We start from the raw sequence: 121,491 nt of genomic DNA, 5'->3' as shown, positions 1-121,491 counted from the left end.
TAAAGAAAAACATTCTATGATGAAACCAAATTTAAGCAGTATCCATCTACCCATCCAGGTCTACATATGATGCTAGAAGGAAAACATTCAACCTGAAGAGCTTAGCCACACCCAAGAAAACACAACAGTAAAGAATCCCAGACCAGCAGGGGGGCATGACAACAAAGTGTAGTGGCATTCCATTTGTGTGCCTCAACAAAATAACAGAATCAATAAACTGCCAGTGATAATTCTCAACCTCAGTTGTCTCAATTCCCCAATAAAAAGACACAGACTAACAGACTGGATTCAAGAACAGGATCCATCCTGCTACAGACAAGAAACACTAATTTCCATAAAGGATGGAAAAAGATATTCCAAGTAAATGGGCCTAACCAGCAGGTGTAGCTACTGACAAAATAGGCTTCAAACCAAAACTAATCAGAAGAGATAGGGAAAGGCACTACACTGTAACTCTAAACATATATGCACCAAACACAAAGGCACACAAGTCATCAAGCAAACACGCTGACTATCACGCGGTGATAGTGGGAAATTTCAATACCTCATTCTCTACAATAGACAGGTCATCCAGTAAAATCGAAACAGAGAAATGCTCTAGTTAAATGATACAAATCGAGTGGACCTAGCAGATATTTACAGAACATTCACCCAAACATAAAAGAATATATCTTCTCAGTGGTTCATGGAACTTTTCCAAAATTGACAACATACTTGGGCACAGTCTCAAAATATAGAAGAAAATTCAAATAACACCTATCTGAAAATTCAAATGCATCCTATGTGACCATCACAGATTAAAGCTGGATGTCAACAATAGGAAGCTTACAAACTCATGAAAACTGAACAACTCACTACTGAATGAAAAATTAGTCTAGACAGAAATAAAGAAATTAAAAACTTTTAGAATTAAAAGAAAATGAAAACAGCATACCTAAATCTATGGGACACAATGAAATCAGTTCTAAAAGGCAAGTTACTATAGCACTAAGTTCTTACATAAAAGATACTGGAGCTGGGTTGTGGTAGCACTTTCCTTTACTCCCAGGCAGGGGTAGGCAGATTTCTGAGTTCAAAACCAGCCTAGTCTACAGAACAAGTATAAGGATGTACTTCAAAAATCTGTAGTCCACCAAACTGGAAAACCTGAAAGAAGTAGATAAATTTTTTAAGGCATATACTGGTGTGGGAAGTCCTCTATATGTGTTGCTTTTATTGGTTAATGAATAAAGAAGCTCTCTTGGGCCTTTGCATGGCAGAATAAAGATAGCCAGGGAAAACTAAACTGAATGTTGGGAGAAAGATGAAGGAGTCTGGGAGATGCCATGTAGCTAGCCACCACTAGGGACAGATGAGACGGAACCTTGCCGGTAAGCCACAGCCATGTGGTAATACACAGATTAATAGAAATGGGTTAAATTAGATGCAAGAGCTAGCCAATAAGAAGCCAGAGCTAATAGGTCAAGCAGTGATTTAATTAATCCAGTTTCTGTGTGGTTATTTTGGGGCTGAGCAGCTGGGAACAAACAAGCAGCCTCTTACAACAATATACCACCTATCAATGTTAAATCAATATCAGATAAACAATAAATAGACCAATAACCTCTAGAGAAGTAGAAGCAGTAGTTAAGTCTTCCAACCAAAAAAGGTCCAGGTCCAGATAAATTTAGCAAAGAATTATACTAGACATTTAAAGAAGTATTAATGCCAATAATACACAAAATATTCTGCAAAATAGAAACAGAAGCCAGGCATGGTAGCTCAAGCCTTTAATCCTAGCACTTGGGAGGTAGAAGCAGGTGGACCTCTGAGTTCAAGGCCAACCTAGTGTAGTCGGACTTTTTTGTCAGGACCATTGGCTCCCCAATAATGACATGGAGACTTACTAATTGACCAATATCTTAGGCTTATTTCTAACTAGCTCTTATAACATAAATTAACCCATATCTTTTAATCTGTGTTCTTTTGTGTGGCTTGTGTCTTTACTCTGCAGTGCTATGCTGCTTCTTCCACATCTCCAGGTGTCTCCGCCTTCTTTTCAGCGTCCTCTAGGCCTGGAAATTCTGCCTACCTATTGGCAGTTCAGCTTTTTATTAAACCAATCCGAGTGACACATCTTCACAGTTTACAGAAATATTGCTGCCCAACAGCCTTGTCTACAGAGTGAGTTCCAGGACAGCCAGGGCTACATAGAAAAACCATGCCTCAAAAAGTAAAAACTACAAAAAGAAACAAAAGGAACATTGGCTAACTCATTTTACAAGGCCACAGTTACCCTGATACCTACCACACAAAGACCCAACCCCAACCCCCCCAAAATACATACTGGTTTTATTTGTAAACATAGATGCAAATTTTCTCAATAAAATACTTCCAAACTGAATACAAGAACACATCAAAAGCTGGTTGGTGGTGGCACACACCTTTAATCTCAGCACTTGGGAGGCAGAGACAAACACATCTCTGTGAGTTCAAGGCTGGCTTGGTCTACAGAGCTAGTTTCAGGACAGGCAGGGCTACACAAAGAAACCCTGTCATGGGGGGAGGGGGATCATCTACCATGATCAAACAGGCTTCATTCCAGAAATGCAAGGTTGGTTCAGAATACATAAAGTGAAAAATGTAATCCACCATGTAAATGGATTGAATGACAAAATCCACATGACCATCTCAGATGCAGAAGAGACCTTTTTTTTTTTGGTTTTCCAAGACAGGGTTTCTCTGTAGCTTTGGAGCTTGTCCTGGAACTAGCTCTTGTAGACCAGGCTGGTCTCGAACTCACAGAGATCCGCCTGCCTCTGCCTCCCGAGTGCTGGGATTAAAGGCGTGCGCCACCATCGCCTGGCCAGAAGAGACTTTTGACAAAAATCCAACACCACTTATGATAAAAGTTCTGGAGAGTCTGGGGATACAAGGGACATACCTCAACATAATAAAAGCAGTTTGCAGCAAGTCCACAGGTCACATCAATCTAAATGAAGAGAAACTTAAAAATATATCCACTAAGGAATGTATTCTCTCCCCATGCCTATTCAATATAATGCTCGAAGTCTTAGCTAGAGCAATCAGACAACTGCCAGAGATCAAAGGTGTTAGAAATTAGAAAGGAAGAAGTCAAAGTATCCATAGATAATACAATTTTATACATAAATGACGCTAAAAACTCCACCAGTAAACTTCTATAGCAGATAAACACTTTCAGCAAGGATACAAAATTAACATAGAAAATCAGTAGTCTTCCTATATACAGATGACAGGCAGAGAAATCAGAGAAATAGTACCCTTTACAATAGCCTCAGTATGTGTACACACACACACACACACACACACACACACACACACACGGATAACTCTAACCAAGCAAGTGAAAGACTTGTATAATCAAATATTTAAGACACTGAAGAAAGAAATTGAAGAAGATATCAGAAGATAGAAAGATCTCCCATGCTCATGGATTGTAAAAATGACCATCCTACCAAAAGCAATCTATAGATTCAGTGCAATTCCCATCAAAATTCCAACATGATTCACAAAATTCAAAGGGCAATTTTCACCTTCATATGGAAACACACACAGTGGATAGCTAAACTATCTTCAATAATAAAATTACTGCTGGAGGCATTACCATCCTCAATCTCAAGTTGTATTATGGTTCTATAGTAATAAAAACAGCATAGTATTGATATAAAAACATACACATTGATCAATGAGATCTAATCAAAGCCCCAGATATAAATCCACACACCTATAGACACGTAAGTTTTGACAAAGAAGACAGACTATACACTAGGAAAAAAGAGCATCCTCAACAAATTGTGCTAGTCATACTTGATGGCTACATGTAGAACATGAATAGATCCATGTTTATCACCCTGCATAAAACTCAACTTTAGACGGATGAAGGACTTTGACATATAAGGCTTTGATAGAAGAGAAGTCGAGTTGATGCCTACCTAGATTCTTCACCCTTGCCAACTAGTGTTCATGGTACTGGAAGACACTTGGTACGTTATCAGAGAACAAAGGTAAATACCAACCCAGCTACAAACTCTTTGACCTACGATGGTGACCTGCCTGAATGATAAACTGGTGAAATATTGGCACAGACTTCGTGCAGTCGACTCTCCGCCGTCTGATTGGGTTTGAGGCTCACTCCATGAGATGGACCCTATGCCTGGCACTGTTTGGCTGACCAAGAATCTGAGACTAGATAGCCTAGGGACCCAGGGGAAGGCAAATATTACTGTTTTGCAAAAAGGAACACAGCATAAAATGACTTCTAACGACATCCTGCTGTACTCAAAGATCTGTCTTACTCAGCCGTCATCAGAGAAGCTTCTGTAGTAGAAGGGATAAAATACAGAGACCAACAACTGGATAGTGCCCAGAGTAAGAGACCTTGGAACACTCCGTCCTGACTGGGATGTTTCCATCAAATCTCTCTCCTCGGGTCCCAGGGAATTCTATGGAAGAGGAAGCAGAAAGATTGTAAGAGCCAGTGGGGATGAAAGAAACCAAGGAAGCAGGATAGATGCACATATAAACTCACAGAGACTTTGGCATCGTGCACAGGGCCTGTACAGGTGTAACCCAGATGGGGTCCCAGGGCAGAGAGAGGAATTAGGCACAAACCCCCATCACTAACCCAGAGGCGATCGCCAGCTGACATCTGCTCCAATAGGATACCGCTGGGTACACAAACCACACTTAAAGGCAGGCCCCATGCTCAGCAGTAGGTGGCCAACACAAAATGAAGTCTGGTGCTTTTGGAGGGTGTTTATCTGTGCAGGACAAAGGTGAACATGGTGCTTTGTCTGGACTTTCCTTTTTAATCTTTTGCATATATATTATGATTTCCGATTTTGTGTTATTATGGGATTTCTGCGTGTGAGAGTGTGTGTCTCTCTCTATGTGTTTCTTGTGATTTTTTTTTTCCTTTGGCTCTTTTTTTCTGTTTATTTTGTCTTATTCTGGGTTTGTTGTTGTTTCCTGTTTGTTTCAAATGAGAAAAAGAAAGAGTGTGGAGTTGGTGGGTGGGGAAGTGGGGAGGAACTGGGAGGAGTTGGGGGAGGGGACGCTATGAGCAGAACACATTGTATAAAAAACTTTTAAATAAAAATTAAAAGTATAAAAGATAAATATATAAAAATAAATAATCACTGTCTTGAAACTTTGAGAACTTGCTGTTATGGCTTTAAGTTAAAAATTCAGTGCTTGATCTATAATGAGATCTGCTGCCCTCTTCTGGAATACAGGCATATATGCAGACAGAACACTGTATATATAATAAATAAATAAAATCTTTAAAAAAAAAAGCTGGGCGGTGGTGGCACACACCTTTAATCCCAGCACTTGGGAGGCAGAGGCAGGTGGATCTCTGTGAGTTCGAGGCCAGCCTGGTCTACAAGAGCTAGTTCCAGGACAGCCTCCAAAGCCACAGAGAAACCTTGTCTTGAAAACCCAAAATAATAGCCGGGCGATGGTGGCGCACGCCTTTAATCCCAGCACTCGGGAGGCAGAGGCAGGCGGATCTCTGTGAGTTCGAGACCAGCCTGGTCTACAGAGCTAGTTCCAGGACAAGCTCCAAAGCCACAGAGAAACCCTGTCTCGAAAAACCAAAAAAAAAAAAAAACCCAAAATAATAATAATAATTCAGGACTTGGGTAGGTGTGGTAGTACCCCTCTCCAGTCCCAGCTCTTGGGAGTCCGAGGCAAGGACATCTCAAGTTACAGGCCAGCTTGGCTACTTAGGAGACCCCATTTCAAGGGATGAAAATCAAAATTGTAACATTTGTTTTTGTTGTGTATTGTTTTTTACTCTTTGGGCCTTTTACTATTCTGGCTTTGTGGGGGGGGAGGCGCCACCTGGCTCTCAAACAAATCACACTTGGAGGCTTATTCTTAGCTATGAATGCCCAGCCTTAGTTTGGCTTGTTTCTCGCCAGTTTTTCTTATCAAATTATCCTATCTTTGGCCTTGGGGCTTTTATCATTCTCTTTTCTTCTTCGTGTCTGGCTGTGTAGCCTGGTGGCTTGGGTAGTGGCTGCCCCCTCCCCAAGTCCTCCTCCTTTTGTTCCCCTGTAGCTCTTTCTCTTCCTCCTTTCTCGAGTTTATTCTCTGTGCCTGCCAGCCCTGCCTGACCTTGCTCTGCCTTACTATTGGCCAGCCAGCTCTTGTTAGGACCATCAGGTGTTTTAGACAGGCACAGTAACACAGCTTCACGAAGTTAAGCAAATGCAGCTTAAACAAAAACCACACCTTAAAACAATATTCTCCAACAGTTTTTTTTTGGGGGGGGGGAGTGGGAGTTTTGTTTGTTTGTTTGGGTTAGGTTTGGTTTTTCAAGACAGGGTTTCTCTGTGTAGCCCTTGCTGTCCTGGAACTCATTGTGCAGATCAGGCTCGCCTTGAACTCACAGAAATATGGCTGTCTCTGCCTATGCCTCCTGAGTGTCACTACCGCCAGGCTAATTGTCACATTTCAAGCGCTCATTTTACAGGTGGCCTGTGACTCCCATGTTACATGTTGCAGATGTGGAACCTCTCTGTCACTACAAAAGCGCTGCTCACCTCACTGGTCTAGACCAAAACCACTGTTGCTAGGCACTGTGTTCATCCTCCAGGGTCAGAGGGTGCCTCTTCAAATGCTACTTGTTACTACAGTTTACACCCACTTTCTTCTGATTCGTTGTCTCCTCTCTTGGTTCCCCTCCTACCTCGCTCCTGCTTCATTCTATGGAAAAAAGTTCTTTCCTGGCTTCTATATCTGTATCCTCTCCAGTACAGGGGCAAACCTTTAGATGTGAGTATGGCTTCTCATAGTACTGCCCCTCACTAGCTGCCGAGGGACCCACTGGGCATGTCCCACGTACCAGGAACCTCAACAGTACTCTTTGCTTTAGTGGTGCCACTGACCTAGTCTTCCTGACTGGCAGCCCTCCACTCACTTCCAACTCCCTGGTATCACACACACCAGAAACATGTACCACTGAGCTAATCCATCATACTCTGCTCCATTCGCAGCCACTTCCAGGCACTGTATGTCATCACTATTTGTAACATGAGAAGCTTGCTTGTTGGGGTTTATGCCCTGCCCAGTTCCCACAGCCGGTAAGCCCCAAAGAAAATCACACAGAGAGTCTGCATTAATTATAAACTGATAGACCCATTAGCTCAGGCTTCTTATTAACTCTTGTAGCTTATATTAACCTATTTTTCTTATCTATGCTAGTCACGTGGCTCAATACCTTTTCAGCAGGGCAGGTCACATCCTGCTGCTTTGGTGATCTGGGCCGGACTGTGAGGAATGGGCTTCCCAGAATTCTCCTGTTCTCCTCGCCCTGCCTCTACTTCCTGTCTGGTTGACCTGCTTATACTTCCTGCCTGGCCAATCAGCATTTATTTAAAACATGATTGACAGAATACAGACAATTATCCCACACCAACTATTATCACTATTACCCTTTCCCTCTCTCCTCCCTGACTAAGGTCCCCTCTCTTCCTTTTTCATATTATAGTTACAGCCTCTGAACTGTCTCAGAGTCCTGAACCATCAGATAAACTGTAAGGTTGGTCAGGGATTCTACTCTCACAAAAAATGTTGTTTATTTATTTTAATTTTTTGAGACAGAGTTTCTCTGTGTTACAGCTTTGACTGTCCTGGAACTCACTCTAAACCAGGCTGTCCTCGAACTCCCAGGGTTCAACTTTACATTTGAGTTGTTTGTTTCGTTTGCATGTTTGTTTTGATACAGTGTCCACTGTGTAGCCTAGGCTGGCTCAGAGCCTGCTAAGATACCAGGCTGGCCTTGAACTCGTAGAGATCCACCCGTCTCAACCCCTGAGTACTGAGATTAAAGGCATGCAGCTCCATTCCTGGCTGAATTTGATATATTTCAAGGCAGTTCCTACCCTGTTTCTAAGTATAGTAGGCTATCAGTGTAACGGTAGACCCAGGCCCTCTCAGTCACCCATGATCTGTGATCTCTGCTCCTGTAGGCATAGGTGAACCGAGGTCGCTTTCCCAACCTCTAAACTCGAAGTTCCCAGTGGATCCTCTGTACTGGGTTTGTAGATCTGGGAAGGGAGTGAACTATTGAGCAGAACATGTCTGGGCCAGTCCCAGAGATTGTACGCAGCAACCTTGGGGATTCTGCTAACAAATCTGTGTAAACCCTGTGGGGTAAACCCTGTCCTGAGCATTTTGGGGCTGACCAATTGAAGTTTCTCAACTATTTTACAAGTGTGACTTAAGTGGCATGAAACTTGATGAAGATGCCGTGTCAGGCGGTCCTTCCAGCAGATGGTGAAGCCCATGGAAGTCATGCCTGAACAGCCTGACCCTGAAGTCCAGCCTGCTCTTGATCTTGTGATGTCAGCCAGGGCTTGACTAGGTGTTATCTACAGTTTCGTCTGCTTCTACATATGACTGATGTTAGCATATATGACCTGCAAAGCCTGAGGTCATGCGAGGTCAGATCTGTGCTGAAGTCCCTTTCAGGTCCCAGGAAGGAGACTAGGGGTCCCCTTTTCCCATGGATTGTTTTCTGTACCCAGACTCTTTCTCTGGCCTGGGCACAGCATCACCCCTTGGTTCAGGTGATATCCCTTCCTCCCTCTCAGGTGACTCAGCTTGGTAGAGCTTAGTCAGCTGCTGCCCAGGTTGAGAACAGGGTCCCCACTGCTCTGTGACAGCATCTTCCGGAAGGGGAGCCCCATCACCCAGTCGAGACAGGCCCAGCTTCGTCTAGGTAGACCTGTGGACACAAAATACTTGGGGTGAATATACTAACTGCGTAGAACAGTTGGTTTCTAGGTTTGGGGACATGGTCTGGCCCATTTTTATGCCCTTGACAAAATCTAGCAAGTCACTCTCCCGAAGCCATTATGACCTCTGCTGAGAACTGTGTGCTTTGCCCAGGCCCCACTGGGCTTCCCTCCAGCCCTCAGGACCCTCAGCTGCCTAACTTCTTGTTCCACCACTTTCTTCTCGCCTAGTTTCCCAGTACTTGGACCCCCTAGTTTGTCCCCTCCCTGAAAAAATATTCATTGAAAAAAATCATTGAACATCTAGTAAGTGCCAGGCAACTGTTTGGCACTGGAGATAAAAACACCTCTGTGGCCATCCCTCCCCACATGAGTGGAGAATGCAGGGCTGGACCAGCCATGTACCATGATACTGGCGTTTGTCTTTAGGCAAAGCAATGTTTGCCAGGCGGTGGAGCGCACTCCTTTAATCACAGCACTAGGGAGGCAGAGGCAGGTGAATCAGAGTTTGAGGTGGACCTCGTCTATAGAGCAAGTTCCAAGACAGCCAGGGCTATACAGAGAAACACTGTCTTGAGAGAGAGAAGCAACGATACCTTGGGAAGATCTACACTATCCCCCATTCCTGCATTCACATCCTACCCCGAGACCACCACTCTGAACTATGCTGTCCAAGCAGGAAGTCATCATTGCTTTGCCCTGTACTTGCCATAGGCTCCGTTGATCCTGCGTCTAGCACGTGGTAGTTCAGTCCATTTTCAGAATCTGATTCTAGACCAGAGGAGGGTTTCAGATATCCTGAAGCCAGAGTTAGGGGTAGTTGCGAGCTACCTAATATGGGTGCTGGGATTTGAACTCAGATCCTCTGGGTAAGTACTCATAACTGCTGAGCCATTTCTCCGGCCCCCAAGCCCCGGAATTCTCCAACAGCAGAAGCACTGTGGGTAGGACTGACTGTGGTTGGGGAGGCAATTTTATTTTGAGCCCTGAGTTCATACACCTTGGTGCATAGCATCTTGGAGAAGTTTTTTGTTGTTCTGGCTCCCTTTTCTCCAGAGTGAGTTTGGCATTCCAGTGAGGCACCCTAAAGATTCTCACCACTGAGTCAGGGCAGGCTGGCCAGCTTCACGGCATATCCCCAAACTACACAACTGGACACTGAGTGTCGGTGTTGTCGTGCAGATGAATGTGTGTGAGAGGGAAAGAGAGCACTGTCAATAAAGGTCACAAACCAAATACGGTCTGAGTTTGTCCTTTCTTCAATTAGGACTCCTCAGGTCTCCAACCCTTCTCCAGAAATGGCTTCTCTCCTCTGGAGACTTCACAATCAGAGGGGTCAGTACCCTTGTATTTGTTCTTGGAACTCATAAGAAGCACTGGAATAGCTCCTCTTTGCGTGGGTGAGGATCAGTTCAGGGATCTCTGTCTACCTCTCTGCCTTTGGGGCACCTCTGTTGATCTTCTTCGTGCCTGGTGGGGGACATGGATTGGGGGCCTCTACAGTGAGAGACAGACTCCGCTGCCATCATGCTTGAGGCTATAATCTTCCATATCTGCTCTTATCTAAAGTCATGGAAATGGGTCTTGGTTGACCAAGTCTGTAGGCAGAGAGGAAAGAGCGGTCATCCCCAGGACCCTGTATCTTCCGGCACTGGGAGAAAGATTCCGGATGCAGCTACTCACAGGAGGGATTGTCTAATGATGGCAGCCTGGGAGAGTCTGATCTCTGTGGCTGAATTAGAACCTCACAAGCATGGCAGGCTCTGGGCTCCTCTATGTCTCCTCTTTACCGTTAGGAGTTCTATTTACTAGTGCTGGTTCTGGGCCTCCTCTGCCCCAGCTGGAAGCAGCCATGAAGAGAGAACACTGAATTGGAGACAGAAGACCTGGGTTTGAAGTACGAAATTCCCACCTCGTGCAAGTGACTTCACCTTGCTGAGTTTAAGTAGAAGGGCAACATCCTTCCCAGTCCTCCCGGTAGAAGTCGCTTAGAAGTGCGTGTGAATGCCTCAGAGAGGGCATCTTGGTTTATTACAAGACTTTAGAGGAACTGGGCATGGGAAGCAGTCTGAGTTTTGTCCATTCTTGTTGCAGAATTCTAAAAAGAAATAGTCCCATGGCCTGGGTAGCAATGATAGCTAAGAGTTCACCAAGGGCCTGGTACAACTTGCTGGCAGCTACACCTATGTGAGCCACATGCTACATGGAGAGCCCTTTAAAAGAACCTTGTGGCCACTGCTTAGTCAATGAAGATGAGTAATAAAGACTTTTGTTCCTGGGAGCCTCCACGTCCCCGTTGCCTGCCGTCTCTGAAATGTGGTAGCCCAGTGTACTGGGTGTGTCTCAGAGACTGAGTCCTGCGCTCAGCAGCCAGAACACTGTAACCCTTGGGCAAGGGAGGGAGGAAGCCTGCCACAGGTCAACACACTAGGGAGTGTTGGGTTGCCATGTTTCCCATCAGCCAGAACACTATAACCCTTGGGCAAGGGAGGGAGGAAGCCTGCCACAGGTCAACACACTAGGGAGTGTTGGGTTGCCATGTTTCCCATCAGCCAGAACACTATAACCCTTGGGCAAGGGAGGGAGGAAGCCTGCCACAGGTCAACACACTAGGGAGGGTTGGGCGGACATGTTTCTCATTAGGGTGATAGGTTTACTACCTTAAAGAGAAGTCTTTAAATGTTGTATCTGATTTGAGAAGGCGCTGAGGAACATGCCTGTTTCATACAACTGGATAGAGGGTGCCCAGGTAAAGCCTGCAGGCTTATGACAGAGCCATCTTCATATGTCACTTCTGTCCTTGGAGCCCAGTCATCGCCTCAGCTGCTGCATGAACATCTTCATTATCCCAAAGCTTCTGGCGAAACTCTGCCGTCCTTCAGCAGTCCCCCCGTGACACCCCAGACTGCCAGCGAAAGGTTCAGTGGAATGCTGGCACTGTGCACTGGGCCGTGACAGGACTGAGAACAGGCCTTGGGCTCAAAGAGTTCTCATTGCAGTAGGGACAGGAGGAGGCTGTCACATGAAAGGATTGTCGTGTAGAACAGTACAGCGAGGGACAGGGACTCATGGACTACCAGGTCCTTCCACAGTAAAAAAACCAAGCAACTTCTGACAAAGAAATCCAAAGAAAGGGAAACTTGATGCTACCCATCCTTTGAGCTGGCCACATTATAAAAACCAGAGGTGACCAAGCAAAATTGACAGAGCCACGAGATCAGCCCTGAATGAGGCCAGGGGTACTGTGGGAGACATGCAGTGTGGGGAAGTGGTGCTAAACATTGATGAATGTTCTACTTTCTTCCAGACGTCTCTTCCTTGTTTTAAGAAAAGGGGTTTAGTATGTAGCTCATGGTAGTCTCCAGCTCACAATCCTGCCTCAATGAAATTGCCTGTCATGAGTGCAAAGGAAGCATGAAACACTCAACAAACCCGCTTAGGAGTTTATTAGAGGAGATGTGTACAGGCCTGGTGAAGTCAGTGTGCAGAGAGAGAGTGCTGAAGATGGCGCATCCAGCTTTTAAAGGCTGCCTAGCGCATGTGCACAGGGGGATGATGTAGCTACGTCATACACAGATGATGGAGCTCATGCAAGGGCTTACGTAGCTGCGCCATATGTAGGCGATGCAACCATGCAGCCTTTTAAGGTCCCCGGGGTGGCTAGGTGTTTTTGCCTGAGGGTCCGCACATGCGTGGCCCTGGAGCCCAGAAGTGCCAGCTGTGCTGGTTGGCTAAAATCATAACACTCAGCCTCCCAAGTTCAGCCGCTGAAGACCTGTAGTTTGAGAAACATTTCCGGGAGGGAAGCAGGACTTGTTAGTGGGAAGGCAGCACAGTCCCTGAATCACAGTGTTAACTGTTTCCACCCCTCACTGCCTCAGCTCAGTTCCCAGGAGACCAGCAAGTTAAACACTGTTTGACATCCAGTCAAGAACCTGGGGCCAGAACCCGCAGAAGTGGAGATGCCAGGGAAGTCCTGGGCACGGGAAGCTGATTGGGTTTGTCTGTCTAAGTCTACCCATCTGAAGAACTCCAGCTCCCTCCTAGTTTGACCTCCTGACCTTTCGAAAATTGTCGCACAAAGCCTGTCATGGTAGTCCTGCTTGTAATCCAAGCACTTGGGAGGTGGAAGCAGACAGATCAAGGCCTGCTTCAACCATTTAGAGTTTGAGATCACTCTAGATTAAGTACACTGTCTAGGAAAACAATGTAGCAAAAGCTGAACACAGTAGTGCACACACTTTTAATTCCATCACTTGTGTGTGTGTGGGGGGGACAGGGTTATCTTCCACTGTGTAGCAAATGTGAGAGCAGCCTGGGTTACCTGCAATTCCTTCTCAAACAAAACAAAACACATTAATCAGAGAAGCGCCTCCTCCCTATCCCCCCTGCCATAGGCAGCAGCTGAAGCAAAGGCTCCTGACTGGCCAGAGTGCTAAGAGTATGTGACTGGTGAGTACCCAGCCCTGATGTGACATCTGTACCAGGCCTTTACCCAGAAAGGCCTAGGGACCATCATAGAAGAGAGGGTGGAAAGGTTTCAGGAGCCAGAGTGCTGTGAACCGCTGTCTGCTAGCCATGCAAGGCTGTTGCAATCATGAACTCACCGTTGCTGTGGTTTCCTGGGCACAGTCAAGCTGTTCCCTCAGTGGCAGCTCAAGGCTGCTGGGAAGGAGAAATCATATTGTCGGGGGTATGATCAATGACAGGTTGCCTAGGCTCCAGAGTCTGTCCCACGTGCACACACATAAAAGCATCACTAGGTGGACCTGGTAGGTTAATCAAAATATCATCTTTAAAGGGACATGACATTGTTTGGGGATCCCAGGAGGAGTCGGAAGGTGAGAATAGGGGTAGTTATGTTAATTTTTTAAAAAAGTATGTATTTATGACATTCTCAAGGAAAACATAACAGTAACAATAGAAATATAGCAAAACACTAGGCTTACCCTAACATTTAGCATGCTTAAATGTGTGATTCAGAGGCACTGAGTGCATTCGTGTCATTGTGCGGCCACCACCATTCATCCCCAAAACTCTTCCATCTTCTCGGACCGAAGCCTGGAGTGAGAGGAACTCCCGCTGTGCTAACCTTTGATCTGTGGATGCCCTGTCCTGTCAATGCGCCATTGCCAACAGTCTCTGGACTAACAGATCCTCCGTTTTCACAATTGAAGTGTGGCACTGTTCTGTGGCTGGGCTCTGGTGTGACAGCTCTGATTGGGAGTTAGCTAATGTGAGTGGACATCTCCACCCCACATGAAAAGCTGAGGCAAGGGGACCCAGGAAGTCTACTCCCAGCACAGTCAACAAATAAACAAAGGCTCAGGAACTTTTGACATGAGATCCTGGACAGTGAAGGACCCGTGCTGAGCAGAGGGCAGAGCAGGTGGAGACAGGCAGGGGAGAGAGATTCAGAGCCTCTGTGCACCCAAAAGCCCAGCTTTAATTACATTCTGATGGAGCAGTTTGTCCCCAGAGGAGATGCTGCCATTCATAGTTACTGCTTCCGTCCTTCCGGCTAACATAGTCTGTTAACAGATCGTTTGGCCAGAGGCTGAGTGGAGCCTCCCCAAGATGGAGCTCTATGGGACAGCAGCAGGGCTGGTTGCAACTTGTCCCCTACTGGAGCCCTGCTGCCCTGCCAAGCGACATGGCTCCTGTGTGGGTAGTGTGACTGAGTGGATTTGACTCTGTTGCTTTGCCTCCCATTACCAAGCGGCCTGAGAGCATAAAAGCCAGAGAAGACGGTAGTAAGGTGGCCTGATTCGTGACTGGGGAGCAAAGGGAAGAGGAGGAGGCCTAGGACTGCAGACATGTTCTCCCTGTTCAGTGGCTTAGCTTTCCTGGCTGGTTCCTTCCTGGTCCTGAAGCTTGTCACCTTCTGCTGGGAAAGGAGCCACCTTCCTCCTGGCCCCTTCCCTCTCCCTCTCCTGGGGAATTTATGGCAGCTAAACTTTCAGTTGCACCCAGAGACGCTCTTCCAGGTATGAAGCAGGACCTCAAGCGTGAGGCCCGAAAGGGATAGACAGGAGACCTTTGTCTTCTCAGCCTAGGGACACTGGAGGTAGAAGCAAGAATTGGGGCCAAATGTGAGAAGGAGGAGATCCTGGTCTTGTCACTGTCAGTGATGAAGCCTTGAGCCTCTGTGTCCTCACCTGCCAAAAGCAGGGGCATACTCGTAAAAATAAAGACATGCAGGATGTGGGCTGGGAGAATGGGGAGCTCAGGCACAGGAGAAGCCCATCCAAGAAACTCTGGATGTTTACGGCATGTACAATACTAGAGCACACCTGTTCCCAGGACTGGTGGGGTGTGAGCGTTGACCCCCCAACTCCAGGGAGTCTGTCACCCTGGGCTGGTTTCTGAGGAGCGGGTAAGTGCTCTGAGGAGATATCCTGGAAGTTGAGTGTTGGGTGCAGGAAGGCAGGGATTGCTGCCAAGAGGGCGATCCCAGCAAGTGAGGCCTGTGCTGCCCCGTCTCTCCACAGCTGGCTCAGACTCATGGCAATGTGTTCACCGTGTGGTTGGGCTCCACACCCGTTGTGGTGCTGAGCGGCTTCCAGGCGGTGAAGGAAGCACTGGTCTCCAACTCAGAACAGTTCTCGGGGAGGCCTCTCACCCCATTCTTTCGAGACTTGTTTGGAGAAAAAGGTGAGTCTGCCCTTCCAGAGAGGGAGGGAGGGGCAGGCTGTATGGAAGGGCACAGGACTGAAGCTGTACATCACTGTACAGCATTCAAGAGGGCTGTTACCAGGGAGATGTACTCAAACCCTCTGTGTGAGGGGCGATGTTAAACAGGCCTGCATCCGAGCCCAGCTTAGCTCCTCCCTGGTTTTGTGGCCTTGAGTGCACTGCTTCCTGCTCAGACCCTCGGTGTGTTTGCTCATCATAGTTAGGAAACTGTTCTCCTTCCCCAGGTGTTGGAGAATATGCCATCCAGAATACCCAAAAGAGCCCACGACTGTGCCATCTCAGAAAGGGCCTTGTCCCTCCTGTCCTCCCCTTACGCCTCTTTGTCTCTTTCCTCCTTTATTTCCTCCTTCACTTCTGTGGGGACTTGGGCAGAACAGACTGGAGAGCTGGGGACAGACATTTCGGAGCCCACCCTCAGAGCCCTAGGCTCACTGGCTACCACCCCACAATCCCCCTCTTCTCTTGGTCAGAGCAGCAGCCCCGCGCAGCTTGAGAAGGTTATTTGAGGGTCTGCTCTCAAGGCCTGGTGGAGTTGCCTAAGGGATGGGAGTGGGGCTGGTGACTGTTCTCTCTCCCTCCCTGGGCCCAGGAGTTATCTGCAGCAATGGGCAGACATGGCGGCAACAGAGGCGCTTTTGTCTGAAGACTCTTCGAGAGCTGGGCCTTGGCAAGCAGGTGCTGGAGTTGCAGCTGCAGCGTGAGGCAGCAGAACTGGCTAAGGTGTTCAACCAGGAGCAGGGTATGAGCAAGTGGGCCTATCCTTGTGTGCCCCCACACTCATGCACACCTTTGCAGAGACGTGTGTGTGTGTGTGTGTGTGCATACGTGTGGTGTGTGTGTATGTGTGTGTGTGTGTGTTGTATTCCTGAAGCCTAAGAACATTACTAGTGGATTTGACTATAAGTTTTCCCAAGGTGAGTGGACACAGACCTAAGAATACTTAAGTAAGCCTAACAGTGGTGGCACACGCCTTTAATCCCAGCACTCAGGAGGCAGAGTCAGGTGGATCTCTATGAATTCAAGGTCGGACTGGTCTACAAGAGCTAGTTCCAGGACAGCCTCCAAAGCCACAGAGAAACCTTGTCTTGAAAACCCAAAATAATAGCAGGACAGCCAGGGCTGTTACAGAGAAACCCTGTCTCGAAGAATGCCTACGTAAGTAGAAAAGCAGATGTATTCTCCGTCAACACCGAGGGCCGTTCATCCTGGCAGCCTTGTGCACATGTTGAATTTCCTTCCAGACTTTCATAAGCCACAACCCTTCCTTCCCTGTGCAGAACCAATACTCATCCTGCCAGGCCTCAAAAGACTTAAGTTCTCCCCGAAATCTGGGTGGTGGCATGCACCTTTTATCCCAGCACCTGGGAGGCAGAGGCAGGCGGATCTCTTGAGTTTGAGGCCAACCTGGTCTACATAGTGAGTTCCAGGACAGCCAGGGCTGCACAGAAAAACTGTCCCTGAGTCCTAGGCACAGATAGTTCCCATCCCACCTTCTTCCCAGCAGTGACAGGCCTGCCCCTTATTAAGAGTCTAATCAGCCTCTCACAGCGTCTTTCATAGAGCATGGCCCACAGAAGGTATTGGGGAGCACCTGACAGGCGCTTGAAGGAGGAACGAAAATGAATTAAGAAACGGAAGTGTTTGAGGCTGGATGAATGCTGAGGCGGAGCCCTCAGTGCCTCTTCACACTGATCCCTGTCCCTCTCCTCACAGGTAGACCCTTTGACCCTCAGGTCCCTATTGTCCGATCTACAACGAGAGTCATTGGGGCCCTGGTGTTTGGCCATCACTTCCTCTCCGAGGAGCCCATCTTCCTGGAATTAATTCAAGCCATCAACCTTGGCCTAGCCTTTGCCAGCACTATTTGGCGCCGGGTAATTGGCTTTGAGGGAGGCTGGTATGCAGGCCATAGGAATGTCTGGATCCAGGTCAGGCAGGAGCCTCAGCCAGGGTCTGGCTGGGAGGGTAAACATAGGCAGGAGGCGTGACAGGGTCTGACTCTGGGTTCCTCAGGCTCTCGTTTTTGTCTAGACAATTTGGGGCTCTTCACATAAAAGGCAGCCCTGAGCTTTTAAGTCAGAAGTCTAGCCCATTTTGGAGCTGTCAGTACAGTGCTCAGCTGTCGTGACACGGGACTGGTGCCTGAGTAGGCTCTGAGTGGACCATTCTCTCTGTAGCTATACGACATGTTTCCCTGGGCCCTCTGCTACCTCTCGGGGCCCCACCAGAAGATATTTCGGCACTGTGAGGCTGTGAGGGGCTTCATCCGCCATGAAATCATCAGACACAAGCTCTGGGCCCCGGAGGCCCCCAAGGACTTCCTCAGCTGCTACCTGTCACAGATCACCAAGGTTAGCCTGGAGCACAGGGACTGAGGGGCTGGGCTCCTGGTTTGTTTCTCCTTTCTCAGCCATGAGCTCTGTTTCTCATGTTTGACTTGTGCAAACTTTTGGGGACTTTGAAACTTGGGTTAAGAAAGGGTCTTTCCAGACCAGAGCTGGCTTCTCTGCAGATGAGACGCCATGAAGCAGAGGGTGTAGCTGGGGGGGCAGAACTCCACCTCAGTCCTCTGCTGAAGCCAATCTAGTCCCACGACTCAGACTGTCCAAGGGGTCCCACCCTCAAGAAGCTCTGGTCCTATAAGTATTGGAACACGTCAGACCTTAGAAAGACGCTAGGGCTGCTCCTTCTCCAACCCCACCAGACCATGGACGACCCCGTCTCCACTTTCAACGAGGAGAACCTGATCCAAGTGGTGATTGACCTGTTTCTGGGAGGCACCGACACCACGGCCACCACACTGCACTGGGCACTCATATACCTGGTCCATCACAGAGCCATCCAGGGTAGGGTGCCCTCAGTTATGTTCCACCTAACTTCCCTAGCCTGTTAGTCCCAATGGGGGCTTTTGGCTTCAGGCACCATGCCCCCATCACTCCGTTCTGTGGCCATGGGGGAGGGTCCTGTTCTCATCTCTGTGGCACAGGGATCAGGCACCATGCCCCCCCATCACTCCATTCTGTGGCCATGCGGGAGGGTCCTGTTCTCATCTCTGTGGCACAGGGATCAGGCACCATACCCCCCCCATCACTCCGTTCTGTGGTCATGGGGGAGGGTTCTGTTCTCATCCCTTGTCGCACTGAGATCTTTGACAGATCTGACACAGAGTCAGATGTGAGGGATTTCAGTCGCCAGCCTGTGACTTGCTGCGTGACCGTGGGAGCTCATTCTTCCTCTCAGAACTGTTGTAACCGGGGAAGCATTGCTCCACTCACTCAGTGTTGATTCAGCGCCCACTAAGTTCCAGGCTCTGAGCTAACGTTAAGATTACAGTTGTGAGGAACGAACGTAGCTGGAGTTCTCCAAGGAACAAACCAAGCTACAATCAGCTATGAGGGCAAAAGTACCTGCCCTGTGGAGCCTTGGTTTCGTCACATGTCAAATGAAGACAACGGTTCCTAGGCTGTGGGACTTACATCCGGGGCCTCTCCCACGGAACTGCTGGTGGTGGGGTGGGGTGTGACCTAGGGCTGTGGACTTGAGCAGCTCTCTCTGGGTGGAACACCAGATGGAGGTGTGCAGTGGGAAGGGGAGGGAGGCTGGGCCTCAGGCGCCTTCTCAAGACCCTCACTGAGCCATCCACAGAGAGAGTGCAGCAGGAGCTGGACGAGGTGCTGGGCGCTTCACAGGCCATCAGCTATGAGGACCGAGAGCGACTTCCCTACACCCGCGCTGTCCTCCACGAGGTGCAGCGACTGAGCAGCGTTGTGGCTGTGGGCGCTGTGCGCCAGTGTGTGACTTCCACCTGGATACATGGCTACTATGTGCCCAAGGTAAGTAGTCTGCAATGGGCCCAGCACCTGCAGAAAGCCCGCCTGCCCAGCACAGCCACTTGCTACAGCTTCTGTCACCCTGACAACTGGCAGTCACTCGGTCATGGGTAGCATTTGGGATATAACTATGATAGGATGCTGTCATTGATAATCTTGAAGTTTCCTGTGGTTCAGGGGTAATTTTTCTTTCCAGTGCTTGTGGTCCACACATATTTTATGTAGTTCTACCCTGTGCAGGGCCCTAGGTTTAATAACCAACCACATCAAATAAACCAACCAATAAAAGTTAGTAGTACATACCTGGAACTCAGGAAACAGAGGCAGGAACATCAGGAGTTCAAGGTCATTTTCAGCTACATAGTCAGGGCCAGGTTAGACTACGTGAGATCCTGTCTCAAAAACACAACTAGGGACTGGAGTGATGGTTCTGTGCATCTTGATGTTGCAGAGGACCCTGGTCAGTGAGGGAAAGTCAAGGCATCGGGAACCTGAGAGAACTGGTAATTCTACCCAGTCAGGAGCAGAGAGTAATGAACCAATGCCAAGTTAGTGCCCAGCTTGCTTTTTCTACCCTTCCACGGGCCTGGGTCCCTTGCCTAGGAAATGGTGCTACCTTACCCACTGGGAGTCGGTCTAGCCACCTCAATTAGCATAACCAGAATAATCCCCCACAGCCAAGCTTGAGGCCCAGCTACCAGGCGATGCTAGATTTTGGTGAGTTGACAGTTACCACTATCAACACGCTGATTCAATAACTGAGGGACAGTAACAGCAACGGGTCCACCAAAGTGGACACACGAGGTGTCTCTGCTCAGACAGTCTGCGTGACGGTAAACTTCAAACTGCCATTTACCCAGGACAGGCTAGAACAGTCCTCAGGAGGCAGATGGGTCTGTAACCTGGGGGAAAGGCATGCTGGTCTTTTATGTGTGGATATGGGGTGTTCTGACCCAGCTCCACCAACCAAGATCAGTCCATGCTTTGCATGGCACCACATACAATTTGGGATGGGATGTATGAGGGACCATAGCCTCTTTGCAGATGTCTCCTTCACCCGAAGGAGGTTCTTAGGAACCGTTGAGCTGGCCTAGAGAGATGACTCAGCTGTTAGAGGCTTAGGCCCACAACCCAAAGGACAAGCACTGATGACTTGGCTGAAGTGTGGCTTGGAGGTAGAGTACAAGTGAATGAAACCTTAGGTGTATTTCCCAGCACCACAGGGGAGGGAGCGGGGGTCATAATGCAGCTGGCTATTTAATTTCAGGCAGAGACCCGGGACATTCCCAGAACTGTAATGGGGGATGTGCAGCTCACCCCGGTACTGGTGGAAGCATGCACCTCCCCATCACCGCTATGTAAAGCCACAGGGTGACCAGATCTGGGTGTCCTATTGGCCCAGATGGCTAGAGCCTGGCCTGTGCCCTCAGCCCAGGAAGTGCAGCAATCTCAGCAAGAGCGCACATCTACTGGAAATCTTTGCGTGGCTCCCCTTCTGTGTTCTGCATCAGTTTTTGCTTGGGATGCAGACTTCAAATTCTTTAGAAGTGTTTGTTTTGCTTTGGTTTTAAACTTAAAGCTCTCTTTGTCAAAACCAAGAATCCTGATGTCAGTCTCTTGGTGCCCATGGGATACTGGCCTAGTTCTATGGCATTGATAAAGCACTCACAGGGTAGGAAGCCTTCACCAGAATCCTGAAGCTGAGTATCCGAAGACTTAGGGCCATAACTAACCCTCATTCCTCTTTGCTTGGACCTTTTCATTGCCTCCCTTCTCGCTCCTCCCACCCTCCTTCCTTGCTGTGCCAGGACTCCAGGGTTAAACTCAGGCCCTTGTGCTAGGCAAGCGCTGGGCCACTGAGCTATGTACCTAGCTGCTAATGGTGTTTCTCCTTAGCCCAGGGCTGGCCGGAGAAGGACTGGAGGTTCCTGGGGCTGAGGCCTTTGGCCCTTTCTGCTCCCATTGGCTCAGTGTGATTCTCTTTTCAGTCACACATTCATTTCACTCATGAGACAGAGTGGGCACTGGGGTTAGGGCTGCAGGGTAGGTAAGGCTTAGAAGTAGGGCTATCTATGGCGAGTGTCAAGGTGAGGACATATTCATGGTCTCCCCAGTCACGTTTCCATCTCTGGCTTGACATTTTCTCTTTCCAACACTTGATCTTTCTCCCCCTCCCTGTCCCCCTACCTTTTCATTCTCTCCACTCTTCCCTTCCCCCATTGTGGGCTGCCATGAATCCAGAGGAATGAGACTCAGCTCCGTATTGGCTGTGCGTCTGGAGGGAGGGCCACTGAGGGCCTGCCTGCTAGATCTCCCTGGGTCCTTGGCACCCTGGCCACCCCCACCCATACACTGGAATTACTTTAGCGCCCAGGCCAAAGCTGGGAAGTGGTCAGTCTGAGCCCCCATGAGCCACACCAGTTCTTCTCTGCAGGGTACCATCATCTTGCCTAATTTGGCCTCTGTGCTGTATGACCCCGAGTGCTGGGAGACCCCTCAGCAATTCAACCCTGGCCACTTCCTCGACAAGGATGGAAATTTTGTGACCAATGAGGCCTTCCTGCCCTTCTCTGCAGGTATTAAGCACAGAGCTGGGGCTTGGAGTGGTAGGTGGGAACATAATTGGGACAGAAACAGTCCCCAGCTGCCCTCTGACCTTTCCCTCTGCTTCCAGGGCATCGGGTGTGTCCTGGAGAGCAGCTTGCTCGAATGGAGCTCTTCCTGATGTTTGCCACCCTCCTGAGGACCTTCCAGTTTCAGCTACCAGAAGGGAGCCAGGGCCTCAGACTGGAATATGTCTTTGGGGGGACACTGCAGCCTCAACCCCAGAAGATTTGCGCAGTGCTTCGCCTAAGCAGCCTCCCTAGGGAGGAGGGCCCGTAGTCACTAGGAGTAAGCAGACCTGCCACTTCAGCGGCCAACAACGCTCTCAGCCCTGCAAAATCAGACAACAGGAAGAAGTGGGTTTTCACCTAGCTTAGCTGCCCACAGTCTCACACTGATTTGATGGTAATCCCAGCAAAAGGACTTGGCAGGGGTCCAGCACCAGTCACTAACTGGGCGTGAGGGTTTAGTACTTAGAGTAAGGTAATTCTGTTTTGGCAGAGGAGGATTTTGTAGCATTTGGTAAGGCTTGACACTGAATCAGTTCACATAGATCATTTGGAGGAAGTCAAGTGGCTCGATGTGGCCAAGTAGATTCAAAGGGAAAGGCTTTCCCACAATACTATAAATAGTAGTGCAGGAAAATGTTGGGGAGTGGTAACTGGTGGGGGTGGGATGGGGCAGGGTGTGGGGGGCACACGGTGGTCTTTGTCCTCTTCCTGCTCTCTTTGGACTAGAGGGAAGAAGTACCTACATATGTTGTCTAGATAACTGTTCCCGTCAAATTGTCCATCAAGGACCCTGGATCTACTTTCCTTGAAACAACCCCAGTGCTTTGAAATATTGTCTCCAAACAAATCTCATTAAAAAGAATTACTCGCATTAAATGGATATTAAAATAAAAATGAGATCCCCCACAACACACCTGCTAGAATTGCTAAAAACAAAACTCTGACGATCCTAGGATCTAGAATGCAAAGAACTAAAAGCATTGCTGGTGTGACTGCTGCAGCGCCCACACTGCTGGTGTTGACTGCAGTACTCACACCGCTGGTGTTGACTGCTGCAGCGCCCACACTGCTGGTGAGTGCTGCAGCGCCCACACTGCTGGGACCGCTGCGGCGCCCACACTGCTGGTGAGTGCTGCAGCGCCCACACTGCTGGTGATGGTTGCAGCGTCCACACTGCTGGGACCGCTGCGGCGCCCACACTGCTGGGACCGCTGCGGCGCCCACACTGCTGGGACCGCTGCGGCGCCCACACTGCTGGGACCGCTGCGGCGCCCACACTGCTGGGACCGCTGAGGCGCCCACACTGCTGGGACCGCTGCGGCGCCCACACTGCTGGGACCGCTGAGGCGCCCACACTGCTGGGACCGCTGCGGCGCCCACACTGCTGGTGAGTGCTGCGGCGCCCACACTGCTGGTGAGTGCTGCGGCGCCCACACTGCTGGCACTGCTGCGGCGCCCACACTGCTGGGACCGCTGAGGCGCCCACACTGCTGGGACCGCTGCGGCGCCCACACTGCTGGTGAGTGCTGCGGCGCCCACACTGCTGGTGAGTGCTGCGGCGCCCACACTGCTGGCACTGCTGCGGCGCCCACACTGCTGGTGAGTGCTGCAGCGCCCACACTGCTGGGACCGCTGCGGCGCCCACACTGCTGGTGTGACTGCTGTGGCGCTCACACTGCTGGCGACTGCTGCGGCGCCCACACTGCTGGGACTGCTGCAGCGTCCACACTGATGGTGAACTGTCAAATGGCAAAATTGTGGTGGAAAAGAATTTGGCTGTTTTTTGAGGGAAAAAAAAAGCATTGCACCACAATGCTGACCATCCCAGGCCTTAGCATTTTTATCGAATGACACTAAAAATGTTTGGATAAATGTGAATTGTTTGATTCCATTTCTATCTACTTTTTTAAAAAGTAAAACAAATAATTTTAAAAAGGATAAGTGGTTGCCAAGGTGGTTTGGGAGTAGGGTTGACTATTAAACAATAAATGAGTGGAGGCTGGAGAGATAAATTAGTGGTTAAGAGTACTGTATGACAGAGAAAGACAGTGCTGAGGTTCCTTCATCTTGTAATCTTGCTGAGACCATTTCAGGTTTGGCTTGAATTTGATCTCCTTGATGGAGAATGCCCTGGAAAATTATCGAGCTCTATTCTGAGAACCCGAGTTAACTCGTTTTTGTTTTGATAAACTGCCTGCTTCAGCAGAACCCCTTCCAGCTAACTGCTTATCTTAGCTGCTGTCACTACTTGCTTCTGCAAACTCCCCCTGAGGAGGTTTTTGCTCTCAACAACCGGTGCTCTGGACACTCAGGGCTACACCTGCGTCCCTGAATACCTGAGTGTAGTCCCAGCCAGCTGGAATAAAGACTTTCAGTTATCTGTAAACTGTGTCTGAGTGGTCTTCTCTGATGGACTCCTCATATCAACTGATCTTCCCAGGGGACCCCGGCTCGATTCCCAGCACTCACGTGGTGGCTCACAAGCACCTGGAACTCCAGTTCCAGGGACTCTGGTATCCTTTTCTGACCTCCAGCACCAAGCATGCACATGGTGCAGACATGCAAGCAGGCAAACTTACACGTTCTTTCTGAGCTACACCCCGACCCTCACATCTTTTAAAGAACGTGAAAAGAGAGGTAAGATATTGCCGCCTCAAAGTTTGTTTGTTGTTGTTTTTAAAAGATATATATACCCTCTGGATGGAATGTTGTGGCACACAGCTTTAATTCCAGCACTTGGCAGGCAGAGGTAGGCAGATCTCTTGAGTTTGAGGCCAGCCAGGTCTCCAGAGAGTTCCAGGACAGCCAGGGCTACACAGGGAAACCCTGTCTTAAAAAATCAAAAAGGGAGCTGCCCTTAATCCCTCCCTGGCAGAGGCAGCCACTCTCCTGGATTCCTCCTTCCCAAATAAATCTCTTTCTCAGAAGAACATGTCTTTTGGGAGGTACCTGTGTAATGGATTAAGTAAAATGCTGTGGATCCCCGAGTGGCTGCAGCTAGCTATGAGACCAAGCTGCAGGTTCCCGAGTGGTGGCAGGTAGCAGTCGGTCCTGAGAACAGCCAGTCCCAGGCAAGGATGGTGCAGTTCCCCAAGTGGCTGCAGTGGGCCACGAGACCACACTGCAGGCCTCCAAAGGTGGCTGATCCCGGGCAGGGAGCCACGTGGCAGGCGAGAGACAGAGACATGGATAGGCACACCATGCAAAGTGAAGTTGGATATTTATTTAGTGGGTTATAGAAAGGAAGGGGAGAAGAGCAGAGCGAGGCAGAGAGAGAGAGAGAGAGAGAGAGAGAGAGAGAGAGAAACAGGAGGAGGAAGGGAAGAAGTGGAGAGAAGGGAGAGACAGAAGCTGCCTCTTCAAGAGGGAGACTGAAGATCAGCTTGCCTCCTTGGATGGGGGAGGGAGTGGGCATGGCTTGTCTCTTAAAGGGACAGAGCAGATCATTAAAACCTGTGTTCAAGTTCTTTTTAAAATCAGCTACCCAAATAGTGAGTTTCCATAAGGTTTTGTGGTTTGCTGTAATTTCATGGTGGCTTTGTGACAGAATCTTATTATGTAGACCAGGCTAGCCTCAAAGTCACAGAGATCTGCCTGCCTCTACCTTCCAAGTTTAAAGGCATTTACTGTTATGCTTAACTTTCTCTCTCTCTCTCTCTCTCTCTCTCTTTCTCTCTCTCTCTCCTCTCTCTGCTTTAAATTAGCTATATTCTTTCTGTTGAAGTATTTGTAATGTCATTATAGGACTTGCATGTGGTAGAGTTGAGACCCAATAGTTCAGAGACTAGTAACTTGGTCCAGAAGCTCAGGGACCTCATCGTTTCTTGCTCCTACCACAGAATCTTTAGAAAAGCCCCTGGGCTAACAGTTTGGGGGCATGTCATTTTCTGGGGCTTAACGCTGCTTGTTAGGAGCTCTTCTTTCTTCCTTTAAGTTCCTGTATTGATCCTATAGAAAACACCTTCCTAAATTCACCTCTTATTGTCCATAAGTTTCATTCTTTAAGACTGTAAAACAAAAGCCATTATCCAGGGGTTGCTTTTTGTGGCCATTGGTTTTGTCAGAGACCCTAGGACTCCTAGTTATGCTCACCTGAGGTATGAGGGAAAGTCTCTGTTACTTTAAAAGACCCCACTTTCCCCATATCTTGGGGAGGGAGGAGCTGGGAGTATATATGACCAAGATACATTTTATACATTTGTGAAATTGTCGAAATAAAATTTAAAAATGCTTTTAATTTTAAATCTCTCTCGCGTGCATCTTCAGGGCCCAGAAAAGGGTATGGATTATTTGGAGCTGGAGTTTCAGGCGGTTGTAAGTCATCTGGCTTGAGTGCTGGGAACTGAACTGAGGTCCTCTGGAAAAGCAGCAAGTACCCGTAACTCCTGAGCCATCTCCCCAGCCTCCATTAAAAAAATAAAATAATCTAAAGAAACAAACAAAAAAGGAAACACTGATAGCAGTGTGTGAATGGGAAGAAAAAAAGCAATCTAGTGACTGGTATAAGGTTGGTACAGAAAATTAGAGGCGGGAAAAGTCAATAGAGGGTAACAGGAGTGATGAGTTGGGTGGAGATGAGACCATTGTGCCTAAGGCAGAAAGGAGAGGTAAAGCAATACAACTAATAAGTTAAAACAAGCAAGGCTCTCGGGAGGCTGAGACACAGACCCTGTAAGTCAGGTCAGCCTTGATGTCTGGGAAACCCACGAGAAGGAAAATGAAAAAGGAAAGAATGGGGTGGGGAGAGAGGAAGAGAAAGAGAGAGAGAGAGAGAGTTTCTGAGGGAGACCCCCATCATCCTTTTCCCTCTAGATAAATGAGATGATAGAATGGTCCTGGGGTTCTTCGGATAGATTACAATCTAACAGTGTAAACCATGGTCATAAGGTTGCGCAGGGAGCTAAGAAAGGTCTTTTCCTATTAATGGGGTTTATTGTGGGAGTCCTAGAAAACTGCATATTTATAGCTAGAAGAGGAAAAAGACCATGCTTGGGCATTAAACATGATTCATTGCTATTGTTGAAACATCCTGATTACAAAGGAATATTATCTTCACAGCAAATGTTAATAGTGAGGGATGCTTGACTCTCGGCTGGCTAGAGACCAAGCCAACTCTTGTATGGGAAAGAGTATGGGAAACTCTTCTCTCTTCCCACGCCTCCTTAATTTTCTCATAGTTTTTCTATCCTGGCTCGATGTTGTTATGCGATGTTGTTAGGCCCAGATCACAGAGTCCCCCCAAAACCAACTAGGAGACCAAGTCCTGTATGTAAAAGCAAAGAGCCTTTATTTTACACAAGTTAGCAAACTCGGAAACTCTGTGTGTCCAGTGTATTGGTGTGATGGGAGAGCCCTGTGCTTAGTTGGGGTTGGGTTTGTATAGTTGCAAAGGTAGGGCTGAGGGATTTCTATGGTTCAGGACCCCAGATTGGCTGACATTTGTCTAGGGGTGTCCTGGTGAAAAGCAATGGGTGTGTGCTGGCAGGTGATCCTATCAATGGGTGGTGCCGGCTTATGGTTTTTTCTGGACTCCCTCCCTTCCCCGTGCTGTCTGCTATGGCAACTGTGCAGCCTGGGCCCCATATTTGTGACCAGGCTGCCCAGGGCCCCACAGATGCAACCAGCAGAAGTGAAGATAGAGACACTTATGGCTCTCTCTTTGGCTATCAGACCATTGAAATAATGGACCCTGAGAAAATGGAACCACCCCAGAAATCTCATATTGGGAGGAAAAAAGAAAGGTTGCCCCTCTGGGGGCAGTCAGAAAAGGAACTTGTTTCCTCAGGAAGATTTACAACTTGTCAAGGGGGTCGTCCTGCGGAATGGAGTTGAGACAGCAGTGAGGGTGAGGGAACACAATTTCCTTACTGCATACCTCTTGCCTTCTATTGAAGATCTATCCTCATGTTAGACCTGGAAGATGAACTTGGGGAGTCACTGGACCTCTTTGTTCTCCCCAGTGTGGCCCCACTGAATAAATCTTTTCCTGCTTTTTCCTATCAGTTCAACTGTCTGATCAGCGTATTGAAGACAAGTGGCCAAGCCTCGCTTGTTAGGGTTGCCAGTGTATAAGATCAGACCCCAGCAATTCTGGTATCAGTGCCTCTGAAAAACCACCAATGGCCGGGCAGTGGTGGCTCAAGCCTTTAATCCCAGCACTGGGAAGGCAGAGGCAGAGGCAGGCGAATCTCTGTGAGTTCAAGGCCAGCCTGGTCTACAAGAGCTAGTTGCAGGATAGGCTCCAAAGTTACAGAGAAACTCTGTAACAAAAAGAAAAAAAAGAAAAAGAAAAAGGACCAATGGCTGGGTATGGCTGCAACTAAGGCATGGGGATGCAGCAGCAGGAAATGGAGCTAACTGACAGACTAGAATCTCAGATTGGGTTAAAGATATCAGAATAACAAGAAGTAATGCGGGACAAGTGACAAGCTCTATACCCGCAAGTCATTTCACCGGTGCCTCGGAGCCTCGGGAGCAAACGGTGCCTTGTGATTAAATGTGATAACCTGAGGGTGTCCAACACACATTGTCACTCGGAAGCTCCAATTTCTCCCAGCCACGCTCACCAGGGGCTTCCACGCTGGGGCTTGTCAGAGCGGCGGCCGGCCGGAACCAGTTCCGCCTCCAGGTGGCGCTCTAGGCAGCTCCTCTTCCTTCGCCCCGGAAGTGGTTCCGGGGCTGGGGTTGGTAAGGTCGGGCCATGGTGGGGCAGAGGTTGGGAAGATGGCGTTGCGAGGTTGGGCACAGCGAGGCTGGGGCTGCGGTCAGGCTTGGGCGCCTCCCGTGGGCGGCGGCTGCCCGGAGCTCTCTGCGGCCCAGGCCCCGCGGCTGCTCGGACGCAGGTAATGGCTGCCGCTGCCGCTTCCGGCTTCCCGGTTTTCCCTTGGGCTGGGGTCGCGCGCATCCTCGGGAGACCGGCGGCGGCGATGGCCGCGGTGGCAGCCTGGGTCCCCGGCTCTCCGTTGCCCACGAGTTCGTCCCTAAAGCTGCCTCCTCTCCGCCACGCTTTTGCTTGGTCCTTCGTTCCCTGCTCGTTTCTGTGGGCGTCGCCCCAGTCGTGCGCGGTGGCCTGCTGAGCCCGGCCGAGTTCTCCAAGTCTTTCCCAGTCGTTGCGAGGGACGTGGTGGGAAGGGGAACTAACTTCTGGGGCTTAATTGCGTGTCCGGTTCATATTCTTGAGAGGAAAAAATACTGAACCCGCTTTTTAGTGAAGCAGTCACAGAGCTGGTAGAGTAGCTGAAGTCTGATTTCATTTCCTGTGGCTGGTAATCGGAAAGCCCGTGCCCCACCCGTGTGCCTTCTTAGTGCTCAGAAGAATTAAAGATAGCACGGAGTCGGGGGGAATACCTTGCCCGAGAGAAGCCTTTTTCCTTCCTCCCTCCCTTCCCTCCCTCCCTCCCTCCCTCCCTCCCTCCCTCGCTCCCTCCCTCTCTCCGCCTTTTTCTTTCTTTTTTCTTTTCTTTCTTAAAGAGTTGAGACTCAGGAATTGATTGATGGCTTTGGAAAGAAAGTCATCCTAATACTGCCGAGGAAAGTCCATGGACTTTCAGGTCGGCCAATTTTGCATTAGGTGTAATAAAAGAAAAAATTTCAACACTTGAAGAACTAATTTTGACTTTGAAATTTCAACCAAAGATTTCAACTTTGTGATTTCTACCTGATTTGATGGGACGAGAATACCAAGGAGCCTGAGGTCTTTGTCAACATGTGGGCTAATCAGTGGGAAATTAAGTTTCGGCTTGATGAAGCTACCATGTGATCTTAAAATTTACCTGAGGTGGGCACAGGCTTGTAATCTCAGCTCTTAGTAGTCGGGAGCAGGAGGACGGTGAGTTGGAGCCCGGGGAAAGATCTTTATTGAAAATGAATAAAAGTAAAAGTCACCTGGACCGTTTGTAGAGAGTGTCGTTTCTCAGGTGTAACCCAAAATCAGAATCAGGAAGATGATAAAAGGGGAAGAACGGGTTTTTTGTTTGTTGGTTTTTGACAAGTACCCCCACGTGAAGTTTATCAGCATTTATGGAAAAGGTTGCATACAATATAGCCTACCGTGAAGTTTCTGTGACCGAGGTAACAGTTCTTCAGGCATTAGTTAAAAGCCTGGTGTGAGCCGGTTTATTAGTAGAGTGCTTGTCTAGTATGCACAGTCTCTTTGAGGCCATACGCACAAAGCTTCTCAAAGTAGTATAGTCCACTTTGGTTTAGGCCTGTAATCTCAGCACCTGGGAGGTGGAGATTGTAGGATCCTGCTGTCTCAGCTCCCTCCCCCTAATATATATGATAATGGAAAAATTGAAAGTGACATTCGTGTTGCATGGGAAAATGTGTCAGATGAGAATGGGTGAGCCTGAAGTACTGGCTTTGCTCCAGTCTCCTGAAGGACACGCTTACTAGTGAATGGAGTTCTTTCTTGGCAAGCATTAGTCTGTTCTGAGTGGCGGTGGTTCTAAAATTGCATGCAGAATGATCTGGGCCTTGTGGCTCTAAAGAGGTCTCAGGAATTTGTATTTTATGTTGTGATTTAGAGGCCTATAAAAATTCAAAGTCCCAAGGCATCTGCCGAAAATCGTTTCCATATTTATAGGAGTTGCAAGATTTTATGATAGAAGATTTCAATAGTCCACAAGTACTAAAATACTTATTTGGTCTTTCACAGGCACCTAAGTTTGAAAGTAGAAACATGCATGATTTTCCAATTGAATGAAATCCAAGGGAAGCCAGTGGTTGATTGGCACCTCTGTGGGTGTAGTTTTGTTAGGTTTAAATGACAGTCTTTAAGAAAAGTTAGGTAAGATACTCCACAAAGTAGTAAATCAGGCCTATTGTTTTCACTGTCTGTTAACTCAATATGTTTTTGAGGAAAATAATCTCGGCCTTCAAGGGTTGATATGGAGCCAGGCATGGTAGCTCATGACAGTGATTCCAGCACCCAGGAAGAGGATCCCTGCAAATTTAAGGCTAGCTATGTATGTCTACACAGCTTCCTGGCCAGCCAAAGAAAGCTACATAGCAGAACTGTCTCAAACACAAAACACAAAGTGGGGAGGATTTGTAGAATTTCCTCCCAAGTCTCCAAAACCTGTTTTTAAGTAGAATGATTCTTATCAACCATGTCTAGACATATTTCTCTGCTTGAGTATTAGGCTATTTCTTCTCAGCTTTGTTAATAAATGTAACAGTACCAACCTGTATGTATGTATAAGTTGTATCTATACTCACATGCTTATAAGCAATTTATATTAATTACTTTTAACCTCATCATTTAGCCAACAAACAATACATGGATATGAGTTTTCTATTTAAAGTTATGCCTTGGGGCTTGAGAGGTAACTTAGCAGTTAAGGGTGCTGGCTGCTCTTCTAGAGGACCCAGGTTCAGTTCCCAACACTCACATGGCAGCTCACAACTGTCTAACTCCAGTTTCATGGGATCTGACATCTCTAGGTTCCTCAGGCACCAGACATGTACATATACAGACACACATGTAGGTAAAACACTCAAATACACATAGACAGAAACATTAAAAAAACTTCCTCGTTTCCAGTTTTCCTCATAATTTTTCACCTTATGTATTCATCTGAATGAATAAAACTAAATGTCTATGCTTTAGAGTTTCAGTGTAATTTTCAAACTTCAGAATTTGAAATGATTGATGAGATGCAGAAGTAATTTTTTATTTGAATTGACTTTTTTTGGGTATAGTGGTACAAGTCTGTAATCTAGTACTCAGGAGTCCGAGACTCAGGGGTCAGGAATTAAAGAACCACCATCCTAAGCCACATGAGACCCTATCTTAAAAGGAGAAAGAATAGTCGATAAGTTTAAACTGTTGAATTCATATTCTTAATTCCTGTTCTGGTAAGAACTCAACAGTATTGGACCACAACTTTAGGTCTGTATAATTAATACATTCTGGTAATGATCCTTTGGTTTGGTCCAAAGTGACATTACATGTTTTGATTACTTATTGCTTTATTTATTAGATCTACTTTCGCTCTTTAAAATCATTGGGTTTTAGAGAGATAGCTCAGCAGTTAAGAGCACTCACTGCTCTTGCAAAGGACCTGGGTTTGATTTCCAGCACCCATGTGACTTCTCACAACTGTCTGGAACTCCAGTTCCAGGGGATACAAAACCCTCTCCAGGCCTCTGCTGGCATCAGGCATGCAGTAGTATGCAAACATACATACAGGCAGAACATCCATACACATAAAGCTTTTGGGATGAGAGAGATGGCTTAGTGGTTAAGAGCCTTGGATATTCTTCTAGAGGACTCAGATTCAATTCCCAACACCCACATGGTGGGTGGTTCACATATTACCTTTATGCCAGCCCTAGAAATCTGTTAGTCCTCTTCTGGCTTCCACAGGCACCAGGTATGCATGAGTTGCACAGACATACATGTAGACAAAGCACTCATCCATATAATTAAATTTAAAACAAGCTTTAAAACATCACTTAGGTGTGCATTTCACTATAAAACTGATGGTGGTTTACATAAATAGCAGTTACTTATCTAAGGTGTTTTGAGGGAAGTAGCTGCTGTCTTGACTCTGTAGTTTGAAAATGGTAAGGTTTAAGTGTGAATTCCTTTGACCTTTCTCTTGGCTTTAGGTATTCCTTATTCAAGCCAGTAGGAGAGAGGTGTGTGTGTGTGAAAGAGAGAGAGAGACAGAGACAGAGAGACAGGCAGACAGACAGAAACTAGGGATGTGTATTCAGGTTTCAGTTAGCCAAAATTCTGGATGATTTGACACATGCAGCATACTGAAAACTGGAAAAATGGCGAATGGGGTTGGCTGTTCAATGGTGTTTGCTCATCAGACTCATAACTGTCATTGAAGGGAGTTTAGAGTTATTTAGAGCAGCCTTAGCATTGGTTGAATGAATGGATAATCTCTGAAATCCAATTCTTAAATGTAATCCAGGCATGAAGGAGGGAACTAGACTAGGAACAAAAAGCTTTGTGTATTTTGAGACACAGTCTTACAAAGCTCAGAGTGTCCTCAGACTCCATATGTAGAGTTCTGCCTCCCTCCATTTCTTGTTTGCTGGGATTACAGGTGTGTGCTACTATTCCTGGTTTGTACTATGTTGGGGATTGAACCCAAGCCCGCATGCGTGTTAGTCAAGTGGTCTACTGACCTATATCTCAGTCCCCCCCATTCCCTTCTTTCCTCCCTCCCTCCCTCTTTCTCTTTTCTTTCTAACAAAACTAGGGCCTTCAGTTGTAGTCTGGGCTGGTCAGGAACACACTATTCCTTAGCCTCTTGTTTAGGGCGTGATGAGAACAAGAGCAAAAGAAAAGTGCGCTTCAGGGACTCTCGTGGATTGAGTTTGCGTAGATAAAGGAACTTAGAACCTTTGAGTGTATGCACATCTACTACTAAGGAGCTCAGGAATAGAACCATCAGTGTGAACGATCAGTTTGAAGAGTAGAGCACACAGACACACAGAAGCTGGGCCTGGGGGCTCTGGTTAGTAGTGTCAGATGCTTTGAGAAGACCAAGTTAAAAGTACTCAAACTGTAGTAATAAGAGCGGCGGGGCTGCGTCCCCAGCACCCCGGCTGCCTGCTCGGCTAGCTTATGCCCGAAATAACAACACACAAACTGTATTCATTTAAACACTGCTTGGCCCATTCTCTTCTAGGCTAATTCTCACATATTAATTTAGCCCATTTCTAATCATCTGTGTTGCGCCCCTAGGTGTGCTTACCGGGAAGATTCTAGCCTATGTCCATCCTGGGTCGGAGCTTCATCCCGGGAGCGGGGCATGGCGTCTCTCTCAGGCGTCTGCTCCCGAGAGGAGAGCTGTTGAGTCTCTGAGCTCACTTCCTCTTCCTCCCAGTATCCTGTTCTGTCTACTCCTCACACCTATCTTTCAACCAATAAAATGGGCCAAGGCAGTTCCTTTATTAGCCAATGACCTTCCTCCATCACTCAAACAGCAAGATGGTTTTTGAATGTGGTTGGTGTCCCTAAAACAGTGAAATAAGAGAAGAGGTGGGAGGAATTTATCACTTCTAATGATCAGTACTCATCAAATGAAACAGTTAAGGTTGCAAGGAATGTTTCTCTTGGAAACTGACCAAAATTGAAACAAACAGTTATTTTATATGTATTGAAGCTGACAGTTTATGGTTCTACTAGGTAGGAGAGACCTCCAACCCTGGGGGGGTGGGTATGAGGACATGCTCAAAAAGTAAAATAGAAAACATAAAGAAATCGTTTACAACTTCTGTAGTTTTTTTCTCAGACAACAATCCATATGGAGACTAGAGGAATTCTTTTTCTGATTTTATAAAGTAAAGCCCAGTGGTGTGCTCTCTGAGCTACTCTAGTTGTGTTGTATTGTTCCCGGGAGGGTTAGGGTGACTCCTTGATGGCTGGCAGGGGTTGCGGCGGGGAAGGACTCTGCTTTCTTCCAGAGGCTGGCCGCTGGCAGTTTGACCATACTCCAGTGGGTAGGTATATGGGCAACACAAATTGGACTTGACATTTTTTCTTTTTCTTTTTTTTTCCTTTGGGGTAGGTGGCAAGGGAGGTGGGTGGGGTGACATGGTAAAATGGGGAGGTGAATGTGATCGGGGGCATTATGTGAATTTCTCATAATAAAAATATGTTGGGAAAATAGACACCTAGTTGAGATCTTTGCTGTTGTTGGATTGCTGTGAAAATAAAGTGAGATGATGGCGACCCAGGCCAGAGGAGGCTCCTAGGGATTGTCTGTGAGCCGCACTGTTTCAACCAGGTTCCTACCCGCCCTCCACAGGTATAACTTCCTTCTTCAGCAAAAATGTGGATTTAGAAAAGCACCAAGAAAGGTTGAACCTCGAAGATCAGACACGGGGTCAAGTGGGGAAGCCTATAAGAGAAGCGCCTTGATCCCGCCTCTGGAAGAGACAGTCTTTTACCCTTCCCCCTACCCTATACGGACTCTTGTGAAGCCCTTTTTCTTCACTGTTGGGGTAAGAGCTCATATTTTCCTAGCTTCCTGCTAGCTTTGTATTCAAGCACTGCCCTGGGTGGGTTTCTGTAAGAACAGATGGGTGGGACTCAGTGGGACTAGGAAACTGGCCTGGGGATTCAGATTAAAGAATGAATCCAATAATTGCTTTCAGAATTCAGACCTATTACATGAGCCTTGAGGAAGACAATTCTGGGCTTCCTGTCATATAGCATTTTAGGTGGCACTAAGTTGGTATTTTATTTATCTGGAGAGCTGTGGCTAGAAATAGGCCTGGATGCCTGATGTTAATAAAGGAACACAGGGCCTGGTGGTGGTGGTGCACGCCTTTAATCCCAGCCCTCAGGAGGCAGAGGCAGGTGGATCTCTGTGAGTTCGAGGCCAGCCTGGTCTACAAGAGCTAGTTCCAGGACAGGCCCCAAAAACTATAGAGAAACCCTGTCTCGAAAATAAATAAATAAATAAATAAAAATAATTAAATAAAATAAAATAAATAAAGGAGCACGGTAGGCTACTTTGCTAGGTGGAATATTGTCTAGAAATGTATTTCCTTTTCAGAGTATTTAAATATTTTCTCTAGTTCACAGGTTGTGCATTTGGATCAGCTGCTATTTGGCAATATGAATCATTGAAATCCAGGGTCCAGAGTTATTTTGATGGTATAAAAGCTGACTGGTTGGATAGCATACGACCGCAGAAGGAAGGAGACCTCAGAAAGGAGGTGAGAATAAACCTTGCTTTCTTTATCCTAGCTAACCACAGTTTAAGAGTCTGATTATTTAGAAAGTATTCTTTTTCTATTTAGTTTTTAAATGTTTATTGTTGTGTGTGTTGGAAAAAAGGTGGGGGTGAGTGACATGGTATTAAAATGGTGGTCACAGAACGGTTTTTTTTTTTTTTTTTTTTATGCAAGGTCTCATTCTATAGTCCTGCCTAGCCTGAAACTCGAGATCCACCCACCTCTGCCTCCCAAATGCTGTGAATAAAGGCATATGCTACCATGCCCAGCTTTTTATAGTGGATTCTGGGGCTCTAACTCAGGTTGGCTGTCTTGTCCCTCCTGACGCCTGGCTCTAGAAGGCGTTCTTACTTAATGTCAGCATTCCACCCACAGATGTGAAGTTGATAACATAGCATTCTTCTTTTGTGTCCTTTAAGCACATTAGGTATTTACTAATGCATGTCTGGCATTGTTGTAATTGACACAATCACAAGATTGTCCTTCAACCTGCGTGTGTCAGAGTCACCACAGAGAGTTAAAAAAGGTTCAGGGGCTCTTTTCTAGCCCTGCTGTAGTAGCCAGTGCTCACTTTCTTTACCCTGCTAAAGTAGTTTGTAACAAGATCACAGAGATTGAAAAACATATGTATCTATGTGTGTATATGTGTGTACACACACACACACACACACACGTGCCTGTGGGCATTGTAGACAACCATCCAGTGGATTTTACAGCTGCTCTGTTGTGCTGTTTATGGACTGCTAATTTCCCATTACTTTATGTCCTGACTGTGTTTGGGATGGGATGCCAGAAAGTGATGCAAATTTAGAGCTTGTAGAGTTGTATTTACTTTGTATGAAGCTGATGGTTTTCTTTCCTCTTAACTGAATTCTCAAAAAAGTTTCTAGATACAGTATTTTACTTGTCAATACATACTGGGTACTGAGGCCATTGATAGCATACTTAATTCCACATCCATTTGTTTTTTTTAAGATTTATTTTTTATGTACATTGGGGGATTTTGTCGGATATATGTCTGTTTGAGGATGCCAGATTCCTTGGAACCAGAGTCACGGACAGTTGTGAGCTGCCATGTGGTGCTGGGAATAACCCAGGTCCTTTGGAAGACTAGCCAATCCCCAAGCCATTGTAACCACTGAGCCTTCTCTGCAGCCCCTCCACATCCATTTGTTCTCAAGCTTCATACTCCCCACCTGCTCAGCCTTGAACTCGGGGCCTTGTCCAGGCTCAGCAAAGCATCTACTTTTTCTTTGTTTGTTGGGCTCTTAAATTGGTTTTTTTCTAAAGTGTGTTTTGTTTTAGCTGCATCTGTTTCTGTGCAACATGTGCATTCAGTGTCTTCAGAGCTCAGAAGAAGAATGGTTCTGGATTCCCGTGGAACTAGAGTTACAGATGGTTGTGACCCACCATGTGGAAAAGCAGTGTTCTATCTGCTGCCGCATTTCTCCAACCCCCAAAAGATTTATTTTTGCTTATGTGTGTGTGTGCCACATATTTGCAGGTGCCCAAGGAAGCTAGAGGGGAAATTAGATCCTTGGAGCTGGAGTTTCAGAGGAGTGTGAACTGCTCCTGCTGTGAGTGCTGGGAACTGAACGCAAGGCCAGCAAGTATGCTCACTGCTGACCGTTTCCATGGTTCTTTAAATTCTTTCCTGAAAATTATAGGCGATACCTATATAAAACCTTAATCCAAACGTAGCTCTCTTTTTAATAACAGTTAAACAATGGTACGTAGATTATTGCCTTAAAATCTATGTTTATTAAAGAAAAACAGTTATGGGTACAAGATGAAAGATGAAGTCCTGGCCTGGCATGGTTGCTTGGGCCTTTGTCCCCGCTACCTGGAGATTTCTGAGTCTGGGAATTTGAGGAAAGCTTCACCAACAGAGCAAGCTCCTAGTTAGAAAGCAGATTCTTAGAAACCCGTCTGCACCACTGTATATGCAGCTCTGGGGACTCGCACAGTTACAGTACAGAAATGGAATCACATGCACACTAGGGTGCTGTTCCTTTTCAGTCTTGACTTTTCATATGAACGTCTGGCTCAGTTTCATAATTAGCATTGTTTTTGAAACAAGATGTCAAATATGAGCTCCGACTGGCCTTGAATTTGTTATGTGTACAAGGATGACTTTGAATTTCTAATCCTCTTGCCTCCACTTCCCAAGAGCTGCGCTGATACATGTGAACTAGCAAATTGTTTTCTGTGTCCTGCTACAGAGCTCAGGATTGTGCATGCCAGGCACACCACAGCCCTAGAATAATTCTTACTCACACATCTTAGACATGGAAGCATTTCAGGTCGAGAAGCAGAGATGCTGGTGTAATGCAGCCTGCTTGTCAAACAGTTCCCAGCACATCCTTTCCCTTCCTTTACTAGAGCATTGGGAAGGAGCCATCAGCGTATTTAGTCCCTAAATATTTCAAAGCGTATTCTGAAAATGTAAGTTCTTTCTTGTTTTCTGAAGTGAATGATATTGCTGCATTAAAAATGTGGCCCCAGGTGTGGTGGCAGAGGCAGGCGATCTCTGAGTGTCAGGACAGTCAGGCCTCAACAATGAGACTGACTCTTTAAAAAAAAAATGACAATTTTAGTGAAAATTACAGATAAATTTTATGTTTTGAAGATTTAGTTTATGTGTATGAATGCCTTGCTTGCGTGTATGTGTATGCACCATGTTCATGCCTGGTGCTCACAGAAGTCAGAAGAGGACACTGGATGCCCTGGAACCCGAGTTCCAGTGGTTATAAGCCACCCTGTGGGTGCTGGGAATTGAACACAGTTCCTTTTTAAGAGCAGCTGGTGCTCTTATGCATTGAGCAGTCCTCCAGTCCTTTCCTGCTGTTTTGAGATGGGTTTTGCCCTGATGTTCAGGCTTACCACCAGCTCCTGGGCTTAAGTGTTTCTTTTGCCTCAGCCTTGACACCATGCCTAGCACGTAGTTGTAACTTTTTTCTTATTTTTTTATTTTTTATTTTAAGATACACATTTTGTGTGTATGTGTACGTGTGTACGTGTGTACGTGTGTGTGCATGCGTGCGTGCGTGTGTGTGTGTGTTGGGGGAGGTGGCAGAGGCCAGCAGTGTATGTTGGATATTTTGAAACTTTTTACAAAAGTTTGGGATATAAACTTCAATTCTCAGAATTTTGAAGCAAGTGCTCTTGCCCACTGAGCCTTTTCTCCAGTTTCTTAGATTTTTTTTGTTTTTTAAAAATTAGGTTTATTTATTTATTTATTTATTTGAGTTAGAGTCTCATTGTATAGTCCACACTGTCCTGAAATTCACTATGTAGACCAGGCTGACTTAAAATTCTCAGAGATCCGCCTGCCTCTGCTTTCCATGTGCTAGGATTAAAGCCTTGCCACCACTCCCAGCTCTTAGTTAGCAATTTTAAACTCGATAGGACCTTAGCTCCTACTTCTTCTAGTGTGGCTCTGTGCTTGTCTCTCGGTAGGCCTCATGACAGTGCTGCTTGCTAGCCTTGATTACTGCATTCTGGCAGCACTTGGAGTTAGAAATGGATTTCTGAGCAGTGATTCTGTAGAGTGTCTGAGTATAAAACATGCTGTCAAGAGGACACAGATGCTGACGCAGACTTAACCATTTCCCCACTGCACAGCACAGAACCAGCTGTCATCTTAAAACAGCAGATAGTATAAGGTTGATTTGAATCTTTAATTAATTTTTGTAGTCTTATGCCTTGCAACACATTCTTATTCTATCATTGAATTATCAGTTTTATGTGTAACTGTTTTCTGTACTGCATTCATTATTGTGTTTTTCACAGCACTTTTCAGTATTTAGCTCTTTTTTTCCCAGTAGTTAATCATTTATATTTATACCTATAATTAGGGAATTGTTAAAAGACTTTTTCAGTAGGAAGAATGTAAAAATGAATATTATGTGGGAACAACAAGGGAGATGCTGAAATTGGATGAAATTAGTTACTTATCAAGGACAGTAAACTTTTTCTCTAAAAACTGTAAAAGATTGTGATGCTTAGGAGACATGAAATTAATACTGTTAAAGAAGTTTCTGGTCCTCCAAGTTAAAATTGAGAAACAATGTTGTGACCAAAGGCTTCTTAGAGGTTGATAAATTGGGCTTGACAGGTTTCTTGGTCACAGCCACTATTATTTTAAAGAGTTCTGGAGTATGTAATACAAGAAAAACATTTCATTTGATAGGGAATTCTTTTTCTTAAATAGTTTCAGTCCTAAGAAAAAGCACCCGCCTTTCCCCTTAGTCTGAAGTGTTTCACATAGAGTTATATGCAATTTTCCTTCTGTTTTAGATTAACAAGTGGTGGAATAGCCTAAGTGATGGCCAGCGGACTGTGACAGGTTTGTTTTAGCTTACACGTTTTAGCCATTCAAGGGAAGAGAAATCAGAACGAAAGGTACAGTATGTCACAGGCAATGGCTTTTATACCGTGCTCACTGGTGCCTTAGAAGACAGGGAGTCTCTGTACCTACATACCTCTGCGATAGTGGAGAGTAGTGTGGAGGGGGCATGAGGCCCACGTCGGTAGTCGAAGGACAGAAAGATCAAGATCAGTTTGTGTTATATAGCAAGGCATTATCAAAGTCTGGATAAATGTTTTTAAGATGTCCTGGATCACTTTTCTAGTTTGTATATAGCATGATATCAACCAGATAAACAGTACTGCTTGTAAATATTTATGGCTACTTGTAATTCCCCATTAAAGAAGGTGGAAGAATGCTGGGATATAGCATAGTTGGTAGAGTTCTTGCCTAGCAAGGCCCTGGTTCAGCTGCAGCTCTGCACAGACTCAGAAAAGTGGCACATGCTTGTAATCCTAGAATTTGGGAAGTGGAGGCAGAGGATCATAAGTTTAAGGAAATATAAAAGGTTTGAGGCCAGCACTGAATACAGAGAACAAGAAAGAAGCCAAAGGAGACATTGCTCAAGACCCAGGGGTCTCTACTTTCTGAGCTGCAACGAAGTTGTTTCTGTTTTGTAGATGAGGAGACTAGCTTCCAGAGAACGAACTTTTCTGTCCTCTTTAGTTGTTTAAGAATTTTATTCATGTATAAAATGTGTGAAAGAGAACTTTTTGAAGTCAAACTGCTAGTAAAATAGAGGTTAGTTTTAAACCAAGTCCACCTTCCTGCCTATTAACTCATGTTCAAAAGGTTCCCTTAAATGTGAGCATGCAGTCATGTAATTCATGCAACCATGGGGATTTCATTTTGTTCTTTTTCTTTTCCCCCCTGACTTGAGGGGTGAAAAGACAGAATCTGTAGATCACACTGGCCTGGAACTCAGAGATCTGCCTGCCTCTCCTCTGCCTCTTGAGGACTGGGATTATAGGTGTGAACCACCACACACTTGCTTCTTCTCTACATTTTTATGGAAAGACACATCTGACTTTTTAATGTAGTAGCTTTATGATATTTTGTGGACTTAAAAACTTAAAGAAATGGATTTGTAAGTTCTGTACAGTTACATAAGTAGTAAACATGATTTGTGGAGAGTAGCCGGGTACTAATTACTCTCAAACAGGGTTAGACTTATTGGTACCCTGTTTCTTTTAACTTCTTGGTAGATAAAAGCGTGTTTACATTTCTTAATTTAGACTGTTTCTTCTATATGAGGTTAATTTTTCTTCTATAAGGTTAATTTTTCCTCACTTTATTGGAAGCTGATGTGATGTGATTGATATGGTTTCTTTAGAAAGCACTTTTGTTTTTCTGAATTCATTGCTTTTCTTTTTTCATAAATGACATCAACTACCTTGAAGGTAAATGTAAGCATCTTGAGGACAACAGTGAGATTAGCCTATACTGTGTACACAGTAGCGGCAGACCCTGAATCAGCCGAGTAAGGCTTTTCAAGTTGCCATAGTCAAGGTTGTAGAACGTATTAGGCACTGTGATCTTAATAAATACAATCACTTCAGAGGTAGCTCTATAGAGAAGCATGTCTGTTTCCACTGAGATTAATATGTTTTGTTTGCCTGTTTTCAAAAAACAACCAAAATTAACAGCATTTCCTTAGGGTAGCAATATTTTTTTTTCAAAATTACATCTATTTATTTGTGTGTGGGTGTGTGTGGGTAAGGTGTGCTTATGACACAGAATGCCTATGTTGAGGTCAGAGTACAACTATGAGGAGTTGTTAAACTGGTGTGACCCAGGGATTGAACTCAGGCTACCAGGTTTAACAGCCAGCACAGCCATCTCAGCCCTCCTTCAGCATTTTTATTGCATTTCAGAGTCGCTTGCTATGTTGTGTGTTCCAGGACCATAGGTTTTCTCCCATTTAATATATGACAAGGCCTGGGCTCAAACTTTAAAACTGTTTCTCAGCTGGGCATGGTGGTCCACACCTTTTCAGGAAGATCTCTGAATTCAAGCTAGCCTGGTCTGTTCAAAATTTTTCCATGTCAGTAAATAGTTAATTAAAAGAAGTTAGAGCTGGAGAGATGGTTCAGTAGTTAAGATTACTTACTGCTCTTCAGATAAAATGAATTTGGTTCCCAACACCCACATCCAGTGGCTTACACCCACCTGTAATTCCAGTTCCACAGGGCTGCAGCTGCTCTGTGTGTGCACATACCCACATTCAGATACACACATACATGTAGTTAAAGATAATACAAATCTTTAAAAAATGTCAGGCACTGGAGATGTAGGTTAGTTGGTAGAATGCTCACCTAGCTTTCACAGAGCCCTGAGGCCAATTCTTAAACTGCAAATACTCATGCGTGGTAGCGTCTGCCTAGCACTGGAAGGTGGAGGCAGAGGATCAGGTCATGATTGACTACCTAGTGATGCAAGACTAGCCTGGACTACTTTACACACACACACACACACACACACACACACACACACACACACACACGGGGTCGGGTGGGGAGGAGGGAGGGAGGAGTGAGAGAGAAGGAGAGGGAGAGAGGGAAGGGGCACACATGCACTCTGGGAGTTAGGCTAAAGGATTATGTTGAGTTTTAGCTTAGCCTGAGTTATATAATATAACCCCATATCTTAAAATCAGTTGAGTGCTAATTAAAAATTAGAATTCTATCCTAGAATCCTTGTACTTTTTATGTTTTATTAATTTTTTTCATTCTTTTGTGTGGGTGAATGTGAGCATGTGTGGGTGAAGTTGGAGGCATATGCAGTGTCATCTGTGGTCGCTTTCCACTGAACTGGAAACTCAATGATTTTACTAGACTGGCCAGCAAGGTCCACAATCTTCTGGCCTCCACATATATATTCATGGCTGTATATTATTTCCCTTCTCGGATCTTTGATGGGGTTGAAGACTAGATAATTGTAGTTACTTTCCTCTCCTGACTTGGCTAAGTCAGTTATTTATTATATAAGATTTAAGCTAGTTAGGATAGGATATTTGTTCTTATTGTATGTAATTTTGTATTAGGCTTAGAACTCTCTTATTTAAACAAAAGGGGGAGGTGCTGTAGGAAGGCTTGCAGCCTGTGGTTACCCGCCTGCTGGGGCGTGGCCTCTTATACTATATATGCGGATGCAGAGCCTACGTCCGCCCCTTCTTCTTCCTTTGCCCTGGCTGCTCGTTCGGATTGTGGATTGTTGGATTTGATCTCTGTCCACCGTTCAAGCAGAGAATTCTGGTTTGTGAGTTTACCCCTAAATAAATACCTATTTCTCAATTCTGAGCTAGTGTGGGATTTCTTTTAAGCATCCAATCATCACAGATGTTTGCTCTGGAGTCCTGTGTTCTTGAAAAGTCATTTTTTAAAGGTAGGGTAGAAAGCTCCTTTCAATTTGTTTTTTAGTTTTATTAGTTTTGGAATGTATCATTGTTGTGTTATTGTTATTATTTCAAAAAAGTATCTTCCTGTATAGCCCAGGCTTGCCTGGAACTTGCAGCTGTTCCCTGCCTCTGACTCCCAAGTGCTGGGATCATAGGTGTGGAATATTATATCTGGCTTTGGAAGTTTTCTTGGTCTTAATCAGAAATACCTCCATAGTCTCCAAGTTGATGAGGGTAAAAAGGTAGAGGTGTGTGTATGTGTGTGTGTGTGTGTGTATACAGCCATGAATAAATATGTGGAGGCCAAAAGTTGGTCACCCCTCTTCCTCAGTTTTCTCTACCTTAGGACAGGGTCTTCACTCAACTGGAGCTCACTGGTTGACTAGCAAACCCCAAGATCCCCCTGTCTCCATCCATCCATGTGGGATTGATTAAAGGTGTGCATGAGCGCACTCATCTTTGTTTAAATTTTTAAAAACTTTTACATGGGTATTAAGGATTTGGCTCAGTTCCCCGTGCTTGCACAGCATCTTTACTGACTGAGCCAGTCCTTAGCCCAGAAAGAAGTCTATGTACTTACTCTGTTGGTGTCAGTGAGGTAAAGGAGAAGTCTGAATAGCCTTCTTCAGAGTTAGACTTGACACTAGTGCTTTTCCATTTTGATTACTTTCCCATTCTGCTTAGATTTTCAGCCTGACTTTGGGTGGGTGGGGGTGGCGATTCCCTAAACAACCCTGTAACAAGCTTTTTAAAATATAGTCAGAATTTCTTTTGTGGAACTGTCAGCTCCCCAATAATGACATGGAGACAATATTATGAAAGCTTGTCCTTAGCTTAGGCTTTTTCCAACTAGCTCTTATAACTAAAAGTGTCTATTAATTTACAGTCTGCCATGTGGCTTGGTAATCTCTGTTTTGTTCCATATGTCTGACTTAAAAGTCTCTGGCGATATCTGTGTGCCTAGGTCCCTCTTCCTCTCCCTGGAAATCCGGCCTATTCTGTACTGCTTCGCTCTTGGCCATCAACTCTGTTAAACCAATCAGAAGGCGCCTGAAGTGGAAGCACATCTTTACAGTATACACAAATATTCTGCAGCATTTCCCCCCTTTTGTCTAAATAAAGGGAAAGGGTTTAACTCTAACACTGTAAAACTATATATAAGAAGAACAATTATCAGATCTAAATAAAAAGGGAAAGATTTTAACTCTAACATAGTAAAACTATATACAATAAGGGCAATTATCAGATAAGAATTATGTTCACAATGTATAGTCTATGTATATTTTCAAATTCAATGTTGACAGAGGTTTCTGTCCCGGGTCCTGCAGCCATTCAGTCCCAAAGAAACACTCAGAGGTCTACATTAATTATAAACTGATTGGCCTAGTATCTCAGGCTTCTTATTAACTCTTCTAACTTATATTAGCCCATAATTCTTATCTGTGTTAGCCACGTGGCTTGGTACCTTTATCGGCAAGGAAGTCATGTTCTGTGTCTGGCTTCTTCTCTGTCTGGGTGACAACTGCATACTGACTTTCTCTTCTCAGAATTCTCCTGTTGTCATTGCCTCACCTATACTTCCTGCCTGGTCACCCCACCTATACTTTCTGCCTGGCTACTGGCCAATCAGCATTTTGTTAATCAAGTACAAGAAACAAATCTTTACAGGGTAAAACCATTGTCCCACAGCAGTTCGGAGAAAGTACTGTATTATTTATACTATTTTAATGAGTCCAAAGTTTTAACTTAAATAACTTTCTATCATAACTTGTATTACCATCCTAAAAATATCATTTTAGACCTTAAAGCATCTTCTTAGATCAACAGTTTAATTTTTTTATCTCTCAATCTTTATAAACTTTATATCTGTTTTGTAGGTTTTTTTTTAAACTGATAACAAAGAAAAGGATATAACTATCTAGTCTTCAGTTCCCATCAGAGACCCAAGAAGGATATAATATTACCTGAGTAAGCAGAAAGTGCAGAGCAAACAATTTCTAAAACTAAAATTACAGGGACAGCTGGGTTCCTGGATGGTCTTAAGAATTTACATCGGGGCATTCATCTTTGGCTTCTGTAGAATAATATCTGACAGACTTTTCTGTGAAGCAAGAATTTTGAAGGAGTGTCCTACCTTGTCTTGGCAAAGTTTGGCAGTCACTTTCTTTTGTTTCTTCCTTGTCCAATTTGGACAGCATATTGTCAGCAGTTGAGGCAAGGAGAGTTTCTTGTCCAGTGACTAACCTTGCCACAATAAAAGCAAACTGTGTTAGTTCTTTGATTCCCATCATTCTGTTTAAAAGTAAATTGGTGCTGCCAGAAGCAGACATTTTTCACTGTCATGAAAAGTCTTATGTTATTAAAAACATTTTAAATGCCATATTCTGTAGGTTTATGATGTTTTCTATTTAAAAATTATCTCTGTTTGACCTGGAATACGTACCTAACATGACTACATGTTTGATTGTTATAGATGACTACTAACTTGTGTGTCTTTATGATACTACCAGCCTGGTCTACAAGAGCTAGTTCCAGGACAGGCTCCAAAACCACAGAGAAACCCTGTCTCGAAAAACCAAAAAAAAAAAAAAAAAAAAAAAAGAACTAAAACTTTACATTTTTAAATGAGCTGCATAGGTGTAACACCTTAAACAAGAATAGAAAAATATATAAAGTATAACAAAAGTAACCCTTAAATTTGTATCATATACAAAATCCTTACCAATGTAAAATATTTCAGACTAGTAGTTGTTTTTTAGTTCAAAAGTAGACTCAACAATTCACCCTTTTATCCCATCCTTTTTATACTAAATCCCCCTATTTTTCCTTCAGAAAGAGATTCCTGAATCTAACCTTCTTTACTCAGCTTTTTTCCTGACCATGACCAACAACAACTTATAATCAACCCCCTAAACGATAATAACCATCCATATTCCATTGAACAACCAAAAGCCACCCATCCCACCTCTTGGGAATGTGGGCATCGTGTTTTCTAGACTACTTCCTATTGTCTGGGGGTGATGGTATCTCTAAGAGACCCTGAGAAAACTGGGTAGAGACATGGTAGATACTTGAGGCTGATAGGCTGGCCAGCCTGGAGTACACAACCCAACACCAGGTAGTGATTGAGACCCTGCAACAGCAAGGAAAGCAAGAATGATTCTGAAAGTTGTGTGTGTGGTTCTGCCACAAATAAATAACTTTGTCAAAATAAAAGCCAGTTCTAGAGCATTTGCAGCTTTCCAGAAAAGCCTTGATTCACCACCATGTGATGGTTTTGACACTTTAAAGGCATTGACATGGTTTGTGCTTCTAAGCACACTCCCCCTTGCCAAATACATAGTGCACTCATGTAATTGTGGCAGGGAAACGCCAGGTGGACTGGGTCAGACATTCTTGGCTTTTATTTAATGTTGTTCAATTCTATTTTGTAGGTATCATAGCTGCAAATGCTCTAGTATTTTGCCTATGGAGGGTCCCATCGCTGCATCGAACCATGATCAGATATTTTACATCCAACCCAGCGTCAAGTAAGTTTATCTTCTGTGAATTTATTTTGAGTTAGAAATAATATGGAAAATATGGTTTGTTTTAATCAGAATGTTACAGGAATGAGTTATTTGTCAGTAGTTAAGCACAAAGTACAGAGGTACCTCCCCCCCCCCCCCCAAATTAGATATGTGGTTGGAGAGATGGGTTAGCAGTGAAGAACACTGACTGTTTTTCCAGGGGACCCAGGGTTTATTTCAATCACCCACATGGTGACTCCTAACTACCTATAACCTCAGTTCCAGGATATCCATTGCCCTCTTCTGACCTTGTTTGAGCACCAGGGGCACACAGACATACAAACAGACAAGCACCCATACACTTAAATTAAAAGAAATTAAAATAAAGATTTTGAAGTTAAGATCTATAATCATTCAGGCTAATTTTTTGAGGACAATGTTATATGTAATTTTGTGTCTGTAATTGAAGTAATTTCCTCATGCTATAGTGATAAGGACAAACTTTTGAACTTCAGAATGATCACTGGATGTTTAAGTAGGGACATCTTAGGAAATGCTTTGTTAAACCATCTCATTTAAAGTTTTAACTGACTGTTTTGGATTCTTATGCTTGATTTAATAACAACAATGAGACAAGCTTAAAATGAGTAAAACTTATGGCCTAGTATTGCATGCTTACCACATTCTTCCTTCTCTCGTAGAGGTTCTTTGTTCTCCAATGTTGCTGTCAACGTTCAGTCATTTCTCCTTGTTCCACATGGCAGCAAATATGTATGTTTTATGGAGTTTCTCATCTAGCATCGTGAACATTCTGGGTCAAGAGCAGTTTGTGGCAGTGTACCTGTCTGCAGGTAATAGCTTTACTGTAAGACTCACTTCCCTACAGAAGGGACAGAGGAATGGTTACAGTGATATTCTGTACACAGCAAATGCTTGGGATGGATTTATTTATCAAACGTGTGTATAGAAGGGCATCACAGACAAACGGAATTGTTCCTTCCCTGCTTCTCTTTTGATAGATCCCCATGTATGCTTGGTTTTCAGTAAATCAAGCTGAGATTCAGGAATAGAGTGCTATTTAAACATAGCATTCTTATCTCCCTGGACATTGGTTTTGAATTCAGATCAGCCATCTTAAAAATAGATGGTTTCCAGACTTCCCAGCTATCTTCACCATGTGGTTTATTTCCCCCAGTGTGTTCAGTTAGAAATCTTTAGATTAGCCATCAGAGTAATTTGTGTTAGGCTGAAGACATAACTCAGTGGTGTGAAGCCCTTACCTAGCATGCACATGATTTAGGTTTGGATCCTTAGCACCAAAAATATTAGTGAGTGTCCCTGGGAGTTTTGGTGGCTTATGCTACAGACCAGCATTTGGGAAACTGAGGTACAGGGTTTCATGAGAGTTTGAGGCCAGCCTGGGCTTCAGAGTGACAGCCTGTCTGTAAACAAAACAGTAGTGAGTATGCTCTGTTCCCTCTGTAGAATGGCATGTTGGCTGTCCTGGATGGCCTCTTCTCCACATCTCAACTGGGGAATTGTAGCATAGGATTCCAGGTTGCCACTACTGCAGAATGAACAGTTGATCAAATTTTACTTTTAATTTTATTTTATGTATATGGATGTTTTGTGTAATAGTAGTAGGAGCAGTAGTAGTATGTTTTTTACTCTTTTTGCTCTTTGTGGGGCCCTCCACCTAGCTCCCAAATAAATAAGCTTGACCTTAGCTTGGCTTGTTTCTTATCAGCTCTCTTAACTTATATTATCCCTTTGCCTTTTGCCTCTAGACTTTTCCCATTCTCTTACTTCTCTAAATCTTACTCTTACTCTGTGGATTGCTATGTAGCTGGATGGCTGGCCCTGGTGTCCTCCTCCTCTGGCTACTTCTCCCCCTCCCAGATTTCTACTTTTATTTATTCTCTTTGCCTACCAGCCCAGACTATCCTTTCTCCTGCCTCGCTATTGGCCATTCATATCTTTATTAGACCATCAGGAGTTCCAGACAGCAAAGTATTGCATCTTCAGAGAGTTAAACAAATGCAACATAAACAAAAGTAACATACCTTAACATAATATTCTCTAGCAATTTTGCCTATATGTGTATTTATATAGCGCATGCAGGGCTTGCTGAGTCCAGAAGAGGGTGGATTTCCTAAGACTGGAGTTACATGGTTGTGAGTCATCATGTGGTGCAGGAAATTGAGCTGGGGTCCTCTAGAAGAGCAGTCCTTAATCCTAACCATTGGGCCATGTCTCCAGCCTGTGGAGTTGTTTTTAAAAATGACTTGGAGAGGCACACTTTTATCCCAGCATGGGGGAGGCAGAAGCAGGTGAATCTCTAACTTCAAGCCAGCCTGGTCCACAGGTCCACAGAGTGAGGTCTAGGACAGCCAGGGTACACAGAGAAACTCTGTCTTGAATCCCCTCCCCACCAAAAAAAGACACTGAGAGTCAGGTGTGGTGGTACATGCCTTTAATCTCTGCATTCAGGAGACAGAGGCAGGCGTTCGCTGTATGAGTTTGAGGCGAGTGTGATCTTTATAGTGAGTTCCAGGCCTGTCTCCAAAGAAAAGAAAAATGATGTCGAGTTCTATGGCACTAAAGCCAGCAGGACCTAATAGACCCCCTGTCTCTGAAGGTGAGTCCAGGGGTCTGAGATAGTTGGGAAGTTTGAGTACTGGCCTTTTTTCATGTTGTAGATTAGAAAAATGATACCTGAGAGGTAAGTGGATACCCTGTGTCACTCGGTGAGTTGTGTGTGGGGTCTAGGAAAGGACACGCCATTCAGGACATTGCCCTATAAATGAACTGAAATGATAGTAGAATGGGCTTCATACTGGCACCCTTAGATTGATCTGAATAGAAACCTTACACCATTGCTGTAAGCCCAATACTCAGGAGGCTGTGGCAGAGGATAGTGGGTTTGAGGTCAACCTGGGCTACAAAGCAAAATACGCCACTAAAGAAGAAAAGCAAACCAGTACTACAACTGGAGTGGGGGCTAAAATACAGACGCTAGGGCTGGGGCAGAGTTCAGTGGTAGTGCTAGTCTGGTGTGCTTAAGGCCCTGGGCTCAATTAGCAGTATGTCTAAAAGAAAAAATACAATAGTACTTTTTATAGGTGACTTGTTGAAATGTGGCTTATTTTATAGGTGTAATTTCCAATTTTGTCAGTTATGTGTGCAAAGTTGCCACGGGGAGATACGGACCTTCACTGGGTGCAGTAAGTAGTCTTCATTTCCCCTCCCTCCCTCCCTTCCTCCCTCCCTCCTTCTCTCCCTCCCTCCCTTCCTTTCTTTCTCTTGTATATCTAATTAAATATTTTCTGATCTAACTTTAAATTTCATTGAGAAATGATTGTTTATGAGAAAGCTGCAAATGAGTACAGCTTCCATATACTCTCATCCTTCTGTTCCCTTATGTCTCCCTGAATCCATCTAAGAGTAAATAATGAGTAAATTAACATGGAAACGATTTGTTTGACACATTTTTGTCAAACTTGGAGTTTGTTCATTTGTACAACTGAAGTGTTGAGACTGCAGCTTTTTTACTTCACCTTTGTTGGTTGTCTGTGCCATGTGTGGTTGCTCTGGGACTTGTGTTGGGGGGACAGAACGTAACTTGGTGGAACTAGTTCTTTCCTCTTTTTTTTTTTAGTTTTGTTTTTTTGTTTGTGTTTTTGAGACAGGGTCTGACTGTATATTTCTGGCTGGCCTGGAATTCACAGAGATCCACTTGCCTTGGTCTCCTTAGCTAAGTGCTGGGATTAAAGGTGTGCACCACCATACCCGACCTGTCTCTATAGCTTTTAACTATTGTTTGTTTGTATGTATGTACTGGAATATAGTACGTTTTGGAAAAAGTATGTCAGAATAACGAGAGCCCACTCTAACATTAGATAAAACTGTCATTACATACTTAAATCTGCTACTGTGCTCTGAACACTACCTAGATTCAGTCACTGACCATTCATGGTGGCACATGCCTTTACTACCAGCACTTGGCTAGCCTGGTCTACATAGAGGGTGCCAGGTCAGCAAGGGCTGTGCTGAGACCTTGTCTCAAGCAATGAAACAAACCAACAAGTGCTGTGGACATTTTGTGTATAGCCCCTGTGTGGACAGTGCTTTCATTTTTCAGAGTCGAGTGACCAGATCATAGGGTGCTGATGTTAATGTTTAAGAACCTACAGACTGGTAGCACATGGACCACTGTGTTCTGTCCTTTCCTGCCAGCAGAGTGTGAGAGTCCCAGGCTCTATGGCTTCACCCACTCACAGTGTGGCCTGGTGGCTATTTTCCCCAATAAAAGCTAAAAATGTTGATGATTTTGTGTTTGTTCTTCAAGCATCATCTTTGAATTATCTTTTGCTCATTAATATTTTTAATTGAGCTTGCTAAATATTCACAATATGTTCTGGGAACAAGTGCTTTGTTAGGCCGTTGTTTGAGATGTACTTATGTACATCCTGTTCCCTCTACCTTCCTGGCTTTTATCAGAATTTTAACCAGCAAACATTTTTTTTAGCCTACCTTGTCTTGTCTTGAACTATTTCTTTCAAAGAGTATGCTGTTAATTTGCATGAAGCTTAATTTACTTACTAGAAGTCACTTTTGGTATGCAGTGAGGAAAGTTTTCCCTGACTCAATCACAAAGACTTTACTCCTATGTTGTTTTATTTATTTAATTCTATGCTTCATTTTAAATCAAATCTGAAGTCTTAGCACAGATCCACTAGCTTTTAACATTTTGCCATGCATCATTTCCTCTCTAACCATACTGACTCTTTTCAGAACCATTTGAGCAGTTTTTATCTTTCTCTCTCTCTCTCTCTCTCTCTCTCTCTCTCTCTCTCTGTGTGTGTGTGTGTGTGTGTGTGTGTGTGTGTGTGTGTGTGTGTGTAAGACAGAGACAGACACAGTGTCCTTGGGCACACATATGCTGTGGTGTGCAGATGAAGGTCAGAGGACAGCTTTTGGGGTTGGCTCTTTTTCTGCATTTGGTTCTGGGTGCTAGATTCAGGTCATCAGATTTTAGTGTCCAGTGCTTTCTGTGTGTTGAGCTACTGTCCTTAAGAAAAGTTTCTTATATTGTGTCTCTTTGTTTCTGTATACTTCAGCATTTGCTTCCTAGAAACACAAATATTTTTCCATAGTCCACAGCACCATTATTAAAGAGATAAACTTTATAATCCATAAACCACTTATGAAGTTGTTCTAGTACTGTTCCCCGTAAGCTCATGTATACATTTAGTTGTTATTTTTTTTTTGGCTTCTCAAAGCTGTCACATTTCTGTAGGTTGTCCTTGTTTTTCATGCTCCCAGTGGTTTAGAACAAACAGGGAGGCTATTGTGGATTTTCTTTTTCCTCAAGACTCAATCAGCTTGTTTGTCTTGGGCGGGAATATTAGATAAATGGTATCCTCAGGACCATTTCTGCTAGGACCAGGCACGTGGTGTCGTCTCTTTTTGTGGTGAATGTCTCAGATGTTGTCCAGCCTCTGTACTACATTTTTCTTTTAAAATGAATATATATGAGGAGACGTTTTTAGATTATGTAAATACTTTGTTCATCAACTTCTCCCTGTCACACGCTCTACTGATAATAATATCTGTTGATTATTTTAGTTCGAGTATGTTTTCACTGTGATTCTTTTTGCAAAGGTGACATGTGTATCCTCTTAGCTAGAATCAGCACTGGCATAGCCCCTTTGGCTCTAGGTCATAGTTGATGTCTTCCATGCTGTCCTTTTTGTGTGCTGGGATGTTACGCCAAGACTCCTTCAGTCTGTCACAGTTTGCCTTTCTCACCCAATACTTGAGAAGAATGACAGCGAAGCCCTTTATAGAGTGTCTATGGAGATTTATTATTTTTGATAAGTAGATTTGTTCTTAATACATTGTTCCTTTAATAGACATCTTTGTATCTGCTGTGACCTGTGTTAGAAAAAAAACTACCTGAGTGCCTGCCACACTGTGTTTTTACCCTGTTCTCTGCACTTCGCACTCGGATCTTTGAAGTCCTCTGCCAAGCTGTGCAGCTTACTTGGTTCTGCTGTGTTGCTCTCCAGCATGCGCTTCCTGTCTCTTCCCCTAAGCTCCATGCAGCTGATGGCTGAGTCTGGGTTTCCATGTGCTGCCTTGGCACACAGCACCTCTCCTTCTGATCTCAGAATTGCTTGTTTTTCTTCGCTGTCTTTCCTGCTGTGCTATAAGGTCCATAAAGTTGGAATGTTTTTTCACCTCTGTGTCTCTAGTGTATAATATCATGCCAACTGTGTTAGGATTCAAATAGCTGAATGAATGTGTATCATGAGAGCTAACTTAAACAAGGAACTAGGATCGAGTTTTTGAGATAGTCTACCATTCAGAATATTAGGATTATGATTAGCATTACTAGAGGTTTGTTAAATTTCTGTATTGCAGAAAAATATCTCAAAGCCATTATTAAATTTAAATTGTAAGAAAAAGCTGCCCACTCCATAGCTCACTGCAACAGTTAGAGAGCTGCTGGACTTTCTTTCTTAAGTGTGTGGCATGTTTAATGCTGTCCTTGGCGCTCATGAAGGATGCATGTGGTCATTATGATATATTTAATTTCTCCGTAGTGAAAGTATAGTCTGTTTCTAGGGATTATTTGCAGCATTGTGTGACAGCTTGGATCCCTTTCCCTGATACTGTTCACATTCACAGTGAAAAGTTTTTAAGATTTGTGTTCCCTCTGGATGTGGAGTGCACTGGCCTGCTCAGAGCCTAGGTATCCCATGGTCACATGGTATCTGCTGTCCTCACCACCGTGTTCATTACCTTGCAGTCAGGAGCAATCATGACTGTGCTTGCAGCAGTCTGCACCAAGATCCCAGAAGGGAGGCTCGCCATCATCTTCCTCCCGGTGTTCACCTTCACAGCAGGCAATGTGAGTACCCGGTGGAGTTCTGGTTGCAGCCTGGTCAGACAGCGTCTGAAATCTCGCCCTTAAATTGAAAGTGGAGGAGCAAAATTGTACCATTTCTCTTTTCTCTCCCTGGCTTCCAGGCCCTAAAAGCCATCATTGCCATGGACACAGCTGGGATGATCCTGGGATGGAAATTCTTTGACCATGCAGCGCATCTTGGGGGAGCTCTCTTTGGAATGTAAGTTTGAGCAGAATCAGGTGCTGAGTTGTTGCTTTCCCCACCCCTTGCTGGTCCCATCTTACTGGTGTACAGAGCTGGTGCAGCCATTTTTCTCCCTGCATTGCCTGTGTGGGAGAGTGTGCTGTGTCTAGGTAGAGGCTGGTGTGGACCGTGTGCCAGTGCGGATGGTCCCTGATGTCTGCTACATGCCAGCACCAAGCCAGTTACCTTAGGTTCCTGTTTAATGATAGAAACTGAGTCACAGGAATGGCAGGTGTTGAAGTAGAGACTAGAAAATTAAATAGAAATTCACGGTTTCGTTTTGCAGCACACCAGACTGAGCACGCTGGGTGTGTGGTCACACACACAGTTGCACTTCAGGAAATTTGTTTTTGCCTGAATTTAAACAGAACAGAAGATCTTGCTAAGTGAAGCAGTGCTGCCTAAGGTGATGGAGCCGAGTGCTACTGTGCTGTGTGTAATTTCCATGGTGACTGAAGAACGGCACATGCGTGTTCTAGCTCTTAGAGCGGCACATTATAAACAGTCCAAGACAAAGACTTTGAGAAATAGCTATGCTTTGTGAAGTCTAAGTTTAGCTATACTTTACATGTATTTTCATAGCATCTTTTCCCCTGGTGGGTTTTTATTGTTCTACCTTTTCTTTTATTCTGAAGTTAATTGTATCAAATACACTTTAAAGTCCAGGATCTGAAAAGCAGAGGAATCCTTTCTCTTGGCTCTTCTAATTTCAACCCTTTTTGTGTAGTGGATCTCAGTCATGTCCCAGACTCATCTTTTTTGTGTTTAGAAAGGAATCAGAAGCTTGGGCTGTTGAGAGGGCTCAATGAGTAAGGGTGCTTGCTGTCCAGCTTAATCCCAAGTGCAATCCCCAGGATACACATGGTGGAAGGTGAGAATTGGCTCCTGCAAGTTATCCTTTGATTGACATGCACTTCCTCACACACGTGTCCATGCACCCACACATGTGTACATGTATCCTCACAGGTACATACACACATGCATGCTCCCCACATATACACATATACATACCCATACATGTGTACACCCATATGCATGTATACATGTATACATGTATCCTCACAGGTGCATACACACATGCACGCTCCCCACTTGTACACTCCGCACATATACATACCCATACATGTGTACACCCACATGCATGTATATCCTCACAGGTGCATACACACATGCACGCTCCCCACTTCATATACACATATACATACCCATACATGTGTACACCCACATGCATGTATATCCCCACACTGTACTGTGGAATTACATGCCCCCCAAAAGGAGGGATGGATAATTTGTCTATGGTCACACGGCCAGTGACTGCAGGATACTAGCTTGTTACACTGCTGCATCAGGAAAGTTTCTTCAACACTGGTGTAGCTTGGTGGTGATGCACAGCCTAACGTGTGGGGTCCTCAGTTCAATCCCCTTCTGAAGCAAAACCGTGTCTTCCTACTTGGCCTTAGCCATGCCGCCGGTTAATCTATATTCATGAGTATAATCGAGTAGTTGCCTGCCAGACTGAAATGTTTGGTTCTGCTTGCAGTTAGTAGGCTCAAAAGATTTGGAAAGATCATGTTCATGGTGAGTTCTTGACAAGTGATTCACTTCTAAGGGTTTTACATTTGTTCTTGGGACAGTCCTTTTTCTCTTCTACATGCATGAGAGAATCTTAATTTAGCTCCAATTAATTGGTGTGTTTTGTTTGTTTGTTTTTAAGATGAGGTCTTTCTATGTAGCTCCTGTCTGACCTCTTATTCAATATACAACTCAGGCTGTCCTTGAACTTGTGACAATTCTCATGCCTCAGTTTCCCGAGTGCTAGGATTACAGGTGTGTGTTATTGTGTCCAGTTTTTATAAGCAGGAATTAAAATCCTGGTATAAGGCAAAACCTTTACAATAAAAATGAATATTCAGATATTTTTGACATGTTAAAATGTTACATTGCTGTTTTGGTACTATGTAAATCAGATAGAGCACTGTTCACAGTATATTTATTCTTATGTGTATCAGTATCTTACCTACATGTATGTCTGTTTTCCACATTCATGACTGGTGCCCACAGAGGCCACAGGAGGGCAGCAGATCCCCTAAAACTGGAGTTTCAGGCAGTTGTGAGCCACCATGTTGATGCTGGGAGTTGGACCCGGGACTTAAAGAGCTCCAAGTGCTCTTAACCACTGAACCATCTCTCCACCCCTTCAGTCTTTTATACCTTTTTTTTCTTTTTGAAACAGGCTCTCACTATATAAGCCTGTCTGGCCTGGATCTCTGTATGTAGACAAGGCTAGCCACACACTCAAAGAGATCCCTCTACCTCTACTGCTTGCCTCTGTATCTCTGCCAGGATTAAGAGCATGGCCATCATGCCCATTCTCTTAAAAATTAAAACCAGGTGTCTAGGAAAGGATGAGGTCAGTCAAGTCTGCTGTCTGCCTCTGAGAACATGAGGTCTGTTTAGAGAAATGAGTACACGAGTCAAGGTTTCAAGAGTAGGTGCTTTCCTAGGCTGCCTTTCTCTGTCAGCTCACATCTTCAGGAGCCAGTGCCTTTTCCATGGGAGACTGAAGATGCCCTAAATGAACCCCACAGCCTGTGTTTCATGTGGTACAGCATGCCCATGTGGTTAGCACTGTCACTCAGTTCCTGTGAGATGACTTCCATGCTCTTTGTGAGCAGTAGTTGGAGCACAGGATTTCAGGTGTGGGTCCTGCTCGCTCTTACTTTGCTGATTCCTAGTCAGAGGGCTGAGCAGATTAAGGAATTACACCTTTCACCTTCACTGCTCATTGTCTGCAGGCAGGTTTTGGATGGGCAGGCCTCCTGTGTGTAGGCAGGTGGAAATGGCAGGAGACATATACCATTGTAGTCCTCATTAGTAAGTCCCATACCTGACATTTCTTTTTAATCATTGTAAAAAAAAAAGAGTCAGTGTATCTTTGGTCAGAACTTGGGTGACACACAAAGCTATTAGCATGTTAAGCAAATTACTTTCTTATATACTTCTTTTCCTCTAGTCTGTAAAGAGAAAAACAAAGGTAGATATGGTTGTTTATGCTTCTCTTCCCAGCTTTTGGGAGGCAGAATTGTCATGAATATCCAGCCAACTTGGGCTACATTGTGAGAACTTGTCTCAAAAATAAACAAGGAATCATGATGGTTAACTTGAAGTGAATAAAAAAGTTATAATTTAGGGCCTTTGAGATGGCTCTTTGGGTAAAGGCATTTTGCGCAAAGCCTCACAGACTTAATTCCATCGTTGGGACATACATGATAGAGTTCTAAGACCTTTACACACAGACCATGGTATCTGTCCCTCCTCCCCCAAGATACAGAATGTCAAGAACAATCTTTAATAACTGTGTAAAGCTGTGACACATTTCCAAGCAGCCACTCAGGCCCATCCTGCTTTTATCCTTTATATATCATAACTATCAAAGCTTTATATCAAATTACATGTTGTATTCTGTTTTGTGGAGTGACTGTGACAACTTGGGGCTGCACAGACGGCTCAGCAGTTCAGAGCAGAGGACCTGAGTTCCCAGCACCCACATGGCAGCTCACAGCTGTTTGTAAGTCCAGTTTCTGGGCATGCAGTGCTGTCTTCTGGCCTCCAGTATCACTGCATACACATGGTGCACAGACATACATGTAGGCAAAGCACCCACTCACAGAAAACAAATACTCTTTTTAATGAAAACAAAAAGCAAAGCAAAAACAAAAAAATCAAAACAAAACAAAAAACTGGTGTCCTTCGGTGCTGCAATGATGTTTATTTAGATTTGCATGTCACATAGTTTGAACATTGGACTATTTGTCTTTCTCCAGATGGTATATCACTTATGGTCATGAACTCATTTGGAAGAACAGGGAGCCTCTAGTGAAAATCTGGCATGAAATAAGGACTAATGGCCCCAAAAAAGGAGGTGGCTCTAAGTGATGCAAAACTGGCCAGTATGGTACATCTGCTCCTTGCTGCCTGGAAGACTCAGCATCCTGCCACCCCGGTGTTTTAAATGTTCTCAGTATATGTCTCATTAGCAAATTATGGCAAAGTTATGAAATAAATGTTTATATCTCTAGTTTGTAAATGGTATTTGCTCCTTTGGAGTACTGGTGCTCTTGCTTGGTTTGTGAAATATGACATTCTTCAAGCCTGGAACCTGGTGAGAGATCCTCAACAGATTTGATGGGACCTTGGAGGAGCCTTGGTTTTATGCCTGACCTGGCATCTACTTAGCATTGGGTTCTGACTTCCTTTCGACAGTAGAAAGTTGAGGGCATTTTCTGTTTGACATAGTCTGGAATAACAGCCACAGCACTTCCAAGCATTTCCCTAAATGACTTTTCTGGCAGTGAGCAACATATCCAGAAACTTGTTTTAGAATTTACTTTCTAGATAAAAGATGCAGCTAGATAAGAGGAGAAGAGGGGGTTGGGAAAATGGCTCAGGCAGAAGAGTTGCCTGCCATGAAAACATGAGGAGCTAAGGATGGATCCTAGCACCCATAGAAAACTGTTGTGGTGGCACACATCTGTAACTCCAGTGTGGTCGACAGGTGAGTCCCCGGGCTCATCAGCTAGATGGATTACCCAATTGATGAGTTCCATGTTAAGTGAGAGACCTGTCTCAAAGGGATGAGCATTAAGTGATAGAGCCGAACTCTCGGTGTTTTTCTTTGCCCTCTGCACATGTGTAGAAATGCATGCTCATTGGTGTGAACACACCACCACAGAAAATAAAATGGGGAGCAATTGAGGAAAAAACCTGGATTCTATCTTTGGTCTCCACATATGTGTACACACATGCATGACCATTATGAACTCACCAGCCCCATCCCACCTCCAAGCGAAGGAAATAAGGTGGGTAATAAATACAGAAAGGAAACCTTGTTTCAACCTTATGTTTAGAGATATGTGCTCTAATGGGATCAAACTGAACCCTCTGAATGTGCTGACAATTGGAGCAGACTGAGAAACCATGATAATGGCACTGGAATTTGTCTCTACTGCATGTCCTGGCTTTTTGGGATCCTATTCTATTTGGATATACATACCTTCCTAAAGCCTGGATTTAGTGGGGAGGGCCTTGGACTTCCCACAGGACAGGGTACCCTGCCCTCTCTCAGGACTGGAGTTGGGGAGGGTTGGGGGGGGGGAGTGGGAGGACGGGAGGAAGTGGAAATTTTGATTGGTATTAGTTATAAAGTTAATAAAAAAAGAAACTAGAAAAAAAAGATATGTGCTCTAATTTGTAATCAAAGGCTGCTCATACGTTTCCTGGCTGCCCAGACCTGAAATAATCACGCAAACTATATATTAATTGCAACACTGCTTGGCCAATTACTCTAGCGTATTCCTAGCTAGCTCTTACATCTTAACCCATTTTTATTTTATATTTCACCACGAGGCTCGTGGTTTACTGTGAGGTTTAGTCTGGCAGCGGCTGTCTTCTGCAGCAGCTACATGACATCCCCCTGACTCGCCTACTCTCTCCTCTCTCTGCTTTGAATCCCCGCCTTGCCCTATTCTGCACTGCAGTAGGCCTAAAGCAGCTTCTTTATTAACCATGGTATTCACAGCATACAGAGGGGAATCCCACATCACTACCTAAAGCATCATCTTTTGCAAATACAGCTGCTTTCTGGAAATTTCCATTCACACATCCCACCCCACCATATGCTCAGATAAGTGACATTCCAGGAGACAGCTTGTGTTATTCCCTTGGACTTAATGCTTTTTTCAAGTCATCCCCATCTCTGTAGCAGACTGCTGGCAAGGATTTGTCTTTCCATTCTGCCTCTGTTCTCTGGGGACTCCATCAAACCTTCATTTCCATCTTCCTCTACCTCTGGTAGAATTGCTGTGTAAGTATGACTTCATTTAAACAGAAGCCACATTAATGGTTTTTCTTCTGTGAGTCTGAGTGAGACTTTAGCTCAGCAGTGATAACTACACTGAGATTAGATGTTTCAAGACAACATTTCTGTGCTTTTAAAATTATCCTATTTTAGAATTCTTTTGGTATGTAGTGTTCATTCATATTTGCTTTACAAAATAAGTCATATATTTCAAATGCAATTTCAAGTTGTATTCCTAGTCAGTAAAGAGAAGGATACTTTTTAATACCTCCCTTTCAAATGCATATATATATATATTTATGTATACAAGTGTATGTATGTGTGTGAGCCTTTTTCCTTCAGTGATGAGGTAAAATTATTTTTGTGCTCCTTTATGTCAGTCAACAGATTTTTGATTTTAAAAACCTATTCAGTATGTGTTGATCATGTTTTTCAGTAAACCTCAGATCCATTGTACATTGCAGTCAAGCTGTCCACTGAGGCGGTCTACCACATCCTCATCTAGACTCTAGCCCAGTGAAGTCTCTCTCGCCCTCCCATCCATGCCTCTTCCACAACCTGCCTGAGCTAGCCAGGGTCCAGCACCACCTACTCAGCTTTCTCTGGTCTTGCCTGCCTGCGCTGCAACCAGTCTCAGCTTCTGTCATGACCCAGCCACAGACCACACTCCCAAGCCACATCTAGCCATTTTAGCCAGTGTAATACACCCCAAAATCCAGGCTCAGACCAGGAGGCACATGCTGTTTGCCAGCTCGGTCCCTACTATCCACCTTCATTCCACCCTAGCTCTTTCCACCCTCTAGGCCCAACCCATACTCCTCTCTTTAGCCCCAACCTACTCTGTCCACATCAGACTTAGAAGTGAAGTTGGCATGCCCGAATCTCATCCCCAAAATACAAACAACATGAAAGGTCAAGTCAGTATCTTCTCTCCAAGATCTACCAGTAGAAATGTTTGCCAAGAATTATTTAGATGAACCCCAAGACACGGATTTAAAAGAAAAATCATAAATCTGTCAAAGAATTCAAAGAGTTCAAAGAGGACAATGAAAAAGCTCAATGAAATTCAAGTTAACTTAAAAAAGAACAAAGGCCAGAATGATGCTCAAGAATATGTAAGCAGGCCCCAGGAATGGAGTACAGGCACCCTCCAATTCCCTAAACTTTCTAGCCATTCAATGGGGCTTCTCCCCGGCTACTGGCTGAAGTAATAAGGGTGGCGGCGGGGCTGCGTCCCCAACACCCCGGCCGCCTGCCTGGCTAGCTTATGCCCCGAAATAATTACACGGACACTGTATTCTTTTAAACATTGCTTGGCCCATTCTCTTCTAGGCTAATTCTCACATATTAATTTAGCTCATTTCTAATCATCTGTGTGTAGCACCCCAAGGTGCGCTTACCGGGGAGATTCTAGCCTATGTCCATCCTGGGTCGGAGCTTCATGCTGGGAGCGGGGCATGGCGTCTCTCTCAGGCGTCTGCTCCTGAGAGGAGAGCTGTCGCATCTGACCTCACTTCCTCTTCCTCCCAGCGTTCTGTTCTGCCTACTCCACCCACCTAAGGGATGGCCTATCAAAATGGGCCAAGGCAGTTTGTTTATTACCAATGACCTTCCTCCATCAACTGGCTTTCTCTATTTATCCCATCCCAGCTTGCCTCCAAGAACCCCTTTCCATCTGTGGGGTCCAAGGATTCCCCAACTCAGCCTGCTTTGGGGATGAGGGTCTGGGGAAACAGTGGTGAGTGCTACTACTGCAGGGGTTTCTTTGTTCCACAAGACCTTGCACCTAACAAGCCCGCCCTTTTCTCTGCAAGGTCCTTGGCCAGCAAGAGGCCCTGCTCCTGTACCAGGAGATCCATCCTGAGGGGTAAGTGTGCATGCCTGGCCGGACACCCCAGGAACAGAGTACAGGCCCCCTCCTATTCTCTAAACATTCCTGGCCATTCAGCAGGGTCTCTCCAGCTACTGGCTTTCTCTATTTACCCCTTCCCATCTTGCCACCAAACACTCCTGTTCATCTGCGGGGTCCTTAGATCCACCAACACAGCCTGCTTCAGGGTGGAGGGGATCTGACAGCCAACTCCAGTGCTGAGAGGACCTAAGAGAGGGCAGACCAAGAAAAACCCCCAAGTACAGTTAGCCACAGCAAAGATTGGACCAAGACGCCAAGAGTCTCCTGACCACATTTGAAGGAAGAGATGGGCAGGCGCCAATACAAGAATTCCTCCAACAACCTGAAAAGCAACATAATAACACCAGAATCCAGCAAACTTGCAACAGGAAGACTTGAACACCCTAATCCAGAAGAAGTAAAGAAGTTGACTTTATGAAAGTGATAGAGACCCTTTAACAGGATGTGAAAAACTCCCTTAAAGAAATGGATGAGAAGACTAACAAAAATTTAGAAGAAATAAATCCTCAAAGATACCCAAGAAAACTAAGAAAAAGCAACCAAACAGGTAATGGAAACAGTTTAAGACTTGAAAATTGAAATGGAGGCAATGAAGAAAACACAATCAGAGGGATGGCTGGATATGAAAAATCTGGGTAAACGAACAGGAACTACAGAGACAAGTATAACCAAAAGAATACAAGAGATAGAAGAATCTCAGACGCTGAAGATACTATAGAGGAAATACATTGATCAAAGAAAACAGCAAATCCAACAAATTCTTAACACAAAACATCCAGGAAATCTGGGACACCATGAAAAGACCAAACCTGAAGCCGGGCGGTGGTGGCGCACGCCTTTAATCCCAGCACTCGGGAGGCAGAGGCAGGCGGATCTCTGTGAGTTCGAGACCAGCCTGGTCTACAAGAGCTAGTTCCAGGACAGGCTCCAAAACCACAGAGAAACCCTGTCTCGAAAAACCAAAAAAAAAAAAAAAAAAAAAAAGACCAAACCTGAGAATAATAGGAGTAGAAGAAGGAGAAGAATTACAGCTCTAAGGTCCAAAAAATATATTTAAAAAAAATTATAGAAGAAACTTTCCAAACCTAAAGAAGGATATTCCTTTGAAGGTATAAGAAGCATATAGAACACCGAATAGACTGGATCAAAAAAAAAATCTCCTCACCATATAATAATCAAAACACAAAACATACAGAATAAAGAAAGAATATTAAGAGCTGCAAAGGAAAAAGGTCAAGTAACATATAAAGGTAAACTTATCAGAATTACACCTGACTTCTCTATGGAAACCATGAAAGCCAGAAAGCCAGAAGGTCTTGGATAGATGTACTGCAGACACTAAGAGACCATGGATGCAAGCCCAGACTACTATACCCAGCAAAGCTTTCTTTCACCATTAATGGAAAAAACAAGATATTCCAGGACAAAAACAAATTTAAACAATACGTAGCCAGAAACCCAGCCTTGCAGAAAGTACTAGAAGGAAAACCACAACCTAATGAAGCCAACAACACCCATGATAACACAGATATCTAACAAACCTCCACCACCAGCACAACTCAAAGAAGGGAAACACGCAAGCACTACCACCAAAAAAAAAAAAAAACTGGAGTTAACAACCACTGGTCATTAATATCACTTAATATCAATGGACTCAATTCACACACAGGTTAAGCCAACATTCTGCTGTTTACAAGAAACACACCTCAACCACAAAGATAGACATTACCTCAAAGTAAAGGATTGGGAAAAGGTTTTTCAATCAAATGAACTTAAGAAACAAGTAGGGGTGGCTATACTAATATCTAATAAAATTTACTTCTAACTAAAGTCAATCAGAAGAGATGGAGAAGGACACTTTATACTCATAACAGGAACAATTCATCAGGAGGAAGTCTCAATCCTGAATATCTATGTCCCTAATATAAAAGCACCCACATATGTAAAAGAAACATTACTAAAACTCAAAGCACACATCAAATCCCACACACTAATAGGAGATTTCAACACTCCTTTCTCACCAATGGACAGGTCAACCAGACAGAAACCTAACAGAGAAATAAGAGAACTAACAGAGGTAATGAATCAAATGGACTTAACAGGCATCTATAGAACATTCCAAACAAATAGGAAAGAATATACCTTCCTCTCAGCATCTCATGGAACCTTTTCAAAACTGATCACATAATTGGTAACAAAGCAAGCATCCACAGATACAAAAAAATTTTAGTAACCACCAGTGTCTTATCGGATCACCATGGAATAAAGTTAGAATTTAACAACAATTCTACCCCAGAAAGCCTACAAACTCATGTGATGGAGGAAGGTCATTGGTTAAATAAAAAGAAACTGCTTGGCCCTCATCGGTTAGAAGATAGGTGGGAGGAGTAAACAGAACAGAACGCTGGGAGGAAGAGGAAGTGAGCTCAGACTCCACAGCTCTCCTCTCGGGAGCAGACGCCTCAGAGAGACGCCATGCTACCAGTTCCCAGGCAGACGCACGTGATGAAGCTCTGACCCAGGATGGACATAGGCTAGAATCTTCCCGGTAAGCTCACCTAGGGGCGCTACACAGATGATTAGAAATGGGCTAAATTAATATGTGAGAATTAGCCTAGAAGAGGCTAGATAGAAATGGGCCAAGCAGTGATTAAATGAATACAGTTTGTGTGTTGTTATTTCGGGCATAAGCTAGCCAGGCAGCCGGGGTGCTGGGGACGCAGCCCCGCCGCCCTTATTACTACACTCATGGAGAGTGAACAGTCAACTACTGAGCCACCCCTGGGTCAAGGAAGAAATAAAGAAAGAAATTAAAGTCTTCCTTGAATTCAACAAAAATAAAGACACAACATACCCAAACCTATGGGATACTATGAAAGCAATGCTAAGGGGAAAGTTCATAACACTAAGTGCCCACATTACAAAGCAAAGCAAAACAAAACAAAACAAAGCAAAAACGGAGAAAGCTCACATTAGAGACTTAACAGCACAGCTGAAAGCTCTAGAAAAAAAAAGAAGCAGACTCACCCAGGCGGAGTAGAAGACTGGAAATAATTAAACTGAGGGCTGAAATCAACAAAATAGAAACACAGAAAACAATCCAAAGAATCAATGAAATAAAAAGTTGGTTCTTTGAGAAAATCAACAAGATTGACAAACTCCTATTCAAGCTAATCAAAAGGCAGAGAGAGAACACTCAAATTAATAAGATCAGAAATGAAAAGGGGACATAACAACAGACACAGGAAATTCAAAGAATCATTAGGTCTTACTATAAAAGTCTGTATGCCACAAAGTTGGAAAATGTAAGAGAAATGAACATTTTTTTAGATAAGTACCATATACCAAAATTAAATCAAGACCAGGTGAACAATTTAAATAGACCTATAAGTCGTGAGGAAAGAGAAGCTGTCATTAAAAACCTCCCAAACAAAAAAAGCCCAGGATCAGTTGGTTTTAATGCAGAATTTTACCAGAACTTCCAAGAAGAGCTGATACCTATACTCTTTAATGTGTTTCACATAATAGAAACAGAAAAGTCATTGCCAAACTCTTTTTATGAAGCTACAGTTACCCTGATACCAAAATCGCACAAAGACTCAACCAAGAAAGAGAATTATAGACCAATCTCGCTCATGAACATCGATGCAAAAATTCTCAATAAAATACTGGCAAACTGAATTCAAGAACACATCAAAAAAATTATACATTATGATCAGGTAGGCTTCATCCCAGAGATGTAGGGCTGGTTCAACATATGAAAATCTATCAATGTAATTCATCATATAAGTAAACCAAAAGAAGAAAACCATATGATCATTTCATTAGATGCTGAAAAAGCATTTGACAAAATACAACCTTGATAAAGGTCTTGGAGAGATTAGGGATACAAGGTTCATACCTAAATATAAGAAAGGCAATATACAGCAAGTCAATAGCTAACATCAAATTAACTGGGGAGAAACTCAAAGCTATTCCACTAAAATCAGGAACAAGACAAGGCTGTTCACTTCATATCTCTTCAACATAATGCTTTAAGTTCTAGCAATAGCAATAAGACAACATAAGGAGATCAAGGGTATTTGAATTGGAAAGGAAGAAGTCAAACTCGTTCTTTACAGATGTTATGATAGTGTACATAAATGACCCCCCAAAACTCTACCAAAGAACTCCTACAGCTGATAAATACTTTCAGTGATGTGGCAGGATACAAGATCAACTCCAAAAAAAATTCAGTCACCGTCCTATACACAAATAATAAAGAAGCAGAGAGGGAAATCAGAGAAACATCACCTTTCAGGATAGCCACAAATAGCATAAAGTATCTTGGGGTAACTCTAACCAAGGAAGTGAAAGATCTATTTGACAAGAATAGGCTTTAAGGCTTTGAAGAAAGAAATTGAAGAGGACACCAGAAAATGGAAGGATCTCCCTTGCTCTTGGATTGGGAGGATCAACATAGTAAAAATGGCAATTCTACCAAAGGCAATCTATAAATTCAATGCCATCCCCTTCAAAATCTCAACAAAATTCTTCACAGACCTTGAGAGAACAATAATCAACTTTATATGGAAAAACAAAAGACCCAGGATAGCCTAAACAATCCTATACAATAAAGGAACTTCTGGAGGCATTACCATCCCTGACTTCAAACTCTATTACAGAGCCACAGTAATGAAAACAGCTTGGTATTGGCATAAAAACAGAGATGTTGACCAATGGAATCAAATTGAAGACCCGGATATTAACCCATCAACCTATGAGCATCTGATTTTCAACAAAGGAGCTAAAATTATACAATGGAAGAAAGAGAGCATCTTCAACAAATAGTGCTGGCATAACTGGATGTCAACCTGTAGAAGAATGAAAATAGATCCATATCTATCACCATGCACAAAACTCAAGTCCAAATGGATTAAAGACCTCAATATATATATATATATATATATATATATATATATATATATATATCTAACACTGAACCTGATAGAAGAGAAAGTGGGAAGTAGACTGCAACACATGGGCACAGGAAACCACTTCCTATGTATAACCCCAGTAGCACAGACAATAAGAGCAACAATGAAAAAAATGGGACCTCCTAAAACTGAGAAGCTTCTGTAAAGCAAAGGACACTGTCATTAAGACAAAAAGGCAACCCACTGAATGGGAGAAGATCTTCATCAACTCCACATCAAACAAAGGTCTGATCTTCAAAATATGTAGAGAACTCAAGAAACTAGGCATTAAAATTCTAAATAACCTAATTAAAAAATTGGGTAATGAACCGAACAGAGAATTCTCAACTGAAGAAGTTCAAATGGCCAAAAGACACTTGAGGTCATGCTCAACCTCCTTAGCGATCAGGGAAATGCAAATCAAAACAACTTTGAGATATCATCTTATACCTGTCAGAATGGCTAAAATCAAAAACATCAATATTAACCTATGCTGGAGAGGTTGTGGAGTAAGGGGTACACTCATCCATTGCTGGTGGGAATGCAAACTCGTGCAACCACTTTGGAAATCAGTATGGCGGTTTCTCAGGAAATTGGGAGTCAACCTACCTCAAGATCCAGCAATACCGTAACTCAGGCCCACGAGGTGTTAGTCCACCCACTGAGACCGTGTGCCTGATCTAATGGGAGCTCACCAAATCCAGCTGGACTGGGACTGAACAAGCATGTTATCACACCGGATTCTCTAATGTGGCTGACAATGAGGACTGACTGAGAAGCCATTGATAATGGCACTGGGACTTGTTTCTACTGCATGTACTAGCTTTTTGGGACCCTAGTCTGTTTGATTTCACACCTTCCTAGGCCTGGATAGAGGGGGGTGGGCTTTGGACTTCCCACAGGGCAGGGTACCCTGCCCTTTTAAGACTGGAGTGGGAGGGAGCGTGGTGAGTGGGGGAGTGGGAGGAGAATGGGAGGACGGGAGGAAGTGGTAATTTTGAATGGAAAATCATAAAAAAAAATTTTTTTAAAAAAAGAATATGTAAGCATAAGACCTGATGGGAGTGACGAAGTCACTCCAGGACTGAAGATCAGAGTTCAGGAAGACAAACACTCACGAATAATTAAACTGAAACGAGAGTGAAATTGACAAACTAATAAGGCAACTAGAAAGCTCAAGGAAAGGCTTATAAGTAGAATGAATCAACTAAACGATAGGCTTAGTAAAGTAGAGGATCTAGACCAAATAAGCAAGGAACATGAAAAATTTAAAACAACACAGAAAGAGAGCAAAAGGGAATTCTGAGAAACCATGAAAAAAAATTACACTTTTAAGTTATTGACATGGATGAGAAGGAAGAATCCCATGTCAATGGCATAGGCCAGATCTTCAACAAGATCATGGAAAAGAACGTCCCCAAACCAAGGAAGGACACACCCATACAGACGGATGAATTACACACAACCAAATAGACAAGTCAGAAAAACAAAACAACCAAAACTCCTGAAGCCATGTCATAGTTAAAACACTAAACATGCTTAATAAAGTGTATTGACAGCTGCTGAGGGAAACAAGTCACACATAACAAAACCCACCACATGAACAGTTTGCTACGTGGATGGGGATGAGACATAAGAAAAGCATCATTATGTCCAACTGAATAACAAATAAACTGTCCCCTGGAATGCTATTTCTCTGAGCAGATAGTTGGGTACAGTGGAATGTGTGAATGGAAATTTCCAGAAAGCAACTGTATTTGCAAAAGATGATGCTTTAGTTAGAGCACAAATCTTTAAACATAAGGTTGAAACAAGGTTTCCTGTCTATCCACTTTCCACAACATAAACAATCTAAATGAATTTATATTTGTATAAAAAACAGTAAGTAAAGTTTTGTTCTGAAGAGAAGAGTAAACATAACAGGGAAATTGGAAAGAAATACAAAGAAATAATTATTTTAAAACAAAGTGCTAGTCAGTATGTCAGTACAACCATAATTTACACATACATTAAAAATATTTATTATATATACAGTATTCTGCCTGCATACATCCTTATAGGCAAGAAGAGGGCATTTTATATCATTATAGATGGTTGTGAGACATCATGTGGTTGCTGGGAACTGAACTCAGGTCCTCTGAAAGAGTAGACAGTGCTCTTAACCTCTGAGCCATCTCCATAGTCCCCTACACATACATTTCTATAATCATTTCTCCAAAAAATGTGCTGAGTGGATCAAGAAATAAAAGCCATTTGTCTGTTGTCTACAAGAAATATAACTTAGGTTTAAAGAAAGAAAGCAGTATGTTTGAGTAAAAGGAGGGATAAAAGTACTCCAATCAAATGAGCCCAGGAAGCAACAGGAATTGCTTATCTAATATCTAACCAAATAGATTTCAAACTGAAACTAACAAAAAAAAAATGAACAGGGACACTTCATTCTAATCAAGGGTATGATTAACCAAGGAGACAATACTATATAAATGTATACACACCAAACTGGTGCACCCAGATTTATAAGAAATGTCCTACTGAATTTAAATACAGAGATTGTCAATCCATTAACATTAGGTAATGAAAATAGCCAACTTTCTCCAATTGGTTGGTCATCTGGACAAAAAATTCAGAAGAATTAATCAACTTATTGCATCAAACAGACTTAACAGATATCTCCAGGATAATCCACCAAACATTGAAGAAGAAGGCACTTTCTGCCCATCAGCACAAGGAAGCTTCTCTAAAATAGACCACACCCTTTGGCACAACCCAAATCTGTATCAATTAAAAAAGACTGAAATCTCTGATTGTATCCTATCAGACTGCAGTTCAATAAAACTTAACATTGACAGCCAGCAAATCTGGTAAATATACAAACTCATGGAGATTAAAGAACTCCATCAATGACAGGAGCTAGAGTGACGGCTGCCCTTATCTGGCCAGCTGTAGAGTCCTGGTGTTTCCTGTGCGGGCCAACACAGAGCTGGTGGCCAATGTCTTTCCAGTCCTGACCTCTTCCTGTCTGGCCTAGGAGTTGCTTCAGATTCAACATTTCATCCCTCTTGGTTCTTAGCACAGTGCCCCAATACCTACACTAAGTCTTAACTCCAGAGGACCCTGGTCACATGAACAGGCTTATTCAGGATGCAGTTTGGGTCCAGTGGCAGCCAGGACCTCTGAGCCTGCTGTGTTTCCAGCCCAGGTGGTCCCACGAGGGAAGTAAGGCTTTTGTTTTCCTTAGTCACCTGTAAGCACTGCTCAAATAACTTACTGCCCATGGGATTTTAAATCAAGTAGTCTTTATTTCTCTGGAATCAGTGCATAGGAGTCTCATTACTTTTTTTGTGAGCCATCTCTTCACCTCTTCCATTTTCCTATCATTAATTAGAAAAGATATGTTCAATGATTCTTTATAGCCCTGGCAATCCTGGAAGTCGGTCTATAGACCCCACTGGACTTGGACTCAGAGATCCCCCTGCCTCTGCCCTCTGATTACTGGGATCAAAGGCGTGCGTCACACCACCTGGCCTTTCAATGTTTCCTGAAGGTAGATGCTTTATATAAAAAATTTCAAAACCTGCTACTTTTCTATTTATTTATTTATTTATTTATTTATTTATTTATTATGTATACAATATTCTGTCTGTGTGTATGTCTGCAGGCCAGAAGAGGGCACCAGACCTCATTACAGGTGGTTGTGAGCCACCATGTGGTTGCCAGAAATTGAACTCAGGACCTTTGGAAGAGCAGGCAATGCTCTTAACCATTGAGCCATCTCTCCAGCCCAAAACTTGCTACTTTTCATTCCTGGGTTTTTACTGGTGTTCTGTCTCCATTCCATCTCAACCTACATCTCCATAGCTAAGGGAATGAGCAGTTCAAGAGGACCGCTCCTCATGTTTCACTCAGCAGTACCTGCTTCCGGAGACCTGCCTCTGCTGGCCGAGGCTCTGACGCCTTCTTTTATCTCAACTCCCTACAATAAAACCTTTATCTACAACGTATCATTCCTTGCTGCAAATCAGGAAGCCAGAACTCATGGCAACCAACTGAGGGGAACTTTTTTGTGACCATGATCTTCCAACAACCTAACTCCTAAGTTAAAAACTCTCCTAGGAAGGGCTGGAGAGATGGCTCAGTGGTTAAGAGCATTGCCTGCTCTTCCAAAGGTCCTGAGTTCAATTCCCAGCAACCACATGGTGGCTCACAACCATCTGTAATGAGGTCTGGTGCCCTCTTCTGGCCTGCAGACATACACACAGACAGAATATTGTATACATAATAAATAAATATTTAAAAAAAAATAAAAACTCTCCTAGGGTAAATAGAACACATTCACTGAACTCAGGGACCTCATCTTCCCAAGTCAATCTGCTGTGGGAAAGAACCAGAGACTGTACTGCGTGTGTATGGAGCTGGACTGAAGCAGCCATGGATCTTGGCTCCCTGTCATGCCCCACCTGTGTAGTGAGCCATTCATCTCGGACCACAGCTACAGCAGCAGTGAAGGAAAACTAGAGAAAGGAGACAGTTGCTTAACAGCCACAGGCAGAATTAGGGATACACAGCTAACTGGCTGGAACGGAGTTAGGTCCAGATGGAGCGGCAGACAGAGAGCCATGGATTTTATATCTGACCTAGCCAGAGAAAATAGCACACCCTCATCCCATCCGGTCAAGCACTCTGATGGGCACACAAAGATAGATGTTCAGGAGGAAGGGCTTTCTGCATTCCTTCAGTGTCTGAAACCTAGAATACTTGATGTAAAGAAAGTATGATCCCTAATTTAATAGTGCAACCCCATCACTTTCCCCACCTACTTGATGAGTCACAGTCTTGCACTCAGACTGGAGAATTCTAGGGGGATTCCATCTAGGACACATGGACCACTTGTCAGAGTTCCTGAGTGGTGTGCCCTTCACTTGTCAAGACTTACACACCACAGTTGAATGGTGTGGGGGCATATTATCCTTTTGTTCCTGTTTGTGTTTATTTTTTCATTATATTTATGCTTATTAATTTTGAAAGATTAATACTTTGTTAATACTTAATACTTCCTGTTTCAATTGTGCCTACCAGAAAAATCTTTAATGACACTCTTCTTTCTATGTCTACAAAATATTTATTTTACATTGCAACACCTACAATAGTCAGTGGCCTGGGTCTGATATCTCACCCTCCTATTTATCTTTTCTCCTCTATGCTTTATAAACTTTATCGATCTTTCCTGGTTCCCATACTTACATGTTGATAACAGCAGCTGAAACAATTAACTACATTGAGCCCAGTGCCCTTGGTTTACTTGTAGTTCATTAATTTCTGTTTTGATTTTTCTCTCCTTTTTTATATCTTCTCATCTGGTGGCATTTGGTTTGCTGTGTTGTCTTTCTAAACTCTTGGGTCTTGTGTTATGTCACCAAGTCATTTTTCTGTGGGTTTTTTGTGTGTATGTGTGTGTACACACACACATGCTTAAATATATTTCCCTCTGTGTTGTGTTTTCATTTACTTTAATTTTTGATCCTTTGCACTGTCTCTCTTTATTTTAACTTTGACACATTACTCTTCCCTTGTGTGCTGAGCAGTGTCTGTGAGTCTCCACAATTACTAGATATCACTCTGCTGCTAATTTTAAGCTGTGTTCACTGTGGGAAAGACAGAATGCACAGGGTTATTTCAATTTATATGGTGAGATTTGTTTTGTATCCCACTATGTGCTGTATTTTAGAGAAACATGAGCTGCTGAGTAGAACACGTACTCTGGAGTCTGTGCTGTATCTGTAGATCTGTTATTTTGATGGACAATCTCGTTTAATTCTGATGTTTCTCTGTTAATTTTTGGTCTAGATCACTTATCAGAGAAAATGGGTTACTGGAATCACATACTATTACATAATTGTGTTCATCTGCTTCTTTGTTTATTTGTGGGCTTTTGAGAGAGGTTTTCTCTGTGTCATCCTGGCTATCCTTGAATCCACTCTGTAGACCAGGCTGGCCTTGAACTCACAGAGATCCACCTGCCTCTGCCTCCTGAGTGCTGGGATTGAAGGTGCGTGCTACCACCGCCTGGCCCTCATCTGTTTCTTGAAGTCCGGTATTACATCTGTCATGAGAATGGATGCACCTGTGCTTTGTACTTATAGCTGCGATTATAGGATGTTCTTGGTTAATTGTTCTTTGAACAGACTGGAACGTCCTTCTTTTTCTCTTCTCATTATTTTTAGTTTGAAGTCAATTCTGTTGGAAGTTAAGATAGGCCTGTATGGTAAGAATATTACACTGTGTGGGGTCCACACTCTCCACTCCACACTGAGTTTTCTTACCTATCATCCACACCTACACTTCTTCAAAATGTGATGTATGGTTTTACTTATGAGACATACACACATACACACACACACAGAAAAGGGTGAGCAGGTGCCCTTGGATATCATAAGCGTGCATCAGATTCCCAGCTCTGCAGTTCTTGGCCTTCATGAGTTTACCTGGATGTGGGTACTGAGAATAGGCACTGTCCTCCAGGAAGGGCCTCATGTGCTCTTCCCCACCGAGCCATCTCTCCAGCTCTATCCTACCTCCTCTTAGCTTCTGAACATTGAGATATATTTGTTTTTGTTTAAGGTATGCGTATTTTCCTGCATGGATGAATGTTCACCAAAGATATGAATATAATATACATGTGTATATGTAACAACAATTAAAGTATAAGAGATCAGAAGACATGGAAATGAGAGGGGAGGGGTATACAAGACGGGTTACAGGGAGGAAAGGGAATGGAGATTATGATATAATTACATTTGGCTAAAAATAACTCATTAATTGGGAGTATTACAGAGAGTCATAAATAGGTAACTATAATATTAAAAACACAAACAAAAGTAGCTAATATAATGAATGTGATTGCAAAACATATGCACCCTAAAGTTTTGAAGGGTTTTTCCAGCTTTTCTTTCCTAGTATGTATTAATTCTACAAAAATAAGTATGATTTCAACTCATTTATAATGTATTTTTTCTGACAATGTACTCTAGGCTACGCTCAACTTAAGTAGAGGTTCTATGGGGACACTGCATGCATGGTGGACCCCTGTGTGCCCTGGAATATAAACCAAGCATACCTCCCAGTCCCTGGGATTCCACATGGCTTGTTTTGAATCTATTACTAAGCAAACTGTGGACTGTAACAATGAGTATTGTTAGGAATATTTCCTAAGCGAGCTCTCTGACAACGCAAAAATTCCCAATCAAGCCAAATCAAAACAAGCCGAATTAAGAAATGTCCAGGTTTAATGGGAGATCTGCGCTCTCGAGTGGCCCCGAGGGGGTATCGGGAAGCCGCAGAAAAGCGACCCCCGGGAGGAAGAAAGGGGGACCACGTGTTCTTCTTTTGGGAGATCACTTAGGTACCCTGGGGAGTGGTCCTGACCCCACCCCCAGGGAGGGATCAGGACCTGGCCCGCTGGGATTTGAAGTCCAGACCAGGCCTGGGGGCTGAGAATGATGCCAGGGACTGGGGCCTAGGCTCCCAGCCTAACATTCCAGACTCTTTGGCTATAGGGGTGACAGAAAATTGGAATGGTAATTATGACAAACACTTAGGCTCTCTTTGGAAAAAGGGTGTAGACTCAAATCCGGCTACTTCCCGGGTATGGGGCGGCATGGGGAAAGGGAGAGCCAGGTGTCCAGGTGTGGCTGGAAAGGCATCTCATGAACTGTCATCCCGGAGAAGGCAGGCAGCTGTTCCTTGGGGGAGATGAGAAGGCAGGTGTCTGGAAAAAAAAGTTATTATCGATAAAGGTGAGTGTGCCAGAATGAGGAGCAGGTAGGCCCTTCATTGTGGCATCCTGGAAAACCAGAGGGTGGAAGGTCCTGTCTGCTGGGCAGACCAAGTGTCTTGAGCAGGTGCCCGCTTGAGCCTGGAGAGATGGTACCAGCATGGGTGTCCCAAGAGCTTGGCAGCTGAGGGGGTGGTGAGGATTAGTGTGTGAGGTCCTGTCCTTAAGAGGGAGAGGTAGGGAAGGTACCCCGCCAGTGGAGGAGAAAGTATAATAGAGACTTAATGGGCCTCAACTTGAAAATACCAAGTATATGTGATTAAGTTGTCTTTGCACAGAAATTTATTGTGTTTTTCTTTTATTTTCCTTTTGAGAAAGGGTCTCACTGTGTAGCTCTAGCTGTCCTAGTACTTGCTAGGTAGACCAGCTTGGCCTCAAACTCAAAGATACCTGTATGCCTCTGACTCCCAAGTGCTGGGGTTAAAGGCATCTGCCACTCTGCCAGACATGGGCATAAAATTATTTTCATTCCGAGTTATAGTTTGTATCCATTCTTCAAATGTACTTAGATGATCAAGAATGAACTTCTATGATGCATGGGTAACACAGTGAATTAATTAGAAAGACTATGAAAATACTGTAAGGCCAAAATAGGAAATCTTAAGATATTTACACCCACCCACACACACACACACACCCTCCCCCACACACACATACTCACCCCACCCCCGACCTTCCCACTGATATATATTGAAGTGGGAGATAGTATCTCACATTGTGTTCTAGGCTATCCTGAAACTCACCCTGTCAGTTTCACAGTTAGCCTCCTACCTAACCCTCCAAAATGCAAGGATTCCAGGTTTATGCCACCATAACTTGTCCTGAACACACACACACACGCACGCACACACACAAGCGCGCGCGCGCACACACACACACACACATTGTTGTTATTGTTTCTTGAGACAAGGTTTCTTTGTAACTTTGTAGCCTGTCCTGGAACTTGATCTGTAGATCAGGCTGGCCTCAAACTCACAAAGATCTGCTCCTCTCTGCCTTTTGAGTATTGGGATTAAAGGCAGGAACCACCACCACCTAGCCTGAACTTATATTTTAAAACATATATTTCAGGTTTATAATCCAGTTTAATATTTGTTGAATTTCTTCTTCAAGATTTTAAAATATTATTTGTGATTCTCATGCCAGGAAAATGAATTTGACATGCAAAAGTACTCTCTTTGATTAAATTACTACTCTGGATGTGTCCTTGAATGGCTATCATAGTGTAACTCCTGTAAGATACTTGTGTTGGATTGACTTTTTACATCAAAAATATATTGAAGGCCGGGCGGTGGTGGCGCACGCCTTTAATCCCAGCACTCGGGAGGCAGAGGCAGGTGGATCTCTGTGAGTTCGAGGCCAGCCTGGTCTACAAGAGCTAGTTCCAGGACAGGAACCAAAAGCTACGGAGAAACCCTGTCTCGAAAAATCAAAAAAAAAAAAATATATTGAAGTTCTCTTTCCGGAAATTTGTGACTATGAATTTATTTGGAATAAGTCTTCACATTTGCAAGACTGCTGAGTGGGCTATCATCCCATGAGAACATCCTTATAGAAGAGGAATGTTTGCATTGACACATAAAGCAACTATGTGAATGGAAGGACAGGGACTGAGTGGCCACACCAGAAATCATCAGGAGAGAAGTTGGTATCCAGAAGCAGGAAGAGACAAGAGATTTTTTTTCTATAGATGTCTTTTTTTTTTTGGTTTTTCGAGACAGGGTTTCTCTGTGGCTTTGGAGCCTGTCCTGGAACTAGCTCTGTAGACCTGGCTGGTCTCGAACTCACAGAGATCCGCCTGCCTCTGCCTCCCGAGTGCTGGGATTAAAGGCGTGTGCCACCATCGCCCGGCTTTCTATAGATGTCTTTGATAAAACTTTTCCCTGGTTACATTGAATTTGGGATTATCTGACTCCACAACTGTGAAGATAAATTTTTGTTGGAAGTTTTGGTTTTGATCCCTTTTTATTTATTTCAAAATATATTCCTGATGGCCATATAATTATTCTGAATTATGTTTTGTGGGAATCATATCCAAACTGATGCCAACAAGCATTTAGAAATCAGTATGGCAGTGTCTTAGAAGATTGGGAATCAACCTACCTCAGAACCCAGCAATACCACTCTTGGACATATATCCAAAGGATGGTCAATCATACTACAAGGACATTTGTTCAACTACGTTCATAGAAGCATTATTTGTAATAGCCAGAACCTGGAAACAACATAGATGCTCCTCAACTGAAGAATGGATAAAAAAAAATGTGGTACATTTATACAATAAAATGTGGTACTACTCAACAGTAAAAAAACAATGACATCTTGAAATTTGCATGCAAATGGATGGAACTAAAAAAAAAAACATCCTGAGTGAGGTACCCCAGACCCAGAAAGATGAACATTGGTATGTGCTCACTCATAAGTGGATTCTAGCTGTAAAGCACAGACAATTGATGGTCTCATAGCAGCAAATCCCAAAGAAGGGAAAAATGCACAAATTAACATCACCAACAATGAAAACTAAATTAACAGGAGATAGCAATCACTGGTCATTAATGTCCCTTAATATAAATGGACTCAACTCACCTATAAAAAGGCACAGGCTAACAGATTGTATATGAAACCAGAATCCATCCTTCTTCTGCAGACAAGAAATACACCTTAACCGAAAAGACAGACATTGTCTCAGAGTAAAGGGTTGGGAAAGAATTTTCCAATCAAATGGACCTAAGAAACAAGCTGGTGTAGCTATCCTAATATCTAACAAAATAGACTTCAAACAAAAATCAACCAAAAGAGAAAAGAAGAACATTTCATATTAGTCACAGGAAAAATTCATCAAGAGGAAATCTTAATACTGAACATCTATGCGCCAAATACAAGGTCACCCGCATATGTAAAAGACACACTTATAAAGCTTAAATCATACATTAAACCACACACACTAATAGTAGGAGACTTCAACACTCCACTCTTACCACTGGACAGGTTAGTCAGACAAAAAATTAACAGAGAAATAAGGGAACTAACAGATGTTATGACTCAAATGGACTTAACAAATATCTATGGAATATTTGATTCAAACATAAAAGAATATACCTTCTCAACACCTCATGGAACCTTCTCAAAAATTGATCACATAGTGGTAACAAAACAAACGTCAACAAATACAAAAAAAATTGCAATAACCCCATGTATCAGATCACCATGGCTTAAAACTAGAATAAACAACAATACTAATTCCAGAAAGCCCACAAACTCATGGAAATTAAACAATGCTCACCTGAATCATCAATGGGTCAAGGAAGAAATAAAGGGAGAAATTAAAGACTTTCTAAAATTCAATGAAAACGACCACATAACATACCCACATTTATGGGACACAATGAAAGCAGTGTTAAGAGGAAAGTTCATAGCACTAAATGCCTACATAAAGAAGCTGGAAAAATCCCACAGTAGTGAATTAATAGAAGATTTGAAAACTTTAGAACAAAAAGAAGCAAACTTACCTAAGAGAACTAGATGGCAAGAAATAATCAAATTGAGAGCTGAAATTAACAAAATAGAAACAAAGAAAAGTATACAAAGAATCAGTGAGACACAGAGTTGGTTCTTCAAGAAAATCAAAAAATAGACAAACCTTTATCCAAACTAACCAAAAGGCAGAAAGAGAATATCCAAATTAACAAAATCAGAAATGAAAAAGGGGACATAGCTACAGACATGGAAAAAATACAGAGAATCATCAGGTCATATTTCAAAAAACTGTACTCCACAAAATTGAAAAACTTAAAGGAAATGAACAATTTTCTGGATAATTATCACTTACCAAAATTAAATCAAGCCAGATAAGCTAATTAAACCTATAACTGCTGAAGAAATAGAAGCAGTCATCAAAAGTCTCCCAACCAAAATAAGCCCAGGACCAAATGGTTTCAGCTCAGAATTCTATAGGATTTTCAAAGAAGAACTAATACCAATACTCTTCAAATTATTTCACACAATAGAAGCAGAGGGAATATTGCCAAATTCTTTTTATGAGGCTACAATTACCCTGATATCCAAACCACAGAAAGACATTACTAAGAAAGAGAGTTACAGACCAATCTCACTCATAAACATTGATGAAAAATACTAAATAAAATAAAAAAAATCGAATCCAAGAACATATCAGAGCCATCGTCTACCATGATCAAGTCGGCTTCATCCCAGAGATGCAGGGATGGTTCAACATATGAAAATCTGTCAACGTAATCCACCATATAAACAAACTGAAAAATAAAAACCACATGATTATCTCAACAAATGCCGAAAAACTTTAGACAAAATACAACATCCCTTCATGATAAAGGTCTTGGAGAGAGCAGGGATACAAGGAACATATCTAAATATAATAATACATAATATACAGCTAGCCAACAGCCAACATCAAACTTAATAGAGAGAAACTATCAGCAATCACACTGAAATCAGGAACAAGACAAGGTTGTCCACTCTCTCCATATCTATTCAATATAGTTCTTGAGGTCCTAGCTAGAGCAATAAGGCACCAAAAGGAGATCAAGGGGATACAAATCAGAAAAGAAGTCAAACTCTCACTATTTGCTGATGATATGATAGTTTACATAAGCGATCCCAAAAATTCTACGAAGGAACTTCTACAACTCATAAACACTTTCAGTAATGTAGCAGGATACAAGATTAGCTAAAAAAAAAAAATCAGTAGCCCCCCTGTACACAGATGATAAATGGGCTGAGAAAGAAATCAGAAAAACATCACCCTTCACAATAACCAGAAATGGCATAAAATATCTTGGACTTACTCTAACCAAACAAGTGAAAGACTTATATGACAAGAACTTTAAATCTTTGAAGAAAGAAATTAAAGAAGCTGCCAGAAAGTGGAAAGATCTCCCATACTGTTGGGTAGGTAGAATTAACATAGTAAAAATGGCAATCTGCCAAAAGCAGTCTACAGATTCAATGCAATCTATCAAGATCCCAGCAAAATTCTTCACAGACATTGAAAGAATGGAACTCAATTTCATATGGAAAAGCAAAAAACCCAGGATAGCCAAAACAACCCTGTACTATAAAAGAACTTCTGGAGGCATCACAATCCCTGATTTCAAACTCTACTACAGAGCTACAGTACTGAAAACAGCCTGGTATTGGCATAAGAACAAACAGGAGGACCAATGGGACTGAATCAAAGACCCGAATATTCATCCACACACATATGAACACCTGATTTCTGACAAAGAAGCAAAAATATCAAATGGAAAAAAGTATATTTAACAAATGGTGCTGGCAAAACTGGATATCAACATGAAGAAGAATGAAAATAGCTCCATATTTATCACCATGCACAAAACTCAAGTCCAAATGGATAAAAGACCTCAACATAAAGCCAGCCATACCGGACCTCATAGAAGAGAAAGCGGGAAGTACACTTGAACACATTGGCACAGGAGACCACTTCCTAAATACAACCCAGCAGCACAGACAGTGAGAGATACAATTAATAAATGGGACCTCCTGAAACTGAAAATCTTCTGTAAAGCAAAAGACACAGTCAACAAGACAAAATGACAGCCTACAGAATGGGAAAAGATCTTCACTAACCCCATATTAGACAAAGGTCTGATCTCCAAAATATACAAAGAACTCAAGAAATTGGTCATCAAAAGAACACATAATCCAATAAAAAAAATGGAGTACAGACCTAAACAGAGAACTCTCAAGAGAGGAATCTAAAATGGCTGAAAGACACTTAAGGAAATGTTCAACATCCTTAGTCATCAGAGAAATGCAAATCAAAACAACTCTGAGATTCCATCTTACACACGCAAGAATGGCCAAGATCAAAAACTCTGATGACAACTTATGCTATAGAGGTTGTGGGGTAAAAGTAACACTCCTGCATTGATGGTGCGAATGCAAGCTGGTACAGCCCCTTTCAATGTCAATGTGGCGATTTCTCAGAAAATTAGGAAATGACCTTTCTCAAGACCCAGTAATACCACTTTTTGGTATACATCCAAAGGATACTGGCTGCGGGAGCGCCTTCTGCTCCTTCAGCCAATAGCCTTTAAGATACCAGTCCACTTGGGTGTGTTCTCTTTTGCTTTAAAAAGAAGTGGTAGCCCTGCTCTCTCTCTCTCTCTCTCTCTCTCTCTCTCTCTCTCTCTCTCTCTCTCTTGCTTCCGACTCCATTTCCAGCTACTAGATTCTGTTCCTGGTCATGCAGAGGGCTGTTGTCTAGGACAGTGATCTGTAAGTTTTCCTCTTAAATAAATAACCCTTTTATTAATGATAATTCCAAACTGGTGTGGGATTGTTTTGTGACTTATGTCTATAGATGCTCAATCATGCCACAAGGACATGTGCTCAACTATGTTCATAGAATTCAACCAACAACACTAATTTCAGAAAGCCTACACAAACACATGGAAATTAAACAATGGTCTCCTGAATCATAAATGGGTCAAGGAAGAAATAAAGGAAGAAATTAAAGACTTCCTAAAATTCAGTGAAAATCACCATACAACATATCCAAACTTATGGGACACAATGAAAGTAGTGTTAAGATTACAGTTCATAATACTAAATGCCTACATAAAAAAGCTGGAAAAATCCCACACTAAAAAATAGAAAATCAACAAAATAGAAACAAACAAACAAAAAATAATACAAAGAATCAATGAGGCAATGAGTTGGTTCTTCAAGAAAATCAACAAAATAGACAAACATTTATCCAAACTAACCAAAAGGTAGAGAGAGAATATCCAAATTGACAAAATTAGAAATGAATAGGGGGACATAACAACAGACATGGAGGAAATCCAGACAATCATCAGGTCATACTTTGAAAACCTGTACTCCACAAAATTTGAAAACTTAAAGGAAACGGACAACTTTCTGGGTAAAAAATCACTTACCAAAATTAAATCAAGACCAGATAAGCAAATTAAATAGACCTATAACCTCTAAAGAAATAGAAATAGTCATCAAAAGTCTCCCAACTGAAGGAAGCCCAGGACCAGATGGTTTCAGGGCAGAATTATACAAAATTTTCAAAGAATTAATACCAAAAGTCCTCAATTTTTTTTCATACAATAGAAACAGAAGGAACATTGTCAAACCCTTTTTATGAGGCTACAATTTACACTGATACCCAGAACACACAAAGGCATTCCTAAGAAAGAGAATTATAGACCAATCTCATTCATGAACATTGATGCAAAAATACTAAATAAAATACTGACAAACCAAATCCAAAAACACATTAAAAAAAATCATTCAACATGACCAAGTAGGCTTCATCCTAGAGATGTAGGGGATAGTTCAACATACAAAAATCTGTCAATGTAATCCACCATATAAAGAAACTGAAAACAAACAAAAAAACCCCCACATGCTCATCTCATTTGATGCTGAAAAAAACCTTTGACAAAATACAACATCCGTTCATGATAAAGGTCCTGGAAAGAGCAGCAATACAATGAACATACCTAAACATAAGACAGGCAATATACAGAAAGCTAACAGCCAACATCAAACTAAATGGGGAAAATTCAAAGTGATCAAACTGAAATCAGGAACAAGGCAAGGTTATCCACTCTTTCCATGTTTTTTCAATACAGTACCTGAGGTTCTAGCTAGAGCAGTAAGACAGCAAAAGGAGATCAAGGGAGGTACAATTCGGAAAAGAAGTCAAACTCTCACTGTTTGCTGGTGATATGAGAGTTTACGTAAGTGACCACAAAAATTCAGCCAAGGAACTTATACAACGCATAAACATCTTTATTAAGTAGCAGGATAAGAAAAAATCAGTAGCCCTCTTTTATATGGATGATAAATGGGTGGAAAAAGAAATCAAAGAAGCCGGGCGGTGGTGGCGCACGCCTTTAATCCCAGCACTTGGGAGGCAGAGGCAGGCGGATCTCTGTGAGTTCGATACCAGCCTGGTCTACAAGAGCTAGTTCCAGGACAGGCTCCAAAACCACAGAGAAACCCTGTCTTGAAAAACAAAAAAAAAAAAACAAAAAAAAACAAACAAACAAAAAAAAGAAATCAAAGAAACATCACCCTTCACAATAGAGTCATAAACAACGTAAGATATCTTGGAGTTACTCTAACCAAACAAGTGGAAGACCTAAGAACTTTAGATCGTTGAAGCAAGAAATTAAGGAAGACATCAGAAAAAGGAAAGATCTCCCATGCTCTCTTGGGTAGCTAGAATTAATATAGGAAAAATGGCAATCTTACCAAAAGCAATCTACCGATTCAATACAATGTCCATCAAAACCCCAGCAAAGTTCTTCACAGACCTCAAAAGAACAATACTCAAATTCATATGGAAAAAAAAAACACCCAGGATAGCCAAAACAACCCAGTACAATAAAGGAACTTCTGGAATCATCACAACCCCTGAATTCAAACTTTACAACAGAGCTATAGTACTGAAAACAGCCCAGTATGGCCATTAAAACAGACAGAAGGACCAATGGAACTGAACCAAAGACCCGGATATTAATCCATACACCTACGAACACCTAATTTTTGACAAAAAAAGCAAAAAATATAAAATGGAAAAAAGAGAGCATACTTGACAAATGGTACTGGCGTAGTGACATCAACATGTAGAACAATGAAAATAGATCCATATCTATCGCCGTGCACAAAACTGAACTCAAAATGGTTGAAAGACCACAACATAAAGCCAAATGCACTGAACCTCAGAGAAGAGAAAGTGGGAAGTATACTTGAATGCATTGGCACAGGAGACCACTTCTAATTATAACCCCTGTAGCACAGACACTGAGAGCCACAGTAAATAAATGGGGTCTCCTGAAACTGAGAAGCTACTGTAAAGCAAAGGACATGGTCAACAAGACAGAGCAACAGCCTACAGAATGGGAAAAGATCTTCATCAACCTCACATCAGACAGTGATCTCCACAATATAGTAAGAACACAAGAAATTGGCCATCAAAAGAACTAATAAAATCCAATAAAAAAATGAGGTATAGACTTAAACAGAGAACTCTCAATAGAGAAGTCCAAAATGGTTGAAAGACACTTAGGTACATGTTCAACATCCTTAGCCATCAGAGAATTGCAAATCAAAACAACTCTGAGATTTTGCTTTACACCTGTTAAGAATGGCCAAGATCAAAAACGCTGATGACAACTTATGCTGGAGAGGTTGTGGGGTAAAGGGAACACTGCTGCATTGCTGGTGAGAATGCAAACTGGTGCAGCAGCTTTGGATATCAGAACGGTGATTTCTCAGAAACTTAGGAAACAATCTACCTCAAGACCCAACAATACCACTTTTTGGTATATACCCAAAGGATGCTCAATCATACCACAAGGACATGTGCTCGATTATGTTCATAGCAGCAACATTTGTCATAGCCAGAAACTGGAAACAACCTAATTGCCCCTCGACCAAAGAATGGATAAAGAAGATGTGGTACATTTACACAGTGGAGTACTACACAGCAAATAATAATAATAATAATAATAATAATAATAATAATAATAATAATAATGTCATCTTGAAATTTGTGGGGAAATGGATAAATCTAGAAAACATCATATTGAGAGAGGTAACTGGGTCCCAGAAAGACAAATATAATATGTACTCACTCATGATTGGCTTTTAGACATAAAGCAAAGAAAAACCATCCTGCAATTCACAATTCCAGGAACACAGACAACAAAGAGGACCCTTAGAGACACTTACATGGGTCTAATCTACATGCAAAGTTTAAAAAGACAAGGTCTGCTGAGTAAATTGGGAACATGGGAATCATGGAGAGGGTAAAAGGGGCAAGCGGAGGAAGGGAGGAGAGCAGATAAAAATATGTAGCTCAATAAAAACAATAAAAAAAAGTGTAGAAAAAAAGGAAATCTAAAGACGTGTGTCAGCTGAGGGAACTCTGGGATAAGGCTTGGGCCGATGCCGCATTGAGTAAAGTTAGAAAGACTTGAGGTCTGGGGAAGAATGAGGGGAGGGAAGCACAGGGTGGAGCCATGGATAAACCCTTAGTGTAATAACTAGTGTGCGTGCTGCCCTGTGGCTGTGGAGAGGATCTGAGTCGGTGGCCGTTCACTTCCCAATCCAGAGGAATGATGTATTTTATCTTAACGGTTGTCTTATACTAAAAAAGAAGTAAAGAAGATTTCTGTTAGTTTGTTCTTAAACAAATCAATGAGACCATCTTGGGTAAAGGGAGGGAATTTAGCCCATCAGTGTGTTATAGATTTTTCTTTTTGGAGAGCGAGAAATATATAAAATAAAAATGAAATAAAACATGGAGATGCTGGGCTTGGGAGGGGATAAGGTAAATAAAGGAGCGGGGAGAGAAATGAATTGCCAACCAGGAGGAGTTGAACTGTATTTTTGAAAGACTGGGCGAGTGGAGCACACACACACCTTTGGAAGAAAAGTGTGAAAGACAAGAAAAAAGCAAGTGGAACCTGGGGTTAGCCACTGAAGGGGGGGGGGGGTAAGGAGCCAGTGGCTCCCAAAGCTGGCAGCTCCCAGCTGTTGTGCAGGGGCGAGGCAGGAACGGGGCGGGGGAGGGCAGTAAGACAAGGGGCTCTGGAGTTGGATGCTGAGCCTGGGGTTGCTGAGAGCTGCACTAGGCTGGTAGGGATCCCTGGGCCTTGTGCACCCCTTGCCTGGTTGTGGGCCGGCCTCCTTGACCACCAGGGAGTCCTGTAGTCGCCATTCTTCTCTGCTGCCACCTCCTGGTGGTACCTGGGAAGCCCTGTGCGTTCTCAAGTGACAGCAGCCCAAGGGCCTCAGGGGAGGCGAGCCAAATTAGCCCATAATTTCAGCTGAAGAGGGTAACAGCTCCACCTCCAGGTCTACCTGGAACTGTTTAGCAAAGCCTTCACCCTGCAAGTATGACTGTGAGCTGAGGTGCACTGAGATCTCCAACAGGGTCCCCCACTCCTGTAGATCACCCCGCTACTCTCCGTGGGCCCTTGCTTGGGAATGTCTGGAGTGCAGCTGCTAGGTGGGTCTCAGGGAACCGCTATGGAGCAGAGTAGGGAGGCAAGTTTCGAGCCTTGCTTTAACCCATCTGTAAATGGGCACACTGAGAAAGGATGCTGCTTGGCCTTGGGGAGCTGCCCTTGGGAGCTTCATGCTTATGGAAGGTCCCCAGCTAGGGATGGCCTGTCCCCGGAGAACCCAGAACACTTAGGCTCTGTTGATGTGCAGACAGACACTATTTCTGTATGGGAGGAAGGGGAATATGACCCAGTTTGGTTGCATTTGTGAGGAAACATGCCACGAGTCTCACGGTAAAATACAGACCAGTAGGACTGTGTTAATTTATATGTGGAACTAGCAAGTAGGAAGCCTGAGCCATCCGTGAAACAGTCTGTAATTAACATTTTTTTTAAAAAAAGAAAGAAAATAACAAGAGTTGAGGGGACCATTAATTTCTCTTTATTTTTTCATGGAGGTAATTCTTCATTACCCTCCTACCCTGCAAGTCGGCAGGGACAACGATGTTGTAATTGCCAGATCAAGAACTCCTACAAGCACCCCAAAGTTGCTCTCTGACCAAAGCTTGCCTTGGGGATACACACCACATCACCATAGCCACCCACACTGCCATTCTTGGTTCTTGGTCTTAAAACTGGTTGCCTGTCATTCACGCCTGTGGCTGATCCTCTTAGTGCATACTCTGGCAGCATTCCCCAGACTCAGCTGAGCTTTGGGGCGCTTTTCTCTTTGGAGACTTTGATGAGCCCATAATAAATTTAAATTCTTCTTCACCCTCTCTCTCTTCCCTTCCCTGATTCATAGCAAAGCCCACAGTGAAACCGGACACTTTGCAAGCCAGGGCTGTGAACTTTGCAAATGCCTGAGAATTCATTTTCCTTCTAAATGAATCTGCGGCAATCTCTGCAATAAAACGAGGGTGGTGGAGGGCGCGGCGGTGGAGGAGAGAAGTAACATTCTGACTTTTCTGTCTGGGAGATTCCCTCACTGCATTAACAAACTTGCCTGTCCTAGGACATCCCAAAGCTAGAGTAGGGGATACCCCTTCCCTGCAGATGGCAAGCAGGCAGAGGCTTTCTCCATCTCCTCTTATCCCTTACACCCCTCTCTCAGACAGTCTGTTGCTGTTGCTTGTTTGGTTGTTGGCTTTTGTTTTTCCTTGGCTTTCACCTTTCTTATCACTGTGCTGAGTCTCCTACGTGCATGTCGTTCCCTTCTGGGGACCCAAACTCTGCTATCATGCCAATAAAATGTGTCCTCAAAGCTCCCACTTTCCATAATCCAAAGGAGAGCAAGAACAACCACACACACACACACACACACACACACACACACACACACACACCAGAAATCATTGCTAACTCTGCCATTCCTGCCATGCCCTGAAAAGTATAGGGAAACCAAGCTCATTCCCACTCAGCTCCCCAGCCCTCTTTAGTCAGAGGAGGGGACAATATTTTTAAGAAAGTAAGGACACTTCTACAGTGATAGTCACAATTGCCAATCCGCAACAGCTATCTTCTGAATTCCTGGAAATCACTTCCCTCATTCTTCATGTCTAGAATCTGTCTTCTCATGGATGCTGTAAAATCATAAGAACTTTTGGATTTTATTCCACTCCAAATTGGGGAGGGGCATGGAGTTGGCTGGGTCAGGATGTGGGGGGGGGTCTAGGAGGAGTTGGAGGGGGGTAAAAGTGTACTGTATCACACAGCTATGACAGAAACTCAATGCCAAGACTGACACTGTTGTTATGGGAAATGGGAAGAAATGGGTCCTTGGGATCCCGGAACTAATTCTGCATGTTGTGAAAGAGACGGGGAGAGTTTGGGCAAGAAAAGCCCTAGTGTGTTGGAAGCAGAAATTTAAGGACCATTCTCCTGTGAGCTTGGAAGGCAAGAATGGAGGGAGACCTTGGAGGACATGCTCATGAGGAACATGGACTCTATCAGGAAGTGGTCCAGGTGCTATTTGTGTGATATTCTAGGTGCATTTAGCATCGTCATAGGAACTAAAGTCAAACTGAACTGGAAGACCACTCACTCGTTTGCTTCGTTGTGTGTGTTTGTGGGATACACCCCAAAACTATGCAGTGCCCTTCTCTGGGATTGTATATTATATTGCACAGAACCCCTGGAGTCATCTGAGCATGTCACATCTGAGTTCTCTGCTTCTGAAATGGAGATTTATTGGGAGTAGCATCATCAAGTTCCTGCCCCTAGAACTTCCTTCTAGGGTGCACTGTCTTCTTAAACTTAGAGCCCAGTAAACCTTATTCAGCCTTGCTAAGAGGGTTTGTGCCTAGTCTTATTGCAATTTGTTTTGCCATATTTGGTTGATATGCCTAGGAGGCCTGCTGAATATGGACACTTAAAAGAACTTCCACACTAGCTTAGAATTGAGAATAATAGAGGTTTATTTATTTAGGGGTAGACTCACAAATCAATATCCTCTGCTGGAATGGAGAACAGCAACCTAATCCCACAGCTGGAAAAGAGGCCGGACATGCACTTTACCTAGACATAAACAGTATAAGAGGCCACGTCCAAGTGGGCGGGTAACTTAAAGGCTACTGGCTGTAGAATTTCCCACAGCAGCATGCTTTTTTTTTCTTTTTTTCTTTTTTTTAAAAATGGGAAACAGAAGTGGAGTTGAGAGGAGTCCAAGGAAGACTGGAAGATAGGAGGAGTGGAGGAGGGGAGACTGCAGATAGTATGTAATATATGAGAGAAGAATAAGAACAAAAACAATAACAAACAAAGAAACAAACCAAACAGCAACAAAAAGCTTTCAAATCAGCTGCTTCCCCACCATTTGTTAACACATTAACAAGGAAAGTCGCAAAGATGTTCCTGGAATTGATGGTTTCTCAAGGAATTTGCATTAGGTTCTTACACTATCAAAGAGAGCAGAATGTAGGCCTCTGTGTAGTTTATGTATGGTGCCCTCTGTTGATATGTTCTCAGTGCTATGTAATCCTGGAACACTGGCCATGGCTTCATCCTCCAGAGTTCTGGGTGTTAAGTCAAGTTATTGTTTTTAATGATTGAAAGTAAGAAAGGAAGGAAAGGAGGGAGGGAAGGAGAAAGGAGGAATGGAAGGAGAAAGGGAAGGAAGGAGAGAAGGAAGGGAAAAACAAGAAGCAAGCAAACATTTCTTAGACCCCAGGTCCTGTTTGTCTCATGGACCAGGGGAAGAAAAGAAAGACAACAGGGAGTGTGGTGAGCTCCTCATACAGGCTTTCCCTGGAGCACACTTCATGTGTGTGTATAGTTTCCCTTTACAGTGTGTCTAAGTAATCCACCACAATGTCTTAACAGGATGTGTACGCATGCTCTCTTACTAGTATTGGCAACTCTGTGAAATTAGGGAATGAAGTCATCCTTGGGGGCCCTTTTTCATGAAGAGGAGCAGATTGTCCTTGAGACAGCTCCCTGCACTTGGGCAATGCCTGGCAGCCTCTCTATCTCACAGTCAGTAGAATTGCTCCTGAAGCTTTCACAGAGTGATTGCAGCTCTGTGAGTTATTCTAAGACAAGGTCTTGATGTCTACTTCTAATATTTTCAGAAAGTTCTCAAGGAGAAATTACCAGAAATGTGAAACACCAAAGGGCAAACACCCATCATCTTTGTCATTCAGCACAACTAAAATCACATGTGAGTTCTGAGTTTTGAAATGAAGAAAATTATTAAATCCGGAATACTGATAAAAACGTACATTCTATGAAAAGATATGATCTAGATCATTTCTGGAAATACTAAGTTATAGTCAAGAGGATGGGGAACATTATTTAATAATACAATAAGTATGGGGCAATTTAATAACAAGGACATTTTTCATCAAGCTCACTGTCATGGCTAATTGTGTGTGTGTGTGTGTGTGTGTGTGTGTGTGATGCTCATATATGAATACTTGTGCCGGTTTATGCCAAATTAGGGGATCAGATGCCCTGTAGGCTAAGATGCAGGCAGATGTGAGCCTCTGAATTGAAATGAAGGGGTCAAATTGAGTTCCTCTGCAGGAGTGAATATTCTCTACCATGCTTTTTTCCAGCCAGTTTGGACGTTCCTAATTCATATCCAGCACACACACACACACACACACACACACACACACACACACACAGAGAGAGAGAGAGAGAGAGAGAGAGAGAGAGAGAGAGAGAGAGAGGGATGCAGGGATGTTTCTATGTTTCTAGAAATACTCAAGCAAGGAAGAAAGAGTTCCTTTGAACTTGGGTACACAATACCATGCATGCATGTTTCAGATTGTTTTCGATTGAATGTGGTAGGCCATGCCTATCACACAAGTCTGTTCCTGGAATACATGTGATTTAAGCATAAGTTAGTAACTAGTCAATTCTCAGGTAGCAGACACTGAGAGGACTATTGTCTCACTGCACATTCAGTTAGTCCTGCCTGCATTGGCCTTTGCATTGTCATACCTGGACATAAAATGAAACATTCTGAATAGAAACTGTCTACACAACGGAATTGTTAATAGTCGGGCCGAGAAACTTATCCCATTACTTAGTGTCCAATGAACATGAAGCTTGTTGCAGTAGGAGCTTCAGGTTGCCAATAGCCAATTATCTAATAGTCCACCCAGTCGCCCCAGGTGGCTAAGCTGTTCTCTGTGCTTTACTATCTCATCGTGAGCAGAGCGCCTCAGCTCCATGACCCTGTGTTCCTTCCCTAGGGACTGTATCCCCAGAAACTACCGACTGCAGTACACCCTTGTTCCCTGAGTTTTGTTTTGTCTTGTATACTTGAGTTTTGTTCTGTCTGGTATATCATCTCAAAGCAAGAACAGCAGCTAATGACTCTGCATTGCTACAATGGACCTTTTAACGTAAAAAATATTAGTTGGTTCTTTGAGAAATTAGTATTGCTGTGTTCATAGTAACACTTCATCTATCTTTCCAGTCCCACCACAACATCTGTCTATGTGTTACTTTCATTGGTTAATAAAGAAACTGCCTTGGCCCTTGATAGGATAGCAGCTTAGATAGGCGGAGTAGACAGAACAGAGTGCTGGGAGAAAGAAGCAGATTCAGGCAGTCGCCATGATTCTCCAACCCGAGAAAGATGTAGGCTAGAATTCTTCCCGGTAAGCCACCACCTCGTGGTGCTACACAGATTATTAGAAATGGGTTAATCAAGATGTGAGAGTTAGCCAATAAGAGACTAAAACTAATGGACCAGAAAAGAATACAATTTCAGCGTAATTATTTCAGGTGTAAAGCTAGCCAGGTGGCGGGACGCAGCCCGCCATTACTTCTACATCTAACTTTGTGTTCTTCTTTAAACAAACAAACAAACAAACAAACAGAAAACTAAAAACAAAAAACCTCAAGACCTTCTTATACTGCCCAAATATCACTGGATGTACAGTGTTTATGATTTTAAGTTGAAGATGGGCAGTGTTTAGTTCAGGCTGGTGAAGCATTTACTACTGTACATTCAAAATTCACTTCTCCAGTGCAGTGCTTAAACTTCATAAGCAAAGCATTTCCTTTTCCTTGGTGCAGGCAGGAAGCTGTCTCTCTGCAGTCCCTCCAGGTGACCATTTGTCTCAACCTCTGTGTCAGCCTGGGAAAGCCTTATTTCACCACCCAGTTTGTAAGGACTTGGGGATGATCTCCAGTCCTGACTTGATTTCTTCTGTGTGTGCAGTTTAGTTGTTAGATTCTACAGGATGTTCATGTGATCACGGTCTTTGCTGGCCTAGAAGTCACTATGTAGCCCAGGCTGGTTTTGAGTTCGCAGACATCAGCCTGCAGCTGCCTTCCCAGTGTAGGGAGTAGAGAGGTACTGCCACACCATCTAGGCTCATGCATTTGAACACTGGATTCTCAGTTGGTGATGCTGTTTGGGGAGATTTAGGGGTGTAGCCTTGTTAGAAGAAGTGGGTCGGTGGAGGCAGGCTTTAAGGTTTAAAAACAAGGGCCATTTTCCAGTTTGCTTTCTCTGCTTCTTGTTTTCATTCCAGCTGCGAGCTCTCAGCTTGCTCCTCTAGCACCATGTCTGCCTGCTGCCACCCTCTCCCCCATATAGCAACGGGCTCTTTCCTCTGGAGTGTAAGCCCTTGTAAACGCTTCCCGTTGTCTGTTGCCTTGGTCATGGTGTTTTATCACAGCAGTAGAAAGCTAACCAATCCACAACACATCCACGTGAATAAAAACGAATATTTCTTAAACATGATTCTTTCTTAATTCTTTGGGAATTTCGCATCATGCACCCCAATCCTTCTCACCTCCAATTCCTCCGTATCTGCACCGCACTCTTGCAGCATATCCCCCACTAGAACACCCCAAAATAATTAAATAAAAGCAAAAGAAACAAACAAGAATAAAGCACCTCTCTCCTCCATCTCTCTAGCACCTCTTCATTCTAGTAGCATGAGCAGCTGCAGTGTGTCATGCAGTGTAACCTTTTGTCCAATCAGCCCCACCTACAAATGCTCCTTGCCTTTCCCACACCACTCACTGGACCATCATGGAATTCCATCTTGAATATTCTGCTGTTGCCTGGATTTATGGACATGCTGCCGTCATTCCTTTGTGGGACCAGTTCCTTCACATACTCCAGCCCAAAAAAGGAAGGAGCAATAATATGAGCAAAGGGGTCAACACCATGATGGTGATACCCATAGAAACAGCTGTCCTGACCTAGTGAGAGCCTACATAGGACCAAACCAGGCCCACTGAACATGTGGAACAGATGTGAGGCTTGGGCAGTCTGAACGGTCAGGCTTAAAGTCACATTGCATTAAAAGGTTTACAGCTTTTGGTCACAAGATGTTAACTTATGATATTTGTGAAAGCGTTTTGCTGACACAGCTATTTTTCCTTGTCCCTGAAAGAATGCACGGCAGAGAGTAGAGTCACATAGGGGGACAGTTAAAAATGAAGGGAATACAAGCAGAGGGTCCTATAGAGGCAATAGTTAAAAGCTAACCATTGTCCCCAGTACCTGCCTAGCTGGAGAGCTAAGAGACAGGAGACAATTGTTAAAAGTTTACCCCTGTTCACCGTGGCTGCCAGGATGTCTGCTCTTGAGGCAGAAAGTCTTTGTTAAAGGTTTTTTTTTTTTTTAATTTTCGAGACGGGGTTTCTCTGTAGCTTTTGGTTCCTCTCCTGGAACTAGCTCAGGCTGGCCTCGAACTCACAGAGATCCGCCTGCCTCTGCCTCGCGAGTGCTGGGATTAAAGGCCTGCGCCACCACGGCCCGGCATTGTTAAAGGTTTTTAAGTGGCTGCTAGCTTCATTTATTTAATTTCCCAAAATGTGTTTGGGCTTACAACTTTATATTTCTCTATTCCTGGACCGGACCCATTATTTCTGTAATTTATTCCTGGAGTCTTCAGTGTGACAGGGAATCTCTCCACCCCACATGGTTCAGTGGGCTGTACAAGCTAGCTGAGACAGGCTTCCTGCCTATGGAGTGCAGGAAGATAGCAGGGTCTGCTATAGGAGCCAGGACAAGTGCTACTAAAATTTGCATATCTTTGCAGATCCAGAAAAGGTCTGTATCTGGGGTTGAGGGCGTGGCCAGGAAACACAGCACTGCTTCTTTAAGGCTACTGTGACCTTATGGGAGGTGCTCTTGTCACTCTTGCCTCACTAGCCAATCAGACCCTCCAGGCGACCTGCCACTCAGAAGTGGTGAAGGACCCTTCCTGGTCTCAGGCTTCCGGGTTGGCTTTGAGAGGAGCCGGCGACAGCGGTTTTGCTGCTGTGCTGCCATTGCTGCTGCAGGTTGCTGAGCGGACAGCATTCCCGAGCTGGGAAACCACAACATGGTGAGTGAGGGCCCGCAATACCCAGATGGGGTGGAGCAGATGCGGAGGTTCGGGAGCCAGTTTGGTGGGTCCTCCCCAGATCTGGGTGGGAACCTGCAGCCAAATTCTCTGTCTTGTGAAGCCCCGTGTGGTCCTTACAGCTTCCTGGACCACAGGCCTCTGAATAACTTTGCTCTTTGAGCTGAATCTGCTCAGAGCGTGGAGATCTGGGAGCTGTGTGCAGAAACTTCTTTGTAATCAACTTCAACATGCTTTTGGTGTCTCCATGTTTCCTAGTTTCTCCAGTACCTTCTAGAGGTTCCGCCCTTTGCATTTAACCTTTCAGTATAAGATCCATTTATGTTAAAATTTGTGCAGGTTGTAAAAGGCTAACTCTGCATAGAACAGACAAATGTTATGCACGACCTCGCCATCCCAGCTTTATCTTTTCTACCTTCTCCTGGTTCTGTCTTTCTCATCCCTTGTGACCTTCACCTTACGACGTCCTGTTTCAAGTCACTGGCGTTTTTAAAAAATTATTGTGGGACCATCTTTGCTTTGTAACTCTCCCATCTGCCTAAGTGTGAAGACCGGCCAGTTGCCTGTCTCTATTGAAATTGTTCAAAGTGTAACTTGGAGCCTGCAAGCTAAAAGACACTCGAGGATACGGAATGCAGAACCTGTCTAAGGTGGCTCCTCTATCCAGATTAGCCAGAGAGCAGGCACTGTAGTTGTGGCCATGGGATTGGCTTTGGGCCTCCTCTGATGGTAAAATAAACCACTGGGAGTGGATCAAAGAACTTGTACAACCTTGAGGTCAGGCTTAAAATCACATTGCATTTTAAGGTTTACAACTTTTGGTCATAGGATGTTAACTTAGAATGTTTGTGAAAGCCTGTGTCTGACACAGCTGTTTTTCCTTGTCCCTGAAAGAATGAACGGCAGAGAGTAGAGTCACGTAGGGGGACAGTTAAAAATGAAGGGAATACAAGCAGAGGGTCCTATAGAGGCAATAGTTAAAAGCTAACCATTGTCCCCAATATCTGCCTAGCTGGAAAACTGAGAGACAGGAGACAATTGTTAAAAGTTTACCCCTGTTCACTGTGGCTGCCCAGATGTCTGCTCTTGAGGCAGAAAGTCTTTGTCAACGGTTTTAACAGTGGCTGACAGCTTCATTTATTTAATTTCCCCAAAATGTGTTTGGGCTTACAACTTTATATTTCTCTATTCCTGGACCAGACCCTATATTTCTGTAATTTATTCCTGGAGTCTTCAGTGTGATAGGGTTTCACTCCACCCCACGTAGTACAGAGGGCTGTACAAGCTAGCTGGGACAGGCTTCCTGCCTATGGAGTGCAGGAAGATAGCAGGATTGGCTTTTGGAGGCAGGAACGAGCTCTACTGAAATCTGCATATCTTTTTTATTTGTTTGTTTATTTTTGGTCTTTTGCAACGTGGTTTCTCTGTGGCTTTCGAGCCTGTCCTGGAACTAGCTTTTGTACACCGGGCTGGCCTTGAACTCACAGAGCCCTGCCTGCCTCCGCTATCCGAGTGCCGAGATTAAAGGCGAGTGCCGAGATTAAAGGCGAGTGCCGAGATTAAAGGCGAGTGCTGAGATTAAAGGTGGGCACCATCACCACCAGGCCAAATGTGCATATCTTTGCCGATTCAGAAAAGGTCTTTGGCTTAGAGGGAGCGTATTGCAAATTTATGGGAGATTCACTCTTGCCTCACTAGCCAATCAGACCCTCCAGGCGACCTGCCACTCAGAAGTGGTGAAGGACCCTTCCTGGTCTCAGGCTTCCGGGTTGGCTTTGAGAGGAGCCGGCGACAGCGGTTTTGCTGCTGTGCTGCCATTGCTGCTGCAGGTTGCTGAGCGGACAGCATTCCCGAGCTGGGAAACCACAACATGGTGAGTGAGGGCCCGCAATACCCAGATGGGGTGGAGCAGATGCGGAGGTTCGGGAGCCAGTTTGGTGGTTCCTCCCCGGATCTGGGTGGGAACCTGCAGCCAAATTCTCTGTCCTGTGAAGCCCCGTGTGGTCCTTACAGCTTCCTGGACCACAGGCCTCTGAATAACTTTGCTCTTTGAGCTGAATCTGCTCAGAGCGTGGAGATCTGGGAGCTGTGTGCAGAAACTTCTTTGTAATCAACTTCAACATGCTTTTGGTGTCTCCATGGTTACCTAGTTTCTCCAGTACCTTCTAGAGGTTCCGCCCTTTGCATTTAACCTTTCAGTATAAGATCCATTTATGTTAAAATTTGTGCAGGTTGTAAAAGGCTAACTCTGCATAGAACAGACAAATGTTATGCACGACCTCGCCATCCCAGCTTTATCTTTTCTACCTTCTCCTGGTTCTGTCTTTCTCACCCCTTGTGACTGCCACCTGAGGACCCCCTCACTGAAGAATGACCTCTTGTTTCAGCTCACTGGCATATTTTAGATATTACCCTGGGACCATCTTTGCTGTGTAACTCTCCCATCTCCCTAAGTGTGAAGACCGGCCAGTTGCCTGTCTCTATTGAAATTGTTCAAAGTGTAACCTGGAGCCTGCGAGCTAAAAGACACTCGAGGATACGGAATGCAGAACCTATCTAAGGTGGCTCCTCTAGCCAGATTAGCCAGAGATGGATGCGCACCACCCTTAGAGTGAGTTTTCTCAGTAATCTGCTGAGTGTGTGAGGTGATTTCTCAATGGGAAGGCAAATTAGTTCTGAGCAGCTACATTTTGGTCCTGTTAGACAAATATTCCTGAGACAGCTCTCTTCTGGTGGCTCTGGTAGCCTTGGTTTCAGTTTGTTGCTCTCCGGGGCAATAAAGGACCTTGCTGTCCTCTATACTATATTAATGTTGATAACTCTCATATAGATGACTGTCCCACCTCAGAGTATTAAAATGATCCATTAGAGTCATGGCGTTGATTATCCAGGGCAGTCACAGGAAAAGGATTCACATGTGGAGCATTGCTTCTGTCCTCAGACCAAAATGGGAGGAACAGTTTACTGTGTGCATTGCAGGGGAAACGGGGTAGGCAATCAGCTACTGAGTCAGCATTGTGACGAAGAACCTGGTTGTAGTAGGGGCGGTGATTTTGTAATTTCTCCGCATGTTTTAATTCATTTTTTTAGGTGAATGAACAGGGAGCGTATTGTGTTTGTGTACCTCTCTGGAAGGTTACTTTCAACCCATGAGTTCCGAATTTCCAATTAGGCTACCATTCTATGCAGGTGTGTTAATCCTTCTTGACAGTTATGTCCACTCGAGAGGTTTGAGAAACAGGCCATTAGCCAGTTGTGGTGGCGCACGCCGGTAGGATTTGCTGAAGGAGGCAGAGGCAGGAGGATCACGAGTTCGAGGCCAGCCTGAGAAACAGGCCATTGGCTGTGACTCCCTGTGTCCGGTTACAGATCTCAGCGGCCAAGATATGGGCGTGTGCATCATCAGTCTGTCTCTTTCTAATGACATTCCTTCTGCTTGGGAAGGGCCTATTCTTTTTCAAAATCAATTTAGCTCAGGTTTTTTTTAATCTTAAATTTTTTTATCATTTTAAGAATCACTTATGTTTTTTTTTTAAAGATTTATTTATTTATTATATATACTGTATTCTGCACCAGATCTCATTACAGATGGTTGTGAGCCACCATGTGGTTGCTGGGAATTGAACTCAGGACCTTCGGAAGAACAGGCAGTGCTCCTAACCTCTGAGCCATTATCTCTCCAGCCCCTAAGAATCACTTACTGATATCATTTTTCAATATGTTCTTTAAGTGCATCACTGCTCTTGTCTCTGTTGTTCTGTTCCCCGGTGTTTCTGGCTCATTAATATAGTTTCATTCTTTTCTCCAAAGTGTTGTTGAATATTGATTTCTGTGAACAGCACTGTCTCCTATTTCTTAGGATTGACTCATGCTGTGTTGCTGAATATTGCTTTGAACAGCTAATCGTGCCTCTGATGTCCAGTGCTGGGCAACTCCGTTCAGGCTGGGTCTTGACTAGTCAGTGAGAAGGGAAAATGGACTAGTTAATGAGTGACCTCCAATCTCTCTGACTTCTGCTAGGGACTTGTAGATGAAGAGGGACCTGTGCAAGAATTGAGTTCATTGATCAACTTTTAAGCTGGTGAAGTCACAGTTTAGAAAGGGAAAGACAGGACAGTGGGTGAGTCCTTTCCTCTTTCCACAGTATTGAGATTAGAAATGTGGGATTAGGTCATCAATTTTAGGTGCTTCGTGAATGCCCTGTTTGGCAATTTCTTGTGATCCACAGACCAGGGCAATCAAGAATCTGGGCAAAGTCTGACCTCATTGTGAAACCAAATTGCTATAGTTTCAATAGTTCAGATATTTCCACTCAAGTTGGGATGCTCATAGCTCTTTACTATTCCAGATCTTTGGCATCTGACCCCCCTCTATTTTTGTATGGCACCTGTATACATATGGAAGTATTTGTCTCTCATGCTCAAACATCCACAAAAATAGCAATAAGCTTGGTTTCAGAAGTTCTTGTGACTTACAAAGCAGTTGTAGTAAAACATGTTGCTTTAGGTATACACTAATTCTTTAAAAAATCTGTCATCTTGTAATTTGTTTTAAAAAGTTTTGATTTTCTTACTCTAATACAATCTTACAGGCAATCATCAATCATGGGAGACAGAATGGTGGCTAATTGATCCTAACAGACAGCCCTTTCTTTGTTTTTAAATGCTAATGACAGGGAAAGGACAGGTCCAGAGGCATTAGATAATAGAAATAACTCTGCTAAATTAAATCAACTTGTACCCTTTAAAGGTATGATCACCTCAGAATAAAAACCACAATCTGTGTTACATTTGGTAAGAGGTTTTGCTTTTGTTTCCAGAGGTAAAAAACGTTATTTCAAAAGAGGTAAGTCCCAAAGCGAAAGGGGACTGTTAGATCCTGTGGAGGGCAAGGGGAAGGAGAGTCACCCAATTACCAGCAGTCTCTATGGTTATTTAGTTGGGGTCTCTTTTAGAGTTCTATTCATTTGTTTTCTTGTACTGAACTCTGGTGTCATATGCACAATATAATTTTCAATTTTCCCCAAGTGTTTTTGTGTAGTATGGAGGAGCGGCTAGCTTAGCCCTGAAATAATTACACAAAAACTGTATTAATTTAAACATTGCCTGGCCCATTATTTCTAGCCTCTTGTTGGCTAACTCTCACATCTTGATTAACCCATTTCTTTTAAATCTGTGTTCACCACAAGGTTGTGGCTTACCAGCATGAGTCTAACCAATGTCCACCTTGGGCAGCTGAAGCATGGCGGCTCTCTCTGCCTGCCTTCTTCCTTCCAGAATTCTGTTCTGTCTACTCCACCCACCTAAGGGCTGTCCTATCCAAAGGCCAAGGCAGCTTCTTTATTTAACCAGTGAAATCAACACAAATACAGAAGGACCTCCTACACCGTATCCCCTTTTCTGTTTAAACAAAAAAGAAAGGCTTTCATTTTAACATAGTAAAATTACGTATAACAAAACAGTTATCAAGCAAGAATTACAGTTATTTATATCTATTTTATCTTTTATCATAACAAAGGAAAACGATAACTATAACTATCTATTCTTCAACTCCCTCAAAGACTCCAGAAGTATGTAATATTACCTAAGTAAACAAGAAGTAAGCAACTTCTAAAACTCTAGAAATGACAGAGACATCTTGCTGCCTGTACAGTCACCCAAAGTTTTTTTGTACTGTTGGCATCCATCTTCGGCCTTCAGGCCCATATTATCCAGCAGACATTTCCATGAAGCAGGAAATTTCAAAGACAGCTCAGTCACTTTCTTTTGTATCCTGCAGAATATCTCATAGACTTTCATTAATCAGAAACCCTGAAGGATCATCTCACCTTTAGGCAAGTTCAGCAGTCCTCTCTCTGTGGGTTCTTCATGTCCAATTTATGCAACAGTCCAGGCAAGAGCAGTTTCTTGCCCAAATGGCTAGCAAACTCCATAAGGAGCCTCTTCGATGCCCATGTTCCTCCTGAAGTAGATTGGTGCTGCTAGGAGCAGACGTGTCTCATTGTCATGAAAAGCCCTAAATTATTAAAACATTAAGTGCCATATTCTGTAGTCTTTGAAAGATATGAAGAATGCCTATCTAACTGAAATATATGTCTATATATCTAGAAAATATAACTAGCATGACTACAAGCTTGACTATTATTGATGATTATCCATTAATAACCTATATTTCCTAATTATACATTACATTTTCAATGAACTACAAATCACAATACCTTAATCAAGATCAGAAATACATATACATATAACAAGATTGACCTTAAATTTATATCACTAAAGCAAAATCCATGTCAGTGCAAATTATTCATATCTATATCATGTCCCCTTTAAATGTAAAAGAACATTTATAAACAATATTTGGGAATATGGGCATAGATTTTTCTCTCCAAACTACTTTGTGCTGTATGGGGGCGCTATTAATCAGGTCCTGTATGCTAGGTTTATCTTAGTCTGCAGTTGGGCAAAGTAATTTTTTGTGGGTGTTTACAGCAACCTTTCATGGGGGTGTGGTCCACAGGGTGTCATTCTCTGTGAAAACAAAAGAAGAACCTCTTCAAAAACATCATATCTTTAGACCCAAATTCTGAAGTCAAGATACATTTATAATATACATGTTGGGGCGGGCGGTGGTGGCGCATGCCTTTAATCCCAGCACTCGGGAGGCAGAGGCAGGTGGATCTCTGTGAGTTTGAGACCAGCCTGGTCTACAAGAGCTAGTTCCAGGACAGGCTCCAAAACCACAGAGAAACCTTGTCTCGAAAAACCAAAAACAAATAAATAAATAAATATATATATACATGTTGGATTAGCTTAGCAGACCACACAATGAAATATCTCTCTGTATTTAGCTCCTTCACAGTCAAGAAATTCAAAGAAAACACAATAATACACAGAATCCAGGCTCTCTGTGAATTTTCCATTTTTACGTGCCACATTTTTTTTATTCTTTTTAATCTATGACTATCTGTACTCTGTCTCTTTAAAGACTTTACCCTTTTTTTAAAGCATTAACTTTATTACTTTTTACTACTGTTTTTCTTTCTCTCTCCCAAGCCTACATGTGTCTATCTAACACTATGACCCATTTAGAGGTCTTTTATGTCTGAATCTGTTTTATTGCATTGTCTTTAATTCGCTGCTATCTTGTGAAGAGCTTTTAAAATGCTAAACTCTTAAGAATCTAAGGTGCTCAATCCCAGGTCAGATACTTCCTGCTTGCCCCGCCCAGTCCAACATGGTGGAGCCGTTTGTGCCTCTGAGACATGCACTGCATCGCTAGCATGGCGGAGCTGCTCTGGATGTTGGCTCTACCTCTCTCCAATTTCAAAATGGTAAACGTACCATTTCTGCTAGCTCTGGGGCCACCAAATCTGCCACGCAGAGCACTGCACAGCCTGGAAACATCTCTGTGTATGTTGTCTGCCATGCTGTCCTGCCTGCCTAAACCTGATCCAGCTGTCTACCCAGGCGGGGAGCGCCGAGCCATTGGCATGGTCTCAGAGTCCTTTCTTCCCGATCCCAGCAGGGCACACAAACATCCGGTCCCACAAAAGCCACTGAAATGCTTCATAGCTGGCATTTCTATTGGCGGCACAATCCAGGAAGCCGTGTTTTAAAATGGCACTTTTTTTTATTTTTGGTTACTGCTGCTGAGTCAGGAAATTCTCTCTTAAAGGAGCTATGGTATGCTGCCAGCTGTGCTAAACTCTATATTTGTGTCTAGAATTCCTTTTTAAGCCCTCTCAGGTTTTACGTGGAGTTCATTACCACTTTGGGACACCACTCCTTTGTAAGGAGGAGCTGGCTGTGCCCTGCCACCTGACTAGCTTATCCCCGAAATAATTACACAGAAACTGTATTCATTTAAACACTGCTTGGCCCATTATTTCTAGCCTCTTATTGCCTAACTCTCACATCTTGATTAACCCATTTCTGTTAAATCAGATGTTACCTGGTAATAGCCTCTGTATTCTTGATTTCTAGCAGTCCTCACTAGGGTCACTCTTATAGGTTCCATAGTTTTAGATATCTTGTGTAGCTTTTGTATTCTTGATTTTTAGGAGTCCTCCCTAGGATCACCCATATAGGTTCCAGGAAGGTTTACACTGCACTGTTTCACACCCCCTACTAAGAGCCCTTCTATCCCATTCATCCCTTGCTTTCTTCTCCCCCTGTTCTTTGATTATTCACCTGATCCTTATTGTGTTACCATCCTTATCTGCCTCCAGTGTTCCCTACAGGTGTTCTTGTGACTTAGCCTCTCTGTATCTATGGATTGTACTATGCTTAGCGGAGATTACTGTCATTGTACTTTACTTAACTGCTGATATCCACTTATACATGAGTATACCATGTTTGTCTATGTGCTTCTGGGTTGTGTCAAACAGGATAATAAAGAATTTAAGAAACTAGACAACAGCAAACTAATAATCCAACTATAATGGTACACCTCTAAACAAAATTGTCAGTAGAGAAATCTAAAATAGCTGAGAAACACTTGAAAATGTTCAACATCCTTAGCCGTCAGGGAACTGCATATCAAAACTACTTAGAGATTTTCTCTTAAATATGTAACAATAGTTTAGATTAATAAGACAAGTGACAGCTAATGCTGGAAAGGACATGAAACAAGGTGTTTGACTGCTGTTGCGTGTGTAACCTTGTACAACCACTGTGGAAATCAATATGCAATCCTCAGAAAATTGAGAGTCAATCTACTTTAAGACCTAGCTATTTAGATGATTCTTGGGCATATACCCAGAAGATGCTCATCTGTCCTAACACACAGACACTGTCTCAAGTATGTTCATAGTGGCTTTGTTCATAATGGTCAGAAAGTGCTATGTCTATGAGAGATTGTGTTTAATTATGACTGATGGGGGAAGTCCCTATGAATGTGGAGCTGGACTCATCAGACAGTGAGGAGACAAGAGAGAAAGCCAGGAAACAATCTTTACCCATGGGCTTTGCCTTCAATTGTTAGCTTGAGGTTCTATCCCAAGGTTCCATAATGATGGAGTGTGTCTGACACAATCAGCCAAATAAACCTGTTCATTGCCTGAAATGCTTTTGATTGGAGAATTTAATCTTCCAGCATCAAAGTAAGTTAGAACAAAAAATTAAACACCAAAAGTGATTTTGTTGTTATGTAGAAACTGGGAATTCTGTCTTTTGGAAGAATGTGGAAAATATCCAGATGTTAGGTGGCAAAACCATAGGAAATTGCACACAGAACCAAACTGACTCTTCATGTAGAGCCAGGAAAATGAGAATATTAAGGATAATAGCAGACAAGACTAGAAAGACTCCATTAAAATATTAAGCTAGAGGTCATTTTGTGATATTTCGGTTCTGCAACCTATATTCTGCCTATGTCTTAGGAATTCAGTAAAGCAGAATTAAAAATAATGGGCTAATTTCTTAAATGGAATATTGAATCTGATGGCTCATTTGGGTCTACAGTGAAAAAAGACAAATGAAGCAGAAATAAATGAAAACGAAAAGGTAGTTTCAAATGGCAGTCAAGTGCTGAAAAAGGAAAGTATTTTCAAGCATTGTGTCACCATTATAGAGAAGGCCCTTGCTATGGAATGGAAGCCTGTCAAGATGCTCTAAGGGTAAGACTCTATCCAGCAAAACTTCAGTTTATGGAAGGAGTAAGAAAAGTCATTCTTAGATCCAGGAAGCACATTCATACAAACTTCCTGCATCTGTGGTCAAAGCACGTTAGTGTCCATCCCAATTAAGAACTCAAACTTTTTAGGATCACCCATCATATCTTGGTCATAGAAACAATAAGGAATCAAAACTTTAAGGTTGTGGATTCTTAGTTTGTGATTACAGTCCAGCATTGCTGCAGGCATTTATGTTTGGCAGAGTCAGAAACCCAGTGAGTTGACTGTAAAAGTTCATTGCATGAAGCTGCATAGAATGAAGCTTTGTATTGCTGGTTCTTTTTTTTTTTTTTTAACTCTTTACCACTCAGTCTGCCACCCATCTCTCAAATAAATAACACACAGGGAGGCTTATTCTTTCTTATAAATACCTGGCCTAAGATTGACTACTTTCTAGGCAGTTGTTTCTTTTTTTTTTTTTTTAATTTTCCTATCTACCTTTTGTCTCTGTGGTTTTTATCTTTCTCTTAATCTGGATGACTTTCTTTAATTCTTAACCCGTGGCTTGCTGTGTATCTGGGTGACTAGTCCTGGTGTCCTCTCCTTTTCTTGCTCCTCCTTCCTTTTTTCCTCCCAAATATCTTCTTCCATTATTTGTTTTGTCTTAACTGCCAGACCTGCCTATCCTTTCCTGACAAGCTATTGGATGTTCAGCTCTTTATTGGACCAATAAAGAATTTTAGACAGGCAAAGTGTCACAGCTTCACAAAGTTAAACAAATACAATATAAAAGACTAAAGACTTCAACACATCATTTCATCATCATAAGAAATGTTCCACAGCATAAGTAAATATAACACATCTTAAAATAATATTCCACAACAGCCTGGGGTGCATTTTGAGATGGAGGGGGGGGGAGAGAGAGAGAGAGAGAGAGAGAGAGAGCGAGAAGGAGGAGAGAGAGAGATGAGAGGTTGCAGAGATAGTGCTATCTAAGCCTTTGACACTGGAGCCCCGTGCATTTGAGAGATGCTGATGCTTGTCCTGCTGTGCTCCAGTCTTGCCTTTGTCCAGTCTGCCCTCACTTGATCTCCATTTCTCTCTTCTGGAATGTGAATGGTATTCTGTGCCCTTGTATGTTGGAGAGATGTAACTTGTTTTCTGGTTTTACAAGATGTCACTGTCAAGAGATTGTCTTGAATGTCAGAGACTTTGGACATTTGAACAGTGTAGGGGTTGTTGCAGACTATGAGGATTATTCAAGTGACTAAATGCATTTTTGTCATGGACGACCATAAGCCTATAGTGACTTGGGTCAGAATGTAGTTGATTGAATGAAAAACCTCCCAGAGAGGATGATGTATTTGAACATGTGTCTCTCCTTGGTGACTTTCTTTCAATTGCTGGTGGTCTAAAATCTGAGGGTAAAGAAGCCTACTCACAGCAAGTTCTGTCTGTCCATGTTTCTTTATTCTTCTCTCAATCTTTATACTTCCTTGTTTTACCTTGTTCTACTTTGTTCTTCCTATTACAAACATTCTCATATATATATATATCTTTAAAATCAGGAATTCCCCAGCCTTAGCATGATTCAGGACCAGAATTTGCCCCATAACAAATCAATTAAGAATTTAACACACACACACACACACACACACACACACACACACACACACACACACACACAGAGAGAGAGAGAGAGAGAGAGAGAGAGAGAGAGAGAGAGAGAGAGAGAGAGAGCTCTGTCTGTGAAGTCCTTATTGGAGAAAGTTAGGTATAAAAGGAATTAAATCATTAGTGAATTTTAGAGGGGCAGGTTAATGTGCTTTACTACATTTTTAGGTGTTAGGAAAAGCTAAAAGTTTATTTTCAGTAAAATTATAAATAGGGCATGGATTGTTGAAATCAGCACACCACTTCTTTTCTTCCACCATGCGTAGAACTGGGTAGACAAGCAAACTAAGTAAATGTTCATGGGGAAGCTAATGGCTCCTGAATCTGATAGCACATACACCAGATGCTGCAATTTGTACAGTCTGAGGTTTGGAATTAGAGTTACTGCTCTAAGCAGAGACCCAGACCTCTGTCATTAATTCTGGGCTAGGCTGTTATCAACCGGTCTGATTGTGGGTGTTGTGGATCTTTCTCCGATTTATAGTTATCTCTTCTGCTGTCCTTGAGAGTAAGACAGAACCTGTAAATTTCCTGAACTAAAGTTATCAGTAAACTAAGGTGAAGGTGACCATAAGGACTTAGGCATCTTTTGAGTGAGTTAAAGCCAGAGCATACTTTTTTTTCTTCAGTCTGTCTGAGCAGCTATGATTCAGCCACTCTGGTCAAGTAGTAATTCTGTGTCCTTGGCTATCTGTTAATATCTTAAGTGGGCTTATCTTGTCTTTACCCTAAGCACTGACCAAATAGCTGTCTGCTGAGAAAGATAATTTCAGGAAGGCAGATCTCTGAGCTTACTTAGTAAACTGAGCATGCATGTGTACATTTTAGAAGGCAGTGACCTATGAGGATGTGCACATCGACTTCACTAGGGAAGAGTGGGCTTTGCTGGATCCTTCCCAGAAGGAGCTCTACGAAGATGTGATGCTAGAGACCTACAGGAACCTCAGGAGTATAGGTAAGACTCAGTTTTCCTTCAGGTTTTAAAATAAGGTGACAACTGTTCCTTTATTATTGATGCTCTTTGTAATTTGATTGAAAGAGAGAAGGATGAGGTGAATGATCAGGTATGGTTCTAAGGTTTACTGAGGATAGTAACTTAAATTTTAGACAATTTTTGTAGTATTAACATTCATTTTCTGATACTATATTTTAGGTTACAGTTGGGAAGATCGTAACATTGAAGAAAAGTACCAAATTTCTAGAAGACAAAAGAGGTAATTTTCATGTGCAAGCAGACACAAATGCGGCTCTGAAGAAATTGTAATGTGTCCTGGAAGTTTTCAGCAAAAGCAGAAGTGTAAATAACCACAGCTTAAAGGTCATTGCTGATTAATAAACTCTCGCAAAACCATATACCTCCATTTAGGTAGGAGAATTGAATTTGCAAGGCATTTTTAAGAAAGAAGACAGAGGATAATGCCTTACTAGGTATCACCATTTGAATCTTTGCCCCATGAGAGCTATGCTGTAGAACTGTCTGTTGCATTTGTCTCAGGCTACTCATATTATAAAGGATAACACATTGAAGTGGAGATAGATAAATCTCCAACACTTTTTTTTTTTTTTTCCTTTTTCGAGACAGGGTTTCTCTTGGTTTTGGAGCCTGTCCTGGAACTAGCTCTTGTAGACCAGGCTGGTCTCGAACTCACAGAGATCCACCTGCCTCTGCCTCCCAAGTGCTGGGATTAAAGGCGGACGCCACCACTGCCCGGCCCAATCTCCAACACTTCTAATAAGGAAATATTCCACAGTCAAGCCAGTATTACTCTTAGAGTTGTGACTGTGCTATGTTTAATGAGATGGTCAGTTAGATTCAAGAGTCAAGGAGCAGTGGTTGTAGAGAAACCTTAATCACTATACTATGAGTCTCTGAGGAACAGAAAGTCAAATTGTAAATTCAATCTGTAAACCTTTTATTTTTTATATTCCCTTTACTAGTTATATCATATGCTATTCTGGATACACGTCATATGAGCCCAGGGATATGCAAAGATGTAACATACCTGTAGTAGGAGGACTCTTGTTTGTATTAGGAGGTCGCTCATTCGTTCCCAGCTCCCCATACCACAAAATAACTCAGAAACTATATGACTTAAATCACTGCTTGGCCAATCACTTAACCGTATTCCTATCTACCTCTTACGTCTAGGACTAACCCATTTGCATTATTTTATATTTTACTGTGAGGGTGTGGCCTACTGGCAATGTTCCAATAAGCAGCTTACATCGTTCCTTTATGGAATGTCCATGGTATCTACTTGACTCTGCCTTTTTTCTCCCAGTATTCAAATTAGTTCCCACCTAACTTTACTCTGCCCTATCACAGGCTAAGGTGGATTCCTTATTCATTAACCAATAAAAGCAACAAATATATAAAAGGACCTCCCATACCAATACTTCTCTCACCGGACAATTGGAAGATAAGTAGCAAGCAGTCCTCATGTTGAGTATACTTTCAGTATTTGATTCAAGTATATGATTGGTTTTCCAGCTTCATTTTTAATCTATCAACAAACTCATATTGAATAAAAGCCATATGAGTTCTATGACTGTGTAAATACCTCTCATTGTCCCAGCTCACTTAACAAGTGTAGTATGGTTCAGAATAAAAGAAAATTTGTGGATACCATAAGTGTGTTAAACCACTGAGATTTTCCAGTTCTCTTCACATGTGTGATAGACCTTATGTAGAGAAAGGTTTCTCTAAAGGTGAACCATGTAATAAAGGTATCCTCAAAGATACAAGGCATCCTTTAATGAAGGGAAACAACATGAGTTTAAAGAGTACTAAAACCTTAATGTCTAATTCCTATTTAAAATTAGAGCACATTGTAAAATTAGTTCATGTGCATATAAAGATTCACCATTTGTATGGAATGTGATAAAGCTTTTACATGTGCTAATTATCCTTACAGGAACTATAGAAACCAAACTGGAGAGAACCCTGAATACACTCAATGTGCTGAAGCCTTTGCATATGGCTGTCATCTTCAAAAACATGAAAAACCACATACTAGAGAGAAACCCTATAAATGTAATCAGTGTGGTAAAGCCTTTGCATTTCGTAGTAATCTTCAAAACCACGAAAGAACACATACTGGAGAGAAACTGTATGAATGTAATCTGTGTGGTAAAGCCTTTGCATTTCCTAGTAATCTTCAAAACCACAGAAGAACACATACTGGAGAGAAACCCTATAAATGTAATCAGTGTGGTAAAGCCTTTGCATTTCGTAGTAATCTTCAAAACCATGAAAGAACCCACACTGAAGAGAAACTGTATGAATGTAATCTGTGTGGTAAAGCCTTTGCAACTAAAAGTAATCTTCAAAGTCATGAAAGAACACATCCTGGAAAGAAACCATATGAATGTAATCAGTGTGGTAAAGCCTTTACACGTCGCAATTCTCTTAAAATTCATGAAAGAACACATACTGGAGAAAAACCCTATACATGTAATCAGTGTGGTAAAGCCTTTGCACATCACAATTCTTTTAAAATTCATGAAAGAACACATACTGGAGAAAAACCCTGTACATGTAATCTGTGTGGTAAAGCGTTTGAAGTTGAACATACACTTAAAATCCATAATGAAATACATACTAAAGAAAAACCCTATGACTGTAGTCTGTGTGGTAAAAGGTTTCATTATCACAGTCGTCTTCGAACGCATGAAAGAACCCATACTGGGGAGAAACCCCATGAATGTAATCTGTGTGGTAAAGCCTTTACACGTCTTAGTCATCTTCAGAGTCATAAAAGAACACATACTGGAGAAAAACCCTACGAATGTAATCAGTGTGGTAAAGCCCTTTCTTGTGAAAGCTCTCTTCGAAGGCATAAAAGAATACATACTGGAGAGAAACCCTATGAATGTAATCTGTGTGGTAAAGCTTTTAGACATCCTTCTTTTCTTCAACGTCATGAAAGAACACATACTGGAGAGAAACACTATGAATGTGATCAGTGTGGTAGACCTTTTGCATATAAATTTAATCTTAAAATTCATAAGAGAATACATACTGGAGAGAAACCCCATGAATGTAATCTCTGTGGTAAAACTTTTTCACTTCCATATAGGCTTAAAGTTCATAAAAGAACACATATTGGAAAAACACCCTATGAGTGTAGTCTGTGTGGTAAAATGTTTCATTATCACAGGCATCTTCAAATGCATGAGGGAACCCATATTGGAAAGAAACCCTATGAATGTAATCTGTGTGGTAAACCTTTTGGACGTCTTAGTCATCTTCAGCGTCATGAAAGAACACATACTGGAGAGAAACCCTATAAATTTAATCAGTGAGGTAAAGCCTTTTCTTGTCAAAGCTCTCTTCGAAGGCATAAAAGAACACATAACTGGAGAGAAACCTTATGAGGAAAGAAGTGTGGTAAAGCCTTTGCATGTCATAGTTCTCTTCAAGATTATGAGGGAACACATCCTGGAGAGAAATCCCATGAATGTAATCCATGTGGTAAAGCCTTTGCTTGTCAAAGTGTTCTTGGAATGCATTTAAAAAAAACACACACATAGTGGAGCCAAAGCCTATGAATGTAATGTGTGTCTTACAGTCTTTGCAAATAACAGTCATCTTCAATGGCATAAAAGAACAAATACTGGAGAGAAGCCCTCGGAATGTTATCAGTGTGGTGAAGCCTTTACACTCTTCTTGAGATGCATAAGAGGACTCATACATAAGTGAAACTCTGAATGCAGTCAGTGTGGTGAAGCCTTTACTGATCACAGTTATATTCAAAGGCATAAACGAACTCAGTCTGGAGAAAAACTTTCTAATCAATGTGGTTAATCCTTTATATCATAATAGTCATCTTCAAATGCGTAAAAGAACACATACTTGGGAGAAATCTTATGCAGTCTTCAAAATCATGAGAAAAAGTCATCCAATTTTGAAACTCCATAAATGTCCTCAGTTTTAAAAAGTTTTTCAGCCATAAAATTTTTGTGTACATTCAATTTGATAATGACTTTGCATATTAAAATTGTCATTGTTACCTAGAAAGGATACTGATGTCTTTTTATTGTAAAGTATTTGGTAAGATCTTTAGCCAATATTCTTACTGTGCTGATATTTTGTTTGTGCTTTAACATGTAAAGCTTACCTGAAGGTCAGAGTGCTGTGATAGGCTATAGTTAGCCACAGAGCGCAGGCAGTGGTGACACACATCTTTAATTCAAGATTAGTCAAGAGGCAGGGGTAGGTGGTTCTCTGTGATTTCTAGGCCACCTTGGATACACTAGATTGACCGCTCTAAAAGAGAAACAGCAAGGCAGTTGTGGCTCACATATTTAATATTGGAATTTGTAAACCATGTGCCATTAATTCTAGCACTTGGGAGGTGGAGACAGGATGGTATATGACTTGGCAGAGAGAAGAACATAAGGCAGGAGGAAAAAGGAGATCAGCCCATTAAGACTGAGGATTTGTAGAGATAGGGTCTTCCCCACTTTGTTCTGAGGATTTGGTAAAGGTAAATAATTTCTCTGTGGCTTGCCCCCTTTTTTAAATATTTATTATGTATACAATATGTCTGTCTGTATGCCTGCAGGCCAGAAGAGGGCATTATAGGTGGTTGTGAGCCACTATGTGGTTGCTGGGAATTGAACTCAGGACCTTTGGAAGAGCAGGCAATGCTCTTAACCTCTGAGCCATCTCTCCAGCCCCTGTGGCTTGCCCCTTTATTTCTGTGATCTTTCAGCATTTACCCCGATGTATGAGTCCAGGTTTATATTACTAAGACTAATTAGAAATTGTGCTACAACTTACAAGCAGTCAAGTAACAGTAATTTTTCTCTAGAAATAAATTGACAGTGTCAACAATCTCTTCAAGGATTTTGATGTCCGTTTTTGTATTGTGTACACTGTGAAACTCATAGGAAAAATGAATTCATGAATTTTTGATACCTTATGTGTAGGCTAAAAGGTTAGCCATGGGAATACATTCTGACCTTGAAACCAGGGCCAAGCAAACACGCTTTGCCCCTGAATCCAGAGCCAGTAAAAGAATCACACTCTACCTTTGACCAGCTGAACACAAAATCACTCCGTATGCTTGAAACCAACCAGTCCCTGATCATGAAATCCAGCCAATCTCTGACCGATTCCCACCCTGAAAATCTTATCCATGGAAAATCTCTGCCCTAAGCAACTCTATATCAGCCCTGTGGTTGTTGAGTTAGCAGCTGCTCTTTTCTACACTTGAAGAGGCAGTCACTCTCCTGGATTCCTCCCTCTCAAATAAATCTCTTGAGTGAGTTTTGAGTAAAGACCTGTCTCGGAGTTTATTCTTCCAAAAGAGAGTCCCTGACTGATGGGTTGACCTCATGACAAAAATGGCTGAGTAATTGCTGTATGTGTGGTTTATAGCACTACCTTTTTATCTTATCATATCTATATCCTACCTTTTGCTTTTCAAAGTAGATTCAATCTACCCTTTTATGCCATTATATCTTATCCTACTTTTTCTTTTCAAAACAAGAACCCTGAATCTAATCAACTTTATTTAACTCTTCTTCTGATTGTAACCAATAACAACTTATAACCAACCGTCCCCCCCAAAAATGACAATTATCCATAACTCATTATAAGTGGAGATTGTTCTTTTGTTTCTATTCCTAGCTTCTCAGACTCGAATAATCATACAGAACCTATATTAATTACAGCACTCCTTGGCCCAGTGGCTCAGGCTCACATCTTAAATTAACCCATTTTTATTCTGTGTATAGCCACGAGGCAGTGGCTTACTGGGTAAGGTTCTGGCATAGGGGTCCTTTGGTAGTTACATGGTGTCTCCCTGACTCCACCTACTCTCTCTATATCTCTGTTCAGATTTGTTTGCTTCTCTCAGTCCAACATGGTGGAGGCATCTTCACCACCTGCGAGCCATACTTACTTCCCCAACTCCAAGGACACAGCAGGTCTGTGTTGCCAATAAGCAACTTGTAGCACACTGCTCACAAATCTAATTTATTCCATTTAAGTGCAAGACCTCCCCAAAGATCCAGAGTTCATTCTTGTTACCAGGATGAACCAGGAAGTCATTAATAGAGCTGTGCAGTTTTTGTTGCTATTGCTGAGTCAGGAAGCTTTCTCTTAAAGAAATCATGTCACTGCTTGCTTCTAGCAAACAGAGCCCAAAGAAAATGCTGCTACCATGAAGGTGTGCTTAACCCTGGTTTATGTGTGTGTGTGTGTGTGTCTAGAATTCCTTCCCAAGGTTTTATGTGGATCTAGTCCCATGTTAGCATGCCATTTTGTGCACAGAGACTGTGCTTTTGTTTCCCAGCTGCTCAGATCCAAATAATCACACAGAAATGAAATTAGAATACTACATGACTTATTAGCTTAGACTTCTTATTAACTAATTCTTACATATTAAATTAATTATTCTGTGCATCACCACGAAACTGTGGCCTTCTGGGTAAGGTTCTGATATCAGGCTCCTTTGGTAGCTACATGGTGTCTCCCCGACTCTGCCTAGTTTCTATATCTCTGAATTTTCCACCTGGCTTTTCTCTGCTAAGCCATTGGCCAAAATAGCTTTATTCATCAACCAATAAAAGAAACATATACAGAAGGACATCCCACATCAACCCATCGAATGACCAAGAAGACACCCACCCCACCTTTTGAGAATGAGTTTCATATTTTAAATTTATTTTCTGCTGTCTGGGGGCAATGGCATCTTTGGGGGATTTTGAGAAGGAAAAGTTGGGTTAATTGTCAATTCCTGGGAGAAGTAGCTTTATCATTTGCTTTCTAGTCGCTGTGTAATGGGAAAGTGCAAGGTTTGTCCCAAGTCCTAGCAAGAGTAGTTTATAAGGCTGGATCATCTCAGCTAGCACCTTGAAATTCTCCTGAGCAATTTGTATTCCAAAGCCAATCTTTAGGTGGTGTTTTCAGCTTGGGGGTGTTATAGTCCTGGTGGAATTATCATTGTAGGGGTCCATCCTCCTTTTGAAGACTCTAAAGGTGGCTGTTAGGTGTGGTCATGGTTCACTGTAGAAAACCGAGACAAATGCAAAGTCGAAATCATGTATAAGAAGGTAGATGAAAACTTTTTCTAAAATTGGTACTCTATGTGACCATTAATGTCATGACAAGTTTAATATGTATATATTAATCTTATAAAATGTATACCTTAAGAAAAACCATTGAAGAGTCAATATAAAGCCAAAAGATTAGGATATTTCTTGCAATAATATAGTCCTTAAATGTTTGTTTTTATTCTGTCCTATATCCGCTGACTCTTCTAGCATGCCATAGAGATTTTGGATTTTACTTTAATAATAACATACACTATCCAAACTCTGTGTATTTTTCATCTTTACGTGGCTTTATTTTACCTTCTATTTTTTTTAATTTTTGGCTTTTTGAGACAGGGTTTCTCGGTTTACGGTTTACGTTTGGCTGTCCTTGAACTCACAGAAATCCGCCTGTCTCTGCCTCCCAAGTGCTGGGATTAAAGGTGTATGCCACCACACCTTGAACTCACAGAGTTCTGTCTGCCTCTGTCTCCTAAGTGTTGGGATTAAAGGTGTGTGCCACCACACCCAACTTCTCTCTCTCTCTCTCTCTCTCTCTCTCTCTCTCTCTCTTTATTTTCAGGACTTTATCCTTTTCCTTTTCTCTCCCAAACATGAATTTTTTTTTTTTTGGTTTTTCGAGACTGTAAAACATTTAGAGGTTTTCTTTGTCTTTGAATCTCTCTTTACTGTATATCTGCCTTTTTCTGGCCAGGTGAGTCTTTAATTTGCTAGACAGTATGGCTAGGAATAAAGCCGTAGCTTTGATGGCTGGATCTAGCCCATTCCTTAGCTTTCTGAGAGTCCAGCCTCATGGCAGAGGTACCAGCTGTAGCCATGTTTGTGGCGTGTTAAGGTCCCTGCCAGCAGCAAGCTGCAACAGTGTGCTCACAAACCACACTCAAATGACCTATAGCTGGACCTCCTGCCTGAAAGAGTCAGAGTTTGTGCTGGCAGGATGGCCCAGAAAGCCGGTATTTTAAAACAGTGCATTTTTTCCCTGCTATGAATGAAAACCAAAAAGCATGTGGTCAGCTTTTTATCAACACCATTTAATTGCTTTGTGGCAGGACCTCTTAAAAGAGCTGCAAGATTTTTCAGCTAAAGCTGAGTCAGGAAGCCTCTCTTAAATGAGGGTGCTTGCCTCTAGCAAGCAGAACAGACCCAAGAAATTGCTGCTACCAAGAAGCCATGCTTTATTCATTTCATCTAGAATTATTTCCCAAGCACTTTCAGGCTTTATGTGGATACAGTTGTTCACGTGGGTGCCATTTTGTTGACTGAGTTTTCTGTCCTGCCCGGTTCCTGCAATCATTAAATCCCAAAGAAATCACACAGAGGTCTACATTAATTTTAAACTGATTGGCCCATTAGCTCAGGCTTCTTATTAACTCTTATAACTTATATTAGCCCATTATTCTTGTCTATGTTAGGCACATGGCTCAGTACCTTATTCAGAGGGGCAGTCACATCTTGCTTTTTCTGTGGTCTGTTCAGGACTGCAGAGGAATATGGGCTTTCCTCTTCCCAGAATTCTCCTGTTTTCCTTGACCCACCTCTACTTACTGTTTCATTGTCCATGACAAAACCAGATTTAAACAATACATGTCCACAAATCCAGCCCTACAGAAGGTACTAGAAGGAAAACTCCAACCCAAGAATGGTTACTGCACCCACAAAAACACAGGTAACAGATATCCTCACATCGGCAAAACCCAAAGAAGGGAAACACAAACACTATCACAGAAAAATAACAGGAATTAACAATCATTGGTCATTAACATCTCCTAATATCAGTGGACCCAATTCACCTTTTAAAAGAAACAGGCTAAGAGAATGGATACAAAAGCAGGATCCAGCCGTTTGCTGTATACAAGAAACATACCTCAACCTCAAAGATGGACATTACCTCAAAGTAAAGGATTGGGAAAATATTCTCCAAACAAACGGACCTAAGAAACAGTAGGTGTACCTATCTTAATATCTAACAAAATATACTTCAACTAAAATCAATCAGAAGAGATGGAGAAGGACACTTTATACACATAACAGGAACAGTCCATCAAGATGAAGTCTCAATCCTGAACATCTATGCCCCAAATGCAAAAGCACACACATATGTGAAAGAAACATTACTAAAACTTAAATCGCAATCAAACCCCATACATTAGTAGTAGGAGACTTCAACACCCCATTCTCCCCAATGGACAGGTTAACCAGACAGAAACATAATAGAGAAATAAGAGAACTAACATGTCATGACTCAAATGGACTTAACAGACATCTACAGAATGTTCCACCCAAATACAAACGAATGCCTTCTTCTCAGCACCTCATGGAACCTTCTCTAAAACTGACCACATTCTCATTAACAAAGCAAACCTCAACAGACACAAAAAAAAATTGGAATAAGTCCCCCTATCTTGTCGGATCACCATGGTTTAAGTTAGAATTTAACAACAATAGCAATGTGCAGAAAGTCTACAAACTCATGGAAATTGAATAGGGCACAGTTGACCACTCCTGGGCCAAGGAACAAATGAAGAGAGAAATTAAACACTTCCTAGAATTCAACAAAAATGAAAGTACAATGTTCCCAAACCTATGGGACACTATGAAAGTAGTGCTAAGAAGAAAGTTCGTAGCACTAAGTGCCTACGTAAAGAAAGTGGAGAAAGCTCACATTAGTGACTTAACAGCACACCTGAAAGCTCTAGAACAAAAAGAAGCAGACTCACCTAGGAGAAGCAGATGACAGGAAATTATCAAATTGAGGGCTGAAATCAATAAAATAGAAACAAAGAAAACAATACAAAAAATCAATGAGACAATGAATTGATTCTTTGAGAAAATCAACAAGATAGACAAATTCTTATCCACACTAATCAAAAAGTAGAGAGAATACATGCAAATTAACAAAATCAGAAATGAAAAGGGGGACATAACAACAGACACCAAGGAAATTCAGAGAATCATTAGGTCATACTACAAAAGCCTGTACCCCACAAAACTGGAAGATTTTGTAAAAGAAATGGACAATTTTCTGGATAGGTACCACATACCAAAATTAAATCAAGACTAGGTGAACAATTTAAATAGACCTATAACATGGAAGGAAATAGAAACAGTCATCAAAAGTCTCTCAACGCCCCCCCCCAAAAAAGCCCAGGGACAGATGGTTTCAGCTTAGAATTCTTTCAGAACTTCAAAGAAGAGCTAATATTTATACTCCTCACAGTGTTCTACATAATAGAAACAGAAGGAACATTGCCAAACTTTTTATGAGGCTATAGTTACCCTGATACCAAAACCACACAATGACTCAACCATGAAAGAGATTTACTGACAAATCTCGCTCATGAACATAGATGATGATGGTGATGATAATAATAATAATACTGGCAAACCAAATCCAAGAACACAACAAAAAATACCTCTACTATGATCAAATTGGCTTCATTCCAGAGATGCAGGGATGGTTCAACATATGAAAATATATCAGTGTAACCCATCATATAAATAAACTGAAAGAAAAAAAAAACACATGATCTTCTCACTAGATGCTGGCAAAGCATTCGACAAAATCCAACACTCTTTCATGGTAAAGGTCTTGCAGAGATTAGGGGTGCAAGGAACATATCTGGATAAAATAAAAGAAATATATAGCAATCTGATAGCCAACAACAAATTAAATGGAGAAAACCTCAAAGGGATTCCACTAAAATTAAGAACAAGACAAGGCTGTCCACTCTCTCCATATCTATTCAATATAGTTCTTGAAGTTCTGGATGGAGCAATGACAACACAAATAGATCAAGGGGATTCAAATTGGAAAGGATGAAGTCCACCTTTCCCTTGGTAATGGGAAATTGACAAGATCTCCTGACAAAATCAACTTGGGGCAGAAGAGAGGGCAGAATGGAAAGAGTAGGGGAAACAGGGAGTAGGGAGCAGAACTTGAAAGAATGGGATAGTTGAGATGAAGGAAGGAGAGAGATGGAGAACAAGAAAAGAGGTATTTTGATTGAGAGGGCCATTATGGGGCTAGCAAGGAACTTGAAATAAGAGAAATTCCCAGGAATCCACAAGGATGACTACAGCTAAGACCCTAAGCAATAGTTGGAGAGGTACCCAAACTGGCCTTGCCCTGTAGTTAGATTGGTGAATATCTTAATGTACCAGCAACTGATGGAAACAGAGAAGAGACCCACAGCAGAGTACTGGGCTGAGTTCCCAAAGTCCAGTTAAACAGTGGGAGGAGTGAGAATATGAGCAAAGAGGTCAAGACCATGATGGGGACACCCACTGAGACAGTTTAACAGTTTATCTGAGCTAATGGGAGCTCACCAACTCCAGCCAGACAGGGAAGAAACCAGCATAGGAACAAACTAGACCCTCTGAATGTGGGTGACAGTTGCATGGCTTGGGCAGACTGTGGGGCCACTTTCAGTGGCACCAGGTTTATCCCTACTGCTTGTACTGGCTTTTTGGGAACCCATTCTCTTTGGATGGATACCTTGCCCAGCTTAGATAAAGTAGGGAGGGCCTTGGTACTTCCCCAAAATAATGTGCTTTACCCTCTCAGGAGTGTATGTGGGTGGGTGGGGGAATGGAGTGAATAGGAGGAGGAGGGAAGAAAGTGGAAACTGGCTTTTATGACTTATTTATGGATTACTCTACTATCATTCATGAGCCTGAGCTGATAGACTGGTTCCTATGCAGTGTAAATGTCATTACAGTGAAGATGTTGGAACTTCTGTGCTTCTACTGACAATTTGGTCACATATTTGTAGTTGTATAGGCCAAAATCTTTGTCATTCATTGACATGGTTTGTCTGGTTATAGAATTTATACTTAAGCTCCTGAAATGAAAACCAAACATTTCAGATAATTAGATTATGAGAATGATCAGACTATACTGAAAGGGCCATGAAGTTCTATGTGATACCATTGTGGAGTTGAAGGAGGAAACTGGATGTGAGGCAGAGTTGTCTGAGAGCGTCACGTCTATAGAGAAGATCATACTCATACAGAAAAGTTGGTGTGGATCATTGCTGAAGAAGATTAGATATAGTAGACACAGAAGAGGCGAGAACATATCTTCCTGTTATGCTTTCTATGATTCATCAAAACATTGGGATAGTATTCCTATAGAGTGATACATAGTGGCTTCCTCAGCTAAGTAATGGTTTGTTTAATAATCTTCCACTTAGAGAAATAATTTAATGAGGATGTTTTACCATCCATGGAATTTCTGCCCAGAGGGCCATAGAGGAAAAGAATGGTGCTTTGCAGAATTGAAGTAGGAAGATTACCATCCTCACAAATAGCCTCTAAAGAATTATAAAAGAGGTGATCAGTAGTTGGGGCTGGACTGTTGGGACATGCATAGTCATGGCAGGTGGAAGCTTCTTGCTGAAACATCCAACTGAAGAGAGAGAGTCTTCTAATGGTTATCTCTGAATCTGGGGAGAATGGAGATCATGTCAATAGTCTGATGATCTCTCAGGAGAGCACCACAGCATATGCATCAACAAGTTACATATGTTATGTAGTTAAACCTGAAAAGAGTTGTTATATAAAAGGTGGTTGGAATTCCACCACATGCTAGTATTTACTGTTCACTTGATGTGTTGGTGTTTTACTCCTTAAATAAACTCAGCTCACTGTACACGGTACTACACAGGAGGGTAGTGCATCCTGGCTCTGGAACCTAACAGGAAGTTGGTTACTCAACTGTTGATAGGTGCATTTTGTTTGGAATTCATACTGAAGTTGGAAATCAAGTAAGGACCAATGCGTGGAATTTCAAAACAGGGGATATTGAACACATGGAGAAAAGGGAACAATGGAACCCAAAGATGAAATAGAGAATTATGGGAAGGCACGATAGTAGAGTGCATACAAAAAAGGATAATTAATCCTAAATATGTTTTGAAAATGTGATATGGTAATATATTAATATGTAAGCCTCCTAAAATATATTCATTCATTTATACAAAAAGAGTGTGAAGGAGTTATCTTATAACGTGGTGACAGTGCACCTGCGAGACTACACAGCTAACAAATAAAAAGTTCAGTGCCAGAAACGGGTTAACTCTTTGATATCGAAGGACCATGAGATCTCATGGAACCCCAAAACACACAGGCCACTGCCAGGAATGTTGCTTAGCCTCTGGAATTTGTGTCCGACTCTATTGCTGGGCTCCCAAAAACAGAGATAGCAATCTGGAACTGACACAACTTTAACTGAGCTCTTCTGTGCTGTGCCCACCACTGGAAGAGAGAACATTTAACAGAAATGCCCAGCTTTGGCCCTGGGAATTACAATGATGTTTGTCCCGGCAGGATGTAGCCAGTGGAGCAATGGTGCCACAACTGACATGGGACCTGCCAATCACATTCTGAATGGATTTAAGATCAAATGGAGATGATGGACCCCACGTCTGGTACCAGTTTTAGTCCATGGGTCAGAGGCCACAGTGGAAATTCTAGTATTATCATTATGGTCGCTGCAAATAATATTAAACTGACTCCTACCTGTGTGTTTTAGACCCACAGAGCAGTGCGTCTCACAGCCCCTGTCAGAGAAGTCTTTACAGTTCATGGTGATCAACATCCATTTCCACAACTGGCCAATGTGCAGAGAATAAGAGTTTTTTGCAGACAAAGTCCTAAATATGGTGTCTATTTTATTTTCCCTCATATCAAGCCTCAAGTACGATCACAAAAAGAGGGCAGAATGATGGTCAAAGGCATAACAGTTTTGTTACAAAGTCAACAACACCTTTTCTACACACAATACGGCAGCTACAGCTATGAACAGTTGTTAGAGTATGTCCATTGATGGGCCCTTCCCCATCAAGGAGGGAGGTAGGCAGAAAGTCCCAGGCCTAATTGAGGCAGTGTATGCAAGTGATAAGTGCTACAATGTTGAGATTCTATTATCATTTAGAGATGTTGTATTTTATCAAAAACTTTTTTGGCATCTAATAAGATGATTATGTTGTTTTATTTTTCAGTTTGTTTATATGGTGGATTATGTTGACAGGTTTTCATATGTTGTGCCATCCCTGCATCTCTGGGATGAAGCTGACTTGATCATGGTGGATGATGATGGTTCTGATGTGTTCTTGGATTCGATTTGCCAGTATTTTATTTAGTATTTTTGCATCAAAGTTCATGAGTGAGATTGGTCTGTAATTCTCTTTCTTAGTAATTTCTTTATGTGGTTTGGGTATCAAAGTAATTGTATAGCTTTATAAAAAGAGTCTGATCTTATATTAACTTTATATACTTTCTCCATGAATTTTGCCTTAACATTGAACCTTGTTTTATTAAATTTTTTATTAGATTCCAAAAAAATAAAGGCACAGGGGAAAAATATCTGAGCATGTTGACTTTCATGGGAAGCACAAACAACCATACAATAGCATTCTTTCTATGATTATCCTTTAAACTTTTTATTGTGTTTACTACTCTTCCAAATTCCACTGGAGTTTTACACCGTAAGGAAACCACTTGCGTTTCCTACTTCTGTACTAATCCTTTTAAACATTTGTCCTACCAGTCTCAGTAATTACGCAAAAGAAGTGGGATTTGTGTTGGCTAATATTCTATCTCCAACTCAGTTTACAATATGTGGTTTGTTCATTCATGCTCTTAGTTCCTCCTTCTACAAATAATTCTCCGAGATGCTGTACTAAAATATAGATTTCCCTTTTTTATGAATTGAGTAAAACCCTCTTTCATCAATTTCTTCTTCATCCCTGCTTTCCCAGTGAACTCTTACCTTTCCTTCCATTTGCAATGTTATGTTTGGGTCAAATATCACAGCAGCATTCGATGTTTAGGGCACAGTAAGCTGTAGAATGAACACAGTAACATTTGGCCTGCAGGACAATCAGCAGCTGATGCACACTTGAGAACTGAGCTGTTTTTGAAAATGTAGCTAAAAATTTAGGCTCCTAAGGTGTCACAATGACAGAAAGGTTCTTAGGATTTCTCTAGAGACATGTGGCATGAAGCTGTTACAAACCTTGATATCAAGAAAAGATCTAAAAAAAAAAAAAGAAAAGAAAAGAAAAGATCTTAACAAATCAATGCATGCTATTTAATCAGTATCATTGTAGTCTGTGCTTTTTCTCTATACATATTTTCCTGTTGACTAGACTTACAATTGTGTCAACAATAAAAAAAAAACAAAATCAGCCAGGTGTTTTTGCCTAATGCCTGTTTTTCCAGTACACAGGATTCCGAGGCAGAGTGCAAAAATTTTAAAGCTTTCCTGAAAAACAGCATCTTGTTCCAAAACAAACAAGCTAAAAATGTTATAAATGAAGTGGACAGTCTGCTTATATTTTTGTCCTGTGTACTCCTTGCAACCTAACAAGGGCAATAAGTACTTCATAAGAAAAATCTTATTATCCAGTATCACTTCATTTAACAACTTTATGAATAATATTCCAATGCCCGCATAGATGTGTTTCAGCGACAAAATAGAAGCAGGTTCTAACTATCATCTGTGTATCTTTACATCTTGTATCTCTCTGTGTCTCTCTCAGTATATCTGTCTGTCAGTCTGTCTCACACATAACAAGGATTAACAACAACAACAAAAATGAATCCTTGAATTTAAAGAGAACAAAGAGTAGAATATGGTTTTGGAGGAGGGAAAGGGAAGGTAGATATAATTATATTTTAAT

General features: G+C 42.7%; 3 protein-coding genes across 3 annotated transcripts; all 3 read left to right on the top strand.

The window, feature by feature from the left end:
- The first annotated feature begins 17,647 nt into the window (after positions 1-17,647).
- Positions 17,648-22,174, top strand: LOC121464829 (cytochrome P450 2J5-like). Its single transcript, XM_041677917.1, has 5 exons — positions 17,648-17,812; positions 18,166-18,307; positions 19,107-19,294; positions 21,726-21,867; positions 21,966-22,174. Exons 1-5 carry the CDS (start codon positions 17,648-17,650, stop codon positions 22,172-22,174), a joined length of 846 nt encoding a protein of 281 aa, XP_041533851.1.
- A 6,399-nt stretch (positions 22,175-28,573) lies between these two features.
- On the top strand, positions 28,574-58,132 carry Parl (presenilin associated rhomboid like). Its single transcript, XM_041677688.1, has 10 exons — positions 28,574-28,748; positions 34,680-34,875; positions 35,455-35,595; positions 39,913-39,961; positions 46,814-46,909; positions 47,590-47,739; positions 50,042-50,112; positions 53,703-53,804; positions 53,924-54,021; positions 57,870-58,132. The coding sequence occupies exons 1-10, from the start codon at positions 28,630-28,632 to the stop codon at positions 57,979-57,981; spliced, it is 1,134 nt and encodes a 377-aa protein (XP_041533622.1). The 5' UTR covers positions 28,574-28,629; the 3' UTR covers positions 57,982-58,132.
- A 37,078-nt stretch (positions 58,133-95,210) lies between these two features.
- Positions 95,211-110,180, top strand: LOC121465015 (zinc finger protein 431-like). Its single transcript, XM_041678176.1, has 4 exons — positions 95,211-95,326; positions 105,572-105,698; positions 105,897-105,957; positions 107,659-110,180. The coding sequence occupies exons 1-4, from the start codon at positions 95,324-95,326 to the stop codon at positions 109,046-109,048; spliced, it is 1,581 nt and encodes a 526-aa protein (XP_041534110.1). The 5' UTR covers positions 95,211-95,323; the 3' UTR covers positions 109,049-110,180.
- Positions 110,181-121,491: the final 11,311 nt, after the last annotated feature.

This window comes from Microtus oregoni, unplaced genomic scaffold (assembly GCF_018167655.1).
Source record: "Microtus oregoni isolate MIOR12 unplaced genomic scaffold, Mior012 000029F_ref0000214, whole genome shotgun sequence".
Classification (NCBI taxonomy): Eukaryota; Metazoa; Chordata; class Mammalia; order Rodentia; family Cricetidae; genus Microtus; species Microtus oregoni.
This window is presented reverse-complemented; position numbering and strand designations above follow the sequence as displayed.

Excerpts from the sequence above, each read along its gene's own strand:
- Parl (XM_041677688.1), top strand. The coding sequence starts at position 28,630 with ATGGCGTTGCGAGGTTGGGCACAGCGAGGCTGGGGCTGCGGTCAGGCT. Across the intron at positions 39,962-46,813 it reads TGGCCAGCGGACTGTGACAG|GTATCATAGCTGCAAATGCT; the intron begins GTTTGTTTTAGC and ends TCTATTTTGTAG. Across the intron at positions 46,910-47,589 it reads TACATCCAACCCAGCGTCAA|AGGTTCTTTGTTCTCCAATG; the intron begins GTAAGTTTATCT and ends CTTCTCTCGTAG.
- LOC121465015 (XM_041678176.1), top strand. Across the intron at positions 105,699-105,896 it reads CAGGAACCTCAGGAGTATAG|GTTACAGTTGGGAAGATCGT; the intron begins GTAAGACTCAGT and ends ACTATATTTTAG. Across the intron at positions 105,958-107,658 it reads ATTTCTAGAAGACAAAAGAG|GAACTATAGAAACCAAACTG; the intron begins GTAATTTTCATG and ends TTATCCTTACAG.
- LOC121464829 (XM_041677917.1), top strand. The coding sequence starts at position 17,648 with ATGTTTCCCTGGGCCCTCTGCTACCTCTCGGGGCCCCACCAGAAGATA. Across the intron at positions 18,308-19,106 it reads CCATCACAGAGCCATCCAGG|AGAGAGTGCAGCAGGAGCTG; the intron begins GTAGGGTGCCCT and ends AGCCATCCACAG. Across the intron at positions 19,295-21,725 it reads ATGGCTACTATGTGCCCAAG|GGTACCATCATCTTGCCTAA; the intron begins GTAAGTAGTCTG and ends TCTTCTCTGCAG.